This window comes from Trachurus trachurus (genome assembly GCF_905171665.1).
Source record: "Trachurus trachurus genome assembly, chromosome: 1".
Taxonomy (NCBI): Eukaryota; Metazoa; Chordata; class Actinopteri; order Carangiformes; family Carangidae; genus Trachurus; species Trachurus trachurus.
In genome coordinates this window covers 26,017,351-26,140,165 of record NC_139891.1, presented here as the reverse complement: position 1 = coordinate 26,140,165, position 122,815 = coordinate 26,017,351, and the positions used below count along the sequence as shown (strand labels likewise).

General features: G+C 41.2%; 4 protein-coding genes across 8 annotated transcripts; all 4 read right to left on the bottom strand.

Moving 5' to 3' along the window:
* Nucleotides 1-2,233: 2,233 nt before the first annotated feature.
* tmem131l (transmembrane 131 like) lies at nucleotides 2,234-34,125 on the bottom strand. Its single transcript, XM_083976304.1, has 34 exons — nucleotides 33,906-34,125; nucleotides 32,898-32,974; nucleotides 29,463-29,494; nucleotides 21,766-21,837; nucleotides 18,619-18,742; nucleotides 18,372-18,488; nucleotides 16,992-17,096; nucleotides 15,659-15,736; nucleotides 14,351-14,504; nucleotides 13,422-13,480; nucleotides 13,237-13,342; nucleotides 13,023-13,125; nucleotides 12,663-12,783; nucleotides 12,296-12,466; nucleotides 12,130-12,199; nucleotides 11,898-12,021; nucleotides 11,407-11,476; nucleotides 11,188-11,297; nucleotides 10,987-11,056; nucleotides 10,680-10,813; nucleotides 10,180-10,322; nucleotides 9,887-10,073; nucleotides 8,823-9,008; nucleotides 8,249-8,398; nucleotides 7,595-8,144; nucleotides 7,384-7,496; nucleotides 7,012-7,178; nucleotides 6,678-6,896; nucleotides 6,426-6,504; nucleotides 6,027-6,133; nucleotides 5,791-5,923; nucleotides 5,371-5,441; nucleotides 5,121-5,254; nucleotides 2,234-2,780 (listed from the first exon to the last, which is right to left on the bottom strand). The coding sequence occupies exons 1-34, from the start codon at nucleotides 34,027-34,029 to the stop codon at nucleotides 2,472-2,474; spliced, it is 4,569 nt and encodes a 1,522-aa protein (XP_083832430.1). The 5' UTR covers nucleotides 34,030-34,125; the 3' UTR covers nucleotides 2,234-2,471.
* A 3,519-nt stretch (nucleotides 34,126-37,644) lies between these two features.
* mnd1 (meiotic nuclear divisions 1 homolog) lies at nucleotides 37,645-52,534 on the bottom strand. The gene is made up of 8 exons (XM_083973065.1): nucleotides 52,434-52,534; nucleotides 51,293-51,358; nucleotides 51,019-51,076; nucleotides 48,761-48,909; nucleotides 46,354-46,428; nucleotides 46,097-46,211; nucleotides 39,963-40,007; nucleotides 37,645-37,797 (listed from the first exon to the last, which is right to left on the bottom strand). Exons 1-8 carry the CDS (start codon nucleotides 52,434-52,436, stop codon nucleotides 37,691-37,693), a joined length of 618 nt encoding a protein of 205 aa, XP_083829191.1. The 5' UTR covers nucleotides 52,437-52,534; the 3' UTR covers nucleotides 37,645-37,690.
* A 1,763-nt stretch (nucleotides 52,535-54,297) lies between these two features.
* Nucleotides 54,298-84,304, bottom strand: trim2a (tripartite motif containing 2a). Of its 5 annotated transcripts, none has more exons than XM_083973599.1 (12): nucleotides 84,133-84,304; nucleotides 65,412-65,590; nucleotides 63,636-63,873; nucleotides 62,305-62,456; nucleotides 61,975-62,155; nucleotides 59,261-59,984; nucleotides 58,588-58,691; nucleotides 58,303-58,470; nucleotides 57,135-57,315; nucleotides 56,490-56,560; nucleotides 56,010-56,150; nucleotides 54,298-55,287 (listed from the first exon to the last, which is right to left on the bottom strand). In XM_083973599.1, exons 2-12 carry the CDS (start codon nucleotides 65,543-65,545, stop codon nucleotides 55,135-55,137), a joined length of 2,247 nt encoding a protein of 748 aa, XP_083829725.1. In that variant the 5' UTR covers nucleotides 65,546-65,590; nucleotides 84,133-84,304; the 3' UTR covers nucleotides 54,298-55,134. The 5 variants fall into 5 exon arrangements, with proteins under 5 accessions (XP_083829725.1, XP_083829723.1, XP_083829722.1 ...); XM_083973597.1 differs by lacking the exon at nucleotides 84,133-84,304 and adding an exon at nucleotides 76,298-76,477; XM_083973596.1 differs by lacking the exon at nucleotides 84,133-84,304 and adding an exon at nucleotides 73,044-73,314.
* Nucleotides 84,305-95,413: 11,109 nt separating this feature from the next.
* fhdc1 (FH2 domain containing 1) lies at nucleotides 95,414-119,342 on the bottom strand (the record flags this gene model as incomplete). Its single annotated transcript, XM_083996520.1, has 11 exons — nucleotides 95,414-97,678; nucleotides 101,978-102,142; nucleotides 105,115-105,232; nucleotides 107,039-107,109; nucleotides 107,660-107,767; nucleotides 110,110-110,180; nucleotides 111,953-112,053; nucleotides 113,171-113,256; nucleotides 113,398-113,500; nucleotides 116,743-116,804; nucleotides 118,836-119,342. 11 exons carry the CDS (start codon nucleotides 119,340-119,342, stop codon nucleotides 95,414-95,416), a joined length of 3,657 nt encoding a protein of 1,218 aa, XP_083852646.1.
* Between the last annotated feature and the right edge of the window lie 3,473 nt (nucleotides 119,343-122,815).

The window sequence follows — 122,815 nt, the reverse complement described above, 5'->3', positions numbered from 1 at the left end:
TAACGTTCTGTTATAATCTCATATCATATCTCCACCAATCTAAAAATAGCTTGCACTGACAATTAAAGGTAACAGATCTATCTATTATGGCATTGGGCCAATTTGCCAAAATGTTGAAATATCCCTTTAACAGTTGCTTCCCCTAATTCGGCCTTCTTCTTTTTCTGTTTCTGTTCTGTTTCTGTTTCCTGTTTAAAGCTGAGGCTTGCTCTTCATCTTCAGCATGGTCACATGTGCCTTTTCTTTTTCTGATACCCCGATTTATGTTTTTTGGGTGGCATGATGAAAGCTAGCTTCATTCAATCTGGGCTCACTGACGTTACACCTGTCGCCGGCCGCTGTCTATGGGCGGACTAAACCATTTTACGCCTCCCAATATGTTGGGAGGACTTTGACACAGAGTTCATTCTCTCAGTTGATGTATTACTGCTATTCATAAAGTTGGGAACTCAAATTTATCTGAATCCTTTTTTTTTTTTCAATTAAAACCACAACCTCATGGAGGTGCTATGGTAAAGGAAAGCTCAACTCACTGTGGGATATCCTCATTGACTCGCAGATTATCTGGTGCCAGTCCAGTTGTTGAAGTATAGAGACATGTCAGTCTGGACTGATCAACACTGCCCTCTCTAAATCCATGTGGCTACCATGACCTGTGGTTAATGAGCTGGCATGGGTCAGACTTATCAAATCAACCTTGGATTATCGGATGTAAATATTAAAAATGGTAATTCATATGTGAATGAATGATTACGTGTTAAACAAATTATATCTGAGCTTCTGAGAGGAGGAAAATCCAACACAGAGAAACAGTTGTTCTGTTTGTTCATGTTGGACTAATTAGTTTAGATTGCATACATAAAGTTAAGAAATATGATCATGATTAACACTCCAGTATTTAGCAGGTAGAATCACGCACAGTTCATATTTACTCTTCACTGTAAGTTGATTATTTTATTTCTGTCACAAGTGTGTGTGAGAATAATTAAAAACTTAAATTTTTGGAATATAAAATAATAGGTGATGATCATTGCTTGTCAGCCTTTACATAAAAATCAATGCACATTACAAGATCAGATATGCTACGCAATCATACAGATAAGAATATGAATAATTAATAAAATGTGTATTTCATGCCTAATGCTCCTTGATATTCCCACTGTTTATCTTCTGCTCTCTATCTAAACAATGATAGAAATGCAATGCCAATTTTAAGGAACTAAGTAATTATTGTTTTCAAAATTTCTTTTTTTTAAAATTCAAAAACTGCTATTATTTATGCACTGTGAATAGTATGACATTCACAGTATACCATTATGTATGTGGGAAAATATATTGTGATTTTAACTGTAACATGATGAACTCATCTCATATTTGTAAATTTCACATAAATAAGTATATCAAAAAAACACATGCTATAGATTAACTGATTCATATCAGGTCCCTGAATGAAATAAGAGCAGGTACTGAAATTAAATTACCTTGACGAGTCTGTGTCCCGTTTAAAGCTGAGGCTTGCTCTTCATCTTCAGCATGGTCACATGTGCCAAATATAAGAAGCTACTCACTAATCCAGATGTACTTCATACCACTTCCCTACTGTGCTAGTTATTTCCCCATGTATTTATATAATGTTTTTCTGTCTCACAGGAAGCATGTGTTTCGGTTGGTTCAGTCGTGTTTGGAGAGAAACCAAAACATTAAAAAATATGGATGCAAATGCTTCTCTAACTAAGAGGAAAAAATATTCAAACTTGGGCTCTGACAAACTTTTTCATGTTGAAACGAACCAACGAAAGCCTAATGTACGAACAAGTTTTTAGCTGGACTGTTTGAAGTCATGCTTCAATTTTATCCATAACTCAAACGTTTTACATTTTATTCACACTTTATCCCAGGTCCTGTGTTGGATTCAGTGTGCTCTTTGTCATAACTTTTCCAAATGATTGAGTTTAAAAAAATATTTTTGTCCAAATCAATGACAAGATCATGTTGCCACAGGATTACACCAGCTGCCAAATCTGACAGCTTGCTGATGTTTGGACCAGCGAGTACTCGGTGGTGGTCATTACTACATTATTACATCAGCATGCAGCATCGTGGACAATACTCATCTTAAAACTCTTGATCTCAGCTACACATCTGTACAGTTTCATGAACACATCTGGCTGAACTGTGACACTATACTGCAGAAACGCTATTTCATATTGAATAAAGATTGAAATGTTTTACAAGTAGAAAACCTTTTTTTTTTATTTTTCTATGATCAAAACTGCAAAACATCTAGAAAAATATACAACAAAAGGGTTAACCTTTCACAACATTTAACATTTGAAAATGGGAACATAAAAGAAAAGGAATATTCACATTTTCCCCAATAATGATAAAAGAACATTCATTTTTATTTCCTTTCTTTTACATATCAATGTTTTATATGTTTGCCATTCTTTGTTAAGGTCTGCTGCTTTGTTTCAAACATCTCCACAGTAGCCAGAGTCGTTGGAGAGCTGCGAGTTGGAGCTGCGGTTGGAAGAAGAGTTCCATATGTCCAGGTTCATGTGTGGGCCGAACGGGTTGAAGCTGGAGTACTGGATCTGTCTGCAGGTGCCCTCCGGCTCCCGGGTGAAGGGCGAGCGGGGAGGGGTGATGGGGGACACGGGGGACATCGGGGCCGACCGCTCAGGTTGGAAGTGGCTCTGGTAGGGCTCGCTCTGAGGCGTCCAGATGGATCCGAACAGGCTGGACATGGGGGAGAGGCTGCGGGTGCCCGAGAAGTATGGCTGAGGGGTGAGAAGGGGGAAAGCATGAAACTCTTCAGCTGCTTCAGTTTTTGTTTAAATGCTACGGTAAACTGCTGCAGAAAGACACTGCGTCTTAATCAGGGTATATACACAGGCATCTTAAAGCTAATTCTAATACCTTTTTAAGACTTTTTCAAGACCATCTCAATATTTTTTAATACCTCACAGTCACCGCCACTTCAAGCTGTACCCATTTACATCAGTGACACTTTTAACGCAACAGTTTTAGTTTGTGATAAAGACTCAACCATGATACAACAGAATTCAAAATAGGCTAGGATAATAAATCAAAGGCAAAAAAAATCGTCTTTTCTTTTTTATGTACCGGTTCATCTTTGTTTTTTAATGAAATGAATAAATTAACACACTTTTACAATGTTTTTAGGACTCAAACTCTTGGACAGCTAATTCAGACCCCGCGGATATCCTGTTAATACAATATCTTCTAACCTTACCTGTGACTGCTCTGCTCCCTGTGGTGGTGAGCTGGCTGTCATTACACAGCTTTTAAATCTCATCTCTCCTTTTCAGCATTAATAAAAATGTAGTACAGACAAGTTTCTCTTGTTCCATCATGGAGCATAAATTTTACCACTTCAGGTATCACAGCAACTATTTAACGGTTGGTATGTACTTGAAATGCCCCATTATTAAAATACCACGAAAATTAGGGTAATTACCTAAAGAAATTTGTCATCTGTATCCGCATTGTTGAAAATTGTTAAACTCTCTGTGCAACCTGGTAAATTTATAATCTGTCAGTGTGTTTTACTGTTCAGTAATTTTCCACTAAATTTCTTTTTAAAAGATGCAGTTCCTTATTGTTTGAATGTCATTACAAAGTTTAAGCACAACAAATATATCTTTTAGACATTCAAGGCCAATATTTACGACTCGAGTATAACTGTATAAATTCAACAACAACTAAAAAAAAAAGATATTAAAAAGAAACCATTAAAAATACATTGATAAAAAATACTGCTAACATATCAGCCCTGTTTTGGTGAGCTTCCATTAATTTTATAAGTTGCCAGTTAAAATTAAACTGCAACAACCACGTCCAAAACTAGAATCAAAAATTCAAAAGGTACATTTGTGAAATAAATATGCATGTATTATAATTTCTTTTTGCATATGCACCAAAATGCATAGAGACACTGGTGACTGGAGTAAACTGTTTTAGATTCTGTGTAACATGTGGAAAAACAACACATTGATAGCTGTTAAAAAGGAGAAGCAGAGGGATTTAGAGAAACTCACTTTCTGTAAGACTGACTTAATTAAACCATATGTGCTCTTCCTCATTTCTATGAGTGATTAAGTGAAGTGAGAACTTCAGTCAACACAGAGAAACTTCTCTGCCACGCTGTGGTTAGACCGTCAGTTAAAGGAGAAGTGCAGTTTTTTACAGCAAAAAAGGGTTGTGACAGCACTCACTTTAAGTTGATCACTTTTTAATTCATAAAAACTGCTCGGCAGCGAGAAACGGACGCGTTTCGGCAATCAGCCGTCCTCAGTTTTTTACAACCTGGACCTTATTTATGGCATAAAATACGGTTGTTTATTCAACCATATAACATTAGAGTCAGAAGGAGTTTGGACGATATTTAGATCCATTTGAGAGCTGCGTATATCCATATAGTGGGAGTGATGGGGGCACTGAAATGCAGCCTCTAAATAACGCATTTTCTGACAGGAAACTCATTCATTTGACCAATATTTTGTGGTCATTTTGCAGCACGGCTCATTCACTCTGCCTCTTTGTGTATATCATTTCGGCTGCATTTCGGTGCCCTGATCACTCCCACTATATGGATATACGCGGCTCTCGAATGGATTTAAATAGCGGACATAAAGTCGTGTGAGGGTAATTACAGTAATTAATCGTTTCCCCATAGTTACCACTTGTTTAGTGTTTATAGTGTAGCCTTTCAATAGTCCCAATGTAGAATAACTGTTAAGATTTTATGTCATTTCACACCGTGTTCCTTAAATATCTGATGATTTTAACCAACATTGCGTTTACTTCTTCAGAAGACTTAACCACATCCTGTATCTTTATTTAACTACACATTTCTGCTCTGCTTTTCGGGAATTTTATCTCATCTTCTTTGCTGTTTATGTGTAGCAAGTCCCTGAGTTGGGCAATATCAACCATAAAAATAGGGTTAAGGTTAGGGGTTATTAGCATGAAAACATCACTAGTTGCAACCCTGCACCATCAGCTGTAACTCCCCAGCCTCTGTCTGACTTTGGTAAATGTTATTTAGCTGCAGCAGCTGAATCTCTTAGTCTGAGGTTTGTGTTGCGAGTCGTCACCTTGCTGCCCACACAGGATGCCGTGTCCCAGGTTGAGGACGATTCCTGAGGCTGTTCCTCGCTCCAGCTGGTCTGATTGCTGTGAGTGCTCTGGGCCTCCTGACCAGGGAAACCATTGGGAAACGTCCCATTTCCTACAAAATGATAGCGACGAACACACGGTGAGTTTGAGTTCACAGACACCATGAGGAGAAAAAATGTCAACACAACTGTGGTCAGAGTGAGTGAACTGCACATCATGAGCTCATACCTATGTAGCTGGCTTCCTCACTGTAGGTGTAAGGGCTGTTGCAATGGCTGTTGGAAGTGGCCCATGTAAACCTGCAGGAAACAAGGAAACAGTTTATCCGGCTGTTTAAAGAGGAGCAGATAAAACTGTAACACTGACCTACAGAACCACAGAGACGCCGAGAGATAATTATTCAAACTATAAACTAGTATCAGCAGCATGTCAAGACTGATCTGTGTGCTCACCAATACAGTTATTAAAAGCAGTTTCAGATGAATACAGACAATAAACATATATCCACTTCAATAAACAAAATCAAAAACCTGACAAATGTAAGTTTAATATTTTACATCCGAGATAGGTATTCAAATTACCTGTTAAAAACAAAACAATAAAACTTTCATCAGTGGAGCAGTAACTAACATCCATTTAAAGGCCTACCCGTTGTACGAGCTGCTGGTTGGTGGCTGAGGTATGTAGGGCAGTGCCTCAGTGGTGTTGTATCTGAACTCATTGGTGAGGGGTATGGATGGAGCCGACCACGTCTCTTCAGGCAAATACTGACCGGTCAGGTCTGAGGAAGAATTTTAAGAGGAGAGTTAAGTAATGCACAAGTCTAACTTGTTCCTTTAAAAAAAACAAACAGCAGGTATGTTATTTATTATGAATTCCTTTACCCATGTTTCTCTCCACTCTTGCGGCAACAGCAGCGAAACTCGGGGCAAAGGTGGAGGCTGTGGGATCTGGGCTTTGGCACATGTCTTTACGGTACAAACTGTTCATGCTGGACACAGAGAGGGCAAAGGTCACAAGTCAAACAGGGATAGGGAGAAAAAAAATCTTTAAAGTGCTCTCTCAGCAAATACTGATTGTAATCTGGATCTGGACTTCCTGATTTTAGTAAAATTTTAATCGTTTCCAACATGACTTTGTGGCAACAGAAATATACAGAATAGATGTGAGCTAACAGACCCTGAGATAAGAACATGATTCTGTATACAGTTGTGGTTGTGTGTGTGTGTGTGTGTGTGTGTGTGTGTGTGTGTGTGTGTGTGTGTGTGTGTTTGGTCTCGAACCTCATAGCCTTGTAGTTTGTATTCACGGTCTGGTAGCAGTCTCTCTCTACTGGGTAGACGCCGTACTGCATGGAGTCCCCTGAAAAAACAAGGCAAGTGTCATCACTCTTCTTATGATAAAATTACAAGTACTGGGCTTTTGATTTGTTATGTTATTGGACTGTTTTGCAGTATGAAACTCAAAAGAGGGGATTACAACACTTCAATCTGAGTTCAGGTTCTTATATTCCTAGATAATGTAGTCGTTCATACTTTTTCTGGTTGAGGTAGTGCAGGCCTGTGTCCGGGCATTGGGGTCCTTGTCTCCCTCCATGCTGCTGGTGCTGCTCCAGCTGCCCCAGCTCCCTCTGCTGGCCCTCACACTGCCTGACGAGCTGCCGGAGTCTGAACCCGACTCACACACACCACCGCCGCCGCCGCCGCCACGCCTCTCCGTAGCACACTTTCTGCGAGAGCGGGCAGGACACACACCTGGAAGAAATCAACAAGTTAATAAACAAATAAATAACTAAAACAAATAGTTCAGTTGTGCCGTGAGCTGGGATAGATGTGGAGAAATGTGACCAGTCCAGACCGCTCTACACACCGTTTTGTTTGAGGGGGCTCTCGGCACTGTGTCCAGGCTTTAGTGCTTCTGACTTGGTGTTGCAGCAGCGGTTCCTGTTGCGAGTTCCACTGATGTTACGGTCTGCTGTTTTCCAGTCAGGCTCTTTCTCCCTCTCTGGCATCACCAGCACATTGTGCTCCGGAGCACTAGAGAAGTAATCACACAGGCATTAACACATTTTATCTGCCTGTTTGATGCTTTATAAAATGGACAGACATATGAAGTTCAACTGAGCATGAATACGATATGAGATCACTTTAAATATGACTCAACAAAAGACCAGTTTAATGAAATATCAGAGTTACTGTTTTGTGATTCATAGATGAAAACAAAAGGTAAGTTAAGGTCTACCTGGAGATATTTTCCGTCTTCCTGCGACTCCTCTTTCCCTTATTATTTCCTGGTGCAGTGCCAGTCTCTGCGCTTGGTGCTTTCTTTTTCTGGCCTTTGCCATCTTCTCGCAGCTGGAGTTGTCGAAACCACAAAGGAGGGAATAGTTATTTTTATGCAGATTGTTTACAACAACAGATGGTGGCATTGTAACCTGCAGCCCCTTTCTTACCTCCTGCTCAGAACAATCCCTTTTCTCGGTGGCGATCTTCTCTGCATAGCGCTCGGTGCAGCTCTTCTCGACAGGGCTGCACACCAACAGGACCGGTCTAGGTCCCGAGCCCAGTGTGATGTTGTCTGAAAAGCCAGCAGGCATTTCCATGGGAAACATAACTGCTGGCACTCTATCATCTACAGTGCTGAGGGGGTCTTCTTTAAAGTCTGCCGGTGCCTTTTTTTCCAGCTCACTGATGAAGGCTGGTTCGTTGTTGTTGCAGACATCGGGGTCTGGGGTCAAGGGGGCTTCCGGTGTCAGGTCTTCGTGCTCTTCGTCCATCGCCACAGCATCGGCTGCTGCTGGTGACGAGCTGGACTTGTATTTGGTGTAATACAAAGAAACTTTGTGTTTCTTTTGTGGTTGGGATGCGGTCGTTGAGGAGCCTTTCTTTGAGGACTGAGGACGTGGGGCGGGGCTGTTGGCCAAAGCTGGAGAGCCACGCCCCTTACCTTTATCGGAGGTGTGACAGGTGTCCACGTAGCTCTTACAACTTCCCTTTGTTTTACTGCACAAATGAGACACAAAAAGACATATATAAGTATTCTAGCATCAGAAAATTGTGTAGTATTTTTGTGACTTTGTACAAACAGTAAGCAGATGTGAACATACTTTACTCCATTGGGGGTGATATTGTTGATGGAGCCGTTCTCACGGGACAGGACAGAGTTGTGGTTGCTTCTGATGCTGGGTGTGGAGAAGTCGTTCAGGATGTAATGAGCCTGGCGGAAAGCCATCAGACACACACCGAACAGCGAGAAGCTGCGAAGGGCAGAAATAAGAGGATCAGAGGATATGTGGAGATCAGAAGATCTGAACCAGCGGTAAATAACTAACTGCTGTGAATAATCTCTTTCTAACAATCTGTCACATTTTCAACAAGAACCTGGTCTCTGCTCGTTTCTGAACATACAGATATCAGCACAACTTTTCAATGTTTGTTTAAGAAACAGGACAAATGTTAGTAGGTGTACTGTAGGCTTAGGGACAATGGCTTCTCCATATTATCACATTAAATGATTCTGAAATTCCCAAATGAGGTAGAGGAAGTGGATTTTAAATGCAGTTCAGTAAGACTTTCTGTTTAAATTAAACCTAACTAAATCATATTCTGTCTTGACTGTCTCAGATAATATAAAAATGTTCGTGTGGGGAGATCCTACAATGAAACTTAGGAGATACTAACCATGTGAAGATGAGGGTGATCACCCAGAAGGTTTCCTCCCAGCTTGGGCCGGGAACCACCTGAGCGCAGAGAGGCAACATGTGGTGGGGCAGCGTCACATTGAGGGTGAAAGGGAAAGAGGTGCCACGAGATGTCACCAGAGTGAGGTCCCGGATCACCCAGGATGAGGTAAAGTCTGGGGTGAACCTGAGGAGAGACAAGTCAAGACAATTAGAGATGAAAAAACAAACACAGTAACCACAATAAGAAGAAGCAGAAATCTTTTTATTATTAATCCGATTCCTTATATGATTATATTTCTCAGTGAAAAGTCATGTGAAATTATGAATCTTTGTATTTTCGTTGGCTTAGGATGAACCCTTCATATGTACACAGGAAGCGGCTCTAGAAAGTGCTTTTTGCATTACTATGTTAAGGCAAAGGCCACCATAGGTTCACCTACAGTACATGCTTGGAAAGCAAGGGGTGAGGGGAGGAGAATTCAGCTGGTTGCAATCTGCAACTTAACCACTAGATGTCACTGAATCCTAAAACATGTGAGCTCAGCAAGACAGAGATGTTGCTTAGAGGAGATCCGCATAATGCCTTGATCGTGACTAATACAATTTTGATGTGTATTCTTGAAGCCACAGGTGGCCAATGAAGAGATGAAAAGATTGTACAAATACGAAATTGGTCTGGGCCCTAATTTCATTTCTGAGGTGTATCATCAATATAAAACCGCTCAAATTGGTCAGTTAGCGGTGCCTAGAGTTAAAACTAAATGGTGAAATGTCTTCCAGCCATTATGCTGCCCACTGCTGGAACCAGCTCCCAGTGGATAAGACTTCAGCCCAAATCATAACTGGCTTTAAAAACAAGCCAACAACTGCTCCATTCTTCACTGCTTTCATTTAGTCACTTGCCTTTTTTACTTGCTTTTTTACGATTTTATTTTTGTTAAGCACATTTAATGACCTCTGTGTATAATAATGTGCTTTAGAAATCCACCTGACATTACTTTGAGTCCTGCAGCATAATTGCTGACTGACTGAGTACAAAATGATTTTAAAAAATCCACTTACGCGATGGTGATCTCAGAGGTGGTGTTGTGGTCCAGGCTGAAAGAGCGACACTGCAGCACCTCAAAGCCGAACCCTTGACACTTATATCCATTTATGTTCATCGACATGACGGTCAGAGGCAGCTCTCCTGCATTTTCCACCTTGAAACTTTTTCTGATGGCAAAAAGCGGCTTGTTGGTGCGCAGACCTAGGAGCAAAGAAGAATAAGGTTAAGCCACATGTCAAGTGAACACTTGCTTCGAAAATGACTTTCATCGTAATTCATCTATGTTAACAGTCAATATCGATCTCACCATCACGACACTCCATTAGAGTTGACTGAGGGACGTTGAAGCGTAGTGAGGCTCCCAGTCCGGGGAGTTTGCCTCCGACTCTGAGCAGCTCTTTTGCCCCGTGGCCCTGAACTGTCACCATGTCAAACACTGTCAGGTTGTTCCTGAAAAACAATTAAGAAGACACACAAACTGAGGCTTTGATACACACCTTAAAGAGTGAGTAATGAATTAACATGACATTCAATGTGGTTTACATAATTTTGACCTTTTTAAAGCTTATTATTCAGAGTCTCAGATATCAGATTTAAGAATTATAGACAGTTTTCTGCAATACGTCTTCTATTGCAGCTTAAGGCTCGAGTTTTCGTAGCATATGCCTAAGAAAATGGCAGCTAACAAAATAAAAACATACTCTTCATACTTCTTAAAAAGCTTTCAATCATTCCGGGCATAAAAATTCAACACCATACATATTCAAAAAGTATGAAAACACTCGTCCTACTAATATGAATCAGTACCTGATAATAAGAATGGTAGTGGTGGGTTTGTGTTCAGAAGGGGTGAAGACCACAGCGACCTCTCTGGCCTCCCAGGGCTGCAGCAGCAGACGGAGGACACCCTCTCGTGTTATGTCCTCCACATTCTCCCCTGCCTATAGACACATAGAAAATTGTCAACACAGACAAGACAGAAGTAGAACAAGAATACCTGTGTTGCCTTAGTGTTGTATGAACCCGTTAAGTTAGATTACAAGCTGCCAGCCAAAAAGCTATGAGCAAATAGTGAAAGATTAAACTTCATTTCTCTGGTGTTTTCAGGATTTACCTTTGGTGGAGAAGCCAACAGAGAAAACTCTGTGGTGCTGATGTTGACAGACAGGGGGCTGATATTAAACCTGCCAAAGAAAACAATTTCAGAAATTAGCTGGAGCAATGTGCTGGGGCATCAAGATTAAAAACAGATGAAGAGGAGGATATATTAAAATCATTCACGTTTGATATAAAACATTTACTGTACTCTGCGTACCATTTGGTTAGGAGGTCCAGAGCATCTAAAGGGGCAGGGTACAGGGAGAGGATGCGAATCTCTACAGAAACCACTGAAGAAGACGGATTCTTCAGCATGAAAGTCTTCACCTGAAACGTGAAAACAATTCTTCCATTAGACAACAAACGTCACAGGTCTCAATTTTTAGAAAATCATCTCAAGCAAACCATCATTCACAATGATGTACGTGCTGCTCACCTTGCTCTCATTGACAGGTGTGGCACCAAAATCAAGAGAAGTGGACGTCTCCACGGGGAGTCTGGGCCACCTGAGAGGACAGAGAGGTTCATGTGATTAACGCTGTGTTATGACTAACGACAAGGCTCATTCAAACCTTTATTAATTTAAGGCTTGAAAATCACTGAGGTTTCCCTCATTTGCAATGATGTCGAGGTACAACAACAGAAAAATACAAATCAAACAAGAGGAGTTAAAACATTAGGAGACAATACTCAGTGCTCAATAAAACAGGTGCACACTGTGAGGTGGTTTGAGAGCAATGTCTTAAAATGTCCAGCAGTAGTGAGAGAGTCAGTCATGAGTTTGTTTTGAAGATGATGCCATGCGGTTGGTGCACGAAAACTAAAAGCAGATTTTTCCTGGTTCAGAATGAACCCGTGGGACTTGAAAGTGTAAGTCAGCTGAGCAGGTTTGGTAAGTTCATGATGTGCTGCATCTAAAAGACTAACCTGCAAGGGAGTTTGTCTTTGTGGTTCTGCCATCGAGAGCAGAGTTCAGCAGCCAGTTTGCTGTCGACGTCCCAGGACGAGGGGAAGAAGTCTGGCAGGAGGGAACGCTGCCACTCTGATTGGCCTGATGTGAGACAGAGAAAAGAATGAATGAAATGAACAATAACATTTTTTTTAACTCATGATGCCTTTTTTTTTTTAATCTTACACAAGTGATAGTGCCCTGTCTCACCTGTTTCAGACAATCTGAGCGGACATGGTCGCCCACACTCTCGTTCTGCCTCAAACACCACTTCCCCGTGCTGTGAGGATGAACACAACCATCAATTACCACATCAGGGAGTATATACTGCTCCCTAACAAACAAGCCAAGCTCTTAACATGGGCTGCTCCTTTACCTTGGAAGCAGAGGAGTGGAAGTAGAGGGGGATGTGCAGAGCTGAGCCCAGACTGGTATCAAGACTCAAAGTGGACAGCTGATTCACAGGCAAGGTTTTGCTGAGCAGCTGCAGAGACAGAATCCGCCAGCAGCCCTGGGGAACCGTCAGTGGGCCGCTGAAGTTCGCCATCTGACAGAGAGGGGGCAGCAGAGCCATCGGTTGTCAAAGCCTGTAGCTTGGCATTCATATGATTGATGAACGAAACACAATATAGTGTGCTTTGCCCGCATAAGAATGCACTTGGCACAAAGTAACTGCTAATTATCATTTCATCAACATTCGATTAGATCTGCGTCCTATCGTTGCATAAGGCGGCGGTGCATACCTTCATTACGCCCTGCAGTTTCTGTGAGAGGCTGGCGTTCTTCACAGTGACGGGCAGGAGGAGAGGGTTTGTCAGCCACAGATCCACATGCTCTGCATCTCTTTGTTTCACATGGAACAGGCTGAACAACAAAACATTAAAAATAACACCATCACTCGTTGTGAATCAGTATCAAATGTTTATGACACTTCGTAAGTGTTGAAGTGTTTTAACAGTCGCTGTCATGCACTTAAACCTCATGCAGTAAACGTAAATGCAGTAAACATGTGTATTTCCAGATGTTTGTGACTGGTTACAACTAGCTATAAAAAGCACACTCTTGACAACTTTTGGTAAAACGGAAAAATGTCTGGACATTACCTGTTTGTGATATGTAGTCCAGGGAAGCTGTAGCTTGTCCTATTGCCCAGGATTTTTAAACTGATATGACTGACACATTTCCTTCCATGGCCTGGCAATGGACCTGACAACAGACACACAACCAAACTGTCAAACACTTAAACACATTTGGGGCAAACAAAGCTGCAATCGTAAGAATTTAAAATAAATAGTGAGGAACTGGGGGAACATTTACCTCTGCAGGCCAGGGAAGCCACTTCAGTGAAGTTTTTTGCTTCTGGATTCAGAGCAACCTCATTAAATTCTAGGCTGGCCTCCACTTTTGATAGCACCTGCATTTCCTGAGGGAGGTGAAGAGATTTTGTCAAAGCCTTGATAATGCTGCCTAGAAGCCAAGATGAAGCAAAGATAAGAACTCACCTTTACGTAGAGCGTCTTGCCTCCAGAATTTAACATATAAACTCCTATTTTTGGTTCCCCTGCAAGAAAAAATGTGAACATATATGAAATATAAAAAAACCTGAGGAATGACAAGTTTACAATGTTATATGTGAACTTAATTATCCATCCATCTCCTGCAATGGTAAGGTCTTCCTTACAGTGTATGTGACTAAAAAGGATTTTCTGAAATCTGCTTACCAAGGCAGATTTCTTTCATAGTTAAATGAAAAAATGACATCCCTTTTATCAAAACATGTCTGACTACAAGTTACAAGACTCTTAAAGTCAGGATCTGACTGGCATCATGTGTTGAGAAACAAGTTTGTTTCACTGATGTGGTTCAAAGACAAAGCCTTTTCTGAGTTCTCATGACAACCTATTGGCAGTAACTGTACACCAGCGATGTGTAGGACAATACAGTGAAGTGGTTGATTTCATTTGCTCTTTGATCTTGAGCCTTTGTGTGACTTTGTAAAGTGAGACCATGGAAAAAAGAACTGATGTCTTCTTATACCTCTCTCAAGCCTCTCATCTGACAGTTCTTTAAAAAACACTGACACCATCATGAACATTATATTCTTTTTTATTTTAGTAAGTAAACACAAGTCTGCAGCACCTTCCTTAAATCGAACATCAATGTGTAAACACAATTTTAACCCCTTGAACTTTTGCGATGATAGCGGTCCACCACAGAGAGTCTGACAGATAAGATTAGTACTGAGGTACTTTGACTGGAGGCTGACGAAGCAGAAGTTTGAAACGTGACTAAATGTTTCTTTCTCCTTTCTGACATGATGGTTATGAATGAGTTATGAGCACCTTTAGTAATGCTGTGCAGCACGCTGTTGCATTCCCTTTCCATGAATCTACCCCCAAAAGAGTTGTTGGGAGAGGTCGTTGACACCTACCTACTGCAGCCTGTCCAGCAGTGGGGGCCACCAGCAGCACCAGAATGTGCTCAATGACATAAGGCTTGAGCTTGTCCAGGTCAGTGGGCCGGTCTCCACGCGCCGACAGATTAATCTGCAGACTGAGGCGTTCCTCACTCTGGAGGCAGGACCCCTGGGATGGGACAGGAAAGGCATACCAGTCATGCACCAAACAGATTTGGGTGAGAGATTAAAAAAAAAAAACATGACAAACAGTGGAAGAATGAGAAGCTGAAGAGTCTAATTGGCTAAATAACTAACTAACTAACTAAACAAATAAATAAATAAATAAAACTGAGTAGGGCAATGAAAATATTTTTTTCATAAAGGATCAAGTTAGTGAATGGATAGAGGAAACAATATCAATGGTGATGGGGGGAAAAAACTATTATTTTCTTTGCTAACAACCAACTGTTACTGTGCATCAATGAACAGAAACGAGCAGCCAGTAGCCTACTACTACAACCACCAATCCTGTGACTAACACTTCTCTTGAAACTGACAGATCAGCAGCGGGAGAGTGCAAATCTCACTGTAAACCAGGGTCTCGCCTCAGCGGGTGAATCACCACTTGACGACCTGTAGACAGACACTCTGGCTCGGTGCCACCAAGGCTCAAGGCCTGCAATAGCAAACCTAATCCCTTGAAATCAAGGCTGCTGCTAACTTCCTGCAAGGCTCATTTAATCTGCGAGCAGAAGTGACACTGACCAAAGGCCGGTTTGCAATTTTTTTTTGTTAAGAGAGGTTTTGAAAAAGAACCGAGGAGCAGGTGCTGATCTTGGACATGAGCCAAAGGTCACAGCTGGGACAGTCGTGCAACAGAATGTATGGATGATATCACTTTGCGTAATTATGACTCCATAGTTGGGCGGTCTAAAGCCGTCTCTTGCGTCATGAGTATTGTGCCACTGGGAGCCCTGTGTCAATTATGGAGCCTCTTGAGAAAGCAATTAAAAGTCTGGCAGGAAATCTCGCCCTCCTCAGGGGTTCTCAGGAAAACAGAAGGTGCTCAGACAACAAGCCCGGCTGTCTGTTGAAATTTTAGACTAGCTGGCTCTCAGACCACATGGCTGTTATGAGAGCAATAAGACCGACTCATTTATTTTTGCAAAGTATGAACAACCTCAAAATGTTGTAATAATGTATCATAAAAACATAAAATACGCAGTGATCTTCCCTTCTCTCAACGTCTACCTGCAAATTCAGTCATGCACATTTGAAATGATCCATTCAAGGCCTTGACAACGTTCATCAATGGTCAACCAGTTCAAGGTAAAAGTGTACCTGAGGATTGTTGAACAAGCTCTTCGGTAAGCTGCACTCCAGGAGCAGACCCAGTATCGTGATGTTGGAGGTATCTTCCTGCAGGAGAAACAACACAACAGGCAACACATGTTAAACATATACAGTAGTAAATACTTCTGACGCTTCTATAAACCAGCTTTTTTTTTGTTTGGTTGTTTACTGAGCTCTTCAAACTTTCCTGCTGTACTCACTCTACTTGACCCCAGTGGTAGTGTTGCATGCAGTTGTATTTATCTTATCCCTTGTTAGATCATTGTTTGTTACAATAGTATATCTGCTTTCTGTTACTGTGTGTCTTAAGAGGCGTCTATGAATAAAATATATTACTATTGTCATTGACGACTGGCTCCACTTACAGACCCACCAAACACCGACCGAAGAATAACTGAGGGCATTGTGGTTGTAAATGTCTCTAGTCTTTAATCATGGTTTAAATATTGTCTAAGTAATCGCCATTTCCAATGCTGATGGTGGTAGATTTTGCAGCGGGGAGGGGGAGGGGTTGGGCTGACATAAAGCACTTCTGCATTTTAGCTTGTATGAGAAAGACAGAGACGCGAAAAGGTACAAGAAAGGGCAGGAATGTGTTGTTCAAAGCAAAAATGCAAAGATGACAAAAACAAAAGTGACACAAAATACATTTTTAAAGCAATTGGACTTGTGCTGAACCACAGGGGGGTGGTAAGTGTACTGTATACATGGAGAATGTTTTTCTTAACCATATGTTAAAATACGGGGAGCTGCTCAGAGGGAGAAAAAAAGCAGCTATATGTAGCACAGGCAGTAGCGGTTTTGAGTGATTGTGAGAGCTACAGCCTCTCTGCACTTGGCCAAGCTGACATTTTGCAACTGCCAACCCACTTCCTGCTGTGGAGGCAGGATCCCTTTCAGATAACTTGTCACACACTTTCACTGCCTTTGCTCGCTTTTAAAAACTGCAGTGTAATTTGTCATTGGTTTTCAGATGTTTTTTTTTATGTGGTTCTGAAATGTCTAAACAAATGTACGACTACGCCAAGCTCAGAGCTTTTATGGTTGTATTTGACACCCAAATACTTAAATATTTAACCATGAAAAAAAAAAGGAAAAACATTTTGTGGGAAGGATTCAAGCTGACTTTAACACACAGTCAGTAATTTCACGACAACGGGTGCTTGTCAGAGAGTATCACAAAGCCCCTGTGTGTACGCATGCAGCCCTCTGTTTATGAGGGCTGGCAGGAAAGGGGAAATCAGCTGCTTCCAATGATGAGCCGTTATTCACTTATCTGTGTGACACGCACAAACCGACACGCAGACATTTAAACACATACCTGAGTTTGGGTCAGCTTAATGCTCTGGATGTGAGGGAATATTAGCAGACTATCCTTTCTTTGGACAGACTTTAATGAACCCTGGTTAACTCCCACACCAAATACCTGGAGAAAAAAAAAGAGCAATTAACATTTATAAAAGGATTCTCCACGCTGTGTTTATTATATCAAGTTTAAGTAGTCAACAAGTAAACAAAAGAGCAGTGTCATTTGGTGGCCCTGAACTGAACTTGTGCAGCAGTTTATAACACGGTTGGCAACATTTTTGTATTTATGAATAAAACAATGTACTCCACAAGGTGAATTGGCAAGTAATACAGCCCCACAAAGGAAATTACACTCTGCAGTTGTGCTCATTAGTAAAAATAAAAAACAACTAACATGTAAAGGGAGTGGCAGTGTTGGAGATTGTACAAGGGAGTATTGGCATGTCTGGGTCTGTCTACCATTAATGGGAACATACTGAATCATATGTGCTGTAGTGCAGGTTTAATATGGGATGGACAAAACTGAAAGATATCTTTAATAGACATATTGTGTTCAAGTGTTTTGAAGTAAACTTCTGTAGGTGATCCTTTTTTGTTTTTTTGCTTTGGTGGAGCTAACATTGTAACTGCTTTGTTGAAAGATGTAAATATATGTACTTAACAAATGTAACCAAGGTTTGTACAATTCAAGTAAAGGGAGGACAGATAAACGCTTAAGTTGCTACAGTTGTAGAAAAACCAGTTTGGGGTGGAACACAAAGACAGATTCAGGGCCTGGTGTGCAAACACGTCCAGAGGGTAAAACGGTTTAAAAGCATGTGAATGCACATTTCCACACCAGACTTTCAATTCTTTGGTTTCACACTGCACATGGGTCTGCAAGTCATAAAATCTGCAAGAGCACAGTTTCTTTGTTTAGGTGGGTGTTTTCATTTTTGACTTGAGACATTAGGTGACGTACTCAATCTATTGATTTTCAGTAGAAACAAGAATTAGGCGTTTTCTTTCAGGTGTCTAACTAGTTTAACAGTGACCTACTTTAAAAAAAAAACATATGTTAGACAGACATGGTTTGCATGATTAATGATAGAGTTCTCCTGTTTATGAGAATGTGCATGTGGTGATGAAAAGTAAAAACAAACAATATGGATGCTGGAAAAGTTGTGAGCAGCAGTCTGGTTTCGTGCTCATTTGAAAACATAAAAAAACAAATAAAGTTTCATATAGCTAATGTTGTTTGTAAACTCATAAGTAATGTGTAATGAACATTTGAACATCTTTCAAGCTACTATCTGGACACAAAAGCTAAGGGAGAAGAGGAACCACATGGATTATGATCCCAATAGAGCATGGTCTGAAACTATGCAGCAGGAGGTGTATTAATGGAACTGACCTGGTATGACAGCAGCCCATGGGCCGATGTGTTTATAAATAATGTGTTTTCTACATTGCCCTCCTCAGACGGGAGGAAAATTAGTTTAAAAGATGCCTTCCCTCTGGGTGGGATCACCTACGACAGAGCAGGAAATGTTAGATCAGGTTATTGCGAGACACAAAATTAATTTCATCAGAATCCATTCTTAACATCATTATTTTTTTTGCATGTTGTGTGAAACTTCTGGTGCACATTGAACACTTACTCTTCTGTGAAAGGAAGGTATGTAAAAATGCCTGCTGGATGTAAACATTGACAGCAGTGTCACAGGAACTTCCTGGCTGGGGTTGTGTATATATATGGTTTCAGCTCTTGGCAGCCCCAGCGGTCTGTAAAGACAGAGCAGCATCGTAAATAACTCCACTCTCCACTGAGAACCATGGCCAGCTGAGAAAGTACAGGTATACACCAAAATTTAACAGCACGCAAGTGTTTATTACACAATTACATACAGTATGAGTTTGCTTATTCATGAGATTTAATAGAAGCCTGAGCCTCTATTAAATTACCTCTACAAAACCCTAGTGCAGCCCATTTATACTGCAATTTATGAGACTAGCTGTTTTGTTTTTAAGTGACCTTCAGTTAAGCAAAACAAGTAAATAGCTTTACTGTCTGAGCTTCTTTCTCTTTAGATAATGATGGATGGCTCATCTGAGAATGACCTAACCTAAAGGTTGGATAAAACATTTATTTTAGGTTAGTTTTTGTTTACAAATGTGAAATGAACCTGATAATTAGAGGGTAAGATATGGGGATCACTGAATAGCTAGCGATTTGCATTCAGTCAATATAGGGAAGCTGTGAGAGGAAAATGGCACCATTCAACTGTGTGCTCACAGAGGGGTGACAAGTATGAGTTGTTCATCTTTAATCTGAGGCCCGGGTGTCAAAAGTAAAACCACATATACAAATATGGACATCAGAAAAGCTATGAAAAGGTTGCGGCCGGGTTGCAAACCCAGAGAGCGCAAAGATTTTGGTATGGCCATTTCTGCTGTAGGCTATTACAGTGACATGCTGCCACTGAGCTTTTTTTTTGCCTGGCGAGAGATAAACTATGGCTACCAATTCATCTCTATCAACCTGCCCTTTTCACAAGCATTTCAATTCAATTTATCATTTAATTAAGTTTGCAAAGCAATTAAAAGTTTATAATCTTACCCTCTGACGGTTGTGTTTTCACACAAACAAAATATAATAAAGGATGTTACATTACACCTATATATCTGACTAAGATGGCTTGCAAGCACTTTAATGTGAGCTACGTTACAAGCTGACTGGACTTGCAAAGTGTATGCATGATTTCATGTATTTATGGTTCTACTCCTTTTGACAGGAGGCTCGATGCAATATAATACAAACCAATATGACAGCCTAGCAATAATGCAACCACTTTGAACTTTTTATGGTTCTGTCAAAGTTGAGTCTGTGCCAGAGAGGAACTGCTTCAGGTACTGGTTATACTAGAAGTTGATGAAAGACTGATGTACTTAACATTCAAAGGAATGTACTGTACATCAGCTACACCACATATGGATTTTGATGGCGAGATATTCATTGAGATGGGAGAAGTTGAAAACACTAGAATTTAAAAAACCTGGAAAAATTATGACCTTGCACACTTAGCCTAACTGTTAAAATGTGATTTATAAGCACTTAATTGACGCTGATTTCACAACACAAAGCTGTAGCAGCTGTGCTGTAGCAGGAACTACTCTTGAAATTTAACAACAACAAATGACCACAAGAATCATTAGCAGAACTGGATATTCCAACATGTAGTGTTGGTATGGCAGTGGGCTGGAAATCAGATGTTGACCAAGTACTTATCTGAAAGGTTTTCTAACATTTACAGTGCTCAACTGCTGTCACAGTAAATATTTAGCCAACTTACAACAGGCCGTGATCTAAAATCTTTCACTTTCATATCGGTTCAGTGACTTTCTTTCTTCAGATTTTACTCAGTTTTACCTGAGAAGACCTTATATACACACCATACATAAAGATGACAGTATTTTGATTGTGGCTTCCAGATGTTGCAGATATTACAAAATCCCTAAATCATTGAAGAAGAGAAGCTACATATGTGCAAGCCAGGCTCAACAGCCAGTGTGCTGTGCTTAAACAGAGGTAAACACGAGGGAGATGGAATTTAGTTGAGGAACAATATAATGTAATTAGTGTAAAGTTAATGGTTGTCTATGTGCAAGCGTTACTCTCTAGGAAGCCAACTATTTAATACTAAGGTAGGTCAATGTCTTTGTTTACTTCTGGGATGGACATATAAATAATTCCTTTTTGCAATTTAACTTGAGTTCATATCTTTTTGTGTGACAAGAGCTGCTCTCTGCAAATTTGAAATTTAATTTGGGTACTTGAATACAAAAATCAAAGTTATCTCTTGTGATTTGGGGCAGCCAATTGAAGGTGGGGCAAAAAGGAAACTAAACTAAACTATAACTTTAAACTCTTTAAGTGTCTCAAGTCTGCAACATATTTCCAGAGTCTTGACATCTTTATTTGAGCTGTTCTGCAAAACCTCAACTGAAGCATATTTCACTTCCTGTTTGGGCGTTTGACTTTCATTTTAAGCGACTGAACAGCATGCTTCAAGAATTTATCTAATTATATACATTTTGTACTACTTCTTTAAAACTCTGCAGCTCCTGTTTGGTCAGATACTGTGAGACCAATTTGTCCAGATGTAAGATATATCTATCATTTTCCTGTGTTTATATCAAGTACAAGTTCGCTGAAACATTATATTTCTCTGCCCAATATTCAAACATGACTTTCAGGAGTTTTTTGTTAGTTGACTGCTTTCTGCATTCCAGATGTATGATGTCAAATATCAGAAAATAGATGCTGCTTGCGACTGTTTGTTTTTACCAAGGGAAATGGGGACTAATGTCCAACCCCGGCATCTGATATTCAGACTGGAGGCAAACAATAATGTCTTCAACTGTTTTGGCTGGGGTCAACCATCTCCAGTATGCGCCTGGATGCTGGGAAAGAGAGCTCACTGCCATACTTGGATATCCTGTATGTTTTGTCACACTGAAGGGCCTCCTGCTTTATAAACTCTTCCCTTTCTGTTACATTCATCCAAGTGACAGGTCACCCAATATGACACTGTTTTTTTTTTTTTAACCTGAGGTTGATTTAAGTCAGCGGAGTTTTCCACATCACTTCAACTTGAGATATGGCGAAATAAGGTACACTCTGTCCTTGAGTTATGGTGCTGGGTGTGTAGTGAAGGGTTTCATCATTTTCAGTTCAAAGTGAATAACATCTATGCTTGTTAAGACAAGTCATATTAAAAGGAGGAAGAAGTGAGAGCAGTGCTTACTGTGTCCCAAACTCCATCGCTGGGGGCTGAAAATACAAGGGCCTCCCACTTTCCCGAGTATATGGAGAGGAGCTGGTGAAGAGAAGACCAAAACAGGACAAACATTAGGGCCAAAGAACAATGCTAAAATGTAATCAGTTTCACTAAATTGCAAAAAAAAACACAAGACAAAAAACATCTATGTTTGTACATTTTTACAAACGACTAGGAACGAGAACACTGTGTCCCCCTTTCCAACAGAACATGTGACAGTTCACGGGGAAGAATTAATAGTTGCTGTAAGGCTATTACAAACCTCAGGCTGCTTCACAAACTGTTTACTGTCACACCTAACAAAAGGGACCACTAGGAATTAGGTAGCACATCACATAAACATAGTGCAAGTAAAGGAGATAAAGAATCATAATTTAAAGTGAGGCTTTTGCATATATCTGCTGTTTTTTTTTTTAGAAGTGCTCTCTAAATTAAGATTATATAATATACCTTCCACTGAAAGCTGCACCAAGACTACAAAATATGGCTTAATAAGTAACAAAAACACTACATATAAGAGCAGGAATCAGTCATGAAAGCAGGAAACTTTTAAAACATCGGCTCTCACACATAGCACAAGACACTAGTTGGGACATAGAGTCTCATTACATGTAATAGCATAAACAACATAAAGGTAACTTCACAAGAATGCGATCATGTGAATACGTGAATTGTATGAGGTCACAGCAGCTCCTTTAAGAGCTCCACTGTGTTTTTATTGGTGACAGTGTGTGAAACATCCTGTGCTAATGAGCTCTGGGAACTTGTGCCTTTGAAACACAGCAGCTGATTTGTGGTTGTGTGCGTGCATCTATACGTGTCATGTATGTGTATGTATGTGTGTGTGTGTGTGTGTGTGTGTGTGTGTGTGTGTGTGTGTGTGTGTGTGTGTGTGTGTGTGTGAAACCAAGAGACTAAACCCTGTTGACAGAATACTTGCACAACTGTTGACCAACAGAAGTGACGAAGTTGCCAGACTACGGTTTAAAGTGTTCATTTAGATCAGAGAGCTAAACACTGTAACTGCCACAGGTGTAGCCGTCTTTGCATAAGTCATCCTTCTGTAGGTTATTTCCATTTTGGATATGAAATAGGAACATGGGTTTCATTGCTTAGGGAAAAAAATATTTTAGAGTCATCATGCTAATGTACTATAACTGATACCCATAATCTAATGGCTTTAGCAGACATGCACTGAATGAAAGGCCTCGAGTTTTCTTCAACTCCACTCTTCACCTGAGGCGCTGATCTTTTTATATTGCTCTTACAGCTACAACAGCTTAGCGAAGGACATGTTATTTCCAAAGATGTTCACTTTATTGTCACATACCACACAGAAATGCAGCAAAATAACAGTTAACATTTCTAAAAATAACTATCAGTCAATACGTTTTCTGTCGATTGACTAAACAAGAAATTATTTCAGCTCTTATCCAACACACTCCTGTGCTCACTGGCATCAATACTACTAAATAATCCTCTAACAGTGTGAGGCCTTAATCAAAAGATGAATTTATCCAGAAATTGTAAAAATGTAGTAATATCAAGATGGACAGGAAACCTTTGTCATCCTTATGCTCTGCTGCTTAAAGCTCAACAAAAATAACCACAACCTCCATGCTCATTATAAATATAAAGCAGGTAGGAAGATAAGGGAATACAAAGAACAATATGAACTCCTACAACAACCCAGTGATGCAGCAATGGGGATTGTAAAGACTAAGGCATATCAGCATATCACCGCCGCCTCAAGACTTTATCTAGGTCTAAGTGATACATCTCAATCCACCACAGTAGTTACTTTGTTTTAAATTCCACTTCCTAATCATGTTCAGTCAGTCTTTACATTACTTACAGTGCAAGAATGGAGAAAATATTCAATCAAAACTTATAAATTATTGCAACACATTGCACACCATGAACATGCACCAGCACAGATTAAAAAAAAAAAAAAGGAAGTAAAAGTACGAGTGAACACAGCAGGAAAAGAGAATATTCTCGACTGCGTTCTGCACATCACAGCTTTTCAATTCATACAGTGACACTTCCTTAAAAGAGAGACGCTGAGGCTGAGCAGTCCAAATTTAGTAAGAAACACACTCAATGAGTTACACATTTCCTCGTCTCCTAAACGTTTTACAACCAGGTAAAATGGCTCATGAACTGATCTCCAGGTGATGATCTGTATCAGGAACAGTTTCTCGTATCAGTCACTGCTAGCCATCTGACACTTAGAGCATTTTTTTGGGGTCTACACAGTATTTAGATGTGACTTTGAAACTGCAACACCGTCATAGGTATAGGAGAGGAAGTGACAAACAGTTGATGCAGTGGCCGCGGTGTTGATTTTGAGAGCAGAGCACAGTGGGATGAAACTGTAATTTGTACAAGAGAGAGACTTCCTGCTTAACACTGATCTAAAACATCACACAGACAGACACAGCATCGTATTGTCTCTGCAGGCCTCGTCTTTGCATGATTTCAAGTCAACTGAGACCATCAATAATGAAGAATATTGTAAGATATACAACACTTAGCCCTGGGGTACTCAGGTTTACTTTGCACAAGATTTACCTTAAGTTAATAAATTGAATGTGCTAAAATACTTTGGCACACTTTGACATATATGACTGTGGGGAGGCATATGCTTGGTCCCAAAATCATCCTACAGCTGCACAATGACCTTAGCCATATAACCAGAAATCATGAGGAACTGTTTTTTTTAAGAGACAAGAAGAACAAGGAGACCTGCAACAGATGGTCTAGCCCCCGCAGAGCCCTGATCGACATGATGGAATCAGTCTAGGATTACATGAAGAGACAGGAGACACCGAAGACAGCCTAAACCCACGCTGTGACGGGTTCCTCATCATGCTTTCAACAATCTACCTGACAAGTTCCTTCAAAGGCTGAGCACTAGTGCACTGAGGAGAAATGCTGCTGGTTTAAAGACCAAAAGTGATCACTTTAAATTCTAATTTGACTTTTTTATTGTATCTATACCTGTAGTCACACATTTTGTACACTGTGCAAATAAATATAAATGTTCCACAGCCATTTCACAGTTCACATTTATTCTCATTAAATCATTTGTTTATTTTAGGGGGTGGCAGGGTGACATGCTGTTGTTATAAATGATGCTGACACATTCTCCCATTTCTAGCACATACCTCATTAAGCAACTCTGTGCCATGGGATTTTCATGACTGTAAAGGTAAAAACAGTAGCTGTTATTGGACCACCCTGACAAGCTCCTTTAATGACTCATTTGGTATGAATCATGTTTTTTTTTTGTTTTTTTTTGTAAGCCAAAAGTAAAAATTCATTATATTGTTCAACCTGCTGAAACACCATTTGGGGAAAAAAAATTGAGCTTCCTGTCCTAATAACTTCCAATATTTACTAGACTATTAGACTCTCAGTGCCAAACAGGCATGGAACAGTATGTACTGAATATGATGAATGCAAATATGAGGAAACGTTTCAAGTAAGTATTTCCCTGTAGGGGCAACAATCTTATTTGCTGATCAACTTTTCCTGTAATAAACATTCCTTCACATAATGACCTCTTGGTACCAATTCTATGATAGAGTATAGCTCGAACCAGATACAAAGTAGAGATCCAACACATGGACACACACATAAGTAGCTGTGTTACTTTCTACCCAGTGATACCTATGCACATAAACAGGTGCTGCCATTGACTCGTTCTATTCACTTTGAACCAATCTGGTGTCAAACGGTTGGCATTAGTTTGTAGATTAATGTGGCTGATACGGCTGATAGCTATTATCACAAACAATACGTTTCTGCCTTTCAATCAGTCATAACCACTCAGTCACCTGCTGAGCGACTGATCTGTCATAGCGCTGCCGCCTCACAGTTTACCACCTGTTTGAGAACAGTACGTTAGCATTTCCCCTCTGTCTGGCTGCTGCAGATTTAGCCCGTGATAGCAAAATGCACAACGCAAAGAACCAGAAATAAGCCGGCAGTATGGCTTTGACTTGTTGAGAGGGGCACTGTCTTCTGTATTACATAACAAATGACTCCCTCTTTCATGCTCTCCGTGGTCCTAATTGTTTGTAAATTCATAACTTGTCAAACAGTTCAACTTCAAACAGTGTTAGTCAGAGCGGAAAAAGCGGTATGTGGGAGAGCAGGCGAGCATACGAGGGGTCAAATATGGAGGAGAAATGAGGTCGTCTGAGTCTGCAGAGGAGTCGTATGATGGCAAACTGTTGATAATAAATCTAAGGTCAGCAGTTCATTCACTTCATCTCGTTGGAACCATTATGGAATAAAGAGCTATAACTGAATGCTCTACCTGATGAGTGTTTGCTGACTGAAAGTCCCTAGTTGTGAAAATTGAGTTTCAATTGCCCTTTTTTAATTTTTATTAGCTGTAAATAAAAGCTTTGAAACCGTTAAGTTGCTTATTGCCGTTCCTATAGTTTGATCCAGTCTCCAGGTCCAAACCAGATAATCAAATCGATAGTTGTCAAGCAGTGGCCAGCAGCTTGTCTGTGGGAGGTCAAGACCGCGTAGACAAACTTGTGTCTATGACTCAACGTTACGGACTTTAAGTTTTGTTAGCAGCTGTGCTGAAGAGCAGGAACTTCGCCATTTGGGCGGTCTTCACAGTTTTAGGTACCACTTGTATTTTGGCTGCAGAGTGCATGTAAAACCGCTAACAGCAAACTAGGCAAATAAGTGAGTGGGCGAGAGAGAGAGTGAGGACGCTGCTCTGTGGCTGCAGTTAAAGGGCGGGCGGAGGTGTGCTCACTGGCAAAGAGCTGGGAGAGCAGTATAAAATGTAGCTGTATATGTATGCTGCCTTGTTTACCATAGCTGTCCACCAAATGTGATCCTAGGCCACATTAGTTGATCTGTGTTGAGCCAATCAAAGCATCTGCTGATGAATAGTGGGCGGTTACATCCATCTAGAAGCAAAATCAGACTGTGTGTGTGTCTGGGACAGAAAGAGGCCCAAGAACAGCAGGGGTCAATGAAATTAAAAAAAAATTGACACTATTGCAGAAGTGTTTAAAAACTTAACAGATGTAACTATATGTTTTAAAATATCTTTTAACAGACTTTTAATGTGTCTGTAATGTAAAATTCATTATTTTAATTATGCAAAAGCCATATTTAAAGTTAAAATGCTAAGTGGTTAACAGGCTGCACTCTGGTGAAGTGTCAGGTTTCTATACTGTAAAGCTGAAGGAAGGCATTCGACCTTGTTATATGTATTAGTAAGTTGGAATTTTTTTCTAAATGAAGAGCAGCTGCTGTTGAAGAAAAACTGTCTTTCAACAAGCATACCACTGAGCTCTAGTCCAAGGGTTCTGTCCACTGCCACGGTACAGAAATAACAAGTTATGTTTGGCGCTATTTGATCCCCTGGATCTTACTCAAAGTCAGTGTTAGCAGTGACCTCAGCCATGCTCCAGGGGAGAGGTTAGGGCCAGAGAAGAGTTTGGGTCAACCGATGTTCACGGAGGGAAGGGAAATAGGAAGGCTAACAGTGAAAATAAAATCACACATGTGCCACATTAATAACACAATGCAAATGGAAAAGGCTGGGTTTGTCTCAACAGCATCCATTTAAATCAACACAACGAAGTTGCAAGAGTATTTTAGGAAATGACTGAGATAACAGTAAAAAGAGCTAGAACCACAGAGGAGACACAACACTGGGCAGAGTAATAGATATCATTCATCTCTGCATCTGAAGGCTGCTTCACTCTCCAGGCTAGTAGAGAGTGATGGCAGGCCTGCCGAGTGGCTGATAACCCAGGCACGAGAGGCCTAACAGCCCAGTGCTCTGAAGGGCTCCAGGTCAACCAGCACTAAAACACCTCATTTGCCTTTCACCTCCCTAGATATAAAAATAACCATATTCTATAGCTCAGGAAATGATGGTGTATGTAAATTGAAACAATCAAAATGAACAAGTTTTTATTACCTTTTATGGGATGAGTTCTATAAACATTTGCCCCTGCAGTGCAATTTGACTAACCCTGCCTGGCTTTAATACTCCCTACCCACAACTTTGTGATGCAACTTTGTGTCCAAACTCAAGCTGAGATGAAACTAATTTTATTCGACATTGGGAATCGCTCACCAGAGCAACTGAATATATTTTTCACAGGAGCACTTCTCGTAATTACTTCTCCTCACAGTTCTCTTCGGCATACTTGTGGGCAATACCAAAATAGTGCTTTTAAGTGCATTTCATGTGAATTATTCAATATTTGCTGCAATGTTGTTGCAGGGGAAACCATTTTTCAATGCTAAACTGCATTAGCACTTCTTTCCTGTTCACTGTACTTCAAGCTAATTTCACACTATAGCCACAAGTTCATGATACTGTCATATTGGGTTATATAATTTCATGACTTTGGCATAACTCATCAGCGGAGCATTACAAACATCTTGCTGAGACAAGTAAGCTGAACTGTGCTTCATATGCTGAGATAGAAACATTCAACTTGGCAAGAAACATTAAAGTGTGGGGAACATACTGCTGCTGGGTTAGATATATGTATGACAGCTGAGCTCTTCATGTGACTGGCAGCTATCTGCAGATAGGTAAACAAGGAGCAGAAGCAAACATGCAAGCTAGAATATACTGCATGTGCATCTTGAAAACATATCTGCACTCAATGGGAGGGACAACACAATCCTCCAGATTGCTCTGATTCTGAGCATGCACCGACACCACCAGCTTTTTACTCAGTAACATCATGATCCGATGATATTCCGTTGCAAACATCCATTTTCCGAACAATTTTCTGCGGGAACAAAAACAGCTGGGAAAGACAGACCTCCCCTCCTTTTTCTTTCAAGGAGTTCTAAAATTAGTCAGGAATTTGGTTCTGTGCCTCTGTTAACACACGCCCCCAAACTCTCTCCGTCACACACCCCCTCACTCACCAACATAAACAACATAGCCTGCATACAGGGGAAGACTTTTAAAAGGCCTTTTAGAAACCTCCAGGCCTGTTACCCTGAGAGCACACCACACCATTTATCCGTGCGAATACAAAAACATGTCACCTTAACAGCTTCGGCGTGTTTCTTCATATTAAATAAACCGTTCAACAGAGCAGCTCTGTAATTTGCAGTTTGTTGGATATGTTCACATTACACTGGAGCACTCTTTTTTTTCTCCACAGCACTCCTTCGTCTCTGTACTGAAACACACAATCATTCTTTGGTGATGCGGCGGTAAGCTTGTTTTTCCATTGAGCTCTTCACAAACCAAATGTATCCCACAGCTCCGCTTTGCCTTTCAGTCTGTCTCACGGTATAATTTCTAGTCTACACCAGTATGATGCAATCTGTATCCTGGTTTGGGGTTTGTTCGTAATTATGCGGCTTGGTGGAAGCTCTCCACCTACTCCCAAGTGCCACTCATGAACAGGTGGAAACCTTTCATCAACTTCATTCACATTTGAAATTTCTGAATGTATGTGTGGCTTTCTATGGCCGATGTTTGAACTAGCAACGCTAGATAGTTTGAATCTTTTTTTTCTACACACCTGCTTCATCTGGAGTTGCTGACTTTCATGAATGTGTTATATGTTACACATGTGAATGTGTGCAAGAGCCCACAGAAGAGTTTCAATTTCACGCTGTGGATGACTTAAAAAACCTACCTGTCTTCTAGTTTTCTGCGCTCCTTCTCCACCTGAAAATGAAACAAATGACATATTTAGTTAATGTGTTCAATATGTATTCATACATACACACACACAAAAAATATATATATTTGACACATATTGGTACGCCGCCATTTACTTTGCTTCATTTCCCTGTGCATCTGCATTTAATTTCTTGAAATGTCAAAAGATTTTATTTTGCACAGAAAATAATTTCACTGTAAATAAAGCAGGAAATCCAAGCAGAAAACTGGAATGGCCCAAGGAAACAAAAACTGGCATTACATCTTTTCCACCCTGACTCCAAATTAGACAGCAGGCAACAATTTCTGCCAGGGTTGGCAGTGTACACTCCAGTTCTCAGGATGAAACAATCACCATCCAGTGTGTTGTCCAATACATGTTCTTACAGTGTGACTGCAGAATTACTCAACACAACATTTTCGAAGATCGATGACCGAACAAAAACATTGTTGGAACTGATTTTCGGGCTTGATATAGATTTGTGTTGGTTAAAATATCTAAATAACCATCTGCACATGTTAATGCTCTACTAGTGGTGGAGAAAAAGTATGTTTAAAAAAAAAAAAAAAAAAAGGAATATACTGCTCTTGCTCAGCATCATCATTTATTGATCAACCAAACATTTTCTCTCTCACTCTCTAGATATTTTGGACAGCACTGTGTCCTTGCAGACTGCAGAGCATCCGGAGCATCCTCACAATTATCACAAATCAGTCAATTAGAATTATTGGAAAAAATCTAGTTACTCTGAACCATGTGCACACATCTAACCACTGCCTAACCAGATTACACTGTGTATGTCAACACACTTCATGTCCTGCCTTCATGTCTCTTGAAAAGAACACTTGACCAGAAGTGCACCTGATACAGTAGGTAACAACTGACAACTGAACTGACTTGACAATGTTGCAATGGAGCAGCTTGATATAAGCCCTGATTTGAGTAAGAGTGATGATGTGTAAACACACGCAGCGAATTCATGAGGGACAGGGGCTAATGTGCAAAACTGCAACATTTTGGCTCTAGCCTACTCTGCAGAACATTTCAAAATACACACACCTGTAGTATGAGCATGAGAGCCATACATGATCAGCATGCACACAGGGAGGAGGAATATATTTTACTTTCACTGAATGAGGCCTGTTCAGAAGGCAACTGAGGATTACATCATCGTAGTGCAAACAGAAAACACTGTTAACTACAGTGTAGATTATGTGCACCATGCATGGCCTACAAAGATAAGCTCTACTCTCCTCAAACGTAGGACATAGTGTTTCCATAGGAACACATTATGGCTTCATGATTGTATGGAAGATGTATGAAAATATAGTGGCTGCCTGTGCAATACTAACATTGATTATGAGTCAGGCAATTATAGTGTTTGTGGAAGTAAAAATAAATCTTCACACAGCAAAGTAATCCATGAGATGACGTGACACAAATGTGAGCTACTTTGTTTCACTTTGTTGTTTGATGTCTCTAATTATGGTAAATCAAACCTTGTGGCATTCAGAGAAGATTTGCACTGATGTGATGAGGTATAGAAGTTGTTGTACGTTTCAGATTTTGATATACAAAAGTAGGTATATATATATATATTGTATCCGTCACTTCACGTCTATTGTGCAAAATATGGGAGAAGTTAAAAGTTGCAGCTTGAAAATTTTCAACTGATGTATCTTTGTGTTACTGTGCATTATATCTTACAATTCCCCCTAGCACCTTTGAAGCTTGTCATGTTAATGGCTTAAGTGAACTAGAGAAAACTGATTATCCAGCTGATTAAGCACAACAATGACAGGACACATGCTACTGCTGCTTGTTGCAGCAGGTGAGCCATTAAAAGCAGCATGTGAGTGCAATTTGCAAGTGAATTGAATTCTAAGACAAAGGGATTTTTTAAAAAGATGAATACAGGGATGCAACTTTTCTGATAATGAACTGATAATGAAGATGGCAACAATTATGAGCTTTAGTTTTGCACATGATATCTGCTTGATTATGGTGGCTGGCCAAGTTTGCCTTCTGGTTTGATTTTAACTGTGTCATCATTGCACATGACACTATACCTCTTGCATCACCACTTCGATGAGCCTGCAGCAACATACACTACTTAACCAGCTGACCACCCGCAGGACTGGAACATAGAAGAAAGACATCCATGTCATGCTCTGTTTCACATAGCCTATGTAACCGAGACAGTCACTCTATTCACTGTGCTGCCTATCTAAACATGACACCTAACAATGTCAACAATTCTGCCATCTGCCAACTGGGCTGCAAAGTAGGGATGAGTGGAAAAACACAACTCAATCTTATTTTTTTCATTTATTTATTCAACATAGTGTCAGAACTATTTTTCATGTGTAATCTATTCCTGTGTTGTCTCTGTTCAGTGGTAAATACTGTGGCAGGAAGATGAGGAATGAGCATTTGCGAAACTCACTCTAGCAAAACCTACATTTATTTATTAATATGGCAAATTTAAAAACAACCCTAGCATGTTGCCTTAATAAAACAAAACAGACTTTATCTAAACTGAAAACAATGAAAGAAATAACCACCATATTTTTTTTCTATCTTTTTTCAAGGCAACTATCTTATCTATGCTATCTGTTTACAGAGTCCTACAGAGAAGGCCACACCCCCCCAACAGGTAACATGACAGTCAGCTGGTGACCTCATGACAGGTTATCAGTAAACACACTCCAGCTGTTTGTGCTGGTCTTGCTCCACGACTACATAATAATCAAACACGCCTACATGGAAAACGTTTGAAGAAAAATGGGACTCAGATCCTAAAATGACAAAGGAAATTTTAACCCTACACTACAAGCAGCAAACATGCAAAGTAAAGGGGCAAGTAAATAATAAAATAACTGCAAAGTAGCATGCAGGAAAGCAATGAAAACTATTCTTCAGACTACCTCATTCCTAACGTGCTCTGTGTGTGTACTGGTGACTGAACTCCACAATGGACACTATGTACAAAAGAAAATAAGGAGGAGCCACATGGCAGGTGGCCCTCCCGCTCCGTCTCATGTCGGCAGCATGAGTTCAAATGTTTTTACTACTTCAATAACGTTTACGTTTTGGACAAAACTACGATCACGAAATATTGGATGGTGAAAACACTTATATTTCCTTTTTATAAGAGGGCTGAACGTGCACAACGTGTTAGCTGCAGAGTGGGAGCCCAACACAATGGGAGCGAACTAACCACCACACACGTGTTCGTGCATCTGGCTGCATATGAAGGGATGTTGGGTGATCTGCGTTTTGCATACACACATATAGAGTATATATATACACACACACTGTCTCAATTCCTCCTCCTTCTTCTTCTCCTCCTCCTCCTCCCCACAAACACACACACACACACACCCTTGGAAATAAATTTACAATTACCTGATAAAGCGGGACTAATGGCTCTGCATCTTCTGGCTGCCAGACCTCGACCACGCTGGTGGACATCTGACTCAGAGCTATAGAGATGAAATTAACAGTGATGATGTGTTGTTCGGTTTAAGAAAGAAAAGAAAAGAAAAAATCTGCAACATGTAAAGACACACACATACATACATACAACTGGAAATGCACCAAAATAGAAGCAGGCGAAATACGTGGGAATGCAACCCTAAACCTAAACATACCCTTTTATTATCATTATCATCATTATAGCAGGTTATTACAGATGAATAAACAGACACGGAGTGGGGTGATTATCGCACAGACAAGTGAGGAAATGACTTCGCCTCGCAGGCTCAGGCTGACAAAGGCTGTTTGCTGCTAGCTGGTGCTGCTAGCAGGAAGGTTAGCTCGGTGGCTAACGAACTTGGAAAAACACATCTACTGGGGGAGTGGGGGGGGGGCTAGCTTACTGCATTGTGTAGCTTAACTACTGTGACAACAAACACAGGTAAACACATATTTTAAGTCCCGATAATATCTTAATTAATTAATTATTTTACTTCCCTGTCTGAACAAGTAACAGTTTAGTTTCGTTAAGAAACAGCAGAAGCTAGCATGAACTAGCAAGGCTGACAACACACAAAAAAAATAGCTACAACCCTCCTTCTCCTCCAAGTTGGTAAAAAAAAAAAAAAACAGAAAAATATGACCAAGTCACCTCGTGAAAATTTTATTTGAAAATATTTTCGCCTATTTTGAGTTTATATACTGTTTGGATAATTCAGCTCGACACCTATTTTACCAGCCCAACGTTGGCTGTCAAGTCAAGTCAAGTCAAGCCAAGTCAATGCTGCTTAGCTATAAAGCTAACTTAACGTTCATAACGTTTTTTTCTGTCTCTCTTTATTTTTTGCAGCGGTTGTTAAACGGTAAAACGCTCCCACCCCGGACGCAGAAAATAAATAAATAAATAAATAAAAGGTGAGCAACAAACACAACACAAACCTTGCAGCTGAGCCCCTCCGTGCTGGACGCAGGGTAAAAGTAATTGTAGTATTCCTAGTAGTATATTGATCCACGTTTTCCTGTGACAGTGGCTGCCTTGTTGGAAGTCCTGTAGCCCCGCCATGCTGCCTTGCCTTGCCTGCCCTCCTCTCAGCTAGCAGCAGCAGCAGCAGCAGCAGCAGCCTACCTTGTGTGTGGTGTGTGTCGCTGGCTGCGTTGGTCTTTCTTTCACTCACACCGAGCAGAAGCAGCAGCAGCAGCAGCTCCAACAGCGGCAGCACCGCCCCTCCTCCCTAGTGCCCTCCCATCCCCTCCCCGCCTACTCAAACACACACGCACACACAACTGGGCGATTCAGTGCATGCACTCTGCATCCCTCAGGTTTACCTCAAAGATTTTCAAATAAAGTAACTTTTTTTGTGTGCATGACCATACATTGATGGAACCATGTGTCTTTGGATTATAAAACACAAAAAACAATAGAGATCTTTTAATTTTTTTGAATGGGTTGCTAAGGAGTAGTAGATGAGTATGATGTGTGTAGCCTATGTCCCTGTTGACCAGAATCACTTTTTCATTGAATTTAAAACAAATAAAAAAAAAATCAATTGACCAAATTTTTTAATAATATTCCTGACTACTTTAACAAAAACAATACAAATATCTGAAATCTAGCAATATTTGCATGTCCCCCAGTTTTGTTCAACCCCCTAACAACCATGGATGTATCCATAGTAACAACATACCAATTCCACCGTTTTAAAAATAGTGGTTCAGTTCATCATCAGCAATGAGGAAGTGACATTACTGAAGTCTTTAGAAGAACATACTGTAAGTGTTTTAGCACATTTTCTTACATATATTTCATTCAGATTCTGAGACATTGTCAAGCTCAACCTTTCAACTCCATTATGTAAATAGGCCTAAATGAATCAATGAATGAATGTTTAGGAAAACACTAACAACCATGTTGAAAAATAGCTAGGTAATTTCATGATTTCCTAATAGTAAGGATTTTTGGCTACTTTTAGCCAAAATCTTCAACCCGGTAACAATAAACACTGGGGATTTAATCAAAACCAGACAATCTACAGTATAAAGTGCACCAAATTCAGAGAATCACCCAACTGCTCTGTGAGGAGGACACACACAGTAGTAGCCTACTAGCTGCTGTTCATGTTTTTATTGATGAAGGTAGATCAAACAGTGCTGGCTGAGAGAGTGGCATCAAACAGAAAGTAATAATTAGGAACAAATCATATAGGCTATATTATCAAACTGCTTCCATTTCCACATCCCCCACAGGTAGTTACATAAGTTGTGCATTTGAATACTTCCTCCACCACTTGTGTGCTTTTCACACTTGCCACACCATTTAGTGTTGGTGACTAAGGAAGTGAGTGACTAAGCATATTGGACAAAGACACTCTGTCTACTTTCTTTCTTTTTTTTTTTTACTTTGTAGGGGAAAAATTAGGCCTATACTTTTTTCTCCATTGCATTGCTGCTTAACTTATGACCAGCACATTTTACTTGCACTTTAATGCATCAGCGATAATTCAAAAATAATAGTATGACATTATTGTATCTGCATTGTAAGTACCGGTTGTTTTCTTTCAGGCTTATATGGTGATGACTCTTTGACATCGGGACTATAACTTGTAATTCTTAATAAGTAGTAGGCCTAATAATAATAGTATTTTTCTACATAGATGCTGTAGCACTCTTGAGTGGTGAAATGTAACTTCATACACTTACTCAAGCACTGCACTTCAACCTTCAAGTGTCTCTACTTCAGTTATACTTCTGAACACAGCAGCAGTTTCATATTTCACACAAAATATAAAACATATATATCTGCATCATTTCAACCATTGGACTAAAAACTATAGCTACAATATCTCAATGCCACTTATGCCGCTGAGGTATCCATATTAATGTTTCAGAGGTAATTTGTCTTCAGAACCACAATTTTTGCTGAGTCTATTATTTTGTGGAATAGTCTATTGAACGTAAATACTGGGACACTTAGCAAAAATCAATTTTATGTTCAAGTTTAAGCCTGTAATAAGGGTTTAGTAAAAGTCTTCAGTCAGAACGATGACTACACACTTATCCTCTGCAGGGAGACAATGCATATTCAACGTAAGAAGCTACAATTGATAATACTAGGTTAAAAGAAGGCTTTAAAGTTCATGAGTGACAGCCAGGTGAAACTATGCACAAGGCTCTCTGACATTTAGCATCTCTGCCTCATGAATCATAGTCAGGACACGTTGGGCAGGTACACACATGAGCGCACGCTCAGGTTACTATTTTGCAGGTGTGTCTCCAACTCCAACAAACAACGACAGCTAGGCATTTTGATTTTTCTTTTGTTGTATCAGCGTTGCTAGTAGTCACCAATGCATTTCTCACAAGGTGATTAGAGAAATATACAACATTTAAGAACACCAACATTTGCATCTGGATATTATTAAACAAAATATTATATTCATAAGTGTGTAAAAAAATACAAAACAAGAAACTCTGACAACATTTTAATCAGCAGAGTGCCGTTTGTTTGCAAGGATACATATCTTTAGTATAACATTTGTCTAACAACGTAAACATGTTGACTTGAAATGGCTTTCAGATAAAATAACTGGCATTAAGAGACACACAACAAGAAAAACAAAAACAAGTCACATCAGCAGGAACTGACAATATGCTTGCTTATCATTCATCTACTGAACATAAAACTGAACTGATGAGTAAGACAAGAGGAGCGCAGGGCACATTTGAAATTTAAATCGACAAACCCAGACTCTGGTCATAACAAGTAGGTCACTGAGTAAACACAGAACACACAACTACCTGTTTTGCATCTGATCTACAGAAAAGGAGAGAGAGGGGGAAAAAAAGCCTGTGTATAGTCGCTCTCAATATGTCACGGCAACAACTTTCTGTTCATGAAGAAAGTGAGTACAGAGCTCTGTAACAAATGCTCTGTTGTGGCGGATTTTGCATTGAGGTGATTTCTTCAGAACTGAAGATACAAATGATTGGTTGACTGATGGAAAATGCATTTGCACACTGCACACTTTGGAACAGTTTTGGAAAACAACTGCAGGAAAGGGCTTGTAAAACAAAAACAGCCCCAGACAAGGGGCATTTTATTTGCAGCACAAGGAAAAAAGGAAGGTTCTGCAGAAAAGTAAATGTATTTTAAATATTTACAGCACGTGTAGGCAAAGCATAATCCTAAATGAAACCGCTGGAATTTAGTTCTTCTGTTATGCCCAGTGCACTTTTTTAAATGAATAATATATATAAAACAAACAACAGTTTAATTGAGATTTTTCCTTTTTCTCCGCCCAAAGAAAGATACAAACAAAAAGGGGGGACAACACAGAGGAAAAACTGCACCAGCATTTGCTTCCAAACCATCTGTTTTAACCATATAAATTAGATCACTGGCAACACAGATGTGTTCGGCGTTGATCCCCTTCCATCATCAGCTTGGCGCTCTCAGTTTTCATGCAAACAGGTGTCCCAAAAGTCTGAATGCTCACAGAACCCCCTCACCCCTCTCAGCTAAAATGGCTGGTTCAGTGTTTTCTGTGGTTATTCAAAGCCCCCCCCCTCTCCCTCACTCTCCCCTTCTGATCTTTGATATGAATCTTGGTACATCTTTGTTTTTTCACTCAGATGCACCCAGCAAACCTAGAAATGCAGAAACCAGGTCTGGAGGCTTAAACCTGAAGCTTGTAGTTTTTATCTTCCCCTGGTAGAAAGACTGGCAATTAGTCCATGTAGTCAAAGTCCTCAGGGATGCCAAAGGCTTTGTTCATGCGGCTGTCGTCAAAGGAAAACTTCTTCTTTGTCCACGACTTGATGGCAAAAACATTGTCTGAAAACAGAAATCGAAATCAGATGAAATATAAATGTTCACCTGGCCCTCCAGGGTTAGAATCTGGGAATATGAGAATATTTTTTGACATTTCCAAGAACAAACCATGTTGCATCACTGCCGTTCTGGTGAGAGTTTAATTATTTTGGCTGAAGATTTTATGATACTTCCTCATTCGCCATAGATAAAACAAGGAAATAATTCAGGGTATTCAGGTGGCTCTAGCAAGGGTGGGGACTTTGTGATAAACACTTATCACATGAGTGCTTCAGTATTTTGCTAATAAATCTTGACACCATATATTATTCTACCAGATTTGTACATGAGGTGGTGTTTCAGACACTGTCTAGCAATGCTAATGCTAAAGCTAACTGAGATTAAACTGTGTTTTACTTTTGTTTATTTAGTTTTACAATTTTCCTCACAAGAAAAGTGATCAGTCGAACACTTCTGACTGTGACTGACTATCCCAGTTTATTCAAGTAATGCTGTAATAAAGGAAAGCTTTGTACTGCATTACCCGTCTAAAGAATTGATCAAAAAGCTTCCTAGTGTAGAGTAACACCTGTCTTATCAACAGCGAAAGTCAATAAAGTGAATCATGCAATCAGGAATGCTTTCCTACAAAGTCTTTGAAGATCACTCACACTCACTATAATTTTCATATCACAATCTGCAGTTAAAGCGCAAGTGGTCAAATGTGTCGGGGCTTGCATACAAAGTGCGTGGGTGTGTCTCGGTGTGGTGAGTCTGCAGGTTAAAGCATAACTTTTTGAAAATGAAAGTGTGGTGCAGAAGGAGTGGCAGCCGAGGGGCAATTCAGCGCGTTATTAAGCAGAGTTGTTGTTCGCCTGCGGGGGTTCTGCTGTAACCTGCTTGACGAGACAAGCGTCCTGACTGCTGCATGTCACAACCGACTGTTGTGTTGATTCTGGTCATTCATGCAGTTGGTGAGCACAATACAGACTGTACATCCCAGTGCAACACAGGAAAGAGCTAGGCTGATGCAGACAGTGGTGTGAGAAGACATTTTTAAACTCAATGCTCCCTTGTGTGTTTGTTTTGTAGTGTCCACTGCGCGCGAGGGGAAGTGCAAGTCATGTAAGCGGCAGGTCTGACTCATCGTTTCTTAAAATAAGTAATAAGTCAATGGAAGTAAAGTAGGGAACGTGCCAACTCCAAAACATGACTGACACTGACCAGCCACAGAAAAGGTTACCTGAAGGCTCAAAACACAGCTGACCTGACTGGTTACCATGATCCCTCAAAGGCCAACTGTCTCCTAGGTTACCAACTCAGGTCAACAAATGCACAGAGAGAGAGAGAGAGAGAGCCTAAGTGCTGATTAGCAGAGAGGCCGAACACAAAGTGCCCTTACAGCTCGCACTTTGTGAATGTGATTGCCTTTAAATAGCAATCAATGGAATAAGCTGCGCCACAAGTCCGTTGTCTTTCTGCTGAATATTCAGAGACAGCTGTATTATTGGACAACACTATTATTAAAAGATTGTTTTCATTAATTCATTTTCATTCATGACTCATTGTTTTATTTCTTTCAAGAACGGTTTGAGCAGGCTACATTTTAAAACTACACCTTCTTCAGACTTCTCTCCAAAGCCACGCCTCCAGAGCACAGGAAAGCGTAATGCTTGTTCTTTTCTGCTGCAACTGTCTCGTTGAATTTAGCAGGCTATCATAAGCTCTGGCTCTGGTGTCGTCTTTTCCATATTGTAGATCACTGAAGACTCTGAGCACGCGTGTGATTAGTGCACTAGGAGGGAGGGGCAGATGAAGCATCATGATCCAATAAATTCATTCGTGGTGTTCAAAATGATTGGATGGTGTTTTTTTTTTACAGAATTGTCCGTTCCACACAGGTGATGTTTTTCATTTTTTGTGAAAAGGCATTTAATTAATTGGTTGCAACCGGGGTGTTAAGAGGATTTCAAACAATACAATAAGAAATGCTATCCTACCTTTAATTGACCAAGAGTTAGATTATTAAATAATATTATTTCTCTGCCTGAATATTTCTGTGATTAACATCTAATCATTTGTGTCTATAAAAAGGTCAAAAACACAAAGACAAGTAAAATTAGATGAATTGTTGTGTTTCAGTTCCAGACTTATTGTATGTGTTGATAAAAAAAGATGAGATGACTCACCTGTCCACCTTGAAACAGCTTCCTTTGCTACAACATTTGACTTTCCTGCAAAACAAAGTTTACAGATTATATATGCATTTTACAAGATGTCTGAAATGTGTATCCATTTCATATTAGCATTCCCTTCAAAAATAATTTATTCAAATTCATTCAATCATTTAAAATCATTACATCTCTGTGATGAAAACTTAAGGACAGGATTATTACTTAAATTATAGGTTACGCTTACTTCCATGGAAAATGAAAAGCGTGATATTACAGGTCAGAGACGCTGCACATCATTACAGTGTGATCCATTTACTAAGTAAACTGTGATTCCATGGTAACCCATATTCATTAGAGACCAATATGCTTTGTGGTTTTTAAAAAAGAGGCCAAACAAATAAATGTTTGATGTGAGAGTGGAGCTGAAAGTCCTCTGGGCACAAAGGGTTTTCTGCAGCAAAAAAAAAAAGCAAAAAAAAGCAAGGGCACAAGACCAAAAACAATCCAGCAGCACAGACGTGAATGAAAACCTGCAGCAAACAATCTTCTTTATGGAGGAAAGTTTCAGTCAGTGATGTGATGTCTGAGTAGCAGCAGCCATACTCTATCAACCTGGAGCTCCAACTTAACGGCACTTTATTTCTGACTGATTTATCTGTCCATCTATAAAACAACAGCAGGTAACATCATTAAGTTGTGATGCACCTGGAATAAAGTCTTTGAACATTTACTGATCCCATGACCGCTGTCCAGTCCACAAACAGTGATTTGGCTGCTGCACTGGTGAGACTGGACAGCAGCAGCTGCCGGGAAAAACCCGGCCAAAAACATTTGATATAGTCGTCACTACTGGTGGCATGGGTTGCCCGAGCCGCGGGGTAAATCTTTCTCTACGCCGTCTCTACAGTAGTTACAGTTATAAAATCACAAGTTGGTAACCACGAAAAGAAACGGGAACACTGAGAATTTGGACGGCAAGAAAAGTGCACGAGCAAATCTCCAAACAGAGTCAAGGCAGACTGAGCTCCGACTGTTGATATACTTAGTCGCTCAATTTGTGTTTATTAATTTTATTACGGTAGTTTATTTTGCAGTAAAAAGAGGAAACCGTGCAAGTTTGAATCTGTAAATGAGTCTGAGTGACCCAAAATCATGAATATTCATGTTTAGTCTCTGGCCAGATGTTAATACGCTTCAGTAAATACTGAATGACCCAATGCCACATAGGATTAAAAAATACAAACATGATAAACATCATGCACAAGATGGTATACAGACAGTAGTACACATGTGCCAACACGTGAAGCCACACAGGGGCGTGGTGGCTCACTACAATCCAAACATAACAAATGGAAAAGAAAGATCATCACAAACAACTTCTCCAAAATGTTAAAATAGCTAAAAAAATAAATAAAAATAAAACAAAATATTACACCTGTGGACTTGATGTCCAACCTTTAACTCACACGCTGTCCTACTCATAACACACATAGCCCAGCTTTGTTCGAAGTGTCTATTGCCCCTCCCAAGTTTGGTGTTTCTTTTTTTTTTTTTTAACCTCACCCATTACCACAGCAGCTCAGGGGCATAGCAACGATCGTCATAGCAACATTTTGACCTGCCAAAGCCAATAAAATCAAAATGGTGTCTGTCCACTCTGGCACTATTATGTATATGCACAAGGGGTGAGAATGTGTTCTTTTAATTCATTGCACTTTGTGGGTGATTGAATTAGAAAAGTGAAACTTAAACTATCTTAATCTAAATCCAATCCCCACATTTAAATTATGGTTTAATTTGGATTTACTAAAACAATTTCATGTCTTTTAATTAATCCCACTTGTTGCCATGACAGTAAATTGGCACATAATGGGTCTGGTGGTGAACTGCAACTGCTGTCAAACATTTTCAGTGCTGATGACATCACAATAAATAGGACATAATGCATAGTGGTGTGGGTGGGTGTGGCTGCATGTGGACAGAGGTAAAGGAAGTCAGTCATGCGAGGGTTAACCTACTTTTGATTCCTGATGACAGACCCTTTAGTACAGCTTTCAGAAAGCAAAAACTAAAAGTGTGTGTTTAGCTTTATTAAGTTTGGTTTGGAGTCATTTATTATTCATATAATCTTAAGATAAAAAGTGCAATGGTTTAAATGCAGGTGGGTGTAATAATAATGTTGTTGTTGCTTTAAACTAAGATGCTCTCGGTGTCACATCGGCCCCGATCAGGTCTGAGCTCATTCTGCATGTTCAGTCGTACCCCTCGGCAGTAGACAAAACACGGCCTCTCATACTCTCTGCATAGCTGCACAAAGCACTCAGCATACAATTCAAGTTTCACTGGAGAGAGATGCTTATCTGTGACACAGCTGCATGAGTGTGTGTGTGTGTTAAAACAGAAGAAAATAAGACCTGCAGGCAAATGGAGACGGTGATAAAAGTGAAAACAAAGCACCAGAGACTGAAACTTAAGCAAAAGCTTCTCCTTTCTCTTTCTCATTAACTACCGGCTTTGTCTTTTGTCATTCGGGCGCATCGTGCGTGTTTATGCAGCATGTTAAACTTTCAATAACTTTCAATGTCCAGAACACAAGTACAAGCCGAGGCAGAACATCCACCAAGTCGAAGGATCTTACTTTTTACCCTCGCCTCAGCTTTCAGCGAGAGCAGCCAGATCTAGGAGGAGTCGAGGTATCAACTTTTTGTTTCTCCAGATCAACACAAACCACAGAGACACACCAATTCACTTCACACAAATGTTAGCGAGTGGATACACACAATACAATACCCAAGTTTCACTATCAAACAAGATCATGTGATCAGTACAGTTTGCTGTTTTATACTTTCATTTCATCATAGTAAAAAAAATGCTGAATTTACATTTGCCAGTTTTAGTAATCTTTCAGTTTTGACTTGTTTTTGCACTGAACAACTAATGCACACTTTGCTGTATTTCACACAGTATCTAGGGAGCACGGAGGCAGTTCACTACATGGCAGCAGCTGTACTAAAAACATCAGTCCTCTTTCTAACCCCTTTGAAAATAAATAGATCTCTACTGTACTGTCATTTCCTCCTCTTCTCGGGGTTGCCTTATGCTCTCCTGTGAGTTCAAGTCAAGTTCAATTGATATTCAAATCTAAATTAAATCTAAATTATTTATCTTTTCATTAATTAATCTTGATGAAATGTTTGGTCTACAAAATGTCAGAAATAGTGAAATATTGTCAACAACACACTATTTAGAATATATTGTATCATTATTGACTAAACGGACAAATATTCACATCTGTTAAGCTACAATGTGGATTATGTATCATTTTTTACTTGGCATACATGATGAAAAGATGATCTCAATAAATTATAAAATAATGTTCTGTTATTCGAAATAACAATAAAATAAAATATTCTGTTTCTGTTTTATTTGGCTTATACTTCATTTAATTTCCACCAATGTTAAAACATCAAAAAACATCTCATCTCAGTCCGTGAACGTGACATTATTGTCATGGTTGAGTGGAAACATGGGGATGTGCAGGTGAAAGACTAGAAATCTTAACGACACCACACCTGTCGCGTGTGTATGGAAAAGAAGCAGCACACACACCTCTTTTACTAAATGTCAGCTGTAACATGAACACAAAGCAGTGCAGCATTTTTTTAATACCACCAATACCTATGTATGTACACTATGGAGCTATACTGTAAAGGAGGAGTGTAACAGCCATTAAATTGTCATTGTTTGTTTGATACGTTTTTAATATCCTGAATCTATTTGCCTCGTAGCCCATCAAATTGTGCTAATCTTTTTTTATTTTTTATTTTTTTATTTTATGCAACTGCAAAATCCCAATTTTTTTTTTCTTTTTTGTGACCATGTCTGTTACTGTTCTTGTTTTTCTTGTACTGTCCTTTTCTGTTGAGCTGTTTAAATATTAAAAATCCCCCCTAATAAAACATAATAAATAAATGAAAGTTTTTAATCTGATCTCTCTAAGAGGAAGTCAGAGGACACAATGTTCATTTAGGGCCACAATAAAAAAGACCAGCATTGTCAGAGTCACTTTCAGCTGCATGGCTCTCACACCGTTGACACCTACGGTCTTGTCAACATGCACGTTTGTGGTTCAACCTAACAGTTTTAAAGCTGACATGAGATCACATCTTGATGTCGAGTGACCACTTGTGATATGTTCGCACTTCCTCGCTCTGCATTTGATATTAACCATGGGAACCTGTGACCCTGCTGCTGCTGAGTGGACAAAAAGCGCGTTCGCTCTCACCGATACAGTCAGAGAAGAGGTCGGCTGCAGGCGGCCGATAGCTGCACCTCAAAATGTCGTCCTGAGGAAGATAAACTAGATCTAATTGTCTCTGATTGTTAATTACATGTATGCATGTTGTCAACCAGGCAGTAAGGCATTTTCTGTGTGTCTTTTGGTCAATGCTGCTAATCTAAAGCTATTCCATGTACCTATTTTTTGAAAAATGGTTCAAAAAGGCTTAAACTGGGTAGAACGGTGCATCCAGTGTGTGAGTCCAGGTGCAGAACAAAAAGCAAAGAGAGCCAAAAGAGGAAAAAAGATTTGCACACCAGTAAATACTCCCCCAAAATGTATTGAGAGTGGAGGGTCAACATTTCCATCTTTCCAGATCTTCTTCAGGACTAACGGAACAAGAAGTTGGCATGTCATGTCTTTGAGATCTGAAAGATCTGAAAAATTCAAAACATTGACCCTCCACTCTCAATAATGAGAGAAATTTTTGGGGAGCATTTACCGGGGTCGAAACATTTTTTTTTCCTCTTTTGAAAAATGCTTAAAAACCCCACCGTGCAGCCTGCAGTGCAGAGATCGTCCCATAGAAGGTTTTTGTGTCTTTCTAACCACTTAAAGCAGGCTGCAGTCGGCTCATGACTGGTTTACTTCACCTCTCCTCATCAGGCTTGAGGCCGGGTTGAGCTCCTGGAGGACGCCCTGCATTACACCAGCGCTCATGACGAGGATGTAGGTGAAGGGCAGAGAGAGCGGAGAGTAATGGTACAGGGTCGGCGAGGAAGTGGGAGGAGCAGAGTGGTGGTGCGTTTGATCCCAGCAGCAGCACACTGTGGCTCTGAGCAGCTGGATCCAGGTGTGCCTCATAAATGCATTGAGACTCATTCACACCTCCATCAGAGCCACCTGAACATCTGAGATATCGCTCTGTGGGTGGAGGTGTAAAATATGTTCTTCCATGCCCCTGCCTATGTGTGTGTGTGTTTTTTTAGCACTATGAGTGGGTGTTGTTGAATGGTGGCCAACTCCACTGCAGCGCTGGTTATTGATGGATTTTCAGGCTATTGTTTCCATTAATGCAACTATCTCCCATGTCGAGTGATTCAAGGGCTGAAACGGCTTAAGGGTGAAAAATGTCACCGTCTGCCAAGTGCACCGAGTCTCGTTTTACCACAGCGGTTATTTGCCAGTTTATGAGAGGCTGCGCCGAAATAACCCTGTTTATAATGCAGTGTTGTGCGTTTATTACCTGGTGTGAAAGTGCTTCGTTGTAGTTTAAGTCATACAAGAGCTCCTCCGAGTGATTTTGTTTCTTTGAATCGTTTTATCAAAAGATTATCCGCAGCTACAAAACAGCACCATCTGCCTCCATAAGCACAAAAGCTAAAAAAAAAACACACAAACACCTCAGATGTTATGAGCTGAGGTTTTTTTGTTACAAAAAGATTTTTAAATCTGTAGACAAACAACAGCAGATTAACAGAGCTGTGTTTGATCGGCGCAAAAAAAAAAAAAACACGAGCCGGCAAATCACCAAATAAGTCCTTGTTCAACACTTCTCTGAAGCCTGCTGTGATGTTGAGAGCTTTATAAACAGGTGTGTGTGTGTGTGTGTGTGTGACATGACACCCTGCGATCCTTCAGCAACCACAAACATGTCATGCGATGAGCCGAGCGGCCCCGCAACAATGTCACTATGCCGACACTTGTAATAAAACAGATTTATTACAATATCATTTAATTTCAGACAACGCCACACGAGCTCAACAACGACCAGAGATTTAAAACCTGCTCGGGCAGTGATTGGACGTGATTCAATGGAAAGCTAAACCTTTAAAGCGACTTGTTGTTGTGAGGTTGTGTCCGTACTCACTCATCTCCTCGATGACCTCTGGGTCACACTCTCTGTACTTCTCCAGCTCGGCCTGAAGCTGAGTTCGCTCCTCTCTCAGGGCCTGTAGCTCCTTCAGCAGGGAACTTCGCTCCTTCTGCACACACAGACACACAGACACACACACATAGCGTGAGATGCACTCATGAATATATTTCAGTCTTTTCTCATCATTTAAGGTCAAAAATAGAGACAGCTCTTTCAATATGAGGTGGCAGAGAATGTGGAAACCTTCTTACTGTATCTTGACGTCCTACTTTCGCCTTATCAACCAGTTTCTGTACGGATGTTTTCCGCTGTTTCGCTTCAGAAATCTAAAAAAAATTCAGATCAGGTACAAATAACTTATAAGTGAAACACAGTTTTGGTAACACTTTATAATAAGCACACACTATTAAGCATTAATTAATACTGAATTTTTATAACGCATGAATACTCATTAGTATGTAGTTTATAAATACAGTTAGTGCTTAACCCTAACCCTATGACTATAACATTTTTAACTATGTTTATAAACTACATACTAATGAGTATTCATGTGTTATAAACAATGAATTCAGTATTTAATGCTTAACTAAGGCTTAATAGTGTATAATAACGTGTTACCACATTTTTAATAGCTTAATTTATAAACTAATGCAAGGAAATGGCACATTTCTTAAACATATATAGCAGTTCCATAGTAAAAAAAATATTTGTATAGCCCATTTTTACGAACAGTTTGTCTTAAAGGGCTTTACATAGCACCATAACAACATCCTCTGCCCTTAGACCCTCACATCGACTACTAACACTTGATAAAAGAAATCAAATGTGTTTTTGTGGAGTGGCAGTTTTTTGTGCCTTTTGATTTTGGAGATTGCTCACAGCTGCAGAAACAGCTTCACCCGCCATCAGCTGATAAGAGTCTGTCTGAAAATTGGGCCCGTAGTTCATTGTTCTTGATTTATGAATGTGATATTTCCCTGGCAGACACAAGTTTCATACAGTCATCAGTCACACCATGATTGGACTGATAAAAATACCAAACCACATATTCTGACAACTCAATTTTCCGTCAGATCAAAATTTACAGGAACAGCATCAGTTAAAAGAACAAAAAGAAGAACATGGAATAATGACTTTAATAAAAAGGAAATGCTTTATATTTACTGACGGATTTGGATTAGTAATAAAACCAATATTATATTCAATATTACTCTTCATGACATCGACCTTCAAGGATTAGTATTAGTTTGGTGTCGGTCTGTGTCTTACCAAGTGCGCTTAATGAAAAAATGGCCAGAGCCTATGACACTAATGACTCATAAGTGTCAGCAGATATACAATCATACAGAAAGTATGTTTTGTAGTTGTGTTGTAGACTTGACCTGCCTCCTAAACTCTCATTTCTCTTTTTGTGTGTGTGTGTACAGATTTACATTTGCCATCTTAAATAGACGATGGCATTTAAAAAAAAGTCTCACTCAGCATAAAGTCTGCGGTATCCTCACTTGCTGCTCTTCAGTTCATCGTTATGCATGTGGCACAGGCGAATGTTGATTCACAGAGAGATTGCAGCTTCATAACACTGAGCTTCTGTCCTACATACACTGTATCTGGTGGTGGCCGGCGCTGTGTGTGTGTGTGTGTGTGTGTGTGTGTGTGTGTGTGTGTGGAGTCGCCTCCCTCACACCATCTGTGTGCCAGGCAGCCGGAGCGGGAAATGGGTCATGACAGATGACAAGAAGTTCAAAGACGATTTTTTAAAAACTTTCTCTGATAACAAAGCTCTCACAGGCGCCGCAAAGAGCTGCACGATTTTAAGTGGTTTGCTTTGAATGTAGAAAGATAAAAATGTGAGAGAGAGAAAAAAAATCGTCTGTAATTTAACCACTGTTTTGTTTTTACTCAAAAGGAACTTGACCGTAATCAGCATCTCGTTTATGTTCTTCTTCCCATTTTTCTCCCCACTCTCGATTACCAGAAGTCTTTTCTGAGCTGCTGCAGCCCAACCTCATTTACTGTAAACTACAGTAAGAAGTGGGCTTATAAATAACATAATAATATTGTTTTATTTTATAAAATATATGACTTTTGCAGTGAAAATCACAACTAAGCATGTGTGACGTGTATTTTATTGCATTTTATTGAGCAATGCATAATATCATTTAGCCTGTATCACCAGGATACAATAATACTCTCTATTCTCATTCTCTATTAAAACGTATTTGCTGTAAATTGCTGTTTTATATTATATACATGTACTAATAAACCATATATTTAACATTATGTACTTAATGTTATTTATTTTTGTCTGGGTAACACTTTATAAGTACACACAATGAAGCATTAATAAATACTGAATTCTTAATTTATAATGCATGAATACTCATTAGTATGTAGTTTATAAACACAGTTAGTGCTTATCAATGATGAGTAAAACATTTTCAACTATGTTTATAAACTACATACTAATGAGTATTCATGTGTTATAAATTATGAATTCAGAATTTCATGCTTAATAGTGTGTCCTTATTATAAAGTGTTACCATTGTCTGTAAACCTAAGTCTATTTCTAGAGATGTGTGCACTGTCTCTTTGCTGCACACTGAGATATGAGGTCATGGTCATGGTCAAACTAAACTAAAACCGAGGGGCCCCCACCTGTTTCTGCAGCTCCTCCAGTTTGTTCTTACGAGCGTGTAAAGCCTTACTGGGAAAGGCCCAGTAGTAGTTGGATGTGCCCACTCTTTCACAGTCCACCATGTTGTCATCCACCAGGCTCTGCAGCACGTCCTTCACCGTCATGGGAGCTTAAAACAGCAGAGACAGACACACACACACACCTTCCACATTAAAAAGGTCCACTGTCTTTTATTTTCCATCATTACGTTGAGTTCCCAGCAGAGTTCATGCTATTTGTGGATTACTGATTTGATTTGTGAATGACTGATTTATGGTGAAAAGGTACAGCCAGTACGGGCTTCGTACTACAGCCTGTACCTGGTGTTGGCAGCGGAGGATTCGGGTCTCCTGTGTGTGTGTGCTGCTTCTAGCAAGAAGACTAAAAAAACCCACACATCTGCAGCCGATCTGGCTTGTTTTACACTCTTGTGTCAGAGCATCGCATGAGAGGATGTAATAGAGCGGCGTTGCATCGTGAACAGTGTGATCAGTGGTGAAATGTGATCCTCCCACACGTTTGCTCAACCAGTCCGCCGTGAAAGCGAAAGAGCTTATCTGCTGCGTTGAGGAGCTGAGCTGGGTCCTGAGAGAGGGATGGTTGATAATAATAATAAAATAAAAAACTGTGAGGATCAACACAGGTTGGGCTAAAAGTGTCTTTTCCAGCCATTTGCCTCTGTTTTGTTCAAATAGCTCCACTGCTCTTTAATTACTACCACGCTTCTTCAGTTCAGCTTATCAATACCTGGGCTACATCTTGCCACATTTCTCCCCCTCTCTGCAGGAAAAGGTGCCCTCAGTGCAAAAACCTCTTGTTGCCCCCTCCCCCTCCTCCACCCGTTACTCAGCAGCTACGTTGTGCTACAAGTGAAGGGGGTCAGAAACATATGTTTTTAATCACAGCAGCGAGATCCTGTTTCACTGGATTAGTGTTTAGTCCAGTTTAAAACAAAATCCTTCACAGAACGCAGGTCTGTTCCTCTGCAGCACGGAGCACTTGAAAAGCATGTAGTCGTTTTTTTTTTTCTTTCCTGCAATTTCTCCCTTGATACTTGTAATATAAGACTCTGTGTTGACATTAGGGGAATGTGTCTCATGTTAAAAACCAAAGACTTTTCAGCAGAGCCCTGTGCTATGAGATTATTGCTATTGATAGGTCTGGTTCTGCTTATAGAGACTGAATATAGCTAAGATGGTAACAGCTCGTCCTCCTCGTTGCCATGGAAATTCTGCAAGCATGTCACCACAATGTTTTTAAGAATGCAAGAGGGCGCAATAGCTGTTGACAAAGACTGTATGGCAGAGAGTGGTGAGTCAACAGTGGCCCTCCAACAAAAACGTTTGGGCTCCCAAAGCAAAGATCAAATGTTACCCTTAAAAGTTTGCTTCAATTTGCATCATCTTGAGTAGCAATGTAAATATAACACTGTTAACCATGCGTTCATGAACTGTGATCTACATTCAAAGTCTTGTAATTCACTACAAAGCAGCATACATTTGCATATAAAAGTCATCCGTACTGAGCGAGTTTCAACACAACCCTCACTAACTGTGCAACAACAAATAGCTCTGACAAAAATAAACTTGCAAAGTGTTCACTCACTGTCGACTATCTCATGAACATCTGCAGAGAGACTGGACAGTAGAAAAAGAAATGTAAAGAAATAGCCTATAAAAACAGCTTGGCAGTGTGATTAATGTGTATGAGGTGCAGATGCAAACTCACCCTGGTCTATCAAATAGATATGAGAATAATCAGTCCCAAAACACTTAAGTTTAATATATGTTTCCTGGAGTTTCTGCATGTTTTACTAAATTAGGACTTTACAACCAGACATTTATGACTGCAGTGCATAAATTTACTACTTCCTCTACAATATTATAATAACAAGATTTTCCTAAAATATGATTAAACATGACCTGACCCAGGGTACAGCAGTAGTAATGCCTTAAATGGTCTTCTTTAAAAGAGCCTGAAGTTGTCTTTACAGACTTCCGTCGCCTGCTGATACCTTGTTTCCCTAAGAAACCACGAAGCATTTACTGCATGGACAAATAGAGTACAATGTTCATACTAACCGGATGTGTTTTGTTAGAAACCAGAAGGGGAAATGTGCCAAAGGCTGTATAAAGACTGTTACAACAGCAGATGGGAGCATGTGGTTTGACCGTTTAATATACTGTATATGTTTGAAGTTGATGACATTGCTCTAATCAAAGTGTTGATGATTACTCACAAATGCCCTTTGTCTTGGGGGCGATCTTCTCAATGTCTTTCAGCTGAAATACATCTTTCTAGAAAGAGGATGAGAGAGAACGAGCTTAAACATTCTTCAAAATGCAATAACTGTATCTGATTATGACATAACAACATGAACACACCCATGCAAGTGCAATATAAAAGACAGAAAAGGGGAAATATGTCGGCTGTTAGGCCTTTTATCATATTGACATAGTTCCCTCATTAGACTTGTTGTGTGTGTTGCATGGCATAGCGATGGGAAAACTCACCGATTCAAAGAAAATCTCCATCATGCGAGTTCTCTTCTCCTCCAAACTCAGCCCTTTCTTCTTTGACTGTTTGACAAAAAGTTTAAAGTGATTGTGTTGCCTAATGAACGACCCTTGTTTAGGATGCAAAAAGAAACGTGTCTACGATTATAACTACATTTAAAGTTTTAATGATGAGTACTCAGGGCTCAGTGGCCCCTAACTTAAAATTTCAGGAGCGCAAGTGGAAAATTTAGGGGTGCACATCGTAAATCTACTTGCAAGGCAAATATTCACATTTCCTTCTCATTCATGATCCTCACACACATTGCTCTGCCACTTGTAATGACAGATAACATATTCTTTGAGTTGCCACTTCCACATTTAATCAGTGTTAAAATTTAAATTAAAATAAATGCAAAATTGCTGGTTGCACATGTGCAAGTAGATGAAAAATGTACTTGCACCGGCTCCAGACTGCCCCCATTTAGGAGCAGACTGCCCCTGGAGCCCTGAAGGAACATGCCTACAATTTATATATCTACATTTAAAGTTTTATGATGATGTAATTAAGCACTAGTTATTTCCATGTTGTGTGTAATGTACAGTACTGTACGTGTTGTTGTAGTTTAACTTCCGGCCACCAGCGGCAGCACTGAGCAACACAGCAGGCGCAGAGGAAGAAGACAACACCAGTGTGTTGTTCATGGAAATAAATTACCAGCACCCTGTGTGCGTAAAACGTATTTTTGTCACTTTATATTCCTCTAACAACGCCACTTTCCCTAAAATAGCTCACTGAGGACTGTGTTAGTACTTCCCTTGGTCCTCCTGAAAACGAATAACGTTACTGTTTGCAAACCTGAAACAAATGCGTCAGTCGTTTCATGACTTTCACTGAAGTTAAATATGACTGCCCTGATTGATTTATGGCTAGAAACATAATCAGAGACACGGTACAATTTCGCGAGCTAATTAATTAACGTTAGGTAAATCCGGTGTATCAGCTCGGTGTCGTTATTTGCGTGCGTTCCCGTTAGTTAAGTTAGCTTGTTCTGTCCGCAGCTGAGCTAACTTAGTCTGTTTAATCTGTAAATTAGCGGACATCGGTCGTCTCCTGCTTCTTCACATAAACTCCAGGTAAAGGTGAACATCTCCTTACCATGTTGCTGCGTTGGTCGTATCAATAACACCAGATTACATGAAACATTGGGTGTAAAGTAGTTATCTTCTTCTTTGATGTGTGTTTATAATCCAAACAAGATGAATGTCAGTTACATGATACTGAATTTTCCCGCGGAAGGCTGTGACGATTTTATGTCGCCTTCAGGGCTCCTCGTAAATTTAAATATCCGGTCTGAGTGTAACCTCTCAAAGTTAATAAAATCAGTCGACTTTTAGGACTTCTTTTCACAAGTCATTAACATGGATAATGGGGATATCTGTAGGAGTTCAACTATTGCTGATGGCTTTCTGAGTTTCTGGTTTTAACGCGGCTTATGGTCTAATTTACCACGTTTCTCCGTTTAAACGTTGTCTTCATTTGTGGTTATTTCCGACTACACTGAAAGGCAACATTCCCTTAAAGGGCCAGGAGCGGTGTTGTTTGGTTTCACCCTTCTTTTTACAGTCTATGGTTTCACCTCGTGGTTTTATGGCGCCCTCTGCTGATAGATAAGACAAACTGTTTAATCAACTTGTTGATTGAAAAACAATAACTTAGCAGCACTTTGAGTGAGTGAGTAATCTTTTAAGCAAAAAAATGTGAATAGAGATATAACTTGTTCAAATTTTAAGCGTAAATGTTCTCACAACAGTTTTCTGTAACAGCAAATGTTCACCTGCTTCAGGGAATAATGCTGGCAAACTATTTACTAACATTTCATACACTGGAGAAAACACCAAATGGATCTAAGTGTGTATGAGACACAAAGCAGAGTAAAATATTAACTAAAATGATTTGTCAATCTACAAGCCAAAGACCTCGACATAGCGCATGCACATCAATGTACTTTTGTGGTGCACATTCTTCACAGATTTGTCATTAATGTAATTACGTTAACCTGCAAAACATGAGTTGCCTAGTCGGTATTCCTGCCTTTAACATATGGCAACTATCAAGTTATTTTTCACAGGAAAAAACAAGGTTTGTTATGATACATGCATGGCACAAAACACAAACACAGTGATATTTTTTTATGGGCACTTTAATTCCATTTGGCATTACAAAGTTAAACAATACAATGGAAAACAAATAATTTAACAGGATTGTATAGAAAATGGAATGACCAAATTCAGGATACCTAATGAAAACTGTGTGCTTAAAGACAAACTATTTTTGACCAAGGCTTTCAAATGGTAGCACAGTGCATTTTTTTTTTAACATACACCTCAACTGTTGAACTACATATTGCATCTTGTTTGTTTATTTGTTTGTGGACAAATTGTTTTACTAAAATACAACTTGCTAGTAGTTCTACTGATTTTTCCGAGAGAGACATAAGAGCACATGAAAAAGGAGTGAAGGTGAACTCAGCTCTGCAATCTGCGTCTGACGTTGTTGGATCAAGCCTCAAAGCTGCAGCATAAAGAACAAACCCTGATGAGCCCCGCTTAGTTTATTCTCAGCGCTTTAGATATTTCCTTTAGATGCCGCAACCGATTCAAAGATGTTTGCACAAAATCGAAATGTCAAGAGGCTCCATACACACACACGCACGCACACTACACAGCAGATATCAGCACATCAAGCTGCTCGTGTTTGGTACCTTGATTGATCACAACACACACACACACGCTCACACTTGACTTGCACGCACAAACACACTCTATGTCTTTGCAAAACCAATCAAGCAGAAATTGTTACCATGTCATTAATGAATTTAAAGTGATGACAAACTACACGGATTACTCATTTTCACACACGCACACACACACACACACACACACACACACACACACACACACACACACACACACACACACACACACACACACACACACACACACACACACACACACACACACACACACACACACAGGGAGACAGGAGTATTGTAATTGAAACAGTGCCTCCATTTAAAATTTCTTCTGTTGATGTTGAGAGGTGTCTCCTTGAAACATACTGTATCTATATATTGTGTGCACAGTAGCTTTTTCAGGTGTGTATTAGTAAAAACAGCATGCACAGAGATGTCAAATCATGCATGAAAGTACCCTGCTACCTACAGTTGGTGGTAGATTTCGTCTTTTATAGTGAACAGGCAAAATGTGAAGAGCATTTAACAGGAAGCAGCTGCAAGTTACTGAAACTATGAACAGAATTCACATTAATTTCCAGGTAACCTCTTTACTTAGATCTCATTCTCACTGAACACAGTGCCCAACCAGGTTTTTTTTTTTTTTTTAAAGAACAAGTGCAATAGCATTATTTTCCAGTTTTCTTCCCCGTGTCACAACAAATTAAAATATCTAACATATTTACAATACTAAAGTTTTATTTATTTTCCAAATCAGCATAGTTATGATGGAATGTGAACAAGGTCATGGGTGATTCCTCAAAGCACCAGTCAGCAGCAGCAGCAGCAGCAGCCGCCGTCTGAATATCTCAGATCCTTTTCTTTTTTTTGATTCATTCACACCACAAAAAAAGAAAATCTCTCAGTTGTTTCCTCAGCGTCTTGGGGTCAAGCAGGACGCCACATGTGGAGAACAGTCATACAGATGGCATGGCACAACGACAAGGACGAACAGGTGAGTGGGTGAGTGCAAAAAAAAAAAATCTGCCAGTCGCTCCGTACTAACGAGTGTATATGTGTGTTTGTGTACACGGTGGTACAGTTTGTGCGTTGAGGGAGGAGTGGCTACTGCAGGTAGCGGTAGACTTTGAAGCAGTGGTTGCCAGAATCGGCGACCACAACGTGTCCATCAGAGGTGAGAGCCAGTCCCTGTGGGCCGTACAGAGGGTCTGCCGACGTGTTGATGTAGGAAAGGAAGGAACCACTGCCATCAAACACCTGGGAGACAGAGAGAGAGATCATCACTTTGTATTTGTATTAAGTCAGATATAGTTTTGTAAAGCTCAATAAATAAAGTGTTGACTTTTAATGATATGATCATGACTGAAAAACCATGTTTCATTTGAAATAAAACAACTACTGCATTAATAAGTGGTGTGGGAAAATGAATTAAACCAAAATAACAGAAATTAGAATTGCTTTGTTTTGCCTTGGCAGTTTTATGGTTCAGAAAATACAGTTTGTTTGTTTGTTTGTTTGTTTGTTTTATTGAAAACTGGGGTCCAAAGAGGGAAATACATCAACTAGGGGGCGATGTTCCTAAAAAATAAGGCTATTATTAATTATAAATATTGGAATCTTCTTAATTAGCTACTCCAAAAACTAAATATCTTCAGCTGGCAACACAACATACATTTTAGAAATATAATATCTGTAATCACTATCATTACCTCTGAAACTGAAATTAGTGAGTACAGTTCATTTAAACTGTCTCACATGTAAATGAAGAAGATGTAATAGGTTCTATAATAACAGATTCTCTTATTTTCTAGATTCAATGAAAGAATGAAAACAAATGGCTGAAATAGCAGTGATGCATGGGCCTCAAGGCGGCATACGGTATTTACACTCATTACACTGCAAGGTGTAGAAATCCAAACAAAAGGAGTGAAGAGTTGTATTTCCTTTAGACTTGATGTGGTGAAATGTTTCACACTGACCTGTATCCTGCTGTTGCCCCAGTCTGCTACTATGATGTTACCATTAACATCCACGGCCACTCCTGTGGGCGCGTTGAACTGACCGTTGCCTTCACCATTAGATCCAAACTTCAGCAGGAATTCTCCCTCTGTGTTGAACACCTATATATTCAAATAGAGAAAACAAATCTTGAGTTTGTTTTTGTAAGTAAGTAAGTAATCTTTATGTCTATAGCACTTTAAATGACAAAGCACTTTACAATAAAAGTGCAGTGGCAATACAGCGCAATTTAAAATAACACAGCATAGATACATCACATTTAAAACATAAAAACATATCCAATTAACTAAAAGCTTGTCTAAATAAAGTAAAGGAGTAAACAAAAGCACATTAACATTTTAATTAAAGATAACTTTGATGAAGAGTTGATTATGAGAGGCTGCAAAAGACTCAGATTTTAGTAGTAAAAATGTACCAACTGAATCTGAAGCTGTGCTCACCTTGACTGAGTGATTGTGGAAATCTGTCACAATGATTTCATTGTTGTTGTTGACAGCAGCAAAATGAGGACCTGAATCACCCAATGAATAAAAAAACAAAAAGGTCTCAGACAGATCCCATTCCTCCAAATCTGATTTAAAATGTCATGACAGAAACAATTCATTTCAGATGTTGCAGAGCTGATGTTTGTGGTCAACATGCAGGTTTAGAGGTATTTATGAAGCATTTATGACAAACCACAGACATGAAAATGAAGTCGAGAGAAGATGAGAGAAAACAAACAAGCTACTTATACCAATGTATAATGTTCAATGTACAGCATGCTACAACAAAAACACTTGGATTGTTAATCTGTGTAATGACCTGTGCAGAAAATCTCTCTGGTATATGCTTTTTTTAAAACCTTTATTTAACCAGGAATAATCCCATTGAGATTCAGAATCTCTTTGGCAAGGGGATCCTGGCCAAGAGAGCAGCACAGTATTAATATCAATAAAAAACAAAGTAATGTAGTTCACATCTTATCTAAAAACTTGGATGAGGAGATCTGCATGGTTCCTGCTGGGACACACGGCGGCGCCTTCATTCCACATGCAGGTGTGAGCTGGCTGGAGAAAGACAGTAGGGGGCAGTGCACGTATTACCATTGAGTGTACCTGCAAACTGCCTGTCACCGTTGCCTCGGTTACCGAACTTGGTGACCAGCTTGCCGTTGATCTGAAAGAGGAAGACGCAGCAGGCCTTGTTGTCGACCACGATGATGTGGCCGTTCCTGTCCACCGACACGCCTTTAGGGCCCATCAGCTTCCCTGAGCCAATCTTGTTCTGCAGAGGAGCAAGGACTTTAAATCTGATGCTGATGTGTGTATGCATCTGTTCACATCTGTTCACATGTATGTATCTGTTCACATCTGGACTGTTGCAAGACACCGCTTACTGGTCTGCTCTAAAAATATAGGGATGGGCTAACGCAAAGGGGATGGGATGGGAACTAATGCAAATGCAAGAGTTTTATCCTAACCCAGGATCAGAGATCAAATTACTGCTGTTTAAGACTCTGCACTGGCTTCCTGTAGCATTTAGCATTGATTTTTAAGAAGTTAATTTTTACATGAAGAGAAGTTTTTTTTAAATAGCAGGGTGCAGCCCGGCTCTGTTTTCATGCACCAATGGCTTGGAACAGATGACCTTTAACAATAAGGGAAGCTACATAGTTTCAAGAATCCTACTAAGACCTACTTTATGCTCTTTCTTTTAATTAACTCCTTGTATTTATCTGTTATTTTTCTTCTTATGATTATTTTATGTTTTATTCTTCTTATGGGTCCTTTTTTATTTGTTACTTTAGTGATCTAGAATGTAAAACACAAGTATTTACATTGTTTTTGTTGCTTTCGTGTGTATGCACAGTATATTATTTCCCTTTTCATCCAAATGTGAGTATTAGTCGGCTTTATGCTCACAGGATTGCTGTCTCCATTTTCTTAAATTACCTAAATAAAATGTCTGTGATCGACTGAAGAGGGAAGTGAGACTCTGCATGAGTGCCTCTTCACACACTAACAGAAATCAGCAAATCAAGTGTGAAATTTGCAAATGACTTGAAGATTTGTTTTTCTGTTAAAATTAGGGAAGAAGTAACACTGAAATACGTCATTGACTGTATCGATGTGTAGTGGCAGTGATTATCGACTGCAAAAGTTTTTGATTGCACAGACAATTATATGTTGGTAAAGCACCAACGTAGTGTTTATCATCTCATTTTAGCAGTTTGTCTCTTCCAACGGACAATAATCATCCCACTTGACTCACCTTAAACTTTCCTTCACTGGAGAAGATGCTGACCCACTTGTTGTCATAGTCTGCAATGATGATGTCACCGTTTGGGTGGACGGCCACACCCGTCGGCCGCTGCAGCTGACCCGGAGTCCGGCCCCGGATCCCAAAACGACTCTTGAACTGACCGTCGTTGGAGAAAATCTGTGAGAAAAAAAAAGGGAAAAAAAGAATAGTTCAAATCAAATGCAGCACATTCAGTGTTACTGAAACATACTGAGGCTGCACTGTTAAAGGTGACAGACAAAAAGCTCCTCTCACCTGGACACACTGGTTGTTGCTGTCTGCGATCAGCACCTTCCCCAGAGCGGAGGCAGCTACTCCCTGCAGATTAGTGAACTCACCTTTGTTTCTTCCTTTGGTGCCTAGAAATCAGCAACAAGTTTTTAATGAAAGGCTGATATCTTAATCTTTCATTCATTCAAACATTATTTTTTGTTTGTTTACACACCCAGTTATTGTAATACAGACAATAAGGGCAGGAACTAATGATCTCTTTTTGTTAAATTTATCCCCAATACATCAATTAATTGTTTAGTCTATATCGTTTACAGTGATAAATTCCCATATAAATCTGGAACCTCATTTTTGTTTGTATAAATAAAACAATTAATCAGTTAGCAAACTAGCAAAGACCCTAACTAATAATCATTGCTCAACAGTCGACATATGCTGTGAAAAACTGACCACACTCTGCACAGACAAAGCCCCGTGAAGATGCAGATCCAGGTATTTGAAATTCAAATACAACCAGAGACAGCAGAGCTGCTTCTCTGTCTCTGACTTGAATTATTAACAACTCACAATTTTAACGCTCCATTTTTTTTCCCACAGTGTAGGCAGCTGTGAAATGATGTATCTCAGGATTTAAGAGGATTTTCAGCAGAGTCGTTCACAGACATGAACCGCCATCACGCACAAACTGCTCTCTCACCAATCCTGAAGATGAGGTCGTCCTCGATGGGGTTCTCTTTCCTCCTCCCGGTGCTGTACATGCTGGCCGGTCTCTTGATGGCCTTCTGCTTGATGTGGCCGCTGCCCGGAGACTTGAGCCTCTTCTTCATGCTGTCTGAAGTCGGTGACACATCTATAGACTTGGTGGCTTTTATCTTAAAGGGGCTTCCTTTGATATGTTGGTCGTATAAACGCAGCGATAAGTTAAAGGTGCCTTCCTTAGGGGCGGTGAACAGGTACTCGTAAGTGCCGTTCTTGTTGTCCAGTATCCCTCCTTCGCCTTTGCTGCCGTCAGGAGAGGAGATCTCAGCGGCGATGACTGCGTTACCCATCTTGCACAGTTCTCCATCTTTGTCCTTGGTCGTTATGGTGACGGAGGTGGGTACGCCCACCACGCAGTGTCGTAACGCTTCGCCGGTGGCCACGGACTCGGAGGCCACGGCGTTAGTCGTTACAATAGTGCCCAGGTTGTGGATGGACTTCTTCAGTCCGTCCGTCTCCACCAGGAAGTCCAGCTGGTCGTTCTCTCCGGGCTGCAGCGGCAGCTCCTGACTGGCCAGCTCCATCAGACGCTCGCTCATCTGCTTCTTCACCAGCAGCACCTCGGCCTCGGTGCCGTGGCTCAGAGCCTGCTCCGTGAAGTTACAGCTGCTGTTGATGCCGTCCTGGCCCTGCAGCAGGCTGTCCAGCTGGGCCTGAAGCACCTGTCACATGCAGACACCAGGGGGCGACAGAGTGAGTTTCTGGTTACAAAGATACAGTAAGTTGTTCCCAAACATTTTATGACCCCTTAAAAAAAACAATTAAAGTAAATGGGATCCTGCATTTCCATCTTTGTTGTTCTTCAATTCATGTCACAACCCCTGAGATTGTTGGGTTGAAACGACTGAGAAAAGAGACCACAGACCGTGATCTCTGAGCATGAAGGGAACGAGATCTTATCTCAGTAAAAACATGTTGTCTAGAACATGCAGTACATTGTTGTTATTGCTCATATGCAAATCAACAGAACCACACAGCTGCAGCGTTACTACAGAGACCGTCCATGTTATTGTGTCTATGTCATCCTGTGGTGCCATGAAGAGATCCGTGAGATTACTGTTACAGTTACTGACACGAATCAATCGTACTTAATACTAGTAAACATTTCTAACCATCATCTAGCTCCTGCTTGAGATTTCTGGTCGTACTCTCTTCTATATTTCTTTCAACAACAGCAACAACAACAACAACATCAAGCATGCTATTAGAAAAAAGCTTCATAGGCCACCACCCCTAGAACGACTTCTTCCATTTAATGTATGCACTGTGAGTTAACAGTTACCTGCCATCTACCACCAATCACATAATGATCATTTCTTTAACAGGAAGTCTTAACACATGCTAAATTAAATCACCTTTAATTTCTCAGTTGTTATTGCATTAACTTAAGCATCTGTTTAATTACCTTATTAACAAAATCGTTCATCATTTGAGTCAATAATAAACTAAAACAAGTCACATTAAGATCCTGCAATCTCTCTCCGTGTTGGACTTCAAGTTCTTTGTTGTCGATAATAAATGTGTCAACAGACTTTCTACCGAACCACACACTGATCAAAGCACCGAGAGCGACTCACCCGCATCTGGCCATCACCCTCCTCCTCTTCTCCGACGAGAGAGGCCATTAATCCATTTATCTCAGACTGCAGTCAAATGATTCACCCAAAACACCTTCAACTGCCTCTTCAAACTAATTCACACACGAACACGCACACACACACTCAAGGTCTGAAAAATGAGCTGCCGTGCATACATACTGTGAAAAACAAGCCTGAGCCACCGGCGTAAGAGGATAAAGTGGCAGCAGCAGCAGCATGAAGAGCAAAGCTGCACTGTATTACCTCATTGCACATGACACACCCAAATCTACCCCCAGTGTACACACACACACACACACACACGGTGCACTGGCTCCATCTAGCTACAGCTGTGAGTCACTCATATGACCCCTCCCTCCCCTCGGGCTCCAGTGTTTTGACAGCACACCAGCCAGTGAATTGTAAATCATTAGCGACCCATGTGACGGAGCTCCCAGGCGCCCAGCCTCTCAACCGGACAGCGCCATTGGCTGTCTGGATCGGGGTGGGGTGCACTAGCTCCCTCTACCCCCCCCCCCCCCCCACCCCCCTTCTGTCCTGCCTGTTAATCTCCTATGAGACCAGCTGAGCCCCCTGACACACACATCAGCAAAAAGAGCCTGATGAGTAGCCTGTGACAGGTTAAATCAAATTCTCCCCCCCCCAAAAATAGATTAAATCAAGGTCAGTGCGTTATGTCATTATAATGTTCTGGATAATTTCCTTATGTAATGTACTTCAGCATATCTTGATAGGAGCGAATCAGAGCGGCTATCCAACGCAGCCCCTTTAAGAGCTAGATAATGACTGTTAGAGTGCTTAACGCTGATTAATAAACTCAAACAACGCTCACCGGGAAATGTGAACTCAGCACAAAGTCAAAACCAAACATCCGTTAAAACTGAAACTAAAACTAAGCCTGTGCATATTCTCATTTGTCCAGGTCATAGCATCTCAAAGGAATTTTCAATCGAAAGCAACTGGACTAGACAAATAACCAAGTCCAGTTGATTTCGATTGAAAATTCCTTTGTGAAACTAAAACTCTACACGCGCCGTCCGCTGATTCACTTCACCTTCTGCTTCAGGCCGTAGTTGACCTCCAGCTCCATGAGCAAGACACTCTTGCGGACGTTGAGGGTCTTCTGCAGCTCGTCGAAGGTGGTGTGGATGTCATCCTCGATGGAGCTCTTCTGATTGGTCAGCTGCTGCAGGATCTCTGACAGCGTCTGCAGGGCCGAGTCGATCTCTGGTAACCTGCAGAGAGAGAGAGAGCGATGGAGACAGAGACGGATGTTTTTCATGTAGTGAGTCACCCGTCATATGACTCCCGACTCGAGGCACAACACAAGAGGATTGTGGGAACGTCGTGGCAGTGTGATGATGACATAATGCTGCTGTTGTACCTCTTCTTGACAGCGTCGAGCTGGTCCTGTAATGAGGCCTTGTGCTGTTCCACTACGTCTTTCAGAGGCACAGTTGGATGTTCTCCGTGTTCCCCGCTCGTACACTCCTGACACATGGCCGTCTCACAGGGAGGACAGTAGAACTCCATGACCTGAGCAAAACCAGAGAAAGTAAAGATTACACTTAAATATGGGGGTTGAGTTTCCAATCCAAACCATTTGAGCCACATTAGCGGTGTTGCTAATGCAGCGCTGGACTGAAATATCACAACTTACTGATACAGAAACATTTGTGGTTTCCCTGAACGGTTTTAGTGACTTCTCCTCGAAACTCCACCGTGAGGTTTGTCGTGTTGGGTCTGAATGAAATGTACAATATTTTGACAACTATCTGATGGATAACTGTGGAATTACTTTCAGATACTCGTGTTTTCCAGCAGTTTAGTTTGTTTAGGGAAATGTCCAATACCAACAAGGCGGAGGGGGGGAGGGTTATGTAATATTTTGGTTTATGACTAAATACTTGTAAAACTAATGATATTCACATTAGCTGCAGGTTTTCTATTGTTCTTCCCCCTAATTATCAGATGTTTACTCGCTAACAAGACAAACAAAGATGATGTTCATGGTAAACATCAGTATATTACATAATTAGCAAACATGTGTTAACATGTAGCTCAAAAAGTACCCATGGCCATTGACTTAGCTTCCATTCTCTCCATCCTCTGATCTGTGAGACAAAAGTTATTTACTATTAATACTGCACATGACTCTTTTTTTTGTCTTCCATTTAATTTTAGTATTAACCTTATTATTAGTCTTATTAACTGTCCAAACATGTTGTTGTCTTATTATTCTTCCTATAACATTATGTTGAATATGCATTATGTTGCGTTTCTTTACCACTCTCTCTCCCCTCTTTATCGCTCTCTCAACTCATCTGATTAAGACAGGTGGCCGCCCACCATGAGTCAGAGTCTGTTTCTGTTCTGTTCTTCCTATTAAAAAAAGTGACTGTCCTTGCCTCTGTAACCAAATGCTGTCTTATGAGGAAATGCCAGGTCTCTATATTACAGTACTAAAGTACAGTCTAGACCTGTTCAATATGAAAGGAGCCCTGCGATACCTTCTGTTATGTTTAAGAGATATACTATAAATGAGACTGAACTGAAAAATCCCAGCTGTGTAGGTGGCCTTCACAGCTGTCTCATGTGAAAGCACATCAAATGTTATATTATTTGTTTTAAACTTTATTTAGATACTTGAGCAGACAGTATGTTGTGTAAAGCTGTTTGAGTTGTATAAGTTGTGTGTGTGAGCGAGACTCTTACGTTGCCTCCATGATTGGGGCAGGAGAGCAGTTGGCCCGTGGCCACAGCGGTGATGTTGTTGAGAGCGGCGGCCTCCTGGCTGCAGCTGCCCGGCTCCCGCTGCAGCACGTCCATCAGGTTGGTGATGAAGAAGTTATTCTGCAACGCCGCCACACCCTTCTCCGGCAGGATGGAGGTCTGGCGGCACACGGGGCACGACAGGGTGAGGCTGTGGGCTGGGATGTAATTCTGCAGGCACCTGGACGAGGGTGAGAGAGAGAAGGACAAACAACTCAAAATACAGAGGTGACACATACAGCAGTAGTGTACACACACAGTGTTATAAATTATCACCGTTCAACACTATAACCTGACATTTTATCATCAGTTTCTTGACCTTAAAGTCGCAGGAGCTCTGGGTATTTTATGCCATCTAGTGGTTGATGTGTTTACAATGCAGAAGTGATTTACAGTGGCAGTGCAAACTGAGTTACCAGCTTATTATCTCCACCTGCACAAAGCCATCAAATATAACAGCCCCATCATAAACATATAACATCCTGTCATTGTGGAGTTTATAGAGTTCAGTTTTATGGAGATTTGAGGTCAAAGGTAGTTTGTTGTGTTGGACTGGAGTTGTTTTTTTAAATGCACATTAATGGAGGAAAACATTAGAAATGCCTACAGTATATCATAGTGCAGCTCCACCACAAAAATGATTATTATAACACTTTATCAAGACTTTAAGATTAATGCAGAATGTACTGAAGATGTTTCAAGTTTCAATTTTGAGAAATGTGTAGGTTAAGTTCTCGTGTAACCTCCAGACTTTTCAGATTATGGTATTGACAATATAATAACTGATGATGCTAATATACAGTAATTGTACCATTAAAAAGTTCTGGACAGGAAGCTGGTAAAAGAAACATTAGGGTTTTGATCAGATTTGCTGATGTTGACCTCAGCCATAAAAGCCTTAATCTGCTCTCCTAAGATTTTCAGTGTCCAGCAAACAGCTCTAAAGAAAAACAATCATTGATGTAATCATGAATGATCTGGTTCTTGTCCTTGAGTTTTCAGTAATTTAATCCAGTCATTGTCTGTGTTGTGCTGTAACTTGTGTTGTGTGCTGCTCTGAACACATTTTACCATTGGATTGCCTTGCATGGACCATAAAAGTTCATCTCAGGACAGGTACTGTAAACTCTCAGAGTCTATAGTATACAGTCTATAGGCATTAGATGGTGCTCCGTCTCTGACTCTGTACATCTGCAACATTACATCATTGATGAGTGTGGTCACTCTTCAGACCACACCTAGTATCATGTAGGATGTGGTCAGAAATAGACCAGAGCGAAGGAGGCTTTCAGCATGTGCACAGGTCGGTGAGATAAAGCCTGAGGATTTAGTGTTATATTACATGTTAAACATCCATTTAGCTGCTCTGGGATCTGTTTCACACTGATTTTATGGTCGGTATGGAAAGAGGGAAGTGTCATGTGACAGATAAGGGAAATCAAATCATCAATGCACAATGGTTCAACATAATTTCAACCATGACTTGCAGCAAATAAAACATAATCAGATTAAAATGATAGATTGTAAGTCACAGATATGAATATATGAGTAAAACTGAAACACAGAACTGTAAAGTGCATTGTTAATTTTAGCTTTTAGCTTAAAAGTTATGATAACACCATACATTTAAAAAGATACTCACTGTTGTGCACCATCTCACATGTTAAAAGATGAAAACATGACACTCCTGCATTAGAAAAACACAGTAGCTCCACTCACCTCTCACAGAAGGTGTGCAGGCAGGGCAGGACTTTGGGGTTTTCGTAGCGGTCCAGACATATGCTGCAGATCAGGAACTGCTTGTCAATCTGGCGGACCACGGGGCTGGGAAGAGTGGAGCCTTCACTGGCCATCCTAAAACTCTGACATAGGAGTCCCCCTTCCTCTTACCCTGTACCCTGCAGAGTGACACACAGGGAGGAAAAGACGAGTGAGGACAAGACATAATATATGATCAAACACAAACACAGCGATGACCTCGTGGAAGTGAGTGGAAACCTGAGGGTCGTAAAGATCAAAGTTTGAAATCCAAGGCCAAATACCTTCTTCCTTCCACCTCGTCACTGAGACAGGAAATGGCAAATGCACAAACAGAGCAGACACCGATCAGCTCCTGTGGTCTGCAGCCTTTAACTCGCAAACACTGAAGTATTAAGATTAGAAAGAGTGACTGTAAACATCCCCTCGATCAGCAGGTCAACGAGACACAACCAGGGGCTAGTTCTGTTTCCTGGTGGTCAGTGGGATGATAAGCTCATTAACATACAGTACAGTTAACTTTCCCAACCATTATGTCTGGGGGAGATCTGAGAGGTTGTGAAGAGGCCGAGAGGTCAGACTGAGGTCACGGTTTCATCATGAAGTGTTTACAAAAGTGTAAACTGCTGAATCTGATTACAGTATGAATAAATCAAAGTGTGATTGATGTCAGATACACATTAGAAAATACAATCTGTTCTGTTCCTAATTTGGGAAATAGCTATTGACTAAATAATCTCACTGCAAGGTCTTCTTAATAGTTGCTCTTTGATCAAATCACACTATCATCCTTAGCTAATGGCATTTGATTTTTATCTCTGAAGATGCTGAAATTACCTTTACGGACTTTAAGGAAGGGTTCATGTGGACTTTAAAAAAAAAAAGAGGTTTAAATATAGAATTTATCCTGGGAACGAATTTTACTTGATTTTACTAATCCCATTTCTTTCTTTCTTTTTTAGCTAATTCCCTTGAAACAATCCTCATAATTACCTTAACATTAGCAGGTATTTAGCTGATTAATATGAAGGGGAATGAGGAGAAAGTATTGGAAGCTACAGTTGTCCAGTGTCTGCCTGTAACATTCACATTTTCAATATCCACTTGAGTTTCCCAGAGAGATGAACAAAACTCAGCCATAAAAATACAGGACCTATAAAATACAGTGTTTCCCATCTGATCAACAAACCACCGAGAAAAACAAGGTGAGACCTAAACTGCCTCTAAGTGGACCTCATGGTGCAATTCTGTCGCATCAATCACAAAAACACAAGGAAAATTGTTTCTGAGAGGAAAAAACATTCCCTGCCTTTCTGGCTTGGGACCGTTTCAAACAAAACAAACTCTTGTCGCTTTCGTTTGTCCAACAATTCAACCTCAGATTTGCCGACAAGGAAAAGGAGGTCACGGCTGCAGAACATCAACAGCTCCGGGCTGTTTTCTACTTTCTTTAAACTGTCTTCTGTAATCACCTCCAACACAACAGAACAGTTGACTCAACTTTATTCTACTCTCTTAGCTCTTAGGACATGTGCATCTCATTGTGCATGTGCAATGCAATGTGCATCACATTCACATCCATCCCTCTGTAAACAACAGCAGGTGGGAACCAAAGGTGCTTCATACTAAAGGAGCTGCAAAGATATAACCAACTTTGACATTATAGATACGAAATAATAAAAACACTACAGATAAACTTCAATATATCTATCAATATATACATTTAGATTAACTCAAATAATATTACATCACTTTATACAGGTACAACATATTAAATTTATAATAAAAATAATCCAAATGTGACTATCATTAGGGGGGAAAAAGGTCAAAAACTCCTACAACAGTCTGGAAAAATAAACACATCATAATATCTCTTTTCTAATTTTTGCAGATTTATGTTGCAATATCTTGGGATGTTGTGTGTCCCATTTTGGGAACGGCTGCAGTAGAAGTTGGTGAATAGAGCAGGTCCTGAATATGAGCTGCAGAAGTTGCCGGACGTTTGTCATAAAAAGGCACTTTAAGTGATAAATATTTGATTATGAAGTGAAAGCAAAGCACTCAGCTCACTGAACACTGAACACTACCAAAATAACAACTCATTGCCTTCTGAACATAAACACAACAGCTCCACTGACTCTTCTCGAAGAGTCGTCTATTCTGGACAACTCCCCGATTTTATTATAGACGTCTTTTTGTGATGTGATTTTTATTTCCTGCAACATTATCCGGCAGCTAACTTAGACACGGAAAGTGTGTCAGTGCTTTTATTGTCTCTCCACATTCAAGACGGGCACAGAAACAGGCCACCTCTGCTGCTGAGAGGACACCCTCAGGGACCGTGCTTCTTTCTACGGTGCATGCTCTCTTTCTCATCCTCTCTCGTCTATTTTCATTTCATCTCTCGCTCCCTCTCTCTCTTTCTCTTATCCTCCTCTTGCTTCCCCCTCTCTCAAGGCAGATATGACAGCCTGCAGCTACAAAGTGGTGATCCAGAGTGGGGGGGGGGGGCTAGAAATGGAGACAGCGGAGGTTAAATTGCTGTTATGATGAAGCCGTCATGCTGTCAAGTGGGTTGCTCCTAAAATTTTCCCAACATGCCACATGGCTCGTGTGTAATTTGTTTGCTGTCAGCTGCCAAATATAGAAGTGATGCTGAAGCAGAAGCAGCAGTGGAACTGATCTGAAGTGGATGAAACCGACTGAAATATGACCTAAACAAAACATAAACAAAGCATCTTAGAGGCCTCATCTTAAAGGTAAAGGTAAAGGTAAACACAGACACAGATCTCAGATCCTTCTGCTGTGATGATAACAACTTCCCATGTCGACAGAGCCAGACGAAACAGATAAACAGAGTCTGGACTGCAGCTCAGACTGAAAAACTAAAATGTCCTAAATCCATCTGCAGACGGCCACAACAGGACAAACAGAAGCAGCCCCTGTGCTGACAGTGCACAAGGTCGGTCGCGGCAGCCACACATCGCTCCACTCTTACATAATCAGATCTGCACCAGCTAAGCGGAATAATTCCTGCTGGATGGAGCTGTCATCTCACACACAGCGGAGTGTAAACATGAGAGGAATACTTTGTGCTAACTCATAGGATATTTTAATCTTATGCATGTTATGTAGTGACTCCATGAGATGATGCAAACACATCAAAAGGGGAAACAGCTTTTCCAAAAGAGCTTAGTATACAGCACAACATGAATGAACAGGATGACTTACAGTGCTGCATCTATGGACCAATCAACAGGCGTCATCCAGTCCCAAACGCAGGAACCACAAACACCAAAAAACACCCCAGAATCCCTCTTAAACCCGCCTCCCGGTCATGTCAGCTCTGACAAGACATGATGTTTTTTCCCCACTCCAGGTTGCAGCCATGAGCCAAAACAGGAGACGGCAGGGATGCGTGTGAGCGACACAGCAGCCTCCGTGTGTTTATGGGTGTGCACACAAGTCGAGGAGGAGCTAGAGCTTAGACAGATTGTGTTTCAGTTTTTACATCATCTCTACCCCTCCCTCCCTCTCTCTCTCTCTTTTCCCTTTCCCAACTTGCTCTCCTCCTCCTCCTCCTCCTCCTCCTCCCATCCCTTGCATTCTTCGCTCAGTCTGTGTCATCCATTCATCCTCCCTCCTCCTACCCCTAAATGCTGGCTCACTGCAGTGCAGGGAGCGTGTGCAGCATCAGGAGTAATGCGAGCGAGTATTGGCTGACGGCCGGTGATCTAACGCAGCGGCCAATAGAGCTGGAGGCAGAGGGATCTCTCCCCGGGTGCATGTGTGTGTGTGTGTGTGTGCAGGTGTGTGCAGCTGCTGAGTCACTGCACAGGAGCCGGGGAAGAAAAGGACGGAGGATGAAAGAGAATCAGGAATCAAAGCAATGAGGGAATTAAAGTATTATATATAGAAAAAACAACAGAGAAAGAGCTTTAAAGCTGCTGAAGCCAGAGACACTGCTGTATATGAAAGCACACATTCCTTCATATGCTGTAACATCACACACATGGTTGCACAGGAGGTCAAGTTGGTCATTTCTTTAGGATAAAGTATGTTGCTACTCCTTCATTGTCTCTTGACCTGAAAAAGTCGAAGGCCACCTGTGGGATTGCACAGACTGGGATCTTGGTGTCTGGCCGCGTCGCTGCTGCCTCTGTGATGATCTCAGCTCTAGAAATCTGTGCAAGTCTGGATCATCCAAAACATGAAACGCAGCGTTATGCTTCAGACTAAAAGTAAAACACTGACCTCACCTCACAGTGCTGTACGCATAATACAGGATGTAAGTGGTGGAGTCGACACAGGGTGCACATTTTTAAAAAAGACTGTGTTGTTTGCATGATTCCCTGTAGCATCTTGAATATCAGTCCTGTCAGTTTCTTGTCTTTAGCCTGTTCCTTCACTTCACATCTCACATGTGTTCACTGCTCCAAACAGGTCTGATGTTGTTGGACAACCAGGTGATCAGCTGTATTATTTCTTTTACTTAATAGATTCATGGAAAACAACAGCAGGAAATTGGAAACAAGCATGTATGGGCCTGAAGCAGCTACTGTATAGCTACAGCATATGATAGCGGCTGCTACTGCGGATGTAACAGTGCTCCTTTGATCAGTGTGATGTTAAATGCTTCTAGCAACAGCGCAACTGAGCACTGGGAAGATAATGTCTATTGTTTCTCACTGGTTAAAGGCAAGACTCGAGAAAAACAACCTCAAACTGAAAACTGGTTTCATGATGATTTTAGGTTGAATGAATGATGAAAGAAAATGGAAATTCAACCTGAATATGAGGTTTAATTGTCTTGTAAGCATTAATTATTTTGTTTAGACTACATCCTTTATCTACCCCTGATGGGAAGAATACACATTACAATTATTCATTACATTACAATGGTGGAGTACACTGCAAAAACTCAAAATCTTACCAAGAATATTTGTCTTATTTCTAGTCAAAACGATCTCATTATACTTAAAATAAGACTCATCACATAAAAAGCAGCTTGTTTTTAGACACTTTTTAACTTCTTTCAAGCATATTTTCACTTGAAATAAGTAGAAAAATCTGATAGTCGGGCAAGTTTTTCTTTCTTACTACAAGCACAAAAAACTGGCTTTCACTGGCAGATTTTTCTACTTATTTTAAGTAAAAATTTGTTTGAAACAAGTGAAAAGATCTAAAAACAAGTTAAATTTTAGGTGACGAGTCTCATTTTTAATGAAAAGAGATCAGTTTTGACTAGAAACGAGACATTTTGAGAAGAAATAAGACAAATATTCTTGGAAAGGTTTTGAGTTTTTGCAGTGTAAACGTTGTTTTGTCAGATGAAACATGTATAGTTTGAAGAAATTGGTGCAATCAGGGTTGTGATTAGTCTGTTTGAGGACAGATTATATACGTGGGTTCCTCCCACAGTTATAATGTACTTGTATTCTACATTAGTGACGTGGTTAAGCCATGACATCTTATATAGAAACAGTGGCATCGAAGAGGAAGTTTAACCCCATTTGACCCCTAATCAATCATCATCTACTCTGACTGTCCTGTGCTGACCTTCAAATAACAGTGAAATATAAGAAGGAAATCCTGAATCCTTGCACTTTTGTCAGTCCATGAAAAAAAAAAAAAAATCACATCAATTGAACTTGACAGAGTTTCTTTCGCACACACTTCATGACGGCTGGCAGCTCCAAGGCTGTTCCAGTGATCTCATCTCAGCTTCTGCCAAACTCGGCGAGCTCTGAGTCAGTCAGACGAGTGGGACACAGAACAAAGAGGAGCCGAAGCGATTCTGGAGAGAAGAGAGGAGAGGAGCACACACCGGCCAAACTGTTGATTGTGTGGGTGTCGCATAGACATACAAACAAACGACACAAACAATTAATCTCCCAAAACGTCATCATCATCAGATTCGCCACCCTGAAGGACGAAGCTGCTGCTGCTGTTCCACATTTCACTGAATGTCAGCAAAACATTTTCAACACTTTCCCTTTCCTGGCTTGAACACACAACCACAACCAGGCTGGTTCCTACTAACAGATGTAAATGTAAAAGAAGGTCACATATCCTTTCTTTTCTTTAAGGCAAACAACAGATTTGGGAAGGAATACTGCATTTATGGCACTATTTTCTGTGCCGGATTAATAATGAATACGGATCATTACTAAGTTTTTACAACAGAACAGTTTTTAGGGACAAGTCAAAAATAAATTCCAGTGTTAAAGCAGAAGGAAGCGATCCGGTCGTTTTGGCTAACTTCTTGTCAGCCGATGGAGTTAGCAGTCCCCGCCCTCGTCCCTACGTCACCACATTCACGCGCATCCCTTGGCTGCACACACAGAGAGGACCGCCCCTTTATGCCGTTCTCTCTCCTCATTGGATAAAGGTTGTAGGATACAAGGAAAGTTTTCTCCTCGGCTTACAGCAGAGCAGAGTGACTGACAGACCCGTGTTTCAGACCAAACACTCTATGTAAGTGATTGCTGTCGGAAGATATAACTATTTAAGACTTATATTAACACAAATATTCCGCTCACTTCTGCTTTAATGTTGTTTTTTAATAAAATGTGGCACAGAGGCTTTGGCCACACAGATCATTTTTGTTTACCAGGATCAATTCATCATTGGTTTAAGTGTTTTCATTTCATTTTCTTTTTAACAATAAGAAAAATACACAATATGACGAGCCTTATACTCTGATGGCACTCTCGTAAACAAACGGCAATCATTGAAAGCAAACAATAACGCTGCACTGTGGCGCAACTAGTGATCAAAATCCCTGCAGGGTGCTTTTAATGAGTGGTTACAGAGGCTGCCTTCAATTTGGATAATGCAAACTTCACCTCCCTGCCGTCACCACGAGTCTCTACGATAAACAACACACACACGCACACACACACATACACACACGCACACACCTCTTCATTGCTTTGCTTTGTTTCTGTTTTGTTAAAAAGGCACAGTGTGCAATGTGAATGTCAACACCACAGGACTGGACCCCGACACTGACATGTGGGCTTTTCAAGTGCTAGTATCAGCGACACGATGCTGTCAAAAGGCCGTATCACTTTGTAAACACAGCAGAAGCCAAATTCTTTACTCTGGAAAACACAAACATGTTTTCCATCTGCAGGCTCCTTCTCTTCTCTTCAATTATTGATATTCTAAAAAATAATTAGAGGGCGGGGCTTCGGTGTCCGTCAGTTTCAAAGGAGCCGGTCTGATCGCTGCATCACCGGAGGGTCTAGTATGATGATGACTAATAGAAAGAAGAGACACCAACAGCTCAAAGGCACCAACACATAAACACACCCGAGAAGTAAACACATCCTTTAAACCTGCTCTGGTTGCTTCACACACTTCACACCCACATTATCTCCCATGATGCTTCCAGACACTTCAAAGGCTGCTGACCCACCTCCCCTCAGGGCTGTGATGGCAGGAAAAAACAAAACAAGGCTCACTGCTCTCAACACATCTTCCAATGCATACGATAAAAATCTGCTTTAAATGTAGTTGAATTTAATCTGCTGTGTGTTGAGGAACTAGGCCCTTCTGTAACTTTAAACCAGCTTGTTTCAAACTCACCAGTACGAACGGGAAACAGGTTTCCATGCAGCTCTCTTAAGTGTATTTTAGCTTTAGCTCTGGGTTTCCCTCTGCCGTCCATCCCGCTGCTCTTTCCAGAGCACTGACCTCAGCTGTTTTTTCCACCGTTTCCCCCCTCTGTGTGTTCCTAAACGCACCAGAACAAAATGCCGTGTCACCGTGCACAATGATGACACGGCTCAGTCACAATGACCACTTTTTCCACAACAACGTCAACAACAAACCAGGGGCGAAGACAAACAGGTGAGCATGTGTGTGTGCACAGAGAGCGGGTTCCTCTCACTTCAGCTGCAGGTTTATTGAACTGGTTTGATTCAAACGTTTTTGTTCGAGGCCAAGAGTCCAGTCACGTGCCGGTCGAACACACTGGTGACAGAGCAGAGCTACAGCACAGTTTACTGCCACTTGTTTCATTCACAGCCATTTTATTTTCCATTAGTGACTCTAACTCTAACGGTTTTAATTGCACTTGAACTAATATTATGTCACAGTGACCTTATCAGAGAAAATAATATTCTCATAAAACTTTGTGTCGAAATTTCTCAAGTTAGCTGCAGGCTTATATAACTCACACGAACACTTGACATTTTAGAAAATACACCTGTAGTGTTTGCTTCCTTGCTGAGAGTTAAATGACAGCATTAATATAGTAACGCTGTCATTAAAGTACCGGAGCTGCAGCCAGGAGGTCACAGCTCTACAGCTCAGCTTTGACACCAGAGGCGATCAGCTAAACTTTCCAAAGCTCAGAAATCCATTTATCAGCAGTGGAATCACACAAATCACCACGTTATATCTCATTTCAACACGAACTTTGACGTAAAAAGTATAATTTGTGTTTTTAGAGGTCTTTAGCCAGCCTTTAGCCTACACTAGGATAAGGATACACAGCTGAGTGATGATGGCTGGGTGTAAAACAACCTCCATGGATAAGGGATCACACAATACGGATTTAACAGCAGGTGTCATAAAGATAAATGTGGCAAATGAAATGAGAAATCTGTAATTTCAACTTTATTGTACTTTTAAAGGGGACATGTTATGGAAATATCACTTTTTGAAGGCTCTTGAACATATATTTTGGTGTTTGTCTTGCCTTCCGGCCCCCAAAATACGAGAATTGACACAAAAAAAAAATCTGTAATTTGCAGGAAAAGGGGCATAATATGTCTCCTTTAAAGGGTCAATGTTGGGTCATCGGTTTTTTGGAAAAGTTACAGATACGACCAGGCTAGCCCCCACCCATCCCAATTTGGCCATCTGACCATCTGACAAACCCCCTTGTACTGTAATGCACCATTAATCGCCTCTTGGCTCCGGCTTCCCTACTCAACCAGCCGACATTGGGAGCGTTATCCATGTCACTCTCACAAAAGCGAACATGTTGAGTGCTTTCTCTGATCGTATTTTACATGCTCTGGAAAAAGAAGCCTGTGCTATATACTCGGAGTGAATGAGGAAACCCCCCGTGTCGGTGCATCACCAGGCTGCCCACCATCCATCCTGGAGCCTGGAGATAAGACCAAGATTACTCCTTCAGTCACATCAGCCTAAAGAGGATCTGACAGTTTGAACCATTCATCCCATTCATCACGGCCTACATCCCCATAATGACGGTTACTGGTTAAAAAAAAAGAGGCACAAATGGCCGCCCACTTAGCTACCAGGCAACAGCCCGCACATGTTCATTATGTCTGAACCCTCCATAATCAGGGAAGGACCACACAGAACTGAACACTGTATTATTATCACTACAACTGCTGTTTATGTGTGAGGTGACAGTTGCAATTTGTTTGTTTGCAGCATTTATTGTATTTTAAATCCTGTCGGCACCTAAAGCAGATGGTCGGACCGTCAGGCTTATGCGTCCACATGGTGACCCTGGTAATCGCAAAACATTTCATCAGCACTGCTACTGCAAAAAAATAAATAAATAGCAGCGGCTTCAAGAGGCTGTGATGATGAAATAATAAAACCCGTCACCTTTACATGACCTTTAAAGTTTGTGTTCCAGTATTTTTTGTTTTCTATATTCGCTGCAGAGGGAGACACAAGCCTCACCCCTGAATTGTCTCATGTTAATCTAAAGCATCCACTGGGCCCAGGATGATGAGAGATTACAGCTGCAGAGCACGCCTTGAGCCCGAACATCCCTGTGTCCAGCTCCACATCCAACAACCCCCCAACACACACACATACACAACCCAAGCTTTGAAATGTCTAACCACCAGCGGCATCTGAGGAAAAGAAAAAAAAAGAAACACTGATCAAAGTGAAACAACATCAAGTATTTTCACCATAGGAGGTTTTGTTCAGGCAAATAACAAAAGTTCTGAACCGTTCCTGTTGAGAAGAGAAAAGGTTTGTCTGATAATGACGTGTTTCTGAGAAAAGAGGCAGTGCTCCGACTGAGTAAGGAAGCCCCTCGTCCTTGTGTCACTTGCCAACCATGTGCGGCATCTGGTGACAAAAGATAAGACAATGCTGCGTCTGAGTCTGTGTGCGTCTGTGCATGACTGTCTCTGACAACCACTGACGTCTAATCAAGGTCTACAGATGTGCCAACGTAAGGAAGGCCCCTGGAAAGTGTCCATGCTGCACATCTGTCAGCCAGAGTCCAGTGAAGCTGAAACCCTGTGGCTCAGTGTCCAGATGAAATGCAAGTCTTCAGTAAAACAGTAACAGCAGTAAACACTTGTAGTTTCTGATTTACTTGACCTTTAACCGCCTGCATAGTTAGTCAGATCAGCCTCATATCTAACCTGCAGATACCGCTGTATAGAGAGTTATAGTATATGTTTTAAAGCCAACTTCGTGCCATATGCATTTAACATCACATGAACAGTTCAGTGCACCTGCTGTTCTTCAGGACAGATGAACTGGAGCCAGCGAGCGTGACAAACAGGAAAAGGAAATGAGAGTCAAGTAAATATTTTTCTCCTACAGAGTCGGCAGTGAATGCACCTGCACAGGAGAAGCTCCTTATATTAAAGCCACAGTTTTCTGAGAACAAACACAACATGAAGAGCTGAGAACATGTGATTTTACAGCTGGAACCGGTACAACTAGTATCTCAGAGCCAGAAGCATCTTTTAATAATCACCTTTTCCCTGTTGCAAAGGCCAAACAGACTGAGGCACAAACAAAAAATCCTTTACAGAAGAGAATAACTCTACAGAGTCTCCCTTTGCCCATTTCCCATCTTTCCTTTAAATCCCAAGCATCACACTTACTTCAACTCCATGGCTGCTCTCCTCCTCCTGTCTTCTTCTCTTGGGGGGTGAAAACAACACTGCTCCCTGTCACCTAATCCTCCTCATCTCTCATATAAGTGTAGTGTGTGCAGTGGGCAGAGAGGGAAACGCATGCGAGAGGCCTGATCAGCGGCTGTTACAATAATCCAAACAGACCGACAGGGTGCCACTGGGCGAGCAGACACCAATGGGGGGGGGGAGGGCCCCACCGACCGCTGGTGTAGAGGGAAAGGACGGACCAATCAGAGGGTTTTCAGTGAGGCCAGAGAGGGGCCGGGCTTCAGGCTTGTGCTGCTCTTTAACCCCGGTGAGGGCGAGAGTCCCGGAGGAGAGACAGATAAGAAGTGACGGAGGACGGGCGAAGAGAAGAGAAAGTGAAACGGGCCAATAGAAGATATTTATTTCATGCAATTATGTTGCAAGTGCAGCTACTGTATCTGTACAAACGTCTTTAATGTTTTACCGAACACTTTTCCCAAGTGCACACATTCATTTCCATTTCCCAGAAATGAAGTCATGGTTAGATGAGGTCTTTTCTCTGGAACAAGCTGGAATCACATCTTTTTTTAAAGGAATAGTTCACCAAAAGATGAAATTCAGTCATAATTGACTCACTCATCATGCTGATGAATACTCTGGAGTAGTTTTTCATTCCTCAAAGTGCATCTGGAGACACGGGAGGCCGGTTCGTAGTCCAACGAAATCCTTATATGAGAGTCAATAGCGCCCGAGACAAAAAGTCCATAAAAGTACACAAAAAACATTTAATATTCCCACACTGCTTGTCCACTGCATGTGTCCTGAAGGGATATGGTCCAGAGTTTACTCGAAACAACGCCATTTAGGACATTTTTACAGCCTAAACAGTCCTGTATTGCGCTCTAACGTTCACGCAAGAGTGCGCCCCAGGCAAATACAGGACTGTTTAGGCCAGGGGTGTCAAAGTCTTTTTAGTTCAGGACACTTGGATCGCAGTGGACGAGCAGTATGGAGGAATATTATGAGGTTTTTGTGTAGTTTTATGGACTTTTTGTCTTGAGCGCTATTGACTCTCATATAAGGATTTCGTTGGACTGCGAACCCCCCTCCCAGGTCTTCAGATGCACTTTGAGGAATAAAAAAATACTCATCACTCATTCATCAGAATGAGGGTGAGTCCATAATGACTGAATTTCATTTTTAGTGAACTATTCCTTTAAGACATGATGAGGGCACTCAAGCAAAGTTAACAAGACCAAGATGATGCAACAAGATAGTTTACCCACAACGGATGAAATGCAGAGACTGAATCATGTTCTAATAAAGAGAGCTTTAGTTTTTCAAATTCTTGTTGAAAATTATGGATGTTATTGTTGTGGTAGTTCCTGTGTTTGTGTTCTGACACCAAACCAATGTTGAGAAAGTAGAGAAATAGCTTAAATTAGATCAGACCAGTTATCTCTATAATTTCCCTAACATGTACTATATTGTACAGATGTTCACGGTCCCCATAAGATGGATTCTACTGACTTCATTGATTCTCTGACTTTTCCTCTAGCGCCACCATGAGTTTGACAATGAACGATGTTGTGAAAGTTTATGTATAATAGTAACAACCCTGACATCTGTGCCATCATCTCGACTCAGTGTCTTTATATCTAAGTTCTGTGGCCTTCAGTTGTATCCTGGTAAAAACACCTTCCTGTCCTGACACTTGCTGTCAAGAGGGCAGCCTTCCCGTCATTGTTGCTTCATATTTAATATTTCCACCACGGCTGAAAAACATCGGCTGTTCCACAACAACTCAATCACTCAAACTGTCTCTTCAGGCCATACACACCCACACCCACTTCCCTACACACACACACACACACACACACACACACACACACACACACTACGCAACATGGATGTATATATGTCCCTGGAGAGTTCCCCCATCTCTTGAAAGCTTTAATCTTATTTGCAGACTGCAAACAATGTTTGTAGTAATTATCCAAATGCATCTGTTTCCCCCCCTGTACATCCACTCGTACTTAACTGGATTACTTAGAGCACAGAGAGTGGCTCTATATGGAGAATGGGACTCTTTTCATCTTTGCTTTATTTAATGTGACAACATCATTAGTGTAACCAAGTAAAGGAAAACCAGCTGAGGGTCCAGAGCTTGAATCGACTACAACTGTGCAATTTTGGATGTGAAACTATCAACTTAACAAATAAAAGCCCTGGGTGTGTGTGAGCACGTCACACACACACACAAACAGGTGGTAATAAGGAATCAACATAATATACCTGTAAGCTCAACGTGACACAGCTCATGACATTTCATGCTAAAGCTAACTAACCAGTTCCTGGGTGCACGTTGACTAACTAGCAGTTTGCCTTTGTGTGTCAGAGGATAATTAAAGGGAGTCCGATAATTAACTGTGGCAAACTGTGCAGAAAATGAGGCTGTGAACCCAGAAAGCAACAAACAACAACAGCAACAACAATCCCAGACAGTCGGGGCTACTTTAACCACGGCCGCCCGCTCTCTGCCCCTGGAGGAAAGACAACAAAGACAATCTGCTTGACCCAGATGCATAAGAAGAACAAAAAGCGGCCGAGCACAAAAACAATCTGAATCGCAGTGACATAAACTGTGTAGACCGACTGCTACGTCCTACCTGAGGTTTGTTTGTTTGTTCACTCTGCATTAGTCTCAAATGAAACCAGAGTGGAAACAAGACATTGGAAGTGACAGGACTCTGTTTATTATACATTTCCTGTTATTTACATAGAAAACTAAGTCATTTAGGCCACACCTGTGACAGGTGACTGGGTTGTCAGGCCATTTCTATTCTTGTGGGTGGGAGATGGTTCTTTTGTGTAATGCTGATATCCCCTGCTGGTTGGAGTCTGACATGCACTTAACATACTGACAGCGCTCAGGGAGGGGGATCCGAGAATGGATCCTTTATTTATTTGCTTCTTTTCCTGGTCCAACATGATTGGTCGGAGAAGACGAGACATGTATGATGTCATCTTGAACTCAGAGGGGCTGCGATTAATATTTTTTCACAGGTTTCGATGTTTTATCGAAACAAAAATGAATTTATTAGTCAAGAAAATAACCAACAGGTAGCTTGACAATGATAATAACTGGTTGCAGCCTTAGCGTTTAGTTTAGAACTTGATTATTCTGACCACTATTGCTTGGAGATGGAGGATCAAACACTTTTCCAACTGAGAAGATGTTGTGGTAATGTTATATCAGGGCCCTATTGTGTTTTCTTTTTGCAGGAAACTTTCTTTAAAAGATAGAGTCCCACAGGTTAAAGTTACAAGATTACAAATTCCTTCATTCTTCAGTCAGACAGGCCAGAGGCAACATGACGTAAAAACTTCTAAAACCTGCATGTGGTGCATATTACGTCGGCTAAAAGATACAAAACAAATCCCAGAAAATATCAGAGCAAAAATGAGTTAGAAGCCACATGACCTTGGCCTTTGTGCCAGAGTTTAAAGTGACAACAATTCAATCAATGACAATAATCAAAGCCATGAAAACATCATCACACAAACATCATTATTTGCAGCTAAAGCCTGAATCAAAGCATCTCATTCACAGAGTTCCCCGTCGTCCAATGGCATCCCTTCACACACACACACACACACACACACACACACTGAGACTCCTCTGAGCCGTTGCTGAGGTAAGAGTCACTAAGCTGGCGTGATGTCCAGTGTTAATCAGTCAGCTGCAACCAGACGGTTTGCTGGAGAAGCGGCAGAGCTCATTGATCCTGGGAGGTCACAGAGTCACAGTCAACCGCTCTGAGCCTCCAGGGCTTCAAGAGTCACTGGACCAGAAGAGCATTGATATCAACACAAATCGACTGTGGAAGGGGGAATAAAATGTCACTCAGTGTGTAAGCAAGTGCTGGTTGTCACAATATTAAAAAAACAATTTAAGTATTGGACATAAAGCGACATTAGAAAGTGATAAATAAATGTTTGGATGTGATTGGTTTCACTGTTTTAGTAGCCTATTTGTCATGATGGCTGAATATTACCATTAAACTTGACAAAAGTGCATTGCTGCTGTACAATGAATCTCATTATTGAGTCAGTATTGTTTGTACTCTCCTGCTCTAACTTTCCAACATACTTTACTTCTTTAGGGTGGATGATGTTTTTCTGCATTGACGCTTTGAATATTGGCATGATTAGCTAAATAATGTTTCACAAATTAAATATCTGGAGATAGATTGAAGTTATTTGATTTGTGATGGCCACAAATCAAATAAAGTTATTTCATTAAATGAAATTATTAGTTATTTGTTTTTTGTGTGTGCAATTGTTAAAAAACAAAATGAATTCAAAGGGACAGTCTTATAATAAATAAATCTTGGCTAAGACTGAATACACATGGGGATTGTCAATACTGTACCAGTACAGAGTCTGGCATGATGCCTCATTTTTGGCACTGATCAAATTTATATTTTGACACATTATTTGGGTAAATATTAACTTGTTTCTTCCCCCTAACAAACTCCTAAGAAGTTTAAGTTCTCAAATATCTAACTTGACTTAATAAAATATGGTCTTACGTTAGAAAAAAAAAAGATATCTGATTAACAAAGAAAAATATGATTATAAAAAAAAATAACTTCTGTCTGGAGATCATCTGTGGATCTGATTAGGTTTTGTTTTTGTTGACTGATTCAATTTTTTTGCATGGTTGTTTTTTTCCTGCAAAGCTGCAGGTTGCATAAGACTACACATTTATTGCAATAGTATGTAATGTTCAATCAACCAGCAGTGAGTCTGCACTTACTCCTGGGCAGAGCAGACTTGATGCATGGTGTGTAACGCACTGTGACATGCCAGCCAACAACGGTACATGATGGAGAGATTACGTGAACACTCAACTCCTTCAGAGCTCCCTCCCAGTCGACTCAGTTTGTGGTTTTCCTGATGAACTCGAGAAAACCCCCCGTACACAGTTGCAGTGCTACAGCTGCAGCACAGTCGTCAGTGCACTGCAGTGGTGGGAGAGTTATGCAGCGTTAATGCACCACCCTGGACTCTCAGATGGTTCCCACAATCACAGCTCCAATGAGAGCAGAGAAAAGAAGTTCGAGGAATAGTTTTCTTAGCTGCGAAGAGTTAGAGGAAAAGATTGATAGGCTAACTGCAGAGCGGAGCACCACGACTGGAAATGTAGGAAAATAAAGCCAGCCTGCTCTAAATTTAGTAACAAAATAATCTGTTATATCTTGTTTATTTTTGATCCTTCCACAAGTATAAATGTAGAAATTACACATTGTGGTTTTATATTTATATAATGTCACTATTTGTCAACCACCAGACACAGTGCATGCGTTATGTTGCTTGAAAACTTATCAATTAAGCAGATTAGTCACTGAAAAAGTAAAAACGTAAGTTCCTTCCTCCAAACATCACACTGCTTCTTTCATAGCCTATTCAAAGGTAGGGTTGGAAAAACCCTGGAAAATGGTTCTAGCAGGCCACATTTTGAAAATACACACGTCAAAAGTCCAAGCCTCTTTCCTCTTTTCTGCGTCGCAACTCCTTAAAGACTCTGATCATGCACGAGGAGCGGTATATGCAGATGAGGGTGAGAGCGGCAGAGACTGTAGCTTGATTGACATATCACAATTCAATTGACTTGAACGTGACGTTCAAGATGATTGGATGCTGTTTTTGCAGGATTGTCCATCCCACAGGTGACTGACTTTTTTCATTTATGTGAAAAAGCATTCAATTAATTGGTTGCAATCAGAGTGTGAAGAGGATTTCAAACAATTTAGTAAAAAATGGTCCAGAATAGGATCTCCAATAGATGTAAGAATAGAAAACATGACACTGTTTTCCTAGCATCAAGCAGTTAGATCAAACGACTCCTTCATACTGTACATTCACCACCTCAAATCACCTGGAGCTACTGGGCAAGCCAAGGCAGGTTTACTTACATGCAAAAAATCTACACAGATGTCATTCATTGAGCCTAAACCTATTAACCCCATAGAAACAAAATTTTAAGATAGATAGCCTAATATCATCAAAGTGCAAGATTAAAGATTAGATATGGCAGTGGAGAATAGAGCAGTTTGAGCTTCTTTTTAAAGACTGGGAGCAACACCTGCCCCATTTCTCAACATCCGCTCCACTCACTAAACATATTCTGGACCAGACTGCCCACTGAGCATGCAGAAACCAAACTGGTGTCGGGCCTGAGTAATTTAGCAAACAAGCCAACCACCAAATGTCAAAACAATGTTGTGTTGAAGCAATTTAATGTGGACTCGTGATTACAAAAATGCAAACAAGTATCTAAATTGGTGCAGCAGTGGCAGATGTATTGTCTTCTGTTGCCTTCTATTGTCAAAACTTGGTGCATAAATTACCCACAGTGCAACTTCACCACTGTAGATTTGGCTCAGCAGCTAATGTAGCTTCAAGCTGCAAGCCTAATGTAGAGGTTGAAGGAGTCTAGTCAGTTCACTTCTCTGTAACTTCACAACTCAAGGTTAATTTTTTTCATTTTCAAAGCCTCAGTTTAGTTTAATTTAGTTGAAAGACCAGAAACTGAAGGAAAATTTCACTTTACTACCTATAACAAACTTTGTCTTATACTTGTTTAACCTGCACAAGAAACAACAATTTGTGGTCTTCGGGGCAGTTACACACAAGTTTCCCCAGTTGTTTCCAGTCCTTATGCTAAGCTAAACTAAGCTCAGTTAAGCTGAGCTAAGTGGCCTCCAGCTCCAGCTCCATAGTTGATGCTCCCTGACATAGAAACTGACACTTTTTTTTTTTATCAGGTAGTGACAAAAACTGCGGAAACTAAGTTAATGTCATTAAAATAACTTCATCAAGGCATGTTTTTTCTTCTTAGAAATGTTTAACACAGATTCTGCAAATAGTACTGCCACGTCTGCCAATAATAGGCTACTGCCAATACAAATTTCTTTAGCTACTCAGTCACAAGTCAATAAAGACTTTCTTGTTATGTTGTCAACCTGAGTGCACGATAGACTTTTATATGTTTTGGATTTGTCTGGTGTTTTCACTCAATGAGTCGTTTTTTTATGCTCTCCAACACTTGAGATTCTAGCAGCAACATCATCTTGAGCACAGTTATGATGCCTCCACTTTGCAATTATTTCAAGTTAATGCAGAAATTACTTAATTAATCAGGCTATATATGACTACTAAAGGTCTGAATCTGTGCTGTGAAAAGCTCCAAAGAGCTTCAACTTCAACTTAATAATATCTACAGAAACAGCAGCAGCTCTAAATCCATCCATGATCTTTCTTTTCACACATGTTCACAATAACATGAAACCATCAGCCATGTGATCCAGTAGATCCTGTGCTTGGGGCTAAACTCAGCCTGTGCAGCAGCAGCAGCAGCAGAGGTTCATTCAAGTTTTTTTGAGAATCAAGACGCTGACACCAACAGGAGCCTGCATGCTGCAGATCTGTCTGGGGATCAGACCTGCTCTAAGTGGATTAGTCAAGTGGCGCACATTCATAAATTACCATAACCATAAGGACGCATAGGCTACAGTCAGAAAAACACAGCCCCCCCCCCCCCCTCCAGCACCGTCTGGACACTTGCACTTTAAAATGACTGGATGAGCTCGTGGTATAATTTTATAAAGAAATCAAATCTAATTCTGCATCTTACAGCAGCTTCTCTTCTCCGGGTTTAACGCGTTAACACAACTCTGTCATCAAATCAAGAGACACTGACACTGACATTCAATCCCAGTTGTGATGTTTCCCAGTGAAGGACATGCGGTGTGTTCCGTTTCACTCACCTAAAGGTTATCTTATCTGCCGCGGAGAAAACTACAGTGACGCAGGCGAGGATGTGGTGGTCAGGTGACAGGCGGTGATCCTCCTCGCTGACTTTTCCTCCACTGTTTCTACTGCCTCTGCCTCTCTGGACCCGGTGGTCTCTGCTCCTGCTCCTGCTCCTGCTCCTGCTCCTGCTCCACACTCCTGTCCGCCCACTCTGCACGAACACACCGCGGCTGTGAACCGGGCGCCGCTTCCTTCCACTCACACTCACTTCCACCTCACTTATTAAAGGGATCTGCCGACAATAAAAGGGACAGGCAACTGCAGCCGGGTGCAGCGCGAGCTACAGTAATCCAGTACGGGAAAAAATAAATAAATAAATGGGGAAAAAAAACTTCATCAATATTACATTGACGCGTAAAAATAGTCTTTGTATCCATGCATTATTTCTATTTTCTTCTACACTGGTTATGTAAGCAGTTTTGTGGTAGGTTTGAGAAAAATGTAATCATATTTTTACTCTATATTTTTACTGCCCCCTGTGGAAAAAGGACTGTTTTTTAGAATAAAATGTGTTCCTATACATAAAAAAAAAAAATAATAATAATCCATGAAGGAAATCTGAACAAACGCAAAATGTCATACATTTAAAAGCAAGAAATGTAATCAATGTGAGTCAGAGCTCTCCTAAAATGATATGTCAAGTAGTTATGGTTGAGGAAAGTTGGAGGAGGGTTACAGGCAAATTTCAAAGAGTTTCACAGTGAAACAAACTTTTTTTTATTTATTTATGATTTAATTATGTAACTAATCTTCCCAGAGATCCACCTGACCACCTAAAATGACTCTAAAGACACAGCACAGACGATCACTGGTAACTTAAAGCAGAAGTAAGCAATCCGGTCGTTTTGGCTAACTTTCTGTCAGCTGATGGAGTTAGCAGTCCCCGCCCTCGTTCCTACGTCACCACATTCACACGCACCCCTTGGCTGCACACACAGAGAGGACCGCCCCTTTATGCCGTTCTCTCTCCTCATTGGATAAAAGTTGTAGGATACAAGGAAAGTTTTCTCCTCGGCTTACAGCAGAGCAGAGTGACTGACAGACCCGTGTTTCAGACCAAACACTCTATATAAGTGATTGCTGTCGGAAGATATAACTATTTAAGACTTATATATTAACACAAACATTCCGCTTACTTCTGCTTTAACAAAGAACCTCAGAGAAACATCACATGTCAATGGAGCTGAAGTTTGTCAAAGAGCCACATTGACTCTCCACAAAGCAAATGGGAATATGTTTTATGCATTTCACATGCATCATGGCCTCTGGGCTCAAACAGCTCCTACCTGCTTGCCCAGATATTTCAAACTAAAAGGTCACCAAAAGATGCCGTGTTCTTACTTACAAGAACTAAAAAGAGACATCTCCAGACTCTCCATCCAGCTGCTGAAGCTCATGCAGAAGCAGGTTGATGCAGCAGGACGATGACTCCACATGGAAATAAATCTTCTAATGAGTCCAGACCTGAACCTAGAGGAGGAATGACCCCACCCACCACACCGACATCCTACGATTAAACCTGAGCTGGAGGTGTTTTATTGAAACTGATCCATGATTTCCCCTGAACACTGAGCAGGTTCAGATCTGCAGCTATAAGAGCTCATTTCAGGTTTTTGGAGCTAAAAGAGGTTCAACCAGTTATTAAACCTGAGGGATCAATTATTTTCCCCCTATAGCTACTACTGCAAATATTTTACTGTAAGTGTTCACCAAGGTTTTTACTGGTTTATTATGTCCGTCTATAGAAACTCTTTCTTGCCTCTGTAACCACATTTAAAAAGCTAACATATTATATAAGTATTTCTTATAAAGCACAAAAGAAGAAACTGTGTTTGTTAAGTTTTTCAGCAGCAGCAGCAGCCTCCTACTGGGAGCTCCTGATGGGACGTCCCAGCACCAGTTGGAACCGTGGTTTCCAGTTGGGCCCCTCCCTTCCCATGAGGGAGGCTGTTGCCCTGACGACGCTACATTATGCAGCAGCCCATGAAAGGCTCTTTTCAGATAAAAAAAAAAACAGAAAGAAAGAAAGAAAAGAACAGAACAGAGACAGAAACAGGTTATTTGCATTCCTTTTCCATTACTGATTTTGTGTGATAGAATAAAAAAAAGGCGGCGTGAGCTTCATTGTCTGGTGTGTGTGTGTGTCGGAGGAGGGGGAGGGGTCGAACTTGAGGCATCTGAAGGCCTCACAAACTATTTTAGAAAACTAATGGAGTGAGTGTGCATGTGTGTGTGTGTGTGTGTGTCACTGTGTGTGCCACAGTCAAAGGGCATCTGCTTAGCATGCAGTGCACAATCACAGACTTGGTGCAAAGATTTCTGTTTGTTTCAGCATCCATCCCCACCTCTGGTTCTTTAAAACAACCTCACACACAGGTACGGTGTGAAGTAAAGTATCCAGAGGCCACAACACAGTGTGCAAAAATACTGCTTTGTGTCTGCATTCAAAGTGTTACTTCAGCAAAAGTATTATCAGCAAAATGTCCTCAGTGTCCAAACGGCAGGAGTTCCTTACTCTGCAGAGAGGTTCTTCGGAGGGTTGTTATGATGCTATTTTACTGATGCAATAACATTTTACAAGACTTTCAATGTTGCAGCATTCAGGGTGGTGCCATTTAATCCTAAAATTGACAGTTAAAGCATCACATTTACAGGCTTTATGTTTTATAAATGTAAGATTTAATGTGCAAAGTGGAGCAGAACAACAAGCACAAGCTAAAGTTTACAGTTACAGTAAATATATACAAGTTACTCTGCACAACTGACTGAAACACAAACTTTATAGTCCATTCATGCAGAGTGAGGTGTAGATCAACAGCAGCTTTCTGCTTAAATTTTGAAAATTCATATGAATTTAATGAATGAATGAAAAAAACTCAACACTCATGATCAAACTTTGAATATCAAGTGGAATGAAATAATGTTTTTACACCAGATTTCAATCACAGTGTCAAAGTAGCTACTTGTAATCAGTCAATAAATCCTGCACCACCAAAGCATGCAGACTATAGAGTTTGATCAGCTGCCTGCACCTGCTGCCGCCATTAGTTCAGTAGAGCATGCTGGGATTAGTAGAAACCCCAGTGAATGGCTGCTGAATAATTGACCAACTTCTTTTGTCTCATTCACGCTGTTTTGGTTTTAAACATATGTTGAGGACCACACTGCAATGAAAGTTTGATGTGAAAATGCTAATTATGAGGCTGTTGTGCAGTGAAACAGTTGCTGGAGAGGACGCAACTGAGTGTACAGCATCGGAGGATACAGTAGAAAACAGCAGGTCCCACTGGTGTTTAGTGGACAGAGATTTACAGGGAAGTCAGATGAAATAAATCTGTGCTGCCTCTGAGCAGGAAGTGAGTTTGAGAGCAGGTCTCATCAAGCGATAGTATGTAGTATAGCGTCTGAATTATATATTTTAAACTTAAATAGGAGCCGTGAAAATGTATGGACTTAAAAATAACAATAATTTTAATATGGCAGGGCTGCAACCAGTGATTATTCTCTTTACTCTCATTACTCATTACTAATATTGATGCTTTTACACATAGACATACATTGATCTTTTCTGTCTGTAGTTTTCTATAATGTTATGATTTTAGTGTTTACACTGGTTTCTATCTATTCTTAATCTTTTTTGTGTTGTAGCTTTCTATCATTCTCATAGTGTTTTTTTTTTATTTCTCTTTATAGCTGTATCATTATTTTAGTGTTTTGATTATCGTAACTCTTCAATCTCTTAACCCTTATATCAACATATGATGTTATTGCTGTTTGTGTACACGAGTCTTTAAAACTAACCCATTTTTTTCCCTTAATGGCTTGTAAAGCACTTTGAATTACATTTTGGTGCCACTTTATTTAAATACAACTTGATCAATTGATTGATTAACTGGCATTTTAAACTTTTGTAAAGCCAGATAAGAAAAAAACAAAACATAACTTTTTTTTAATCTGTCACCATCTTTTCTATAGAAAACCCAGAGATATCACAGAAAAATGACAAATTGTCAAATTGTGCCCATTATATTTGTCTATTACTAATGATCAACTAATTGATTAATTGACTCCGCTGAGTGTTAGATACTTAAAGACAGATGTAAAGATTTCAGCACTGTGGAAGGAAGGAAGGAAGGAAGGAAGGAAGGAAGGAAGGAAGGAAGGAAGGAAGGAAGGAAGGAAGGAAGGAAGGAAGGAAGGAAAAGTTAATGCAAAATGTAAAATATGTTCCTCACCCCATGTCTGTGTCAGTGCTGTCACTTCACGTGTCGTTCAGGTGTTTGACTTTTCACCATGAGTTCCCATCATGTAGACCTGGAGACAGAGGTAACACGTCAGCACTCGACTGTCAGGCAAAAGATTTTCTCTCCTACTCTGACAAGACACATTTCATCTCAACATCTGTCTTGATCTGCATGGTTCAGTGTTGTGTTGACAGACACCTGCACTCAGGTAGTTGTATTTAGATAATCCCTGTGTCTGTAGTAGAGTGAGTGAGTTTGAAACCCGGAGCATGCTGTTGCCACATACAGTAGCTACATTAATGTGTGTGTACATGTGTTAAAGGTCAGAGTGATGCAGCTGACAGGACGCAGCAGTGACATCATGTCATTTAAAGTGACAGGGAGGAAGGTCACCACCAGGATGCTGCACAGACTGTCACCACGCGTTAAAAAGCGAAAAGTATCTTTGAACAACGTCCTCGTGTGAACTCAGGACTGCACGAGATCTTTGCTTTCTCTTTTTTCTTTTACAATTCAGTTTTTGGATGTAAAAGCTTGAAGTCAGAGAAAATCAGATACAAATATCCATGTGATCAGTGCTGGAGAGATTTGAAATAGGCCGCAAGATGGTGAAGCTTTTCATTTCTAACTTTTCAAATAAGCAAATAAAATGCAAACTGCTCATTTAAACAGACACTAAGTTGTGACTCACTCTTTCTAGGGATCATGTTGCAGAGACCTCCTTCCTGTGTGGAAGAGCTGTTTTATGTCGTTTTAATCCCACTTGTCTGCTTCATGACGTACACTGCAGGCAGGGAAAAACATTCTTGAGCTGCTCTTTCATCCACCAAAAATAACATAAAAATAAAATAAAAAACATACAGTGAAATGAAATCAAACCGGAACGCCTTTGCTCACCAGCTGTAGAGGAGAAGACCTGTCACTGCTGCTGCAGCAGAGGTAGAGTGAAAGTAAAAAAGATCCTCCTTCAGGTGTTAGTCTGAGCTGCAGGATAAGGAGGGATTGAGAGGAGCATAATCCCTCACACATGGCTACAGCAACTTTGATCTAGAGATCAACGTGCCAAGTCACGAGCCGCTTCACATCTGATGCCATACGGTCGGACCTGCAGCGCAGCACATATACTGCTCAGAGCCTCTGGGATGAGACTAAATACTGGACACACCAAACTGACTCATGACTCTCTGCCCTGCTAACCTGTCCTTATGTGAATGTGTCTGACCTATGACTCAACAACAATGAACATTTGATCACTCAGTTTAAATATAAAGATACCGGTATAAAGGTATTTATTATACATACTGTATTTATACATGACACAGAATAGAACTGATGTTTATTTTCTCTTTTCCAGGCCTCTTGTATTCGGTAAGTCTGGAAACATTAAATCCACTCCAGGAAAACTCCCAGAGGCCTTTACGGTATCCTGCGTCATTTACATCAACATGTGCATGAGCAGACTTGATGCCAAAGCCTGTGTATATGTCCTGAACTATTATGAGGATGTTGATATTTCTTCATATCTATATGTACTGTATCTATTTACAGGCTGAAATGTCAGAAATCACCACTGATGGATCATGCTGAGTTATAGATTTGTCAGTTTCCAGTGTTTCCAGTTACTTGAGCTGAACCTCACTGTGAATCGCACAGTGAGGTGAAACATGGATGGTGAAACATGTTTTTTGTTTTAGCCTTATTTAATCTTTATTTGTCTTTGATTATCTTTTTTATTGCAGAGAGAGGGAAGCAGTAAGTCTAGGATCACAGACTGATGTGCGGTTCTCTGCTGCACTCTAGTGGCTGAAATGCAGATGTGGGTGATGTTGTCATTTTAGCACATGTATCTTATTAAGACTGACTTCAGCTTGATATGAATGAAAGATCCCAAAAAACAGCATGTTAATGACATAATTTAATTTGATTTGTCGTTCTATTTTCTACATTACTTTTATTTTCTAAATGAGCTATTTGCACCACAAAGAATTTTCCATATAGTATATCTTATTCATGGTGTAATTAGAAATAATTAGAAAATAGTCAATATTCATGATTCACAGCAGCATCTGTTGTTGAGCAGCAAGAAACACGGACAGAAGGTTTTTAGTTTACACAGCAACATGTGATTTTATTTATTTCTTTGACGTCATCATCAGAAATATAAACAGAGTTGAGATCATGATTTGCAGCCCTGTGGTCTATTATAGTGATCAGAGATGATCGTTTGCTTGATGTAGTGATCAGTCTCAGCTTTTTTTTGTTTGTTTTGTTTTTCTTCCATCATTCAGATTGTAAAAGACCAAGCAGAGCAGCACAGCACCTATTTTCTTCCCCACAGGTGTAAAAACTACATCAGACACATCAACTTCCTCATCACTGAAAATAACATCAGAGTAAAAAAGACAAAACAAAACAAAAAAACACCTTAAATATTCCTTCATTCCTCTCCTGTGTACAAAAAGACGTCCTTATGGGGAAACTGATCTAAAAACAAGACATTGATTATTTGGAGAGAGAGAATTTGAGGGGATAGATAATTGACTTTTATAAAGATCATTTTTAAAAAGAGTCACTCTAAATATAAAGCGCCATGTGAGCAGGGTTGAGTGATTTGAAACAATACCAATTTGGCTCGACAAAAGTTTGCGGACGGCGCCTTTCTGTTTACAAGGCCAAAGAGTCAGTATTGGTTATCGCTGTTTGTACTGTTACTGCAGTAACCGTCCCCAAACAAGGACGCTGGGCTGAAAAGGCCGAGTTAAGTATTCAAATTCCTCAGCAGCAGCAGCAGCAGCAGCAGCTCTGACTGCTGCTGTAGGCTGGTGTGATTTCATGTAAAGGGCAGCCATTGTGATGCTCAGAGCTGTTAAAAAAAGACAGCGGGAGACGACACAAAGGAGGAGAGTCAGGACGGAGACAGGCAGAAGAGGACTGGGAGAAAATGAATCTGGTGAAAGACGAGCTGAGCACACATTTTTCCTGTGGATCTAAAGCTGTAAATGTATGTAAATATAATGTTTTGGTTTGTTTTTAAAGATTTATGAATTAGATAATGTATATAAGGGAGGTTTATTTCCAGCAATCAGTGGTTTTGACCAATGTTTACAGCAGGATGCATATTAAATGATGTCTAATAGGTTAATGGGTCAGTCTGAACTCACTGTGTTCAGCAACATCAAACTATTTCACAAGGTCAGGGACTTAACATATGATATTATAGGCTGAATGATAGTGGAAGCTGATGAGCTGTAGATCATTTATCATTTCCAAAATAAAGTCACTATTTTAGAGCCGGCATGATTAGTTGATTAACTAAATGCCAGCAAAATAATCAGTAAAAAAATATTTTGATATTATACTTAGGCTACAGTCATTTCAACCAAAACTTCCTGTGATTTTTTTTTTTTTTACTACTTTTCTGATCAGTGAAGTAGTGAATAATCTTTGGGCTTGGAGAACACATTAGATGACTTGTTAACAGCTCTACTTGTGTTTTGGGGGACATTTGGGGCCTTTTTCTTTATTTTCTGACATTTAAAAGAGGCTGTTTTAACTTTTCTCTGCTTCAGGACAGTTTCTTGTGTCCAAGGCAGGAGGTTACAATACGACCTCTAAGCAGTGCTGCTCCTTCAGGGCAGATTGGAGGCGGCTCCTTTCTCTGTCTTCGTCTTGTCTCAATTAGCTCATTTCCATGATAGATGGGGTCCAAACAAAAGATCCCAGTATTTGTCTATTCGTCGTCACTTTTCTTATTGTTTAAATGTTGAAGCCAAACACTGTTGGGTTGTTTGCTTATGATGCCAACACTGTCAGATAAATCTGATCAAAATGCACCCACAAGGTCCAAACAAAGTTGTTTAACTCTTCATAAACAATAATAAAATTTGTTTTTCTTGACTTCAGTTGTAGTTGCTGAGCTGCAGCCTTGCATGACTACACTTTGTCCTCTGTGAAAAAGGATCTAAATTTAGGCCACACACAGTGCGGTGCGTCACACTGGGCCTTTTGTGTCATCACTCCATCAACTTCATTTGCATTACAGGGAACAGGAAGACACCCACAGCGTGACAACACACGGCAGGTCAGGACTCTCGCTCGTCTGATGGAAGATAGCGATGCTCCGACCACTTTTAAAACGTCTGTGCTCTCACATACTTCACTCCTCTTCTTCTTCTTCCACCTTAATTTTTTTTAATGCTATGTAAACATATCGATAGTCAGAAAAATACTATGTCTTTACATTATTTACAAAGTGAATCACTGTTTCAGTGTGATGGAATGTAGGAAAGGTTTCTACTCTCCCCGCTCGGTCGAGGAGTTTCTACTGGTGATGGATCGGCTACATTAAGCTTTAAGGCAATGCACTGTAGTGAATGTTGTTGCCATCGAGGCAATGGCACAATGCAGGTTGAAAGGCAAGTGGTGTGAGATGGTCAACAGGGCTGGATTTAGCCCCGGTTTGTGCCTTTCTGTATCGGCATCACAGGCAAGTCGCAGAGCTAAGCCTCAGTTTTTTATGAAAAATAAACAAACCACTGATCTTTGAAAATCTCACAGCTGCTTTGAAGGGATTTTCTTTTTCACAAAAACCCTCACAGACTCGTCCAACCATCTGGATGAAAACATATTTTGTATCCGACACCTTGCAACAAAACGAAACCCTGTGCAAGTTCTGTCAGGGTTTTCCAGCTTCCTCCCACAGTCCAAAGACATGCACACTAACTGCTTGCAGATGTGAATGGCAGTGTGTGAGGTTGCTGGACTTGTGATAGACTGATGACCTGATGAATAGATGTAAAATCAATACTGACAAATGCAACTGACAAGAAAACTTGTGTTTCTTTGATACATTTTGTCACATTAAACAAATTAAAGGAATAGTTAATCAAACAATGAAATTCAGTCATTATTGACTCACCCTCATGCTGATGAATACGCTGGAGTAGTTTTTTTATTCCTCAAAGTGCATCTGGAGACCTGGGAGGGGGGTTCGTAGTACAACGAAATCCTTATATGAGAGTCAATAGCGCCCAACACAAAAACGTCCATAAAACTACACAAAAACCTTGTAATCTTCCTCCTTACTGCTCGTCTGCTGCAATCCAAGTGTCCTGAAGGGATATAGTCCAGAGTTTACTCGAAACGACGCCATTTAGGACATTTTTACAGCCTAAACAGTGCTGTATTGAATTTGCCTTATGTTCACGCGATGCATGCGATTCCGAGTAAACTCTGGACTATATCCCTTCAGGACATTTGGATCGCAGCGGACGAGCAGTGTAGAGGAATATTCCAAGGTTTTTGTGTAGTTTTATGGACCTTTTGTGTGTTGGGCGCTATTGACTCTCATACAAGGATTTCGTTGGACTACGGACCCCCCCTCCTGGGTCTCCAGATGCACTTTGAGGAATAAAAACTACTCCGGAGTATTCATCAGCATGAGGGTGAGTCAATAATGACTGAATTTCTTTCTTTTTTTGGTGAACTATTCCTTTAAGCACAGACAGCTGCCTTCTGTGGTGCAACGTAAAATGAATGGGTTGAATTATCATTACCGTTTTTCTATGCTGTGCTATAAAAACAGTGGAATAAGTTTTCAAAGTGAAAGATGGCAGCTGGACGTGAAATACTGACATGTGTCTGTGCTCAGTTTACAAATAAAAAGTGTAACCCATAATATATAATTATTTTACATTTCCATACAAAATAACATGTTTGGAGTATTTTTCTGCCAAGAAAATTGGCTAAAAATTACAGCCACAACTTGTGAAAGTGGTAAAAAGAGAATTTGTTGTGGCAGGAAGTGTTGTTCATCTAATTTCTTTCAGTTTTCCAAAGATCAGCAGGTGTTTGTTTATGTTTCAGACAAGACGACCGACTCTGTGACCTGAATGTCATGGTAACACACAAAGGAGATGCACAAACTGGTGCTAAGCTAAATGATGACCACTTGGAGCTATTGTTGCAGGCCTGGAGAGAACAAATCTGATCAGACTACATTCACAGTAGAAAAATGAGATCACATGACCGATGATATTTTCAGTGTTGTTTTCAGATGCATTCAATGCTTTTCTCTCAAAGCATTAGCGTTGATCGTGTGTTAGCCTACAGCGTATAGGAAACATTTCCTACGTGCACTTCTGCTCCATGACGTCATGGAGGAGTTCTACTACATTTACAAACTACCGACACATACATACACAAGGTACGAGAAGTACAACAGCTGCTACGCACAGTGAGCATATAATCTGTGACTTTATATATATATATATATATTGTAGTAATAGTAATATATCAGGGATTTGTAAAAAGTGACACTGCAGTTATTTTTAAACCCAAATGATCAGATTTCATCTACATCTTTGTCATGCAGAACCGAAGAATATATCCTACGTCGTCTGCTGGTACAAGGCCACTGCAATTTTTCTGAGGTATCAAGCAAAGGAACTTAAAAAAAACAGCAAAAAACTGAGCGGTACTCTACAGGAAACTGAAAATCACCATTAAGAGCAGCAAGTTAAGGTACAACAAGTCGTGTAACCCCTGAATCAAACAGACACTGAAACTCACAAAAGTTTCAAATTGTCAGAGCTAATTAGCAGCATTGTATAGTACAGTAGTGTTGGACGTCAACATCACCACAGACACGAGCACAGACTCTACAACGGACGGCTAAGCAGGCAACAAGGCTCCTGTGTAAAGACACCGATTTGCCATTTGTCAGTTTAGTTTATGCCCCCTCCCTCCCCGGAAAAAACTGAACAAACAATCAAACAAACAAACACAAATGAATCATATGGAGAAGTTCATTGCATCTTGTTCTTTGCAATTCATAAACCTGATCCAGAGTCAGTTACTGGAGGAAGTCGACAAGGTTGAGATTCAGATTCTTTTTGCATCACGTGACAAAGAGGAGTGAACATCAGTTTACAACGAGCTCGGGGTCAAAGTCTCTCTGCTCGTCTTTCTCCGCTTCGTTTGTTTGTTTGTTTTATTTCCAGGTCGGTTTCCTGCCGCCCGACGTCGACTTCTCCGAGAAGCTACTAGTCTTACGGACGTCGTCGCGCGCCTGGGGCGGCGGGGGCGGCGGGGTCTCGCTGCGGTAGGCGCTGCGACTGGCGGCCTTCACGCTTTGAACCCGTCGCAGGTTCGTCCCTTGAGGCCGCTCCTCGCTGCCGTGCGCCCCCGCCCCCGCCGTAGGCGTAGGCGCCGCCACTGCTGCTTTGGGCGACACCCTGTTCTGCTTCACGGAGGACTGTCGGCCCAAGAGCGAGGGGCTGCGGGACGGCGTGGAGGGCACGGACGGGGTGCAGAGCTCCTTCTTCGTCCTGGAGGTCGAGGCCACGGTGTTGCGGGCGAAGCCGGGGAGGTCGGTGGCGGTCGTCTTTGCACAGAGCGTGTGAGAGCTGCTGTTCTCGGATGAGACTCCACCCTGCGCCTGAGCCTGAGCTTGAGCTTGAGCCTGAGCCTGCGCCTGCGCCTGGGCCAAGGCCCTCATGGTCGAGCGGCACATCTTCTCCTCCGGCGGCGGCTTGGGGATGTTCCTCACGGGTTTGGCGCTCGGCTTGTGGAGGGCGGCCTTCCTCGGGGTGGAGTCGCGCGCCCATCTCGAAGCGCTGCCGCCGCCGCCGCCCACGTGGCTGCTTCCCCTCTGAGCTTTGGACTCGTCGGGAGGCAGACTGGAGTGGCGGGGAGGCCTCGCCGTCCTCTCGTTTCGGCCTCTCGCCGGGGTGCTCTGATCTCGGAGGGGCCTGTGTGGCTCCCCGCCGTCGACGTGCGCCGACGTCCTCTCCGCGTGCTTGCCGCTGCTGCCCGTCCTCGTCAGCTTGCTGATGGGCACGACTTTCCGCATGCCCTGGCTCTCGCTGTTGGTCAGCATCCGCACGCCGCGGCCTCCGTTGCTCTTTGCGGCCTTGACAGCTTTACCCTTCGAGTAAGATAGTTTCCTGCCGCTTCTCTGCTGCGCGTCTTTCTCCGCGCCTTGCTTCCCCTCCGCCGTGTCGCAGCTCTCCGTGTCCCACTCCTCCGTGGTCCCCGACTGCGTCATGGATGATGCGTCCACGGATTTCGGCACCGACAGCTCGTTGGTCGACACCGACTGGTCGTTGGGGGACATTGACTCCAGATTAGAGGACAGGGAGCTTGGGTCTTGCTGGCTCTCCTGATCCTTGCTGCCGTCGGCCGCTCTGAAGTGAAGTCCGTCTTTTGTCAGAGAGGAGCTTTCGGCCTCTGAGTAATCCAAGGTGACGGAGCAGTCGGTCTCTGTGCAGTCCAGGATGTAAAACACCGGCTTCTTACTGGATACAGACGTATCTAGTGGAAGCGGCGTGTCACAGGTTGTTGATGAGACCGTGCTGTTGTCCTCCTCCTCTTTTTCTCTCTCAGGAGACAACCCAGCCTGTGTGGGAAGGTCAATTGTATCTTCCCACAATGCCTTGGGAGCGATTCCTCTATCTAAAAGTTTCTCAGTTGGGAGGTTGTTCAGATTCTTTGGAGGCGACCGTCTCTCTTTCTCCAGATCCGTCACCACCACGTCCCCCTGGTTCACAAAGTGCATGTGGTTGCTGTTGTTGTTTGGACTCGGGAGCTCGAAAGCTTGAGGACCTCGAACTAAAGTGTGCTTCTCCACACTGATGTTCATGTGGCCGGTGAACGTTGGGCTGGGAAGGCGGGCCGGCTTCTGAAAGACGCAGAAGGAGCGAGGCAGAGCGCTGCTCTCCGAAATAGACGAGAAGTTGTTGTTGTTGTTGTTGTACGGATCCTCGTTGTCGTTCAACCCGGAGGAGGAGAACCGGGCCAGCGGGCTGATGGGATCGCTGTCTGCACCCGGAGACGTCACCTGTCTGTCGCAGCCTAATTCTCTGTTGTCGTCCTGGGACAAGATCCACGGGGTCGTCTTCCGCTGCACGGGGCGGCCGGCCCGAGGTAGGCTGTTGAACTTGGAAATGTCAGCGGGAGTCCCGGTGCCCCCCAACACCTCCAGGTATTCCTGGAGATCGCGGTCCGCTATGGAGGTCATGGTGTGCCGGTGGCGGCGGGCGCTGGCGGAGCGTCCCAGCGGACTGTGCGGACTCTGAGACCTCTGCTGGAAGAAGTCCAGGAGGCCTTCCTTGGTGAGCATTTCCACGTCGTTCTCGCTGCTGCTGCGACCGAAGCCTCCGCTCTGATCCGCACCCGACCACGCAAAGCGCTTCTCCTCCAGCTCTCTGAGACGACGCTGCCGGGCCGCTTCCTTCAGCTCCCGATCCATGTTGTCCTGAGGAGAACACAAAGGTGGGGAAGAACAAGAAACACTATTTATTTTATGAATGGGATCGTACTGATGTATGGATATTGCACTTTAAAGGTAGAGTCTGGAGTTTTGTTCGTTGCAGCAACATTCAAACTGGACCCCTCTTCTCGGGATCAACTGTGTAACGTTAGCCTCCTGCCCCAGATAGCAGCGGTTGTCAGGACCGCAAAGGAAAGGAAATACAGTCAGAGTGAAGCGCTGGAGCCGTGGGCCGATAGCCGAACGTCACCAACAAAAGGAGCCTCCAGTGTTATGTTGTAAGGAGCAGGAGGGCCGTTATGGTGAGCTGGAAAGCGGGTGTTAGCGGCAGATGCTTACCGCTAGCCAAAGTTAGCATCAAGCTATAGCTCACCACCACGGCCCTCATACTTGTTGTCGAAGACGTCTGCGCATCCGTCCGTGGCTCCAGCGTTTCACTCAGACTGTATTTCTTTTTCTTTGCGGTCCTGACTGATGTTGCTGAGAGAGAGAGACATGCTAGCACTCGCTAACATCGGGGACAGCTAGTGTGGCTAGCAGCCCTGAGCCCTCCTACTCTGCTGCACGTAGCTTCACCTGAGCTCCGTCATTGGCTGGAGAGAAAACACAGACTCTCGTCGCTCTCCACCCAGAAACGTCCATGTGCACAACAAAACAAAGCAAAAGACCAAAATACAGGCAGGGGGAGGGGGCGCTGCAGACACAGTCACCACCACCACACAAGACTAGAAGCCCATAGGTGATGATTAAGACGGATTTCATTTGTATAAGTCTAACGTTTATTTTTGGGAAAAAAACTCCAGACTCAACCTTTAAATACATTGTTGTAACCTTCTATTTATTTTTACTACATGTTTTCTATTGTGACCTTTTTTTATTTAAATTAAATGTATTGGATGTTCCCGTGTTATTTCTATATCAGTTATAAAATGTCTAACAAAGGAATAGCTAATGTAGAATTTCCTCTCTTATTCTAGAGGACAATTGATGGCAGCATGGATAAAAATCTTAGGACAGTAACAATGCATTTTGATTTTTCTTATATTATACAGTAATTATCATCAACCTTGCTAAGATCATGAGGATGAACTCATTCAGTGAATGTCTGTGATTCACACTCCACTGGAACGAATGTCTTTAGTCTTCATTATACAACAGTTAGTTCCGACCGGTCCCAACCGAGCAATTTGATTGGACAACGAGACATTCCATAGTGCTGATATACAGTATAACAGCACTGGGACTTTTCACAGCCATAATCACTCCGCTGTTCAGCTGGACAGTCAGAGCCACGCTCCCAGGAGCTGCCCCATCTCTCTGCTGCTGCTGCTGCTGCTGCTACAGTTATAAACGGACCTGAACATTAAAACCTGGACCTGACCTGGTCAGTCTAATTGGAGATAAATCTCTACTAAACCCGGCTGGGGAAAAAATCGCCGTGGGGGCAACTACGTTTTGACGGTGATGTGTTTTGATATTAGCATTAGCTGTTGTTAGCCACGTAGCTCAGCTACTTAGCTTCAACTGTGTTTATATTGATTACATAGATGATAAACAAATGTAATACGGTATCGATAACGTCTCTGTATGTCTTCATGCTGGTCCTGTTGCTCCGGTGCTAATCAGACACGGGCTCAGAACCAGAACCAGCACTGGAAGCAGCTCGGTGGAGAAGCTTGTAGCTAGTAGCTAGCTAGGGTTACATGCTGCCATTCCGACATGCTGCCACTCCGACATATCGCCATTCCGACATTTTACTATTCAGACATGTCACCATTCAGACATACCACCATTCCGACATGAAAACGTCCTGCCATTCCGACAGTTTCGTCCCGCCATTCCGACAAGGCTTTAATTTCCATAAGGAAATGTGCGTTACTCCGAGCGGCGGTTAGGTGTGTGTGTATGTTTTTTTTTTTTTTTTTTCATGTTTTAAGACATGTGTACAGATGTGATACAGTCAGTGGAAGCTTAATAAATAAACAAACACAAAGTCTCGCCATGTACAATCACACATGTGATTGTACATGGCGATGTCAGTTTGTAACCATTTCCCTTACAATAAGGATATAAGAGGAACTGGCACAACGCAGGCGGATCTAGGCTCGCGCTACTGGTGCGTCCAGGGAAGCAATAATCAAAGTCGCTACTTAGTCTGAGTCTCTGTATTTCACTGAACTCAAAACACGCCCATCACAGGCGGCATATAATAAACTATTACACACAGATCAACAGAACCCGAAAGACCTCCCCCCTTCCGCTGTCCATTAAGTCCGAGTGGGAATGAGTGTGTGTGTGGGTGCGCGAGCGCACTGTCACTGTCCGTGCAGGCGTGTGTGTGTGTGTGTGCGGGGGTGCGCGAGCTCACAGTCTGTGTGTGTGTGTGTGTGTGTGTGTGTGTGTGTGTGTGTGTGTGTGTGTGTGTGTGTGTGTGTGTGTGTGTGTGTGTGTGTGTGTGTGTGTGTGTGTGTTGGTGCGTGGTGAGGGTGAGTGAGAGAGAGTTTGTTTGTCCTACTGTCCACACGGGAGAGACGCCGCGGCTCCGCCGAGGTGACCACCAGTCCTCTCCCTCGTCCCGCTTGGCTGAAAACGGGCTGTGAGGTGTCCAAACGGGCCTTTATGATCCACAGGGTAATCCACGGGAAAAATAATCCACTATGCCGCCTCTCCTCCCCTCTCACCACGTCACTTCTCCATTTAAACCCTCGGTCCCACTAATGCACTTTTACGCATTACGCACACAACTTACAGCAAAAAAGAAACATTCATTCATTCATTAAAGGTCCGCACGTCCCAGTGCGCAAACCACAAGGATAATTGATCATTTCCCTGGCCTAATACACAATGAAAAAAAACCTGGGGAGCAAACTTGCAAATCAACTACCCCAGCTGGCCAGGCAAAACCCAGTGTATCACTACAAGTTGTTGCAACTTTTGGGAATTTACTCCTGGTAAAAACAGCACGAAGTAGTCAAAATATGTGTTTTACGCATGCCTCTGTGCGTCTGCAGATCAAATTGTCTATAATTAAACTTGGAGCCAGACCCGGCCAGGCTACAGGAGAGATCAAAAATATGCAGGGGTCCAGGACCCCCATGAGAACCACTGATTCTGTTGAACGTACTGTAACCACTGTGATACAATAATAAAAAACAACACTGATCTGATTCACCGGCGTAGCGGTCCCTCTCTCCATTAACTCTCTATCTCTCCCGACCACAGCTGCAAACTATAGCACAGCGCCAATAATAATAATAATAATAATAATAATAATAATAATAATAATGCATTTTATAATAGATGGGATGTGACAAGGGCGTTGACCAGAGTCAAAGTGCTGTTAGAGGAGAGAGATGGGCAGGCAGGGAGGCGGTGATCATTATTAACCTACACATTTAATGACCTTATGTCGGAATGGCGGAACGTTTCCAAAAAAGGAAAGTACCGCCATTCCGACAATGGAAACAAAAATTGTCGGAGTGGTGGGACGTTTTCAATTAATGGAAGTGCCGCCATTACGACAATTAGACGTCAATGTCGGAGTGGCGGTATGTCGGAATGACCCGCGGATACCGCTAGCTAGTAGGACATGTTTATGTGTTGCCTGGCAACAGCCTTGTCTCCCTTCCAGTTGCGGAACTATTTCTGTTGGCGGAGCCAAAGAAATGATTAAATAAACAAACAAATCATAATCTCTTGTAGTTTATTACTGTTCTAAAAATGCGCTCGTAGCACTGTTGTATAAAAGCAATATCACACTCGAGGTCGTGCTGTTGTACTGTATATCAGCACGGTGTGATCATCTGCGGCACTCGGCCTGTGGCCTCGTGCCTACGACCGAATCACAGCCGTGCTGATATACAGTACAACAGCACTCCCTCTCGTGTGATATTGCTTAATTAACGCAAATGTGCCTGAAGCTGCAATAAACCACTCAAATTTGGAGTTTAACCCAAAAGTGAGTGTGAAAAAAATGTTCACAATAATCCTCATAGCACAAGGAAAGAATTGGCACATCCAATATTGGACTCATGCGGTCATGCAGTGGCCTGTTCTGCCTGACTGCAGGACATGTTTTCTCTGGGGCACAATAACGTTCAAGTTGAAACTGTGGCTATTAATGTTACTGATTTAATTTAATTTTTTTCAAATAAAATTGTGGGTGTTTCTCTAAAACCTGTGTCATTGTCTCTTTGTGTGAACTTAATGATAACAGAAAATCTTATTATTACTGTTGGGGAGTAACGGCCCAAACTGTTTAATAGGCATTTAAATCCAACTGACCTTGACAGCTTTCTTGAACTTGAGGCAGAAGTCCTGAAAGATGCGGAAGCACTCGTCCAGCTTGAATGTGTCCTTGTCCTCACAGAAGAAATCGATGAGAGTGTTTCCCTCTTTACGCAGATCCAGCCTGCGTCGCTTCAGGTCCTGGAGAGTCCGAGCTGAACTCTGAGACAGACCATCAAAAACACACAGCACATCTTTTATTTAGAGAGCGTTACACATCTTTATGGATGTCATCATCCATAGCACTTGAGTCAGCAAGGCCAGAAATGTACATTTTTTCTCTCTCTCTCTATCTCTGTGTGTGGGTCAAAGACGCGGCATGTCCATTTTGGTGTCCGAAGAATATTTATAATGTTAAAAGTATATAAAAAATTTAAAACACTACATTTTGTTACTCACCTCTCCCCACTTTACTTATTCACAGGAGTATTTACTATAAGAAATGAAAATTTAAGGAGCTATTTAGCTCAAAAGTACAAAACTGTCCTCCCTGGATAACGTCCGGGCTTAAAATCTATGTACAAAAATATGCTAAAAATGTCTTAAATCTTAATAAAAGCATCAATTATGTACCGGGGCATAATTGTGTTGATGTTTGTAATGACACCTACAAATATAGTAACAACACTAAGCTTATTTACATTTTTATTCAAGAAATACTTTTGTCCCAATTTTTTGATTCCCAAATGTCCTTCCTGGGTAACACACACAAAGTGGCTATATATGACCATATTTGGATTTGGATAGTCATGTGACAGGGTGTTGTATCAGCCAACAGATTCTGAAGGACCCCCAAAACAGACCACAAGGTCAGTAAGTCTCTCTTAAAATGTTTATATTTTACCTTTTCGGTCGGTCGTACATGATGTACCACCATGATATGTCTTTCTGGATAACGCAAATAAAATATTTATAATGTTTTTATATTTAAAAACTACCTATTTCATGTGAAATATTATGTTTAAATGGTGAATCTTAAGATATAGTTTTTCACAGTAGGCCTAGTTAGTGCCTGATTAAAAAGGAAAACTAGTATTTTTGTCCCTCCTGGATAACGGTATGTCCTTCCTGGATAACACAGGTTTTCTGTTATCCAGGGCTTGTCCTCTGTTATCCAGACTGGACATGTTATTAAATAGAGATTTTTAAAAGTAATTGTAGCTTTTTCTGCATTGATTTGATATTGTTATGATATATTTATGTCAATATCATGTATTTTTTGAAGTTTTACAGCTTTTCTGTTGTTGTTACTTATCTTGAAGTCATATGATTCAGCGATAACAAGACAGGCCATTATCATAGATTTTTGGTACATTATTGTCCAAAAATGGAAAAATAGTAATGCTAGAATCTAATATTGATGGTTTAATAAGGTTTTATTATAGCTTTTGATGTTTCAGGGTCAGTTTCGTCCTTCCAGGTTCTACTGTCTAATTAAAATATGGAGGAACTATTCAGGGTTAGGAAGAGAGAAGATCCACAAGCTAGGGCTGAGTATCTTGATCAGTAGAGAGCAAGGTATTGTGATCTAGTAGTGAAGGGCAAACAATTGATCTTGATGATTCACTCATTGTATGCAGGTCTCTATTCTCATGTGACCAGTCTGTGTTCTGTATAATTCAACTGGATCGATAGATTAGTAGAAATGTTGTGTTTTTGAAATGATCAAAAATACTAATCTTGGCTGTGTGATTCATATTTTTCTTTGAAATTTCAGAGCATGTCTGCAGTAGTGGACCTAAGGATCATCGAGTGTTTCCACTAGAAACTTTCACCCGGGGAAGGCCCTGCTGAGCTTGATCATGCCTTGGAGTGTGTTCTGTAGCCGATCATTCAAGTCAAGTTTAAGGTCGCATTCACACCAGAGCTGTTTAGTCCACTTTAAACGGACCAGGGTTCGTTTCCTGGGATAGTCCACTTCATTTGGCCCGAAATCTGGAGTGACCAGACAAGCAAACTCTGGTCCACAGGCAAACATGGGTCTCGGTTTGTTGCAAGTAAAACCCTGGTACGGTTCATATGCAGTCTGAAGGCCCACCAGACCAAACTCAGGACCATATACAAAGTGTTGCAATACACAGTGCATCTGTACACAGTGCGTCTGTAAGGGCCCAGATGTTGGGCCCGCTGAGGTGCATAGGCGTCCGGTAAGCAGGGCAGGTTTGCACAGTTCCACAGATAGCTCGGTCATCCAGTGAAAACACGAGCGATCGGTTTGTCCGATGATTATAATCTGTAGTCCAGTCCAAAAAGGCACTAGTTAAGAGGCTAGGATCAGTGATGGAGCCATGTTTAAAATTCTAGAAATTAGTTTAAACTTAGTTTAAAAGATTGTTGCACTCGGAGTCAGGATGACGGAGGTCTCACAAATGCCACGCATTGCTTTGTTGTATGAGTTACATTGTTGCATAAAATCAAAGATTAAAAAACATCTTTTCAAATCTTTAACAGCTGTCAGTCTCTTTGTATTATGTATGGTTGTTCAAAAAATGTGTTTCTGAGAAAGCCCATAATGATAATATTTGAAATCTTGCAATGGTCATTCCTGGCTAACAGCATGTCATTCCGGGTAACAATGACACAGCCAAGTAATTTAACCCAGATTTTCATAATAATAATCAATTATGTTTTCTTAAGGTGAGGATACAAAAACAACCCCTTTAACTTTACTGTAAACCATTTTAAGACATTTTCCATCTATTTTCCCTTTTTGGCATGAAATATTGTATGGTCGACAGCAACTAATGATGCCATTTCAGTATAAATGTCCAAATATATTACATTAATTTCGCTAAAAATGTTGTTTTCTGAGCAGTAAGTGTTTGTTGAGCTGTAACTATAGTTATCTATAAACTTTTAAATACCAACAATGATGGACATTTTAATTAATTTTCAAATTAATTCCCGTTACCCAGGGGGGACATTTTCCATGGGAAAAATCATATGATTCAATGAAAAATGTTAATTCCTTTCTTAAAGTGAATACCAGTTGTTGAGTTGTATACAGAACACTCTAATGAAGATAGAATGTGGTTAAATGGTCATTTTTAGCCAATTTGATTTATTTTCATTTTTGAAATCCTTATTCGTCTTTGACCCACGTATAATGTGTTACATAACTGCTGCTGCTTCACCTGCAGAAAGGGCTCCAGCTGCTGCAGCAGCTCCTGGTCGCCTTGAACCTTCTCCTCCAGGGATTTAATCCGAACATATAGAGAGGAAAACTCCACCTCAATGTTTTCCACTGAGATTCTACAAGAGAAAAGGAAAAGATACAGATCAGCAGCTGTGCCTACTGCATTCAAAACAATCATGCTGCTGGCTGCAAGTCATCCCTATCAGACGGGTGAGCGTGATGATGTTTGACAACGTTTTTTGCTGAACACACTGTCAGACTGTCGACTGTTAAAGGTGAAGACAAGGCCGCAGTGAGATACGCCTTCACACCTCCTGAGGGAAGAGGAGCAAGAGGAGAGGAGAGGGAGAGGGAGAGGGAGAGGGAGAGGGAGAGGGAGAGGGAAGGAGGGAGGGAGGAGTAATCTTGGCTCTGTGATGCAGGAGCTGTACCGACTCAACACAGAGAGACAGAGAGAGAGACAGAGCGATGACCTTGTGAAGCCGACAGAGCCTGACAGCCACCAGAGTCACACCGCGTTCTGAACACGACTCTGCAAGTGCTGCTCTTAAGTTAGATGTCAGCTTGAGTAATGAGGCTGGAGGGGTTTCAATCCAGCAATACATCACATCGTTAAAACCTCATTTTATACAACTCAGAAATAACAACACACATTTGTTTGTCAGAGAGTGTTGTGTCTGAAAACAACAACAGATGTTCAAAAAAAACAAAAAAGTTTCTGGTGAATTTTGCAGTTACTGGTGTTATTATTATAGTTTTGTTGTAGCTTCAGTGGTAAATCTGTGGAAACTAGAGATGTGCACATTGCAGTTACATCTGCTGGCAATGTGGCCAATCTGTGGATGGCTGTTCAATAATTCACCAATTTTCTACTCACCATCATGCCAAAGACGGGTTTGGAGAACTTTCGGAGTCATCAAAATGCTTATGCGTGAGATGCGCGAGATTTGCTGCGAGATGTTCTTCCGTGTTTACGTCAAACATCCAATGGTTTACAACGACGAACCAACATCTTGCAGCAAATCTTGCGCATGCACTCGAACATCAACAGAGCCACTGGGAGCTACTACAACAACAAGGCTAAAAACAGAGACCAAATACATTTTTTCCGAACAACTTTTTCATGTTGCAGCTTTAGGACACTTGGGTCAGTACGGACGAGCAGTATGGAGGTATTTGGATGTTTCATAGTGTGTGTTTTGGACGATTCAAAAGTGAACTCTATCCGCCGCCATTATATGAAAATCTATAGCCAGCCAGACCCCCCCTTTTGATGACTCCTAAAGTTCTCCAAACCCTTCCTTGGCATGACGGTGAATAGAAAATTGGTGAATTATTAATTTTGGGTGAAGTATCCCTTTAAAACTACCATTGTGATTCACAGTGAATGGGTGAAATAATAAATTTTGTATGATGCCAGTATTAAACACATTCCCCAAACATATTTTAAGTTTTGTTTCCCATCATTCAATCACATCATCTTCAGCAAATTCTACTGAGGCATCGTTTTAGTTTGAATATAAAGGTCAGACTGTGTTCAGGCTATTATGTAAATATGTATTGTCATTTCCACTGACCGCCAATGTAATATGTTACCATTTACTCCCGTGGGATATTGGGTGAAATTGTGGAACATGACTTGTTTGTGTAGGTGGTGGGTGGATTATTTACATAGATATGAATGTATACTCTACACATCCTCTTAGGGAAATTCATGAATTAATTCATGCGTACATGTGGATTTAGATGACATAGGGACTGTTTCACGCATCATCACTGGAAAACAAATTAAATTTGGCGGAAAAACATTTCTCCCCTTTTACATGAGCACTGACAAATTACAGCATGAACAGTAACTTTTTTTTTAAAGACAGTGGATCTTGTGTTGTTGAGGTAGGTAAAGGTGACAACGTGCTGCTCACCTGGCTGCACTCTGAACATCCTGGAGCTTCTCTGGAAACTTGAGGAGCTTTTCGTCTTTTTTCTTCGCCTCCTGTGTGGAGAGACACATTACACAGTTTCCATCCACAGTTTTGGTGCAGCACAAAAGTAAAGTGCTATAACTGCTGTCTGAAGGACTACTCTGTTTTCTCTTTTTTTTCTTCGGTTATGTAAGTGTTTGGCTGGACACTCTTGGCTCTTTTCTGTTTCCTGTCACCATCTGCTGTCCACCTGCCCTCTGTAATCCCAGCGTTGGGTCGCTGTTGACTCAAGCACCACTGCTGTGAAAGATTTATGGGGAACTAATTCCCTGTAGCTGACAAATAATCCTCTGATCCAGCCTGTATGGTGTAATTTTATTTGTCACTTCCATATTTGAGGTTCTGTCTGGGTCAACTGTGTAATGTGTGATGTCTATGCAGCTGAATACGTCCACCTGAGACGACACCCCGGTACCTTTAACATTCAACTTTATGGCGGTGTCATGTTAGTTAGTGTTGATTTAACTTTGCTGTGTTGTATCAGCTTACATAAAACAACAGTACAGGCCTTAATGGCACTGTGTGCATCAATGTTGTGTCTTAAGTGCAGCTTTTACTAACCATGGCAACAAAGTGCAGGAGGTTCATCCCCGGCTTGTTGGCCTTGGTGTCGGCCAGCGAGAGGAGGGAGGACAGCTTAAAGCCCACAGCGTTTCCTGCGTAGCCTCCCTGAGGAGCACAGAGGAGAAGGTGAAGAAAAGGTTGAGACTGCTTTTATCTGAAAACTGCCTTGAGATGACTTCTGTTGTAAAATTTGTGATATATAAACAAAGACTGACTTGACAGAGCAGGAAAAGATTGCACAAAAACATAAGAAAACAAAAGCATCTGTGTATTAAAAGCCAAATAGCTACTGCTTCTTTTTTGTGCCACAGATCTCCACTGTTGATGGTTAAAGGAGAATCCCGGTCATTTTCTAAGTAACACTCTACAGCTCTAGGTCCCCGAGTGCAACCATAGAAGGAAAAAAATGATTTTGGATGGGGAAAAAAGCATCAATAATTGCTTTTTCCCCCATCCAAAATAATTGTTTTCCTCCTAAATCCATGTTTTCCTCGGGTTTTTGTCTTTGTTGATATGGAAACAGTCTCAAGCTCGACAGTCGACTAGTAAGGTCTACCCTGGAAGCTAGACTAAACAGCGGTACGTGATAAAAACAAACAGTTAACATTGCTCTCTCATATTAATGGAGTTATTCACACTAAGTTCTGTGTGGTAAGGAACTGGTGGATGTTGCAAAGCATGTGTAGTGATATTTTGATCATTATATAGAGGACAAAGTTGCGGTTAGAAGAACTGCCCCCATTACTTCGCTGGTTAACTGCAGTGTAGTGCAGCTAGCAGGAGGAGAGCTAGGTCCGGTCTGCACATATTTTTCTCAGATTTTTTCCTATGGTCGCACTCTGGGACCGGAACATGCGCTTCAACTGGGAGCAGCAAAGTCTGGTAGCTCTGAGTTTTTGAGTTTTTACTCAACATTTGCTTTATTTTTGTTGTGTTTTTTGTTATCTACTGATGGATGCTTCTGTGGGGAGAAGAGATTCTTCAGAGATGAGCTTCTTTCATTGAAAATGGACAGATCTGGAGGACACCACCATCCTGTCCTCAGATGATCTGAAGAGGTGCTTTTGTGGTGGTTGTCGTGCTGCTGCTGGTGCAAAGTTAAAGGCTGGGAGGTGGAGATGTCCTATCAGTCCTTTCTGAGGTCAGTAATCATTGGAAATATCAACTCTCTGCCCAACAAGAATGATGAAGAGCTGGAGATATTGGTGAAGACTCAGAAAGTAGACATTTATTTTATTTTTTCGAATCATAACAACACTTGTGTACATCCCACCTAATGGCAACTGCTTAAGTTCCATCTGAAGTTCTCCATGAAGTTGTTGCTAGGATACAGACTAAACATCCTGAGGCACTAGAGCACTGAAGAAGGAGGAGGCAATTCTGGACGGCCTGGATCATCCACTTCATAGCACCTTGACTGACCAGGAAAGCAGCGGTGGTGGACGGCTCCTCTCTCCTTGCTGCAAGACGGAGGAATATAGTAGTGGGGCAGATAAGCAAAATGATTTGGCCCCTCCACCAATGATCCTGATCCACCCAGCTGCCTCTTCACCATCGGTCCTGCTCCACCCGGCGGCCCTGCTCCACCTGGCGGTTCCTGCTCCACCCGGTGGCCCTGCTCCACCTGGCGGTTCCTGCTCCACCCGGCGGCCCTGCTCCACCCGGCGGCCCTGCTCCACCCAGCTGCCTCTTCACCATCGGTCCTGCTCCACCCGGCGGCCCTGCTCCACCTGGCAGTTCCTGCTCCACCCGGCGGCCCTGCTCCACCTGGCGGTTCCTGCTCCATCCGGCGGCCCTGCTCCATCTTTCTTTCTTTTTTGTGTCATTGTCGTGTGAGCTACTACACTAATATGAATTTCCCTCCTCGGGATGAATAAATTATTCTCTACTCTACTCTACTAGAGCTGTAGAGTGTTACTTAGAAAATGACCGGAATTCTCCTTTAACTTAAATATTTTAAACATTTTTCATTGTTTTCTGTGATTTCATTTTAAATGTTTCAGTTACATATTTATTTGGTATGATGTTTGGATATTCTTTAAAATCTTGAATTGATGATTATTGTCAGTGATTTAAATGTACTGAACATGACCTGGATGAACAGGTTACAGACAGATTAACATGAAGCTAAAAGTTGAAAACAGCTGCACTTCCAACACATTTATGGCGTCAACAAATGAAATACAATGTTCATATTTATGCATTTATATTTGGCAGACTGATATGAAGATGGCGTCACTCTTCACATACCGTATGTTACATTTCCCAAAAATGTCAAAAAAACACGTCAACAAACTTCCTTGTTGCACTGAGTGACAGGTTCGCTCCACACATGCATCGGTGTCTTTTAGGTAGATTTGTTCGCAATACCATAAATATAGCGTTACAACGTAAATCAGCCAAACAGGAAGTTCAATGTATGAAATCAACATGACTTGCAGACTTACAGCATTCATGATGTTTCCTGCCTGCAGCACCAGATGCAGGATGGCATGAAGCTCCTCACAACCCAGCAGCTCTATCGGAAGAAATCAATAGAAACACAGTTAGAGAATCCAAAGCAGATCACAGCAGCCCATTACACACCATCCTACTGTAATTTACCACCACACACACACACACACACACACACACACACACACACACACACACACACACACACACACACACACACACACACACACACACACACACACACACACACACACACACACACACACACACACACACACACACACACACACACACACACACAAGTCAGCCAGCAGTAATAATGACAGTGTTTTCAGACTGATCTGTCATTAAATGAATTTCCTTTCACATTCTGACCATCTGTCCCTGTAGCGGGGCTAAATGTTAAATACTGCAGATAACTTTAATTAAACAGTGTCATCGAAGTTCTCCTCTGTTTTCCCCCCATGCGGTGTTTAGGTTGGAGCCCTGCAATGCAGAGAAAAGGTCGCGCTACCGTAGAAACAAGGGTTTAAGAAAAATCCAATGAGGCACAGAGAGGTGGGACAGTGTGACTCAGCTGAAATGACGCTGAGGCTCAAGAAAGTAGTTTAACATTCAAGTTTAAGTTTGTTTGTCAGTTCGTAAACGCCTAATATGTTTTTGTTGTGTGTGTGTGTGTGTGTGTGTGTGTGTGTGTGTGTGTGTGTGTGTGTGTGTGTGTGTATACAACTGCAATTTATCCAATTTCAGCTCTGCTAGTCTCATTGGACAGTCATTATATTCACCACTTTGCATCACATTCATGCTGCCTGTTATAATGATAAGTCATCACCAAACTTTATGATTTTCTTTTTCCAATTTGTCAAATATTTGTTCGATGGGAAACCTTTGACACCCATCAGCCTCAGCTGCAATTTGTATTTTTTATAAATCAGCACATTAGCTAACACACTGCTGAACTTTATAAACGTAGTACCTTTGGCTTAAAGGGGTAGTTTAACATTTTGGCAAATTAGCCCATTGACATAATCTCTATAGTTTTATATAGTCTCTATAGGTTTGTTTCCCTTTAATTGTCGGTGCAAGCTATTTTTAGAACGGTGGAGCAGAGCCGCCAGTTGCTCAGAGCTACACTACGGAGGCTAATGGAATTTCTTGGTTTCGCTCATCAAATTCATCAAATATACAATCTACAGTAACAACTCCAAAACGCTCTGGTGGACAAGTTGTGACCTGCACATTCACCACGCTATGAGATAATAACGGAACGTTACGAGACAGAGTTGTTTTAGAGGTAAATTCATGCAAAAGTGCTGATGCACGTTCCCGTCGGGATGATGATGATGATGAGGGAAACCAAGAAATCCCATTAGCCTCTGTAGGGATTATGGCAATGGGCCAATTTGCCAAAATGTTGAAGTATCCCTTTAAAGCACCCTAGCACCAAATACAGCCTTTAATGAGCCCACAGTATAGACTAGTCACATTTCATTATTACATTAAGCCATTCAAAACATTTCTGTTTTTGTTTTTCTGCAAACACCAGGCTGAGTTTTGGCCTAAAACTGCAGCTATACTGGAATTAAACGGAATTAAAAGTTGATGTAAAATTTTTGCAATTACTTACGGTGAATTTTACAACTTATATCTCATATCTTTTCAAATAATCGTCAACATCACAAAGCGGCACTGAGATGACACAGCCTCCTCTCTCCCCTCTGTCTCCACATCACTGTATCTCAGGTGACACATTCCTGCTTTTTGCTCGTCACCGCTCGACAGCTCAGATATCTGGGCCACCTGTCTTGAATGCATACGACAGGAAGCGCGTTCTACCTTTGGTGGCGACGCGGACGACATCGATCTCGTGGCTCATCACAGCACAGGAGGGGAAGAACTCTTCTTGGAGGACCATGGCCTCGATCCGGATCTCGAACCTGCCGGAGACAAACACATCAGATGGATGAGGATCATTTGTGATTGATCCATGTCTGAAAGTTGTGATGGGATGAAAAAGAGTTGAGTTACAGTTGTGTAACCCATTTATCATTGTTTTCAAGAGGCCATGATTGATGGATGGGGAAATAGGATGCCGAGACTCGTCTTCATCTTATGTTGAGTGGCAGTGACAGCTCGTGGCTTTTAGCACCTGATAGTACTCAGTAGAAATCTAGAAGTTACTGTATGTAATTACGCTGAAAATGATACTGAAGCCATTATTTAAGTTGAAGGATTAATTTTTCTGTTCAATATCTTTATTGAGTTTTCATATAACAAAAACAAATTTAGAAAAAGAGAGCATACAAATATAGAGCAAGAGGCTGGAGAGACATGGAAGGCTATGCCATGTATATAAAGAAAAAGAAAAAAGAAAAATACAGTTTCTATTCCTTCACAAAGGATTAATTTTAAAAACTTCTTCCAGGCAGCTGGAGGCTACGATGAGTCACTATTTAAAAGAGATGGGGCCAGAGTTAACTAGTTAGCATGATAACTTCAGCAGAAGAAAATATGTTGATGGACAAAGAGTTAACATTTGTGTTTCTCTCCACCTTTGGAAACAACTATTGGTGAATAAAGGTTTGCTTTGATGGTTTTGACTTCTTTTGAAAGAGTAGTGAATTTCCTTTGGGATGAATTAGGTAACTATCTATCTGAGCTGTTATTTGTCATCATTTTTCTTCTGCTTATCCTATTCTTATTTTCTTTGTGTAATTTCAGTAAACTAATCATTGCATTATTTGCCCATCATACCCCCCAGCAATATGCACTGCATCCCTCTGTATTACACTAATAATACAGTAGTATACGGTGATTGGTATATGCTACTCTGTGCCATTGAAAAGAGAAAAGTCTGAGGAAATCTTCTTTCTAGAAAATATGAAGCAGCAGCATCAATATCAGCAGTGAACGAGCAAGTACAAGGTCACAAAATGCTCAGGGCACAAAATGATAAAACTATGAATGGTGCAACGCCTTCACCTTTCATTGACTGCCAAATGAGCAATTTCACATTTCCCATTGATATGAATCCCCCTATTGAAATCAACCTACCGTGGCACCTGGATGAGGAGGTACATAAAGGAATCGACGAGTGTCAGCTTGTCTGGGTCTCCTTTAAACATCTGCAGCTTCTTGATCTGCGGAGGAAATAAAGAGAAAGAGGAAGCTCAGCGTCTACAGTCCACATAAATTGTCTTTTATCACGTATGCTCTTTAGTCAAAAGGCTTTATGCTATTGATAATCTGTTAAATGCAAATACAAACAGTCAAACACAGACCTCCTCTGCATCAGGAAGGAGCTTCAGCAGGTCTTTGAGCAGCTCCGCTCCATAAACCTTCCCCTCTCCTTGTCGAATGTCTTCAACAATGGAGCGGTTGGACCTGGAAGTCGGAAGACTCAGTTTAATTAAGTTCTGTGATGAATGGTGCAGGTGCTCTCTTTTAATGCAGCGCTCACAAAAGACACTAAACCCAATTCTTCCTCTCAGAGTCAAACGTCCCTGTCAGGAAATCATATTGTTGTGCATAATATAAACTAAATGAAAAGAACCCTCTACAGTTTATTCATGTGTATAAACAGCAACTGTAAGTGTTGCATTGCAAATTCAGTATTGTATCTCCGGATAGCAAGAGAAACCACTGACCTATACTTGGGCCACACTCCTCTGACCCAGATATTTAGATACTACTACTACATCTGGACCTGTTCTGGTGCAGCAGCATGTACAAAAGAGATCCAGCTGTCAGTCAACACCAGAGGAGAACAGCTGGCGTCTATCAAGATATGGGAATAAATGGTCCGGACTCAATTGGTGCAGAACCAGGGTGTACTGTAGCTGGGGCCGGTAAACATTCACCTTGATGCAACCCAGTATAGAAGCTCTGCACACATACACCTTTATGAATGAGGCACATAATCTGCCCCCAACTCCTTGAGACTGCAGTTTGTTTGAAAAATTGGATATTGAATAACACATTTAGTCTTTTTTTCTTTTTTTTACCCACTCGCTGTACTGCAGGTCTCTGTAGCGCAGGAGGGAAGTGGGGGGGACTGTATTTTATGAAACTCCTGATGCTGTTCGTGATTTCTGAGATGATATTTATGGGTTGCTACATAATTAGTTTTGCACTTAGAGGACAAGATATTAGTGTTGAAGTCAGACGAGAGGAGCAGAGTGTTCCACTTCACTTCAGGCAGCACTGTGACTGTACTACCAATGTAAAACTTTAGACTGCTTTAGACGAGAACAGAGATTTATTCCTCCGCTCGTTTTAATTTTTACTTTGTCAAAAGGACAGGATCAGGTTGCACGTTGTCGTTAGCCTCAATAATTGGAATAATTGGCAAAACACGCAGATCTCTAACACTGAACAAGTGCTCCAAGAATCATAAGAGATTATCAGCGACCCCACGTGTCCGCCACGACTACTTTAAGATAATGCCATCAGGAATGTGTCTGCTGGTAAAACAATGGCAGGAAGTTTGAATTTAATCCAGAAGCCATTAGACCTGTTAACAGCTTTAGTAAAATAAATGGTCAATCTACTTTACGTAGAGTCTAACACCTATTGTAAGTGTAAGAATCCTATGTTCTGATTATTTTTCAATAGTTTCCATGTGTGATATTCACTTTTCAAATATAAAACTTTTAATTGAACTGATAAATTTAAAGAAAAACAATAATATGAGAAATCACAGTGAAGAGAAATATCTCTCCCACTACATAAATGTATTTCTGTGCATTAATTTAGGGTTAATATAAAGATCTGCAATAAGTAACGCTGTTCTGACCCCATAAATCCATACAAGGCAGGACATGGGCAAATATATGCATATCATGGAAATGAGCAAATATTAGTATTGAAGTTGAACATAAACAACAAACACCGACTCTAGTGAGGTCACCGCGCTCACAGGGAACACTATGGCTGACAGTCAAATGTCATTGAAATACAGTGGGGAGCCATGCAAATGCACCGTCATGCAAACACACACACCTAACACACTCCTCTTCAGCCTAGTTTACTGTCTGTAACTCAGCGCTGATTCTGGTCGAGCTCACCCCGAGAGCTCCTCAACCAATTAATTAAAAACAATGGAGAGCTAAGAAAGCCGATTAGAATAAGTGACACAGATTTTGACCCTAATCTCCCTAAATTATAAAGGTTTTTAATGGTTTTTTTCCTCAGCCAGGCAGCAAAACACAAAGTGAAACTGAGAATGTTTTCAAGATACCATTAGCGCTGGGTCTCAGGTGGACAGCTAAAATCACACTAATATTAAAACCTAAGTGCATGAGAGGTGAGAGTAAACACCTCCGGTATTTTTTTTCTGCAGTAAATTATCTTTAGTTCACCTGAGTCTCAAATTACCTTGAGATTAATTAGTGTTTTCCCCAGAGTTAATTTGCCACTCTGTACCAGTTTTACTTATACGTGACCTCATGATCTAAACCAGTTACACAACAACACTAGGGTTGATTTACATATCTCCCAGTGTAATGCAACACTACGCTGTGCAATGTACTGTAAATGCTGACAGGAAAAACTAACTAACTAAAGAAAAGAAATAAGTGGAAAAACACAACAAATACAGAAGCCTAAAGGCGGTCTTATCAGACTTATCAAACCCTCCCTCACTGGTTTGGTCAGTATGAAAATGATGAATGAATCAGAGACTATGTCCCTCCCTCCCTGTCACCACATCTACAGCCAGCTGAACTGCCATAATATTAAGTATGTTTAGGTTTAGTTTAATGACAAAAGTTGGGCTGAATGGTGTTATTTTTTAATACTGAGCAATGTGAGAAACTGGGTGCAGGAAATAGGGCAGTGGCTTAGATGCAGCTGAAGTGAGGCCATGCATAGAAAACCATAGACTCTGCTATATTTATCTGTACAATATCATCATCATTAACTCCAGCTGTGGATCTTGACCTTGACTTCTGTTCCTAATCAAGTGATCCATACTGTACTATCTGGCACTGGGAGTCCAGAGCACCGCGGACACTATCACCAAAGAGCCTCCTCTAACCTTGACTGTTGGTGAAGGGAGTAGAGCAGCTGCAGATAAACAATGGATGGACCACTGTGGCCGGTGACCTTGTGTGAAGAAGACACTTACTGCAAGTACAAATACAGAGTAACTGTAGAATAAAAGACTCACAGAAAGACATTTGTGTGTGTCCACTGTCCAGTCTCCACAAAGCAGCGTTTTTTTTATTTCATCATGTGGGAGGATATGTCCAATAATCTCTGACATTCACACCCACCTCACACTGCGACCGACCAGCTGTGCTGTGTGTGTAGCCAAAGTTTTTCTCTCTAGCTCTCTGACTATTTCTGTCATTTTTTATGTGAAAAGCTGTTTGGAAAACTATGAATATCTTCCAGAAGACACTGTCTGAATGTGTGTGCACCCCATATTGTCTCCAGGAACAGGGAACTGGGGATTTTCTCTCAGCACATTTCTAGTCCATAGTGTTTTTATCTCCTGCCAGGAGTTGAATCAGGCCGACAGGTTGTTGGATGAACAGATGTGTAAAACACTTTGCTGACACTTGGACGTGTGCATGTCGGCTTCTCTCCCTCAGGTAGTGAAGCCGGTGCAGTGGAGGACTTACTTCTTGAACTGCTTGAGGAAAATCCCCACATTCATCCCCCTCTTGGAGTCAAGAATGCTGATCTGAAAACAAATGAAAGACACCAGAAGTCATTTTGCTGTAGCCGTTGTAAGAAAAAGCCTTGAAACACAAACTCCCAGCCACGCCTCCTTGTCGTTGCTTGTGTTACCTACACCCTTCCTCCCCCACCGCCCCTCAACACCATCATCGTCACCCTACGGGATACTGAAATTCCGCCAGGCCACACACACGTGTAGGTCACACCTCCTTCATTAACAATGGCTCGTACTGTCCTCCTTTAATAGGTACAGAACGTACATTTTTAAAAAGGCTCCCTAACAGGAGTTAATTATAGCCTGGAAACAGCAGCCGCACACTTCTGCAGTGGTTTGAATGGAAAACAATGAGCAGAGCTGAGGTGGAAGACAAGAAGACAATAATGAAGGTTACATCCACACACTGACTGCATAATGAAATAGTGCTGAAATTATAAATTAATTAATGGGTAAATTATTTTAGCACAAGAACTTTGATGACGTATTAATCATTTAAGCAAAAAAAAAAGTCTCAGTGAGACATTTTTCATTTACTCTTCATTATAAGACTGCAAACTGCTGCTTGGTTTAGGAAAAGTTAAAACTAATCTTTAGCTGTGGCTCTGCCAACTGCATGGAACAAAAATAGTACAATACAATATGTGATACACAAAGACTAGATCATAGATGGAATTAGAGATGCTTCTGCATGCAGAGATTGTGGCTTTGTCTAAAAACTCCCAACGGTGTGTTTAGTAACAACTGTTCCAACTTTGAAGGGTTTGTTCAGCTGCGGCCGCTTCACTGTGGGGAGTTGTTCACTCGCTGACATGAGGAGGATCCCGGCGCCTCACGCAGGTGTGTCTTTACAGTTCACACACGCTACTGTCCAGGAGCACTCAGTGACGCAAACCACTCTTTTGTGTTCATTATGGACACAAATAATATTTTACACTCAGAGAAAAGCTGTAACTGAGCTCTGTTACCTAACGCGTCCCTGCAGGGATATCTGAGTACAGCAGCAGCAGTGGAGAGTTACTGTATGTGCAGAAGCTTTGTGTGATTGTGATTCCTGGACTTTTTGTGACAAGTGCATCTTGTACATGTTTGGAAAAACAATGTACGTTTAAGAGCCTGATGGCATCATGACTTGATGTCTGTTTATTTACTGAATCTGAGCTCTGCCATGTCAACCTAATAGAAAAATCTGATTTAATTTTGAAAACTGGGAGACAAAGAGGTTTCCATTCCCATCATTATGGCTGGAAAACCAGTTGGACAAGTGGCTCATATACTACTGAGGTGGAAACACACTCTGTGCCCCCTGTGTATTCCCATTAGATCAAAGAGGTTATGTAATATTTCACACTAGTGGAGATAAGACACTCTGTCCAAGTGTCTGCTCTAAAATTTTATGCAACTTGGCAGCCATTCTTGAAATTTGCGTAAAAATGGAGACAGAGAATCTAATTCAATAAAATTTATGTCGTCCCCTTTCCCTCAGTGACATATGTCTGGTGGGCAAGTGGGTTGGGTGGGCAGTGCACTTCATATTAGAGAAATTGGACGCAATGCTGTGTTTGTACTTTCGTACACCAAGAATACTTATACTTGTAATTATGTTTTTTAAAATGAATCTATAACTAGTTTGGATGTCAACAACATAATAATGAAAAAAATGTTTCTTTTTCACATATTTAGATGATGTTTTCAAAGCTTTTCATTCAATAACTGGTCTCTATTTTGTGGTGCTCTGAATAGAGCATCTATTCTTACTGGATACTTATTCATACACCAGATAAAGTTGTTTATAAAATGTAAATCATGAAATGTTTTCACCAGATTAAGTGCGAAAAAGCCAACAAAAGCAGCTTTGGATCCTCTGATCTTCTCCTGTCTGATGTAAAATAGAGGAAATCACACCAATCTCTAGAGAGGTTGTATTTGCAGGTCCTCTCAGTTTAAATATAGAGACTTTCCAGGCCACAGAAGGGAGGAATAATCCCTCTGCGCTCCATCACCTGTTGCAGGTGTCAGTGTTACATCACACTCACTCACCTCATCCTTGCTGCTCTCCTTGAATGAGCGCGATCGGGACACGCGGGCTGCGGTCCCGGTGGTCGGCACAGCCCCACGCACGCCGGTCAGCGCCTCCTCCTGCTGCCCGAACAGCTCCTCCACGGAGCGGACGTCGATCTGGTACTGCTGCTGCCGCACCGCCAGCGTCCAGATGTTGGGCTTCCCGCGCACCTTCTCCTCCGGGATGGGCTTCCAGAAGAAGCTGCGGACGCGACGCTTCTTCCTCCCGTTGTGATTGGTGGTGGACGTGAACGCCAGCGGTGGCGGAGGAGGGGGAGCCACCGGGGGTGGGGGCGGCAGCGGGGGAGGAGGAGGGGCTCCATGTTTGGAGGTGTCAGGGGCGACACCGAGGGAAGGTAGAGCGGAGTGTCCGGACATAGAGGACGGGTCGGAGGTTGTGACGGAGGAAGTGGTGGTGCAGCTGCTCCCCTCACTGCTGCAGCTCTCTGGCTCATTGGTTGTGGATGGACAACTCATAACAAGCATCACAGGGACGAGCAGTCAGCATATGAGCTCTATGCTGAGTGTGACACAAACTGATTATATCTGATCAGTATTATTTCCGTCTTGTGTGAGAAAAAGAAAAAAAAAGACATTCAAAATACAAATGTATTTCCTTTTAGACGCATCTGTTCAGTCTCAGCAACATCAAAATGCTCCGGCGCCGTCCCCTCGCTGCTGGAGGAAGGAGAGGTGTCCCTTCATCTAGTCACAATGAAGGGAGCGTGTCCTTTGATTCTGTCCATCTCCATCACTCAGCTGGTCATCCATCGTGCTGAGCGGAGCCTTTGAAGGTTACCTCCCGGGGGGAAGAGGGCGGGCACCGGGCGGCGACGACCACGGCTCTGGAACTGGAAGAGCAACAAAAACAACACAGGACAGGATTACACAGAGGTAGTCATGCATACTGTCATGGACAATCTGAAATTAGGAGAAATTAAAGGGTGTGACAGATCAAAAGAGAAGGGGGGACCCAGTCAAAGGGGCTCACAATAAGAGAAATGGCAAATCCTTTTTTTTTTTTCTTCAATGTTTGAAGGGCTTTTGAAGTCGGGCTCTGGGGTGGATAATGGTCAGAGACATTAGCCTACACGTACAGCTTAGCTTCTGTTACACACTTTGGTGTCATTTTCAGTCTTAAACAGCTCTCATGCAGCAGACGGTCTAACAAGGAAAAGTATGGAAATTGCAGATTAAGACGATAAAGGGACTTCCACATAAAAGTGTCACTTAAAAATGTCATGTGCTGTGTAGTTAAGTTGTTCTCTGGTGGTTTTACATCAGACAGACGAATGCACACATCACACCAAACTGAAGTAAATTGAATAAATTCTCAATAAAGCCGCTGCTACATATTAGATAATAATCTGTTACTACTTTTAATTAAGTTCAATTAATCACCTGTTGACTCTCCAATGATGATATAATAATTTCCATTCATTTAATTCCTTGATGGACTCTAGTAAGATGAATCAACTCTTGACTCTAGCTTTATGAAAAACAGCCAGGAGTCTCATGTGTATTCAGATCAGCATCATTTGTTGCCATAGGGACGAGTTTGTCACATAGCAACACCAATGACACCACAGTGCACCAGAAAAAAAAGAAAGAAAGTTAGGATTAGGCAAATTTTTGTCAAGGTGATCTAGGAAAAGAGTACAACTGCAAATCCAGCCAACGCAGCTGAAAACACATTTATGAGACGTTACACAAACACATGCTGCTCAGCCTTGTAGATCCAGCTGTTACTCTGCTGGACTGAAATGTGTCATTTGAAAGCTGCATGATGCCTTCAAGGACTGCAAGTCATTTGAATACTCTACAGTGCCTTTAAACAAAGACTTTCTTTTCCAAACCTGGTAACACAAATCAAAGTTTGCACCTTAGCATGAATGAATCAAGTCCTGTTTTCACTGCAGATTGTAAGAGAGCTCTCACTCGCTGATCAGAGTGTGTAGAGTTAGCCTACACAGTGCAGGATTAGTATGCTAGAGCTTCACAGATGTTGAACTTCTGTTATCAGCATTTTAACACTGCATTTGATGATTACTTTATCAATTACTCTGATGATTATTTTAACATATATTAACAGTGAAATCACAAAAAAGTAGCAAATTCTCATTTATCTTTTTGAGAGTTGATTAATTTTCCTTTCTACTGAGTGATCAACTTATCACTGCAGCCCTACAATACCTGACAATAAGCAGATTTAATTACCCTGAGCTACTTGGAGTATATTGGGGTTTTACTGCTTACTGGTATCTTTAAATTTTATAAGATCAAACCTTTGAACTGTTTCCAGTGAGTGGACAATCTCTTCAACATCCAGACCACATTAATTTATTAACAGCATCCAGACAGAGCATAATTTATTAAACACATAAGTGGTTATTGATGATTTTGATGGATGCTGGAAAAGCATGAACATGTCCAGGAAAACCCAGACAGACAAGAAGGGGAACAAATAAGTGCACACACATGCAGCCCTCACTCTCCCCCTCCCTTTGTGAAATCAACGGCTGGTTGTACTCTGCAGCTCTCAGTTGGAGGGAAATTGGTTGTGTTTCACGACAACACATCACTCACTGCCAGAGAGGACATGGCTATAGCGATCTGATACTCCTCTGCATCCCAACAAAGAAATGAAAAGAGGTTCTGGCAAAAAAAAGGGAGATAAATCTGACACGTGGTTGTAATGGGGGTGATGGTACATTAAGCACCAGGCAAGGAATTTGGTTTTGGTTTCAGGGGCGGATAATTAGAGTCAAGATCAGTCGGGGTGTTTTGTTATTATCTGTAGGATTTGTTCTCGTAGAAGAAAATAATAATTATTACTTTCAAAACATTACACAAGTGGCCACTTAATGGTGATTTCTAGAATCTACTTACTGCCTCTTATACAACTTTGTAACATCCGAGTGGTAATCCTCCCATTAGTTAGCAGCCTTGTCCACCTGAACCCCAGAGTCTATTACTAATAAATGAGGGGGACGTCACTAACGGCCTCATGTTGCCAGCATCAGCCTGCACACTCAGCTGTCCCGTCCTCAGAGCCGGACCACACCGTCTCTCATGTCTAATTCATGACACAGCAAGAACATCTGACCTCACGCCGAGTCATCTCCCCTCCTGTGCTGCTAAAAATGTGGAAGGGTTAAAACCGTCTGCAGCCTCACTTCTTGCTTTTAGATCTCTGAATAGGTCAATAGTTTTCTTTGAAAATGTTTTTGTCAGAGATGTGAGTCTGTAAACTGAGTTAAGTTTAGTTTGGCACAAAGGCCAGAAATGGAGGGAAGCTAATGCTAACAAAATCAACTTAGATATTAGGTCTATTTGGGTTAAATCACAAAAAATGCCTATAAATGTAATGCAGTAGGAGTTACTTTTATACAAAAGTTACATCTTTATGTAAAAATATTGTCATTAGCTTTGGAGAGAGCTAAGCTGGCTCCTATCTCTTCTGGCTTTAGCTTCATATTAATTGATCAGACATTATGAAAGTGCAGTGAACATCAATTTTCATTTAAAAAATAAAATAAAATACAATATGCACAACCAGGAAATGATAAGCATAGCATAAACCAGCTGGATCCCTTTGAAGCACAAAATGTTCATCTAATGCTTCACTTTTTGTACAAATTAAACACTGTTTTAAATAAGATAGTCTATCTGTTTCTATGGCTAAACTTAACTAGCTAACTTCTTTTGTGGTAGATTAATTTTGTACAAAGCAAAGAAAGTGGTATCGATAAGTAACTCCCAGCAAGAAAACGCTTCATTACATTTCCCCAAATGTCAAACTAATCCTTTAAAACCTAATGTGCAAGTACATCCAACAGTTTACTGCGCTTTAACTGCATTATGGGTCTCTTGCCGTTTGCACGCTGCAGGACCAGTGCACATTTAAACCTGTCTCTCTGAAGAAGCTGAAGACAGTGACTGATTTGAGCTTCATGTCA

Coding starts and splice junctions, on each gene's coding strand:
- tmem131l (XM_083976304.1), bottom strand. CDS start 34,029: ATGGCGGGGCTACAGGACTTCCAACAAGGCAGCCACTGTCACAGGAAA. Junction 13,126..13,236: donor GGCTTCCCTGGCCTGCAGAG/GTAAATGTTCCC, acceptor GTCTGTTGTCAG/GTCCATTGCCAGGCCATGGA. Junction 6,505..6,677: donor CACTACCTCAACCAGAAAAA/GTATGAACGACT, acceptor TTGTTTTTTCAG/GGGACTCCATGCAGTACGGC.
- mnd1 (XM_083973065.1), bottom strand. Junction 48,910..51,018: donor CCCCAAGACAAAGGGCATTT/GTGAGTAATCAT, acceptor TGCTGTTTTAAG/CTCCCATGACGGTGAAGGAC. Junction 40,008..46,096: donor AGAGGTCATCGAGGAGATGA/GTGAGTACGGAC, acceptor TTTGTTTTGCAG/GAAAGTCAAATGTTGTAGCA.
- trim2a (XM_083973599.1), bottom strand. CDS start 65,545: ATGGCCAGTGAAGGCTCCACTCTTCCCAGCCCCGTGGTCCGCCAGATT. Junction 59,985..61,974: donor ACTACGGCCTGAAGCAGAAG/GTGAAGTGAATC, acceptor TGCATGTGACAG/GTGCTTCAGGCCCAGCTGGA. Junction 57,316..58,302: donor CCAGTGAAGGAAAGTTTAAG/GTGAGTCAAGTG, acceptor GCTCCTCTGCAG/AACAAGATTGGCTCAGGGAA.